This window comes from Balaenoptera ricei, chromosome 17, assembly GCF_028023285.1.
Source record: "Balaenoptera ricei isolate mBalRic1 chromosome 17, mBalRic1.hap2, whole genome shotgun sequence".
Taxonomy (NCBI): Eukaryota; Metazoa; Chordata; class Mammalia; order Artiodactyla; family Balaenopteridae; genus Balaenoptera; species Balaenoptera ricei.
In genome coordinates, this window is record NC_082655.1 from 36,463,831 (window position 1) to 36,585,726 (window position 121,896).

Genomic DNA, 121,896 nt, shown 5'->3' on the forward strand with positions numbered 1-121,896 from the left:
GGAGTTTCCGTGAATTTGCATCCTCCAAACTTCCCAGTTGTCTCGCTACAGAAAGGGTTAAAGGAGTAAACTGTCCCCTTGACCTTGCAGTAACCAATGTCAGTGTTTTCCAAAGGTAAATAAATTCACTGTGAGATTTAATGGGTGTTAGAGAGAGAGGGAGAAGAGGGGTCATCTCTGGTTCAACAAATTTCAGAGAAATTAGGTTAAAACAAATTAAACACGTTTCTTTATTATAGCACCTCTCAGAGCCTTTATTTTGCTTATGCATATTGCAGCTATCCAAAAAAGATGTATAGAATGCAGCATTTCCCCAACTTATTTAACTATGAAACTCTTCTACTGCAGAACACTTTTGGGGACTAGCTTCCTCCTGAAAATACTTTGGAAAACACTATGCAATCTAAAAAGAGCACTAAAATAGCTGAAAACTACTAAAGGAAAGGCCTGATACAGTGAATTTAAAAGAAAAATGATGAAAATGATCTCGTTAGTCATTACTGATTTTTAACAGGTTGCCTCAGGGACCTCAAGAGCCAGAAATTCTGCCAAACTAAGTGCTGAAAATTTTTCATTTTATGCCCAAGGCCTTAAACAAGAGCCTAATGGACTGTGTATCTTGTTAAATGTAACTGCATGAGGAAACTATTAACATTAGGCTCAGTTGATGTCCTTTGTGGCTGAACAAAAGGCATTTGTATCTCAATCCTTTGAAAAGTTACACAGATTTGGGTGGGCAATGAATATTTGGTCGAGATTGGTTAATGCAGAGATGAATAAATCATCCCTATCTTGGGGAACAAAGACAATTCCGTTTGCAAATAGCTGCAGACACCCAAATGTACCTTGGACAGCTAGAATCTTAGGAACTCATTTATGGAAACTGTACATTTTATTCCTTTAGACATGCAACTTTCTGATTCTAAATTGCATTTTAATTTAATCAGCTTGGGCAGCTGTATCTCTTCAGCAGAGATTAAAATAATAATAGGCTCAGACCAGGGGTGGGGTGTGGGGGGGGGTGGTTTCTTACAAATTTGTTTCAAAATATAACAGATGACAGGGGATAAGACTTGACTCTTGACAACACAGGCTTTGTTATGGGATACAGAAGTAGCATTTTTACCAACCTCTGACTGCCTTTAGCACAGTCCTTGAAGAATTGGAAAAATCTTGCTTGAGATGAAATTTAAAGTAGCAGAAAAATAATTGTTGAGGAAACAGAAGACCTGTGATAGCAGAATAGGGTAAGGAATCAGAATTCAGCAGAAAGAGTGCAGACTTTCTCGAGGGTGAAAGAGGTGTGTTTGAATCCCATCGCGTGGAAGCTGAGTAACCTTGGGCAAGTGACTTTTGGAACCTCAGCTTCCTCATCAGAAAAATGGGAACAATAATATCACATTTGCAAGGTTGTTGTAACAGAGACAGTGTTTGCAAAGTGCCTTTTATGGTACTAGACACCTACTATACCCTTAGTAAATGTTTACTCTAATAAGAAAGTACCATGTTCAATCTTAAACAGCAGAGTTTAGCAAGGATTCAAGCAAGTACTGGAGCATCACCACAGAACAACTGGAAACCATGTTTATAAGAAACAGAGGAGGGAAAATTTTTTAGGCCAGCTAAAAGTGAATGCTGTATGGAAAGAACAGCTTAATTTGCATCAGCAGGGTTTTGGAAGGCAGGCAAGACTAATAAACGTTTAGCCTTTTGGCATAACTGAACTCAATTACAGTGGTTCTGCTTAAGTCAAGTTTGTCAAATGGGCTTCTCTGTACTTCTCAGATCAAAACCTTCTAAAACTAGTAACTTCTTAGACTCAAATAAGAAAACTATTGGATCCTCAAAAATGATACAATGAAAGGGAACCAAGGAAACGTTTCCTAAAGTACATTCTGCGTGTTGTTCAGTGGGGAAAATCATGGAATTATATAATTTAGGAGCTGTTGGGTTAAACAAAGTTAAACCAGTTTCTAGGCTCCTTTGAAAAGCAATGCATATATATTCAACACATGATAAAAATTCAAACAGTAGAAAAGCGCATAAAATGAAAAGTAAGATTTCTTCTCACTTCACCTTCTGTCCCCCAGTTCTTCACAAAATCAAGAATTGTACCAGTTTCTTGTTCTTCCAGAATCATTGTACACATTTATAAGCATCTTATTTAATCAATATATAGCTAGATATAGGTAAATAGCTTACATAAGTGGTAGCGCACTAAACACACTTCTGCATCTCTCTTTGTTCACTTAATATATCTCGGGGGAAATATTGGTTCACTTGGATCAGTAGTTTTCAACTGGGGGTGATGTTAGATACATCTTTGATTGTCACATCTTGGGGGGTGTGGGTACCACAGGCAACTAGTGGGTAGAGTTCAGGGATGCTGCTGAATATCCTACAATGCACAGAACAATCTCCTACAGTAAAGAATTATCTAGCCCAGAACAGCAATGGTGCTGCTGAAATCTTGGTTTAGATCTATATTATTCTTTTTAATGGGCACATACTATTCCACTATATGGATGATTCATAATTTATATAACCAGTGCAATATAGTGGTTGTTTAGGTTATTTCAAGTCTTTTATTAGAAAAAAAAATCTGAAATGAATATTCTCATGCAATTGCAGAAGCATATCTATAAGATAATATTCTGTAAGCAGAAGGGGGGAGTCAAAGTTTGTGTGTATTTTTATCATAAATATTGTCAGTCGTCCTCCAAAGATAATATAGCAAGTTACATTGCCTTCAACAATGCATGCAAATTCCTGTTTCCTCATATCCTACCCAAAACAGTTTAGTAACATAATTTTCTTTATTTGCCAATCTGGTTTAAATAGTGATAGTTTTAAAATTTGTGTTTACTTATAAGTGGACTTGAACTTTTTTTCATACATTTAAAATCCATTAGTTATTTTTGTAAACTATCTGATCAGTTTTATTTAATGCAACACTTCTCAGAGACTTTAATATGATTATCTGTATTGTGACTCTCCAAGTGATAGTGTTCAACTTTTCCCAACTTTTATCCTTATAACCTTATTTTTAATAAATCACTTTCAGTAAACATGGTTCTATAAAACACTCTTTGAAAATTACTGAAAACAAGATACCGGAATAAAATCGACTTGTGAAAGGACTTTGAAAATTGTCCAAAGAATGTGTAATAGTGATAATTATTTGGTGGCATTTTTAGCAGATCTGGAAACCCCTAACTCATGGTTAGAAGCAAGATCAATGAAAACTTGAGTTTATAGACCCCTGTCAGTACTCATCAGGATTCTCTTCCTTGCAGACTAAGATCCAGTTGACTGAAACCCAACCAACTCAAACTAAGCTAGGCAAAAACCAAACCAAATCCAAACAAAAAAATTTATTTGCTCATATAAATAAACCTTGGGAAGGTCTTCGATTAAGCTGTGCCTCAAGTATAAGAGGTGCCAAGAACTCAGACTGTGAGGTTTTCCTCTCTTGCTCTCTCACTTTTCCCTGCTCCTCTATTCAGCTTTATTCTTTCAGCTGAGACACTAGTTGTTTCTATCCCCAGTATTTCACTGCTTCACCATCAGAGAGATTGAAACACTTGCTCTCAGGCCCCAGGTTCAGAAGTACCGGGGAAGAGCTGGCTTATTGGCCATCTCTGAGCCAAACAGTGGTGCCAGGACCAGTAACCATGAGGAGGCTGAGCACCCATTAGTACCTCGTGATGGCAGTAGGGGAGGAGCTTTACCAAGAAAAAGAACAAAGAGCGGTTCTCTTTCACCAATAGATGACATGACATCCTCCATGTTAACAGAAGAGACTGAGAAACATCCCTGGAGAATATAATCATCATGAACTAAGTGAAACTTGGCCAAGAAATTTAAAAGAATTTAATATTCAATGTCCTTGTGCAGCTTGTACAGATTTGCTAATGTTAAAAACAGCATCAGACGCTGGAAAAAAGGTTCTTAATTCACTGGATTTGGACAGGTGAAGTAACAAATAACAAAAGGATTGCCAGCTGTGGTCCTTATGTAGATTTATAAGCAAGCCTTGCAAGATACAGAAAACCAATTCTCTGCTTCACATTCAAACGGCTAGAATAGTACCCAATGGGGAAAACTGGACTACTCAGTACAATAGTTTGAGCATTTATAACTTGTATTAGCTTTCTATCCTCCCCGCCCCCCCCCCCCCCCCACTTTTTAAATTGAAGTATAGTTGATACTGTGTTAATTTCAGGTTACAGCAAAGTGATTTAGTTATATACACACTTTTTTTTCAGATTATTTTCCATTATAGGTTATTACAAGATATTGAATATAGTTCCCTGAGCTATACAGTAAAACCCTTTTTGCTTATCTATCTCATGTATAGTAGTTTGTATCTGTTAATCCCATACTCCTAATTTATCCCTCCCCACTCCCTTTCCCCTCTGGTAACCATAAGTTTGTTTTCTATGTCTGTGAGTCTGTTTCTGTTTTGTATATAGATTCACTTGTATTCTTTTTTAGATTCTGCATGTAAGTAATATCATATAATATTTGTTTTTCTCTGTCTGACTTACTTCAGTTAGTATGATATCCTCTAGATCCATCCATGTTGCTGCAAATGGCAATATTTCATTCTTTTTTATGGCCGAGTAATATTCCATTGTGTGTGTGTGTATCATATATATATATATATATATATATATATATATATATATATATATATACACACACACATATATACATATATATACATATATATATGTAATCTTCATAAACCAATTGTCTGTTGATAGGCACTTGAGTTGTTTCCATGTCTTGGTTATTATAAGTAGTGCTGCTATGAACACTGGAGTGCATGTATCTTTTCAGATTAGAGTTTTCATCTTTTCCAGATATATGCCCAGGAGTGGGATTGCTAGATCATATGATAACTCTATTCTTAGTTTTTTAAGGAACTTTCATACTGTTTTCCATAGCAGCTGCACGAATTTACATTTCCACTGACAGTATACTAAGGTTCCCTTTTCTCTAGACCCTCTCCAGCATTTATTATTTGTAGACTTTTTGAAGATAGCCTTTCTGACCAGTGTGAGATGATACTTCATTGTGGTATTGATTTGCATTTTTCTAATAATTAGCAATGTTGAGCATCTTTTCCTGTGCCTGTTGGCCATCTGTATGTCTTCTTTGGAGAAATGTCTATTTAGGTCTTCTGCCCATTTTTTGATTGGGTCGTTTGGTTTTTTTGATATTGAATTGTATGAACTGATGGTATATATTGGATATTAACTTCTTGTCAGTTGCATTGCATCATTTGCAAATATTTTCTCCCATTCCATAGGTTGTCTTTTCATTTTGGTGACTGTTTCCTTTGCTGTGCAAAAGCTTTTAAGTTTGATTAGGTCCCATTTGCTTATTTTTGCTTTTATTTCTTTTGCCTTGGGAGGCTGATCTAAGGAAATATTGCTACAATTTATGTCTGAGAACGTTTTGCCTATTTTCTCTTCTAGGAGTTTTATGATATCATGTCATATTTAGGTCTTTAAACCATTTTGAGTTTATTTTTTTAAATGGTATGAGGGAGTGCTCTAATTTCATTGAATAACATGTAGTTGTCCAGCTTTCCCAATACCACTTGCTGAAGAGACTGTCTTTTCTCCACTGTATATTCTTGTCTCCTTTGTTGTAGATTAATTGACCATAGGTGTGTGGGTTTATTTCTGGGCTCTCTATTCTGTTCCATTGACCTATATGTCTGTTTTTGTGCCAGTACCATGCTGGTTTTTTTTTCTTAAAGTGTTTTTTTTTTTAATTTATTTTTTGGCTGCATCAGGTCTTAGTTGTGGCACATGGGATCTTTTGTTGCGATGTGTGGGCTCTTCATTGCGGTGCACAGCCTTCTCTCTAGTTGTGGCACGCGAGCTCAGTAGTTGTGGCACCCTGGCTTAGTTGCCCTGCGGCATGTGGGATCTTAGTTCTGTGACCAGGGATCAAACGGGTGTCCCCTGCATTGCAAGATGGATTCTTAACCACTGGACCACCAGGGAAGTCCCATCATGCTATTTTAATTACTGTAGCTTTGTGGTATTGTCTGAAGTCTGGGAGGGTTATGCCTCTAGCTTTGTTCTTTTTCCTCAGGATTGCTTTGGCAATTCTGGGTCTTTTGTGCTTCCATATAAATTTTAGAATTATTTGTTCTAGTTCTGTGAAAAATGTCATGGGTATTTTGATAGGGATTGCATTAAATTTGTAGATTGCTTTGGATAGTATGGCCATTTTAACAATATTAATTCTTCCAATCTAAGAGCATGGGATATCTTTCCATTTCTTTGAGTCATCTTCAATTTCCTTTATCAATGTTTTATGGTTTTCAGCATATAGTTTTCAGTTTTATAGTTAACTCTTTGGTTAAGTTTGTTCCTAGTTTTTTTGTTGCTGTTGTTGTTGTTGTTTGTTTGCTTTGATGCAATTTTAAATGTTTTTTACTATCTTTTTTTTGATATTTCCTTTTAGTATAATTGTAAGAAATGCAACAGATTTCTGTATATTAGTCTTGTATCCTGCTACTTTGATGAATTCATTTATTAGTTCTAATAGTTTTTGTGTGGAGTCTCTAGGGTTTTCTATATCAAGTATCATGTCATCTACAAATAGTGACAGTTTTACCTCTACCCTTCCAATTTGGATACCTTTTATTTCTTTTTCTTGTCTGATTGCTGTGGCTAGGACTTCTAATACTATGTTGAATAGAAGTGGTGAGAGTGGGAATCCTTGTCTTGTTCCTGAATTTAGCAGGAAGGCTTTCATCTTTTCACCATTGAGTATTATGTTGGCTGTGGTTAGTCATAAATGATTTTTATTTTGTTTAGATATGTTCCCTCTGTACCCACTTTGGTGAGAGTTTTTATCATGAATGGATGTTGAATTTTATCAAATGCTTTTTCTGCATCTATTGAGATGATCATGTGGCTTTTGTCTTTTCTTTTGTTAATGTGGTGTATCACATTGCTTGATTTGCATATATTGAACATCCTTGTGACCCTGGAATGGATCCAACTTGATCATGGTGTATGATTCTTATGTCTGTTGCTGGATTTGGTGTGTTTTTTTTTTAATGTCTTATTATTTTCAGTAGCTTTAATTATATATTTAAATTAGAATCCCCGATTCTTAAAAACCTTAATTTCCAGTGACAACCAAGAGGCAAGTAATAGTTACCAAAATCTGGAGAAACTATTTTAGATGATTTTTAGAACATAATTATTCTTATGGTTTACCTAAAAGCTCTTATCTCATTTATATTTAAAGTTTCATCATATCAAGTTATTTTTCTTGCTGACAAATTTGCAACAGATATAACAAGATTTCATTTAACTTTCATTAAACCTAGGTGCAGTGAAAGTACTATACTTAATGTTGATGGCTCTAAAGACATGTCTATATTAATTAGATCAACAAACAAACATTAATACCAGGTATTAATTTAATACTATGTATTTTCCAGTTCACATGAACCTGAAACTCATTTAGCTTAATTTCTCTTGTATTTAGAATTGTTTGGTTTGTAAGCACTTACTTTTCTTTAAGCCAATTAAATAGAAATCATTTACAGATTAACCTCAGCAATGTTATCCAAAGACACAAACACATATAAATAGACAAACAAACAGAGAGACATCATAGTTCTCATTTCAAAATTTCATCCCTGAGTCAGGTACAGCAATGTAAAACCCATCAGTTTACAAAAGAGGTTGGATTAAAGTTGGTTTTCTGGCAGATGGAACAATTCAACTCACTTGTCTAGATGGCTAAACCCTTTCTACTAATATTTATGGAAAACAAGTCAAGTTCTAAATTACTGTATCCGCTTTTTCAAAATTTGCATTTTAAAAAGATGGCAGAGGTAAGGGTTCTTGAGAAGACCAGATAGGACATTTGTATCTCAAAGATACAGGCAAGTTTCTCCTAGGATGACTTTGTTTCCCCTTTGTTTAGTATTTACAAGCCTCTTAAGATCTCCCATATTTATTAGAAAATCAATCAATTTGTTCCCCACTGTCAATGTTACCCAGGCCCCTGTGGGGAAATCAGAATCAGATACCTCAAGTGCAAGGAAGTCTGCTGGCCTCTGACAAGATTATTGGGGCAAGGGAAATTGCCCTTCTGCGTAAGTGGCTCCCGGTCCAAATTGGGTGCCCTGTCTGGTCTTAGATGATGATACTAAACCAGGTCCCTGTGTCCCGGAGGTTACCATAGAAAGTTCTATTTGATCCCCTTGGGTAGGGGAAACGGGAGGCAGTGAATATGTTGGCGGCATGGGAGGGGGGAGTTGGAACAACTGCCAGTGCAGCCAGCTCGGCCATTGGGGGAGCTGGATAGGCTGGAGGGGGGTTTCAGTTTTGAAATAACATGTCCCCACTCTCATTTTTTTCTATTCACTTGTAGAACAGGTTTCCCCTTGGGTTTCCTTTCAGACCCCTGCCCATAAGGTGGCAGCCCTCTGACTCCTTTTCCTCCTGATGCAATATAGCATAAATGCTCCTACATATGGAATCTCATCTCTTTTCCCTGCTCTTTTTTTTTTAAATAAATTTATATATTTATTTATTTTGGGGTGTGTTGGGTCTTCATTGTGGTGCGCGGGCTTCTCATCACGGTGGCTTGTCTTGTTGCAGAGCACAGGCTCTAGGTGCGCGGGCTTCAGTAGTTGTGGCGCACAGGCTTAGTTGCTCTGCGGCATGTGGGATCTTCCCGAACCAGGGCTTGAACCCATGTCCCCTGCATTGGCAGGCGGATTCTTAACCACTGCGCCACCAGGGAAGTCCTTCCCTGCTCTTTTGCAGAACATTTCTAGCTGCGAGATTGTGTAATAATTGAGTGAGCCATTCAGGGGCCATCGTTCTTCTGATCCTAACATATATTGGGTCCACACCCTATTACAGTAATACATCATGTCTTTCTTAGTCATAGGCTCATGGGTATGTTTTGCCCATTTATCTAATATATTCCCCAAAGGGCTCTCCTTCAGGATAGATATTTTCCACTTTTAAAAGTTTGATAACACCAAGACAGAAAAGACGCAGACAAATTCCAACACAAAAGGCACAAATTCTAGCACTGATGCACACAAAACCAAGACAAAACCAAGACAAGACCAACGAACCAGTTCCCAGATCGGGTAGACTTACCCTACAAAACCAACGAACTAGTTCCCAGTGAACCGGTTCCCAGAATCAGGTAGAGTCCAACAACAATTCCCCCCTCCAGCAGGGTACCCCCACCAGATTGGCCTTCCCATAAAGGAAAAACCCAGACTGAGGGGGAAATATGTTCCTAGCATGCATGCCAGAGTGACTTACCCTCCAGAATCGAATCAAGTCCGTCGACTTGTAGCCCCAGATGGAACCGAAGTTCCCCAAATGGAAGTTTGTCGGTTCCTTGCCTCAACTGCCAAGTGCTGGGGTAGCTGGTGCCGCTTCAAGGGAACTTTGAAGGGAAGATCCTCAGGACAATGGTCCTGGCAGCTGCTAGGGCCCTGCCCCAATATTCCCTGAGCGGGGCCGGCTAGCCATGAGCAGCAAGGCTCCTGGCTGGCTAAGCCAAATTTGTTACTGAGTCCAAGCTCGCTCTGCTCGCTGGACGACAGGCTAATGAATCGGAGACGAGGTGTTGAGGCAAAGGAATACGACTTTATTTGGAAATCCAGCAGACCGAGAAGATGGCAGACTAGTGTCTCTGAAAAACCATCTTATCTGGGTCTGGATGCCAGTTTCTTTTATAGAATCAGGGAGGGAGAGGCGGTGAGGAAGTTAAGTAAAAGGGCCATCAGTCTTGCAAAACATCTCCTGGAATCTAGATGCGGTTTTGTAATAGCTTTCTATTTGCTGCTGTAACATTACCACAAACTTAGTGGCTTACAGGATACAAATTTATCTTACAGTTCTGGAGGTCAGCAGTACAAAATGGGTCCCAGTGCTAAAATCAAGGTGTTGGCAGGGCTGCATTCCCTTCTGGAGACTTCAGGGGAGAATCCAGCCTAAGCAAGAAGGACGGTCACAGAGAGGACGGTGGCAGCTCAGGGGACACGAAGGAGAAGCTGGGGGCAGAGTCCGTCATATACTTCAAGATGGAGGCCGCCCTGCCACCCACATCCCAGGACATAAGCTATTTACCCAAAGGCAAAGTGGCCAACACCAATGTCACGCGTCAAGCACTACGGGGCACCAAGGCGGCCGTGAACCGGCGGAGCGCGGACGCGCCCCCAGCCCCGCTGCCCGGCGCCAGCAGCAGCCCCTGGGTCCTCGAGCAGATCCTGTGTCTGCAGCAGCAGCAGATCCAGCTCGCGGAGCAGATCTGCGTGCAGGTGAACCTGTGGGCCTCCCATGCCCTCCACTCCAGCGGCGTGGCCGGAGCCAACTCCCCGAAGACGCTGGGCGGCCACGTGTCCCAGCAGGCTTCGGCGGCTGTGGCTCTGCTCAGCCGGAAAGCGGGAAGCCCGGGTTTGCCCCCTGGACACCTTGAAACCAGCCAAGCTACCTCACACCAGCATCCCTTCCGCTGCCAGCTCTCTGTCCCCGGGGCTGACGCCCTTCGCCCTGAAGCCAGATGGGACCCAGGTGCTCCCCAACGTCCTGTCGCGCCCCTCGGGGGCGTTACTACCTCAGGCCCCAGGCTCTGTGCTCGTCCAGAGCCCATTCTCCGCCGTGGCATTAGACCCGTCCAAGAAAGGGAAAGGAAGCCACCGAGTGTCTCCCCGGTACATGTCAAACCCAAGGACGAGGTCCTCTTCAAGCACAAGAGTACGTACTGTAGCAAGGTTTTGGGGACTGATAGCTCCTTGCAGATCCACCTCCACTCCCACACTGGAGAGAGACTCTTGGTGTGCTCTGTCTGCGGCCACCGGTTCACCACCAAGGGCAACCTCATGGTGCACTTTCATCAGCATCCCCAGGTGAAGGCAAACCCCCAGCTGTTTGCCGAGTTCCATGACAAGATGACGGCAGGCAGTGGCCTTCCCTACGTGCTCTCTGGCCCTGTCTCCGTAGATGAATCCTGTAAGGAGAGCCCGTCCTTGCGACGGGGACCCCCAATGTAGTGCTACCTCAGAATCTCTCTTCGGGGACTAACACCAAGGACCTCATAGGTGGCCCGTTGCCCAATGACCTGCAGCCCAAGCCTTCTCCGGAAAGTGAGGATGGATCCATCCTACCTGGGGTGGGGCTAAACCATAATTCCCCGAGGGTTGGTGGCTTCCAAGGGAGTGGGAGACCCGAGCCGGGGTCAGAGACCCTGAAATTGCAGCAGCTGGTGGAGAACATCGACAAGACTACCACTGACCCCAACGAATGTCTCATATGCCACCGTGTCTTAAGCTGCCAAAGTTCCCTCATGATGCATTACTGCACCCACACCGGGGAGAGGCCGTTCCAGTGTAAGATCTGTGGTCGAGCCTTCTCCACCAAAGGCAACCTGAAGACACACCTTGGGGTGCACTGGACCAACACGTCCATAAAGACACAGCATTCATGCCCCCATCTGCCAGAAGAAGTTTACCAACGCGGTCATGCTGCAGCAGCATATTTGGATGCACATGGGCGGTCAGATTCCCAACACGCTTCTGCCAGAGAATCCCTGTGACTTTATGTGTCCCGAGCCAATGATGGTCGGTGAAAATGGCAGTACAAGCATTGTCTGTCATGATGATGTCGAGAGTATCAATGTAGATGAAGTTTGCTCCCAGGAGGCCCCTGGAAGCTCCTCGAAGGTCCCCATGCCCCTTCCCAGCATCCACTCGGCATCACCTACTCTAGGGCTGGCCTCGGTGGCTTCTCTAGATGCCCTGGGGAAGGCGGGTCTCACTGGTCTTGCCCTGCAGTGACAGAGCAGCCAAGAAAATGGTTCAGTGGAGAGCGATGGCTTGACCAACGACCCTTCCTCCTCAGTAATGGGGGACCAGGAGTATCCGAGCCGAAGTCCAGATGTCCTGGAGACCACATCCTTCCAGGCAGTCTCCCCAGCCAATAGCCAAGCGGAGAGTGTCAAGTCCAAGTCTCCTGATGCTGGTGGCAAAGTGGACAGCTCGGAGAACAGCCGCACTGAGATGGAAGGTCGGAGCAGTGGCCCACCGACATTTATCTGAGCCCAGCCCACCTATGTTAAAGTTGAAGTTCCTGGTGCATTTGTTCGTCCCACGACCATGTCCCCAGGTATGACACCCTTGTTGGCAGTCCAACCCCGAAGACAGGCCAAGCAGCACGGCTGCACAAGGTGCGGGAAGAACTTCTCATCTGCGAGCGCACTTCAGATTCATGAGCAGACTCACACTGGGGAGAAGCCTTTCGTGTGTAACATTTGTGGGCGAGCTTCTACCACCAAAGGCAACTTGAAGGTCCATTATATGACGCATGGGGCCAACAATAGCTCAGCACGCTGTGGCAGGAAGCTGGCCATCAAGAACACCATGGCTCTATTAGGAACGGACGGAAAGAGGGTCCCCGAGATATTTCCCAAGGAAACCCTGGCCCCTTCAGTGACTGTGGACCCTGTTGTGTGGAACCAGGACACCACCATGCTCAGTGGTGGTCTGGCCATGAAGACCAACGAAATCTCTGTGATCCAGAGTGGTGGCATTCCCACCCTCCCGGTGTCACTGGGGGCCAGCTCCGTGGTGAATAACACCGCTACCTCCAAGATGGATGGCTCCCAGTCGGCCATGAGTGCCGAGGTGGAGAAGCCGGGAGCTGCCGACAGCGTCCCCAAACACCAGTTCCCTCACTTCCTGGAGGAAAACAAGATGGCCGCCAGCTAAGCTACAGGAGAGTGCACGTCGAAGGAGCAGTGCAGTGACCTCTCTAGAACTGTACCTTTTTTGCTTGTTTTTCTTAAAGACCCCCATCTCCTCCAGTTTTCTTCCTGATGTGCAAATAATGTTTTGAGTTGTGACCGCAAACTCAGGCACATCCTACAATCACAATGTTGCTATGCTGCTTTGCAAAAGCAAACAAACAAAAAAGAAAAAAAAAATCATACTAAAACAAATACAGACTAGTATTTTTTTTTTAATTTTGGAAAGAAGCGTGTCTTGCAGAGTACTTTTGTTACTTGCAACAAACTATGTACGTAAAACCTTTGTACAACCTAGAGTAACTGTTTCCAAAGACTGTCACCTATTTCAGGTTGGAAGGTGTTGAACCACCATGGAGAAGACAACTGTTTTGCCTGTTTGGGGGTTGGCGGGGTGGGTGGGTGGGTACTGTATACTTACTTCTGCGGTGACTGTATGCGGGTAAATGGACAAGGTCTGTCGTCTGTTTAGGGACCTGTTTTGTATTCTCCCAACCCTACACCCATTTTTCTCTTCTTTTTTGAATGTACTTTTTTTTTTTTTTAGACCAAGTTTGTAGAATTCCAAATTTTTCTTCAACCTTGGAACCTTAAGTAGAATGCCCTCAAGTGGACAGATTTTAGTCCTTAGAGAGTCAACATGTGTGTTGCTGCTTATTTAAATGCAGTTCAGTTGGAGCCCCAAGAGTGCCAAGGTCCTCCCTATGCTTTCCAGATGCCCTTCTTCTTCCTAAAACCAGGAGAGGTGAGCACCTGAGCAGGGAATCTCAGGTGACTTAATTTAGTTCACCGGTGCCTACTCTGAAGAGCTGGGTACCCGTTCTTGAAGAAACAAGCTCACCAGAAGGGTGTGTTTTCTTCTTATATACTAATAACTTCTTATACTAATTTGTACCAGAAGTTCCTTGATTGTGACTTATGCCAAGTAATTATGAAGATTTTTTTTTTTCCCTGAGTATTGCATAAGGCTACCAAGTTGGAACAGGCAAGTCTTGGGTGTGAAAGCTTTAATTTATCTACGTCATTCATGTGTTATTTTTGTAGCTATAGTCTCTATTTTCTTATTTGATGACCGCTGAAATGTTCCTAGGCCCTGTCGTAAACCTAACAGTTGATGTATTCGTGGGAACAGCTGGAAGTTCAAGATGTTGTTGTGATTCTTTTTTTCTTAATCCCCCTTTTGTACATGTGATATTAAGCAGACAATGAAGCGTTACTCTTGAGGATTTAACAAGGAAGGGAAAAGAAAGACCCACATTTCTGGGTGAAGTCTTTGCCCCTCTATGTGGAAAAGTGGGTTGTGACTGTTCTCAAGTCTGTCTCTTGGTAATTGCACCTGATTTTAGGATCCAAAAAAATTTTTTTTTGTTTTGTCAAGTTGTGCTTTTCCTTCTGGAATTGTAAGTGAACACAATAATAGGACCTGTTTACACTGTGAAGTGGATATTGTTACAGAAAATACACCAGAGGCTTTCTCACTTGTTAAGCTAATAGTGCCTTGTGAATGTATGATCTACGGAGAAACCCCTGTAGTTTTTACCTGCTGATGCTGTCTGTCTGTTGGAGAATAAATTTTGGATGGTTCTTTTTTTCACCAAAAAAAAAAAAAGACGGCATCAGCATTTTCTCCTGAACCATCAAAAAGATGACTGACATTTGAAATACTTCAAATGTATAAATTCTAAAGTTTAAATGTTTGAAATGCTCAGGAGACAGTTTACATGGACATGGAAAGGTAAATCTCTCTGTAGGCTAACCCCTAATTTAGAGGCAAGAAATTTATTGGAAAAAAATCAGGTTATTTTTACAAACTGGCTATTTATTTTTGAATAATTCAGGAAAAATTCCCCATTGCTTAATTTCAGTTATATCCTCCCAGCAACAGTACTAATCATATACAATATAACCATAGCATTCCATAGTACCCCAGTATTAAATTTTGAAATGTAAAATACCCATAACATAAAACCAGAGGGGAAAAATTCTTATAAAGCATTTTAAAATCAGCAAAGCATTATCCTTTTCTGAGTCAACAGGGAAGCTTCTTCATAATACCACTGAGATTACTCTCTCCTTCCCTGAAGACAAAGTTATGCTTAAAGCTGCCCAAATATGTAAAGACAATGATGAATAGAGTTTCCTGCAGATACATCACCAAATGAGAAAAAGGGTGAATTTTACGGTACATGAATTATATCTCAATAAAGATGTTACTAAAAAAAGTTCAGAGACTCATAAGTGGTAGATCTTCCACATTTAAGTAAAACTAGGCTTTTCAATAACAGTTTATATGTACTGAGTGCTTATTAAGGACCAGAATTTTTCTAAGTATTCTCTTAGAAATACTCATCTATTACAATAACCTATAAGATAAGCACCCCACAGATAAAGAAACTGTGGCTTGCCTAAGATCACACAATAGTAAATGGCAGAATTGGGATCTGAACTCAGGCCATCTAAATTCAGAGTCCTATTTCTTAACCAATTCACTGCTTATGTTCTTAAGCACTATACTATGCCATACTGCTTTCTTGAATGTATGGAGTCCCTTACTAGAACACAATTATTTGGAACCCAATTCAAATACTACTAGATATTCTAGCAAAGAACTATGGTATAAGAGGAACGTATTATTGCACTCTAAATAGCTATATATTTTGGCAGAACTAAATAATATAATCAAGAAGAATCAGCCTACAGTCAAACCTGGTTTGATAAAATATGAAAGGTTATAAAGTAGAGCAAGTCATCATAGACAAAATCACTTTCCTTCCAAGTCCAATAGATGTTTGTTATTCTGCTGTATGCCCATTTGAATTTTTATCAAGAAGAAAAATGATGCAATTAGAGAAGGCCATATATTACACATCCCATAAACATTTTCTTTAGTAGTCTAAACAAAGTGGTTTGACATCAAGATAAAATATAAATATCTTCAATAACCACTTTGATGTATAACTGCCATTAGAATTTCTATGTCACGTAAAAAAAATACCTTTTTCTTTTGTTTCTATTTCTGTTAAGTTATTTTGGTGGAGAAAATTGATGTCTATATGAGAAATGAGGGAAGATTTCAATAGAATTTATTTTTTGTCTTCACAAAATAAAAGGCATACATCTGTTAAACAGAACACAAAAGAATAAGGTAGTAACAGTTCATGCTTTATAATAAAGGTGACATTTCTTTGATCTTTTGTTTTAAAATTAAGCTCAAGGGTCCTGCTTGACTAACTAACATTCACAAACCTAATGTTTTGTGCCTTACAGGCTGCACGAAGTATAGTCTTTTCAGAAACTGATGGTGCTGTTTACCCTAAAAGTTTCCTACATACAAAAGCATATCATCACTCTCACCCTGTGTCAAGGTTTCACAGGATACTAGGACAGTGGGGTGGAGTTAAAAACTGCATCAGAAGAGCAGGCTAGTTGGCTTGGATGTGTGCCTGTATTAGAATTCCCATTACAAATGTAGGCAGTATGTCTGGGAGCTTCTCTCAGAGATGTGGGAAAGAAGCAAATGTGGCAACGAGCTACTTACTGATTGAGCTTCTTCCATTGCTTTCTTCCATTGCTTTCTTCCATGTCTCTCTTATCCAAAACCCCAGGCTTCATCTCCATCAAGATGCCTTTATGATGCCTTCCAACGTCTGTTCTATACTCCACCACCGCTGAGTCTTTCTCCAAGCTGCCCAGATCCCTGGAGAAATCGTCTTCTTTCTACTAAACCCAACCTCCCCATCACCACCTGCAACACATACACACATACACCTTCTATGCTTTTTCTTCTTCACCTCACCACTGAACTCACTTAATTCCAGGAATTTTTCATTATCTTTCTCATTCATTCATTTGATAATTTTGTTCAACCAACATCCACTCATTTAGAACAAAAACTATGTGCCAGACATTGCAAAAACAACCTTTAAGTGACATTTCTTCTAAGCAATTTTGCAACTAACTAGTGGACGTGTATATTTATAGGATAACTCTGTCTCCCTCTCCGTCCTGTTGGTAGATGGGGGCTTGCTGGATCTTTGTAGCACTCTGGACTCTGGCTGCAACTGATACTCAATAAATTCTAGTTAACCTACTAAGAGACTGATGCTGGCAACAGCAGCTATTCTAGCTACACTTCACAGTAAGAGAAAGTAAATGCCCTTTGTCTCACATTTCTGAGCCACGCTGATCCAGCCGACCTTTGACCCATCCTTCTCCCTCCCCCATCCTCCTCACCAAAACAAACATGGAATATTTATCCCCAATAAGTAACCACATATCCCATTCAACTTTGGCCAAAAACAGGAACCCTGAGGTCCAGAATCCTAGTTTGTTGTTTAAAATACTGCTCATTATCTGTGAATTAAAGTGATGTCTTACAATACAGGGACAAGGAGACAGGCTTTGAGTCCCAGGGCTGCCACAAATCAGCTGTGACATCCTGGGCAAGCCACAAGTTTTTGGAGGTTTAGCGTCCTTATCTGTAAGACGGAAATGCTGGTACCTGTCTTCAGAAGCTTCTTGGGAGCATGAAATAGGGACTGTATAAGAGGGTGTTCTGGGGACTTCCCTGGTGGTGCAGTGGTTAAGAATCTGTCTGCCAATGCCGGGGACACAGGTTCAAGCCCTGGTCCAGGAAGATGCCACATGCTGTGGAGCAATTAAGCCCGTGCGCCACAACTACTGAAGAACTATGGTCAGAGTTCTGCATCTCTCTCCTCCCCAGTGGGCTTTCCTTATTGACAAGAGGGAGGAGTGCAAGTTTTGATTTGTGGTTTAATTACATACTGGCTTTTGAATTTCTGAAAAATTTTTCTAAGTAACAAATATCTGCTAAGCATTTTTTATATATTATCTTAGGAGGAAGATTTGAATTTATTATTCTGATTGGGAGTAAAAAGATGGAGTAAAAGGTTATATAATAGGTGGTTTTCAGATCAACGGATTGGGGATGATACAGTTTCCCCCAAAATATTCATGGCATGGGTTTTCCAACTTTGTAAACTTCTGCCCGACCCAAATGGACCCCCTGCTTCAAAGTGGGGCTCCAGATGTCAAGGTCTTACAGATGGGGTCTATTTTACTCCTAGGTGTCTAGGGAACTAGTATCCCCCCAAATATTCATGCCCACCCCAATGACCCTGCCTAGTGAAAATGCCAACCCCAGTGAAGCATTTCTTTTTTTTCTTCCATATCCAACCCGTCCATTTGCTCTGCTGCATTCCCGGAACACCTTCTAGGTGTCCCTGTTGCCATCAAACTCCTGCCTTCTGCCCCAGAGAGAAGGAACATGCCTGTAGTTCCACGCAGGAACTAGAACCTCAGATGCCCCAAAAGAAAATGTGAGGGTTTGATAGGGTCGTTTTGAGTCTGTCTTTTGATGCTATCCATATTTTCACATTTGCCTCTCTTTTATAACCCTAAAAGGTAAAACATATAACTTTTGGCCTCGTTTGATTACTAAACAATGTGTCCAATAGATGAGGCAATCCCATCTCTGTGCCACTCATCCCTGACACCCATCCCCAACACCTGTCCCCTAGGAAGCCACACCATTCTTCATGAGAAGTCCAGGCCGCCCCTTACCACTCGGCCTGAACTGGGGTCAGGCTTCTTCTCACAGCCATGCTATTTGGTCCTGTGCACCCCGCTTTACTCCTCTTGAAGGAGGAAGTTTGGCCCCCAAATCAACTCTAGTACTCCACTGCCTACTGCTTCCTTCTCTCCCTCCAGCTGCTTCCTCTCTTCCCCCAGAGGAGCTCTCCAAGCTCAGTGAATAAATTCAGCCCCCTGACATTTGCCCCCTCTTTTTTAGAGTCTCTCATTACAGTTGCACTTTGCCTAAACTTACACAACAAAATCGTGGCAAAAAATGTCACGGTAATCCAATTCATTTGCTCCCAGGAGCTTTCTCCAGCAAGCTGACTCTGTTGAATTAACTGAAGAGCCCTGTCTCTCTAATGTATATTCTTAGACTATTCGTCCCTCATAGTCAACTCCTTTGTGCTAGTTTTTTATTTAAATTGCGGGCATAGCTGCCAAAAGATCAACAGCAACATTGAGACATAATTTATCTGCCAGCAACAAAGGAGGCTCATAGGTAAGGGAGACGGACAATCAGGAAAAAGAAAGGTCTGTGGATAGACTTGCTTCCACTTTGAGAACAGTCTGAGTCAGAACAGACAATTACAAGCGTGTTAACTGGGGCACCAGCAGGACGAATCTCCTTCCATTCTAATTCACAAAGGTGTTTATGCCCCAGTTACCATTGGAAACTTTTACTTATTTCTTTGGGCTTTGAGGTCTATGACCTGGTTTTCAGTTTACCTTTTTCTACTGGCCTACAGCCTCCGTATTCGAAAGCACAGGACAATTCCATTTTATTCGAGGCAGGAATGATCTTTCAGGACTACTCCTGAATGAGAGTCAGGAGCAGGGGAAAGATTTCTCCTCTCTTCCTCTCTCATCTCCTCTGCATTCTTCCCCACACAGCCCCAAGGCCCTCCTGACTGAACTCGAATTCTCCTATCAGCTCTTCAGCCTTGAGTGTAATCAAATGGGTTTTGCACTAAGTTAAAATTGAAATATCATGAGAAGAGATACACATCAAGTCTTATCAGTCATTTGCATTTTGATAACAAGTAGTTGATTGTATCTCTTTTCCACTTTCCCACAGGGCAAGTTTTAAGAAAAGGGAAAAGAGCAAATGGGTCGTGGACACTGAAGGGGAATAAGGGTCATGGCAGGCTCTAGAGTCCAAGTGCCTACATCACAGTCTAGCCAAAAGCAGGGTCAATAGGGATTCCTATTTCCAGTTCTGCCACATCCCCTTGGCCCCATGTGGTATCCAAAGGCAAACAGCTCACTCCTCTTGTCACTATCTAAGACATGGGAGGAAGAAAAAGTAAATGGATTGCAAGTGGGGAGCCAAAAAGAGATCAAGTCAATGGTTTGGGGTGAGGTGCGATTCCTTGAGTTTAACCTTATTTTCTTGTTAGTCAGTACCCCAGTGCAAGTTCAACTCTTCAACCGATCTTTGTTTTCAGAGTTACAGGAGCCAAGTGATGTACAACAAAGGCACAATGATTCTTGGAATGAGATAGGGAAGGAACCCAATGGCCATCATTTTGGGACATTGAGTCTGATTTTTGATTAAAAACTTGACCCAGAGATTTCTGAAATGTGAATGGAAAAATAGCCATTTCAAGACTGCAAGCAGTTTTCAGTCTTATGAGCAAGGACATCTATAAGGGCCAGTCAGGACCAGCTATATAATGTGTAGGGCCCAGTGCAAGGTGAAAATGCAAGACCCTTGTTCATAAATTTGTAAAAATTCCAAAATGGTGACAGCAGAGCATTAAAACAAACACCCCTTCTAAGCATGGGCCCCTGTGGAATTGCACAGGGTGCAGCCACATGAAACCGGCCATGGGGCCATTTAATTACTCAAATGGGGAGTGTAGAACCTCTTCTCACATGGAAATGGTTGAGACATGACCCCAAGGAGCTAAACTGCTGTTTAAAAAACATGACTTTCATAAAGACAAGAATCTGGACTGTTTGACTTATCACCATATCAGTGAATACAGAGCAGCTGCTCACTAATTATTTGCTGGGGGAAAAATATGAATAAACAAGCATAAAATAACTTGTGTGCAGTAGGAAGCTGCGTCGTTACAGACTTGTGTCTGCTTCCAAGTTTCCTCTGTAGTGACCAAGAGACACATGAAAAGATGCTCAACATCATCAATTATTAGAGAAATGCAAATCAAAACTACAATGAGGAATCACCTCACACTGGTCAGAATGGCCATCACCAAGAAATCTACAAAAAATAAATGCTGGAGAGGGTGTGGAGAAAAGGGAACCCTCTTGCACTGTTGGTGGGAGTGTAAATTGATACAACCACTATGGAAAACAGTATGGAGTTTCCTTAAAAAACTAAAAATAGAGCTACCATATGACCCAGCAATCCCACTACTGGGCATATATCCAGAGAAAACCATAATTCAAAAAGACACATGCACCCCAATGTTCATTGCAGCACTATTTACAATAGCCAGGTCATGCATGGAAGCAACCTACATGTCTATTGGCAGACGAACGGATAAAGAAGGTGTGGTACATATATACAAAGGAATATTACTCAGCCACAAAAAGGAACAAAACTGGGTCATTTGTAGAGACGTGGATGGACCTAGAGACAGTCATACAGAGTGAAGTAAGTCAGAAAGAGAAAAACAATTATAGTATATTAACGCATATGTGTGGAATCTAGAAAAATGGTACAGATGAACCTGTATGCAAGGTAGAAATAGAGACACAGACATAGGGAACAAACATATGGACACCAAGGGGGGAAAGGGGGAGTGGGATGAATTGAGAGATTGGGATTGACATATATACACTAATATGTATAAAACAGATAACTAATGAGAACCTGCTGTACAGCACAGGGAACTCTACTCAGTGCTCTGTGGTGACCTAAATGGGAAGGAAATCCAGAAAAGAGGGGATATGTGTATACATATGGCTGATTCACTTTGCTGTACAGTAGAAACTAACTCAACATTGTAAAACAACTATACCCCAATTAAAAAAAAAAAAAGTTTTCTCTGTAGGAAACTGACCCTTAAGTGCAGGTAAATCATTGCCTGTGCTTATGAAAACATGAATATTCTTTAGGAAGCATTTACTCGAGAAAACCAAGGAGCTGTTCACATTAAAGGGCTTGAGAGAATCTGAGCACATATGATGCCCTAGAGTTGAGAGGACTGAGTGTAGCCCCAGTTGGGAGCAGGCCCTTCTTATCACTCCTGAAAGGAATCCAGAGCCTTTCTTTTACCTCAACTGTTAGAAGCATCAGGAGTGTGTCTTGAGACATTAGTACAAGCAGTGGGCTTAAGACGATGGGCACTGCCATCAGACTAGCTTCATTATTACCTTATTGGGCAAGTTACTTAATCTTTCTGTGTCTTAGTTTTCTCATCTATAAAATGGAGGGATAATATAGTATCTGCCTCACAGGGCTGTTTAAAGGATCAAAGGAGTTTTATGTGTCAAGCCCTTAGAACAGTACTTGGAACATGGTGAGTGCTATATAAATATTTGCTACTTATTATAACCCTCTTTGGAAGGACACCATTGCCTGTGGCAATAATGAGACCCCTTCAAGCACCTTCCCAGACAGTAAGCATTGATGAAGGGAACAGGAACAGAAGAGAAGGAAAAGGCTGGATTCTGCCAACCAACAAGTGTGTGAGCACTTCCATGCCTCTTCCCCTACCTTAGCAAATTGCCCAAAATAGCCAGGGAAGGAGGGTTCTTTACTTGGTGGGGCCTTGGGGTGAGAGGGTATTGGGGATTGACAGCCTGCAGGCACAGGAACTTCAGGCACCAATGCTGTGATGTGACTTGACACTTTTTATTAGAGGCAGAGTTGCACAGTGGCATCAACACAACTTGATGGATATAAGCAAGGGTTCTAGAGTCAGACTGAATTCAAGTCCTGGTCTATCATGTGGTCAAAGCTAATCTAATGGTGTAATTAGAACTCAACCATGAGTGATAATCTTTCTAAAAGGGCAAAGTTGACTGGGGATTCTAAGTCCTCCTAATTTCTCACAGAAGACCAAATCTATGTTTGAATAACCAAAAAGTCTGCTAGCCCAGTAGGCACCTATGTGCCAGTCAGGAAAAGTCTTCATTTCTTGAGCCTGACAAGGCTCAAGCTGGACTTTACTCCCAATTGCCCCTCTTTCCAGGAGCCCTTGTTCAGCACCTAACCTTAACACATAATCTGAGCACAGTTAACCAATGTAGTTACTATTTAAATTTGATGGAAAAAAAACTTGGAAGAAAAATGTCATTTAATTAAAAAATAACAAAGTCTATGGATTTTACATAAATTTTTGCAAACGCTCAAGATCAGGAAGACTGAATCCCGAAAGCCAGGGCCAGTCTTACTCTTGTAAGAGAATTAGGATCCTAAGCAGAAAACAAGATATATGATCATTCTTAGACGGAAGTGTTAGTAAATGGTTTGCCAAACAGAGATTGGAATTGAAAACTAGTGGTTACTCTCTCCATCATATATGAAGCATAGCAATAGTAATAAAACAATTTTCCTCATGAATTCTTTAAGCAAAAAATCCTAAGAGTAATTTGAGAAAGTTGTATAGTAAATTATCTCTGCCATTTTGAAATAGGAAGAAAGCAGATACATTAAAATATCCTCTACATGTAATTTACATATAGCTGCAAGGTATAAGGAAGTCAGTAGTAAGAGATGTGAAACCCTTGGATTAGGAGAGAAGAAATGATTTAAAGTTTTCAAAGTTACCACCGATTTTGTGTATTTTCCTGGCTTGTATTCTCCTGTGATCTATAGAACAGTCCTGTCAAGAATGCTTCCCAAGGCTGGGGATTTCTTTCCCTGGTGGTATGGAAGGATGAGGGCTGGACTGAGTGAGGATATGGGAGTTTCAGTTTGCACTTTACCACCAATCAGCTGGACTGCATGAAATGACCTTCTTTTCATTCTTCATCTGGGAAACTCCTACTCATCTTTCAAGACTCAGCTCAAGTGCTACTTACTCTGGGAAGCATTCAAGGACACCCCCAGGGAAAGTCTCTGGGTTCTTATACACTCTGCTCAGTCTCTTTTAGAGTATTTTTTGCTGTTTCATAATTTTGGTTTACCATATCTGGTTTTCTGACTAAAATATAACTTTCTCAAAGGCAGGCAACGTGACCTGCTATCTTTATTTCTTGGGCACCTAGCACGGTATTTGACTAAATGAATGATTAATTGAGTTAATGAGCTATGTCTCCCTAGGTACCTCATGCAAACTCTCTGGTACTGCATTTTCTTCATCTGTAAAAGGAAGGCATCCATCTGTTTTCTCAAGTTCCCATCCAGTTCAAACGCTCCTTGAATGTATAATATTTAGTTACAGATATTCCATCCAGGCCTTTTCTAGGGGTAGGGCAGACAGAGTTACCTCTGGGATTCTTCCATCTCCTCTTTGTACCCTCTCCATGCATCTGATTCCCCTGCACATCCTGGATATGACTCTTTTCCACAGGCCCTTGCACTCAGCTACTTGTCAGTAGTGTCAAGGTTAAGAGCACAGATCCTGGAGACAGACTGTCTGAATACAAATACTGGCTCTAGCACTTATTAGCTATATGACCTTGGGAATGTTATTTAACCTCTCAATTCCCTAATTTTCAAATAGGGATGATGATGGTGATGATGATAATGATGGTAATAATAAATTGCATCTACCTCATAGGGTGTCTAAGACAGGTTCTGATCAATCAGAATGAATGCCAGCCTTCCTTCCATAGGACTCTACCCCACCCCACGCTGAGTGTGTTGTGGTTGTTGACTGTTATAGAGAATGGGAAAAATAAGGTTTTAGTAAAAGATACTACCATAGATATTTTCAATAGGCAAAGGGGGAGGCATGATCCAGGTCAAGTCCAGGCCCTAGAAGGCTCACCCCAAGACAGGTTTCCAAGCTCTGTTGATTTCACAGGCAATAAATAATGAGACCAGGCTGTGGAACTTACTTTTCCTCTGTCTACTTTTTATCAGAAAATAATATTAGGTGGCTTCTCAAGAGTTATGTTTCTCTGATCATATCTGCAACTTAAGAAACTTGTTATTTTTAATAATAGTAATTAATAGTAGAATAACACTTTATTTTTCTTTATAAGATTCTCACAAGCCTGTGAGATGGGTAAAGAAGTTATTATCTGCTCTTTTAAAAGAATGATCACTAATCTATTGTATTTAGGAGTGTTAAACATGTAAGATTTTTGGCAATGCTTTGGAAACTTACATCGACATTGATGAATCAGCAGAGTAACTCAGATTTTCTCCATCAATTTCCTGGAATCTAATTGTAAATCTTGGATGATTTTGGAGTCTAAGTATAATAACTTATATTAAATGGTTCCATAGCTTAGAAATTGTTGCTGTCACAAATAATATATTACTTCACTTACTCCAAGAATACAAGGTAAGTAACTTTTTAAATTCACAGAGCAAACTAGAAATAGACATGCCAAATTCATAGATTAGGTATAAAATGATGTAGCAGCATGCCTTTGAAATACAAAGCTATCAGGAGCTCTATAGACCACCTCTCCTTTATGGAAATGAACATGGTGTTTGGTCACAAATTAAAATTCCACTTGACAGAATACATGGTGCAGAATGAATAATCTTAACTCAAGCAATTCACAATTATACTCCCAATCCTCTCTCACTGTTCATTATATTAATACAGACTTGACTTTTAAGGGAATGCTTGACAACGGTTAAAACTAATGCCTTAAAATGCGAGCTTGGGTATAGATATAGATCTATGGAATAGATATTAATATATAATAGCTGGATCTTCTGTATTGAATTCTAGACGGGTATTTGTTTGCTGGTAATCTTATTTGATAAGTCCAGAGAAAAAGAATTATATCAACTCATCACTAAATGCAATTCTGGCGATGCTTTCTTATTCCTGAGAGCAAGTGAGGTAAGCAATCTTTTTTTATTGAACAGATTGATGGAATAATATTTTGGAAAAATTATAGGGAGTAAACAGATGGGAAATGGGAGAAAAGCCACATGGGTAAGAAAAATCATGAGTTTTCACTGTATAACTATAAAATATAAAGGACAATTCTTTTGGGAACTCCATAGGTCACTTGATTCAACAACAGTGATATATTTTCATTTCAGCAAAGCTTCTAAACTTTGGGAGTATAGAAGTTTTATGACATACGGCTCTCAGCACCAGCTGTGACAGAGAAAAAGGGCTGTTGATAGAATAATTCTGACTAAGATAATGAGATCCTTAGCTGGCTGCATTTAATAGCCTCACAGGAAATTTTAGGGTGGAAGTCAGCCAACAAGCCCATCTTCATTTGCCCTTTCCTTTGAGTTGGCATAAACAGTAGACACTTACTTATTTCTCTGAAAAATTAACTCCTTTAAAAAATTTTAATGGAGTCATTTCACATGGTAGTCCAGCCTATATTTCAAATTAGGTAAAAGCTTTAAAATAACTCCCTATCTTACTGGCTTGCTACAGCCCCTTCTTGTCCTCATTATGTCATCCTGGGCATTGTGTCATGATTACGAAAGGTGGAGGGAACATTCAAGAACAGGAACCATTTGAGATGGGAGTGCAGGAGGGAAATGCCCCATAAGGAACTGTGAATCCATGTAGAGAAGGGTCTTAAATGGCTAGGATTAGACCACAGATGATTTTTTTTAATTAATTAATTTATTTTTGGCTGCGTTGGGTCTTCGTTGCTGCTCACAGGCTTTCTCCAGTTGTGGCGAGCGGGGGCTGCTCTTAATTGAGGTGCACAGGCTGCTCATTGCAGTGGCTTCTCTTGTTGCGGAGCACGGGATCTAGGCACACAGGCTTCAGTAGTTGTGGCTCGCAGGCTCTAGAGCGCAGGCTCAGTAGTTGTGGCGTGAGGGCTTAGTTGCTCTGCGGCATGTGGGATCTTCCCCGACGAGGGCTCAAACCCGTGTCCCCTGCATTGGCAGGTGGATTCTTAACCACTGTGCCACCAGGGAAGTCCCGCACAGATGATTTCTAATTAAGAGTGCTATGGATTGAATCATTGTGCCCTCTCCAAATCCATGTGTTGAAATCCCAACCCCCAACAGGATGGTATTAGGAGGTGGAGACTTTGGGAGATGATTAGGCCATGTGGTTTGAGTCCTCATAAACGGGATTATCGCCCTTATAAAAGAAGCCAAGAAAGCACCCTTGCCCCTTCCTCCATGTAGGGTTACAGGGAAAAGGCAACCCTTAATGAGACAACAAGCTCTTACCAGACACCAAATCTGCCAGCTCTATGATCTTAGACTTCCCAGCCTCTAGAACGATGAGATATAAATGTTTGTTGCTTAAAAGCCATCAAGTTTATAGCATTTTTGTTATAGCAGTCCAAATGGACTAAGGCAGGGAATTTGGCATAATCAGATTTGTTCTTTAAAAAAAATCACTCTGGTGACAATATGGAGGACAGATTGGAAGGAAAGACATTGGACTTTGTGATATTACTTGGAAGATTCTAGAAATAGGCTGAGGGGAGAAATGCTGAGAAACTGAACTATGACAGTGACTCTGGGAATAGAAAGGAGAAAACAGATTCAAGACTAGTCATCAGGTCTTGTCCTTTCTCTCTCTGAAGTATCTCTACCAGTTTAGTCAAATGTCTCAATAATGCCCTTTAGAGCATCTTGCTTTCCTCCAGTCCAAGATCCAGTCCAGGATCATGTATTGTATTTGGTTGCTGTCTCTTTAGTTTCCTTTAATTGGGAAACATTCATCAGTTTTCCATTATCTTTCATGACACTGACATTATTAAAAAGTACAGGTCAGTTCTTTTATGGACCGTTCCTTAGTTTTGGTTTGTCTGGTGTTTGCTCATGATGCGATTCAGGCTATGCATTTCCAGCTGGAATACCACATATGTAATGTCATGTCCTTCACAGGGTCACATCTGGAGGCCACATGATGTCTGCCTGCTCCTCATTGGTTGTATTCATCTTGATCACCCAGTCAGGTTGTTGTCTTGTTGCTCCATTGTACAGTTACTGTTTCCCTTTTTGACCAATAAGCAATCCGTGGGGAAATACTTTATTACCATATAAATGTTCAGCTCTGCAGCAAACGTCCCTCCCTGGATTGAGCATTCTCTTTTTTTTTTTTTTTAATTAATTAATTAATTAATTTTTGGCTGCATTGGGTCTTCATTGCTGCGCACGGGTTTTCTCTAGTTGCGGCGAGCGGAGGCTACTCTTCATTGTGGTGCACAGGCTTCTCATTGCGGTGGCTTCTCTTGCTGCGGAGCACAGGCTCGAGGCGCGCGAGCTTCAGTAGTTGTGGCACGCAGGCTCAGTAGTTGTGGCGCACGGGCTTAGTTGCTCCGCGGCATGTGGGATCCTCCCCGACGAGGGCTCAAACCCATGTCCCCTGTATTGGCAGGTGGATTCTTAACCACTGCGCCACCAGGGAAGTCCGATTGAGCATTCTCTGATGATTCTTGTCCAGATCAATTTTTAGCATGTTGGTTGCAAAATGGTCATTTTTCCAGAAGCTCCTTTTTTAACTAGACATAGTGTTGCCTGAAGTCTGTATATATGTATATGAAATATATATATGATATATAGTTGTGGTTTTGTGACTAAATTCTCATAGAACTGTTCTGTGGGACTTCCGGGAAGTCTCCTTAAAAGCACAGGGGTCTGGGGTGAGGGGGTGGCAGGTGTTTATCTCCCTCCCTCCTCCTTCCTGCTGCCTATAACACAAACATGAGAGCTGGAGGTCTGTCAGTCAACTTAGACCACCTTGTATCTTGCAAATAAAATCCTCAAACAGGATTTTGAGGATTTTGAGGATGCCATAACATCATCAAAGAAAAGAAACTTGGGTCCCTGTTGACACCGTGAAACTTCCAACCAGCCCTGGACTGCCTACGTCCAGACTTCTATCTTGTTTAAGCCACTATTTTGGGGGATCTCTCTTACAGATGAACAAAAGCTTCTAGCTAGATACATACTTAGTAGTTGAATCTTTGAGAAAGTATGGGCAGCTTCCTAGGTAGAGCATGGAGTAAGAAGAGAGAAGGGTTAAGGATTAGGGCCCTGAAGAATACTGAAAATTACTGAATAGTAAAGGACCCAGTGTAGAAATCTGTGAAAAAATCAAACATCAGGACAGAGTGGTGCTTCCAAAATCAAGGGAATAAAGAGGTTGAAGGGAGAATGGCATGAACAGTTCAAATATCTTAAGAGTTCAAATGAGATAAAACTGAAGTGCCTCCATTGAGTTGGCCGTTAGAGGTCTTTGGTCACTTACCAAGAAGAATTTTATTAAAATGGAAGGGGAGCATTAAAGTGCTCATTTTCAGTGGTTTCCAGGAAAAACATTTTACAAAAATGAATAAGAAAATTCTCTGCCCTTAGGAGCTTACTGTCTAGAAGGAAAACAGAAATTCATAATCACAATATATAGCATATTATAGGACTTAAAAATGGTACATGATAGGAGCCGTGAAAAAAGGAACTAATTTCAGCTTGATGTACTAATTGGAGGATATAAGGTTTGAGCTGAACCTTGAAAGATGATTGGAATTTCCCCCATGAAAAGGACATTCCAGACTAAGAAAACAGAAAAAGCGAAGATTCAGAAGTTATAAAGTATAGGATGTAATCTTGAAACATCTCACTTTGCTGGTGGTGGTAGGATAGGGTTTTAGAGACTTGGGTGTAAGGTGATAGGGCTTCAGAGGTGGGCTGGGGCCTCACTGTGGAAGGCTGCATAAAACAGCAGAGAGGACGGACTTTCTTCTGTAAGCAAGGGGGAGCTACCACAGGTTCTTAAGAGGCAAGTCATTACTATAAATGTTTTATAAGGATGTGACTAGAGGCCAGGTGTAGGGGGAAGAAATTAGTGAAGGGGATTACTTAGAAGATTTTGCCATGGTTGTAGCTAAAGAACATGAGCATAAATATGGGCAATGGCAGTAGGAAGGAAAGGAAGAGGATGAATTCAAGAACCATTTCAGAGGGTGGTGAAGGGAAAGTGTCCTGAAAATATTATTACCATAGGATTCCTGTCTTTGTAAAACACTACCCCTAAACCAGGCTTGGGAGACCTAAACAAACCATGGAGTGATAGCTGCGGCTGTTGGTGTAGCTTTCCTCCCTAATGCCAGCTGGAGTAGCTTTCTGCTAACTATGATAACAGTAAAGAGCAGTCTGTGATCATCAGAAGTCGTTATCCTTTAGAATACCCATCTAACAAAAGCTTGCTACCATTTCTTAAGTACCTAAGTGACAGTCACTGCATTAGCGCTTCGTGTATTTTACCTAGAGATCTTTACATCAGTACAGTAAGGAATAATTTTCCCATTTGTCAGGTGTGGAAAATGAAGCCCATTGAAAGGAAAGAACTTGCCCAGGGTCACTCAGGACTTTCCAAGTCCAAGGCACTTAGCCCGATGGAGATTATGACCAAAATGCACAAAATCCTTTGAACCTTTACTAAAACATTTGCCTTTTCAGGATAGCTAAATTTCTACTGTCTTTTCCCTTTACTTAAAAAAAAAAAAATCCTCCTTCTATCTAATCTCTTGTCTTTCTTACTAATATACATCCAAATACATTGCAAATATTTCTGAAGAAATGATTTCAACATTAGGCCTTCCATGTACTTGACTTTCTTGACTTCAATCCACCGTCATATATTAGATATTGTATATATACTATGTATATAGTATTAGATATACTAGCCTTTTAAGTAGGCTAGCATCCTAAGTTTCCTCCATGTGCTGAACTTGGATTCTTTGTGTTCCAGCTAACAAATAATTATTTAAGGTCAGAGAGGGAAGTTGGCTGGTAGGCAACAGTCTGCCTCACACTGTTTGGACAAATATTTGAATAGCTTACTGCATTTTGCCTTTATTAAAAGAGTATAGAATATAGATAAAAGTGTTGATAATAGGAATAAGAAGCATTGGTCTTATAAATTTAATACAACCATGACAGTCAGAAAGGAGCAAACCTTCAGCCTCCTCAGATGCTTTTTAGACTTCAACTGATTAATTTTTATCCAGTTGTGATGGAAAAATGCAAAATTGAGAATATGAGTAAAGTGCTAGAACCATATTATCAAAGATTACATCTTTGTAATCTTTGTACACACACACAGGAATAAAATCCTCCCTTAAAATATATAATTCTATTATTTAGCTTTCACACATTTTACTCTAATTCACATTTTCTCAAACTCATATATGAAAAGGGGACTATCTACGTCTCTTTATATTCGTAGTTCTCAAATCTTATGGGCTTCTTTTTTTTTTTTTTTTTTTTTGTGGGCTTCTTTAAATAACTTTTCTCATTTCTTCCTAACACCCACCTTCTTTTACCCTTAACAGAAGTCTAATGCTGCCGTTTCCCTATGTTTAGCTCGAACTTTTCCTCTCTGTTCTGAACTGCAACCCTCACATCTTCATTCCTTTCTATCAGTTGCACTTGCTTTCCTTTCCCCTAAAATGTTTCCTAAATGTCTGGATGATTTTTCTTCCCAAAGTGATCCTAAGTACCTTGAAGCAAAGAGATTAGGAATACAGTCAACATAAAGAAGTAAGAATTAGAAATCGAAATAACTGATGTATTGGCAGTTTCTTAGTATTTTATTCCATGTGGATTATTTCTTGATTGTGTACTTTAGACCATAAGAACTATTAGAATTCCTCTCCTTGGCACAGTCTTGAGAATCCTGTTATAAGCACCAAATGTAATATTAAGAAACGAGATTTAGTGAATCGTGCACACAGAGGACCTAAATTCCAATCTAATGTCTGCCTTTTGTATAATAATTAACACCACAAAATCTTGCTCATTTTAGACTTAGTAGAAGGAAAAACAAATCTAAATTCATGAAAAATGTGAATCAGGGACTATTTTTAAAAGCCAAATCGTTGTGTTATTTTCCTATACCTAGAGTAACTTGAACTGCTAAGGAGGGTTTTCTAAGCTTTGCCTACTCTAATGATCGAATAACACTTTGGGTAGTTAGTAGGATCAATTTAAATATAAATAGCAAATGCATGTATCTCCTTTAAAACCTTTCTTCTTTTAAGTAGGCTAGCATCCTAACCACACAATCACAGTCTCACTTAGGGGACTAATTTGCTCTTGGGATAGCACTGAGAGTTAGTCCTTCCAAGAATGGTTTCGTTAGAGATTTACATTTTATTTTAATCTCAAGAATTAGGGTTACATCTCTGACAAAATTAGAAAGGGTTAGAAAGGGATTCACTGAATGAAATAGCATATGTGATTTCAACTGTGAGGGACAGGATCAAACATTGTCTTAAGTGGTAACCCCCAGACTATCACTTTCCATTTATCACAAATAATTAGGTGGTAGTTTTGTTATGTCATCAAGTGCATGGGCCTTGGAGTTAGAAAAACAAATCTGGATTATACTGAGAATTTGTGGATTTTGAAACACTTAGATACAGCACTTAACTGATGCCACCCCGTGGCCCCCCACCCCCCAAATTCTTAGGGACAAAATAAAGGGACAGCAAAGTGCCATTCAAAACCCACAAGATTTAGAGTAAAATGACCAGTTTGTATCTGGAGCACATAGCACTGTGACTTTAGACAAGTCCTGTAACCTCCCTGAGCCTGTTTCCCAGCTACAAAATGATACTACCACCCTCAGAATGTTGTTTTGAGTATTAAGTTCAATCATGCATAAGAAAATGCTTGAAAACTGTTTAGTATCATTCAAATGCTAGACTAAAAATGGAGGAACATTTAATTTGCATTTGATTGTTTTTAAAATGAAACTGTTCTTGTCTTGGCCAGGGAGAAAAATTTCCTCCAACACTTGGCATCTTTTGAAAAACTAATAATAAACTCTTCCACCCATGATTGACTTGTAATCATTTCATACTTTTGTTGAAAAGAAGGAAACATGATTTCAAAAGTAGTGATTTTAGACAAATTGTCAAATCACCCCTACATTTGTGACAACTTTTGGGTCAGGAAAGCATCTCCATGTAGATGCGATGTGGAGTTTAAAGTGTTTTTTCACAGAAACATCAACAACTCTTAGCTACGTTGTTAAAAATTAAATTTTCCTTATGTTTGGTTTAACATGAACTAAAGTTTTACAAAGATAATCCAGTAATAGGATCCTGAGAGATGACAGGCAAGCATTGAGGGGAAGAATTGCCTTTAATATATTTTGTATTTATGCATGAAAGAAAACCAAGATGGTGACTTTTGACTAGGCTAGATCATCTAACTCCAGATGGTGAAGGAAATATCATCAACAATTTGTTTATTGTTAGCAAGACTCTAAGCACTGAATGGAGAATAACAAAGAAGAGGAAACATAAATATGTAATAACACATCACCTATCAGAGTTCAGAAATATAGAAATTTCACTCTGGCTGAAATGCCAGTCATTTTCCCCCTGCCAAAGTCTCCTCAGAGCCTGTTGCCTGCAGGCTAGAAGAGCATTCTGTAAAGAGGAGGGCCCTGCCCTGCTCTCTGACCAGCTAATTTGACCAGGGACAGATACTTGGCCCAAACTGAGTCAATCATATTTTCAGAGACAGGAAGGCTGAATTGGAGGGTGCTGGCATTGAAGACGCAAGGTCATGATGCAAGGTCATGCATTGCCAAAATCGACAGCATGGCAGCCCAAAGCCAGTGTTAAGAAGGAAAAGAAACTGAAAACTCTACAGAGAAGCAGAATAACTAATCTGCAGAGAGGAAGGTGGAGCAGATGTGAAACAGGACAAAGAGAGATTAGGGAACCAAGTAGCTAGAAGGAGAAAGGGAAAGAAAGAGAATGAGAGAGAAGTTCTCCGACCATGAATACTTCCTTCAGTTGGGTTCTGAATAATGTCTTAATATAAGTCTCCTTTCCTTTCCTTGTGCAGTCTCCAGTGTGTTTTGGTTCCTGAGAATCAAGGGATACTTTAAGTAACTTTTTTTTTTTTTTTTTTTTTAATTTATGGCTGTGTTGGGTCTTCGTTTCTGTGCGAGGGCTTTCTCTAGTTGTGCCAAGCGGGGGCCACTCTTCATGGCGGTGCGCGGGCCTCTCACTATCGCGGCCTCTCTTGTTGAGGAGCACAGGCTCCAGACGCGCAGGCTCAGCAGTTGTGGCTCACGGGCCCAGTTGCTCCGCGGCATATGGGATCTTCCCAGACTAGGGCTCGAACCCGTGTTCCCTGCATTGGCAGGCAGATTCTCAACCACTGCGCCACCAGGGAAGCCCTCAAGGGATACTTTAATAAGCCATTCACTGATTGGACTAGAGCCAAAAGTAAACAAGAAAGGCATCTGAACAGTCAAATTACATTTCGAAAATACTATCTGCTAAAGTTCACGTGACACTAAAAGTCTTCCATTGCTTATTTAATTTCTTATAACAGCTTTATTAAGATATAATTCACATACTATAAAATGCACCCTTCTTTAATTACCTGTTTACTTTAAATTTGTTTTAATTCCACCAAGCTTCCAGATCTCATGTCTAACTCTATGAGTAGCCTTAATAACGAAGAGAGAATGGCTAGTAGAAGCTAGCACACTGCAGCAAAGGAGGAAATAGAAAAACTGTAAATAGGAGAACAATAATTCCAAACGGGGAAAAAAGGAGCAATCTGGGGCCATGTAGAGTGTTTTCGTCAGGCTTTTCTAGTTCTGAGGAACAGCTCAAGTTACATCTAATATTAGGGGAAGGAGTTGTAAGGAATGAAGAAAACAAGGATCTCAGCCCCTCAGGGCCTCGTGGGAACCACCAACGGCCAAATCACCAAGCCTCTGGAAGACCAGGCGCTGTAGCAGCGCCAGACCTCAGGAAGACTGGGACCAGGACGCCATCGAGAATCCAAGGTTACCCCAGGACTTCAACATCGCACATCGTCACCTCAGTGATCAGTTATTTACGGCCTCAGCTCTCCGCTCTGGCCGCGCTTAGCAGTGTCTTGCGTCTTCTCTGTCTCCCCTGACCCACTTCCTCAACCCCTCTTTGGAATTTATAAACTGCCAGCTCTTGACCTATTGCAACTTGCAGACTCATTCTGTTTGGCCGGTGTGGTGCCTTCACGTTTAGAATTCCAAAGTCTTAGGGTGGGGCATGAACTTGGCCGTCACCCGAATCTTTGCCAGGCCCGGCTACCTTCGCCACGCCCCCTTCTCTCGTTTGCATAGCCCGCCCCGCAGCTGAAGGTATCGGAGTCTGTGATTCCTGCTCTCTACCTCTTTTCTACCTCACAGCTTGTGCTTAGCATCAGACTTGCTTCCTCATAACTTTGGCTTATTCTACCCCATTGGCTCTCTGTGTACATGTTTTTAGCTCCCACTGTTCACCAGTAATTCCCAGCTCAAATTCCCCAAAGGGAGAATCCGAACCACACCGCCCAGTTGTGGCTAAACTTTTTCCACTGGTCCGTGTTGTAGACTGCTGGCCAGCCTAGAGCATGGCTGCTTGAGGACAGGAGTCCACTCTGTGTTATCAGGTGTGGCTGAGGAACCGCAGGGCCTGCAGAGAACAGAACACAGTTGTCTGGGGCTGACACCTCAGCAGGGCCCATGAGCAGCGCAGGTACCTTTAGTTGGGGCTGAGGGAAAGGTGTCTGCAGTAATTGTCCAGCCCGGCGAAGTCTGAGGGACCTAACTCTGCAAAACCTTAAAAAGACTGAGAGAATCAGGTTCCATCTAGCCTCCTCAAAGTCCATGATCCTAACATGGAGTCTTTAAGAGAAGGTTAAATTGTGTTCAGTGCTCTCTGTCTAAGGAAACAGTGATGTGTGTAGTACGCTTTGGAAGAATTTTGAAAATCATGAAAGTAAAAATAATGGAAGGTATTTAATGTGTATTCAGATCTTTGAGAAACCTTGGATGGTAAAAACAAAACAAAAACAACAACAACAACAACCAAAAAAACTTCATTTTCCATTGAAATAGGAATTAGTCCTACAAAGCTAAGAACAGAAGCTTGGAAAGTGTTCTAATCCGGGCTCTGCCACTTACCAGCTAGCCAAATCTTTAGTAATTCATTTCCTCAACTGCCTCATCTATAAAATGAGGATAACAATAGTACCTATCTTGTAGAATTGTCAGATTAAACTAAATATTCCAAATAAAACCTTTAGAATGGGTACCTGGTGCATAGTTAGTGCTAAAAATTAATTATTATTATTGCTGCCGTTGTTTTGTTATTATTATATAAATAAGGGAGTTATGTACTAATACATTAGTAGGATTTTTATAATGGTTGATAACTGTCGAGATTTTCCTCTTTGTACATATATATTCTCTTTAACATTTTGTTCTAGCTCTGTCACACAAATTATGTATTGTATTTCCACATGAAACAAACTGCTTCAGCTGACTTGCTATACTCTATAACAACAGTGTTTTGTTTGGGGGGATCTGAGTTTATTTTAACCCTAGTGCTGGTCTGTCTATCCATTAGCTTATCTTGGTGCCTAGACTGAAAGGCAACCTGGCAAGGCAACCTTCAGAGCGGGCCCCTACGTGGATAGCTGTCAATTCAAAAGTAAACACCTTTGAAAAACAACAAAGGCTATAGCTGATGCCAAAGGATTTATCTAAAGTCAGTCTCTTTGGCGTCTCTGGCCAGTTCTAGGTTGACTTCCTGCCTGGAAATAAGACAGGAAAGTGCTGGAATGGGTGCACGCCAGAAGGGCTGAGACCCGAAAGAAGTAGCACTCAATGAAACGATTAGAATCAGTGAGGGACCTTTAGAAAACATATCACTGCTGCTCCCACTTTAGGCCAATTAAATTCTAAACCTCAGGGGTAGGACAGGGGATGGGAGAGGGCAAGCAACCATATTTTTTAAAATTAATTTTTATTGGAGTATAATTGATTTACAATGTTGTGTTAGTTTCTGCTGTACAGCAAAGTGAATCAGTTATGCATATACATATATCCACTCTTTTTTAGATTCCGTTTCCATATAGGTCATTACAGAGTATTGAGCAGAGTTCCCTGCAAGCAGCCATATTTTTAAAGCTCCCCAAATGCTTAGAATGTGTAGCCAGGGTTGGAACCGCACTAGGGCTTCTTCTAATTTTCTTCTGCCACTGGGCAGGCCCTCCTCAGAAGAGAGGCTTCCGGGCAAGAACAGAGGAAAGGAGAAAAGAAGACCTTGCCCAAGAACCTGCTTGCTCAACATTGCAGCCACCTCAGGAGTTGGCCAGGCCTTACCCTCTGCCCAGCACTGGGTAGAAACCAAGTGGGAGGAGACGAGAAGATTGTGATCAGCGTTGCCTGCCTTCACAGAGCTTTCAGAACAGTTGGGGAGTCAATATTAGCACACAAGAAATGGTCGCAGAACTGCGAAGCATTACTTTGTGGCTGTGATTGAAGGGACGTGCTCTGAGAGTTCAGCCAAGGGTGAGGTGAAGGTCAACATGGAGGAGACAAGAACCTCCTGAGGATGAATCAGATCTGGGCACAAAGGGAGCCTGGGGAAGGCAGTTACAAGAACAGTGAACGGAATGAACAAAGAAAGGGCATGGGGTGGCACAAACAGTGACGAGACCACTCTGTCGAGGATGCAGGATATTCCTGGGGAGTAGTAGGAAATGCACTTGGATGATTGAAGTAGACTGGGGCCAAATTATAGAGGACTGGTGTATTAGCCTGAGTAATTTAAATGTCATGAAATAGGAATGCTGTCCTGGGGTTTTCAGTAATAATAGGCAGTGTTTTTGAGTAATCTAACAGAATATTGGAGGAGACCAGAGATAGCAAGACTGAGTAATATTGATTGTTTCAATAATCCCAGTGTGGAAAAGAAAACCCTGAAGGCCTATTGGTTAGCATAGAAACAGATGAAGAGTAAATCCTAGAAATAGCTGTACATTCCTTTTGTATGTGCTTATTTTGATTTTTATCAGATTATATAATATATGCACATTATAAAATTTGAGAAATCACAGAAAAGTAAAAAGGAGAAAAATGCATAATCTCTCTAAATACAAGTAACCACTGCTTTGACATATTTTTTCCAGTTTTTCATATATTTTTATGTGGTTGTGATCTCACTGTCTAAGCAATTTTGTATCCCATCTTTAATATAATATGTGTGAGAATTTTTCTACACCCTTAATAGCTTTAAACTTTATTATTACATTAGCTGTGTTGTCTCTATTGGTATGGATGCACTGTGATTTATTTGTAGGACAATAGATTTCAAATTTCTTTCAGTTCTTCCCCTGTTAAAACAGTGCTGAGGACTTCCCTGCTGGCGCAGTGGTTAAGAATCCGCCTGACAATGCAGGAGACACGGGTTCGAGCCCTGGTCCGGGAAGATCCCACATGCCGCGGAGCACCTAAGCCCGTGTGCCACAACTACTGAGCCTGCTCTCAAGAGCCCACGAGCCACAACTACAGAAGCCCACGCACCTAGAGCCCGTGCTCCACAACAAGAGAAGCCACCGCAATGAGAAGCCCACGCACCGCAACGAAGAGTAGCCCCCCGCTGGCCTCAACTAGAGAAAACCCATGCACAGCAACAAAGACCCAACGCAGCCAAAAATAAATAAATAAATAAATAATTTATAAATTAAAAAAAAAACCAGTACTGAGTAGAAGTATATCTCTATACATTAAATGTGCCCATCTTGGTGGTTATATCCATAAGATAAATTCCTAGATATGCCATTACTGAATAAAAAATTTTTTTTAATTTAAAGCTGTTGCTACTTACTGAGAATTTGCATTTCAAAGTATTGAACTAATTTGCACTCCTGCCAACAGAGTGTAAGCAATGCTGTTTTCAATCTAATTATCTTTCCTAATTTGCTAGAGTAAAAAAATGAAATCTAATTTGTATTTTTTTAATTTGTGAAGTTGAACTTTTTATGTGCCTATTAACCACTTGTATGAATGATTTGTCCATTCTCTTTTCCCATCTAGAAATAGTACGAAGAAACAAATTTTAGAATTAGTAATATACTGAGGATGAAAAAGAGAGAAGATTCAAAGTTCTTGGCCAAAATAAACAAGAGAAAGCAAAAAAATAAATAAATAAACAAAATGAAAGGTCAGATAGCAATCTAGAAAAAAATTGCAACACATATGGCAGAAAAAAGTCTGCTTTCCAAAAAATACAAAGAGCTTATACCAATCAACAGGTCAACAATCTAATAGAAAAACGGGCAAAGGACATGACAAATAGTTCTAGAAAAGGAAATACAAGTGGATTTTTAAACACAAACTGATACTCAGCCTCACTCACAATAAAATATGTAAGTTAAAATGAAAATGAGATAGCATTTTCACTTAGATTTGCAAAGACCAAAATGTTTAATAACAGACTTTCTCAAGGAGGATGTTGGAAAACAGTCACTCATCCACGGTTGATGTACTGTTAATTTATGTGATCACTTTGGGGGATAATTAGACAATAGATATCAATGTGGAAAGTAGACATATCGTTTGACCCAACAATTCTACTTTTGGAATTTATCCTACAGATAATTCACAATTTGCACAAAATACTATATAACCCAGATAATCATTGCAAATTGGTTTATAGGAGCATAATATTGGAAACAACCTAAGGTACGTCAATAGAAGATTATTTAAGTAATACATGGTGTATCTGTACAGTTGAATATTATGCATCCATTAAAAAGAACAGTGTGCCTTTGTGGGTACTGATACAGCATTTCTCCAAGGTATTTTGTTGAAAAAAAAAGTAAGGTGCAAAGACTACCACTCTGTAAAAGGGGCGAGGGTGGGGAGGATAGATATTCATTTGCTTGTATGTGCACAAACTTGTTTTGCATTGATACATGAGACACTGACAATAATAGTTGCGTGGGGGAGGGGCATTGTGGGAACCGAAGGGCGGAGGTTAACAAAGAGAATTTTCGCTCTATCCTTATGTTCCTTTTGAATTTTGTGTCATATATCTACGATGGGAAAATGTGACTGTTAAGAGTATGGCTTGGGACTTCCCTGGTGGCGCAGTGGTTGGGAATCCGCCTGCCAATGCAGAGGACACGGGTTCAAACCCTGGTCCGGGAAGATCCCACATGCCGCGGAGCAACTAAACCCGTGTGCCACAACTACTGAGCCTGCGCTCTAGAGCCCGTGAGCCACAACTACTGAGCCCGAGTGCCACAACTGCTGAAGCCCGCACGCCTAAAGCCCACGCTCCTCAACAAGAGAAGCCACCGCAGTGAGAAGCCCATGCACCACAATGAAGACCCGAGACAGCCAAAAATAAAATAAATTAATTAAAAAAAAAAAAAAGAGTATGGCTTTTCTACATTGTGTGAAGCCAAGGTTCAAAAAGGCAGCTGCTTGGATTCTCTCCAAGTTGTGATTTGGAGAAAGCTGTATTGTTAGCATTCTACCCTGGACTGTAAGCCCAAGTTTGCAGTGGCTGTCAACGTTGACTTCCCTGTTGAATCACCAGCATCTAGCCCAGATGGGAGGTGTTTAATAAACACGTCTTAGATGACTTCCAGGATTCTAATCTAAAGAACAGAAAAATGAAGCCGCCATAGAAAGAAACAGGTCAATGTGAAAGGAAGAGTCAGAGACAGAGGCATTTAGGAGTGTAAAGAAGATACCTTGCAAAAATGTTGCAAGGGTATCAGACTTCAGAAGGAGTGGCTCAGTGCCAGCCTGCTCCTTCTGTACCAGCGCTGTTGTCTACAGCAATGTCAAAGCTGTGGAGAGGAAGCTGGAGAGGTGGGCGGGGCCCATTGTGACGGGCCCTAGACAGGATGCAATGGAGTGAGAAGAATGAATGACAGAAGTCAGAAAGAAACTGAAAGCCCAGACGTATTGTTCAGACTACTTTGGCTTCAAGAAACAGGTCTAAACCAAAGAGGGACTATATTGGCTTGTGTAACTGGAAAGTTGAGAGATTTGAGAGTATCAGTTAGGATATTCTTTCTCTTTCTCCACCCCGCACACCCACTTTTCTGTGCTGGATTTATTCTCTTGTAGACTCTTTACACGTGCTGGCTTCTGACAACTCCAGTTTTATAATTAACCAGTAAGTGGTCCCAGTAGTTCCTAACAGTTCTAGTAAAATCTTAGAAATGATACTTACTGGACAACTTGAATCACATGCCCATCCCTGAAATAATCCTGTTCAAACTGCTAGAAGACCAGGCAAGTGTCATATGATCACCGCTAAAGGGTTAACACCACTCTAATCTTATGAACCAAGAGTGAGGGAGGGGTAGTCCTCCAAAGAAATCAGGGTGCTGTTTCCAAACACAAAGTGCTGAACAAGTAAAAACAGTAATAGCACTCCACTCTAAGCAAAAACAAAAGATCAAATGAATATTGTTCCGTTCTTTGATAATAAAAATTGGAAAGAATCTTTGGAGGGAGAAAAAGTCAAGATGCTAGAGATGGTGGGAGAAATTGTTGGAGCAAACTCTGGAAGACATGGGAAGTGATGGTGTTCAGATGGAAACACTGGTGGTAGAAAATAATTATGGACTCATAGGGGTGGGAAGGATCATGGAGGCCACCTAATGCAGCTCCCTTACTTCTTTTCTGCGAGCCTCCACACATGAATTAGGCTCCCTTACAGGACCATTCGGACTCTATTTGAACATATTTATAACGGACAGCTCATGATTTCGGAAAGTATTTAATTTCATCGTCATACAGGTTTGATTCTTTAAAATGTCTGCTTTTCATTGAGCTGAAATCTAGTTCTCAGTTTGCCCTCTGGGTTAACAAACCTCAAGGCTACTCTTTTCATCAGACGATCCTTTAAGAGTTGGAAGACACTTACATTCCTTCCCCAGTCTTTTCTCTTTCGGCCAAGCACAACCAGTTCTTTTGACCACATATCAGGCAACGTGGTTTCCAGCTTTTTCTACAGCCTAATTGTCTTTCTCTGGATTCACACTGATTTATATGTGTCTCTCTATATCTTTATCTTTATCTTTATTGCCTCCCTTTATCTGGACACTATACTTTGCTAATGCAACTTAAGATTTCATTGGCTTTTTTTTGCAACACTGCACAAACTCTCCCATTTTGAGCTTGTTACCAATAAAATCCCCAGGTCTTTTTTCTCATGAATGGTTGCCAAGTCAGGTTTTGTAACTATGCAAGTGGTATTTTTTTGAGCCAGAAGAATGGAACTTCCTAATTTTTTCTTTTCAGTCTCTTCTTGTTGTTTCTTTCAGACTCCACCCTGTTACTTCCCTGCCAAAATGTGACTCTTTATAACCTGGTGGTATAAGGCCTATAGACCTTGCTGCAAAAGAAGAACCCTCTGGCATTCCGTTAACCCAACTCATCTTTGGCTTATGCGTGGGTCAGTTCTCATGCCTGATTCCTAAATAATCTGATAATCTGGTTTCTATTCTTTGCTGATGCCTTGGTCATATGTTGCACCACTAATAAGTGGGCAGCCTTTCTAGCCCATAGCTTGTTTGTGTGTGTGTAACAGTTGATGAGCTTTGACCTGTGTTTCAGGTCAGTCAGCTTTGTGCCAGCTGTTCTAGATGAGCAGACACCGGTGCCTATAAGCTGTCCCCTCCCCGACACCCGTGGCCAATGAAACAGTAGCAGCCAGGTCAGCTCCAGAAAGATCTAGAATTAGTCACACCTGGCCTGTGCTTTAAAGCAGAGTTGTCAGAGGCCTAACTAACCATCACCCTGTAGCCAAACTGTCTGATGAGTCTTCGTTCGACCAGAGTCCCAGGTTCCTAGATGTCCCCCCACCCTGCCCCAGTCCTCACTGGAACTAAAGCCCGCTTTACTTTTGCTGTGTCATCTAAGGTCCTGATTCCGTTATGAATCCCTCATCTGGTTCATAGAAGACACTTTTCAAGGAACGATACATCTGCCCCCAGAATTTGGAAAGGCCTCCTTGATCTAAGATTTGCACACCACTTATTTTCTTACAAAGCTAATATCTAGAAGCCTTTTCCTACACATCACCCCAGGCCCCCCAGACTAGACCCTTTGCATATAGACCCTCCAAAGTGAACTAGCATTCACCTTGCTCCTTGGACTTGATGATTTTGACTGCTGACCTCTCCCTGATAGAGGCTAGCTTGCCTCTATCAGGGAGAGGTTTAATTCATCTCCACTGCTTTAATTCATCTCCACATTTGCTTTAATTCATCTCCACGTTTGCTTTAATTCATCTCCACTGCTCTCTCAGCCTCAATACCACCCTCCTATCAGCTTGAGCCTGCTTCTGCACCAGGAGGTGCTAAGTACTTGAGGCTCTGGGAAAGTGCCAATTATGATAACTAAAGAAAATGTGCAACTGTGACACTGAGGGTGTGGTCAAAAGTGGAACCTCTTCTCTGACCCAAAGAAGGGGTGGGTACATTGTGCCAGGGGTAGATACCAGCTGCCCTTTCATCCTGTCTCCTGTAATGCATGCATTCAAGACCCAGTGCAGTCACCCTTAAAGCAGAAGGACTTAGGTCTCAGACTCTCACTACAGTATAGGATTCACACCTCAAACATTTGAAGGGCCTACCTGTTTGCTAGGATTTAGTTCTCAGTTTTCCCACACATCTCTATAGTAGCTCATTGTCAGATCGTATCAACAGCAATAAAGAGATGATATATTTGTGCTTCTGGCTCACATATTCTGTGTCCCTGAAGAAGAAATGCTGGCTTGAAGAGCAATGGTAAAGCAAAACCATCAGTGATGCTCTCATCACCTTTCCAAACTTGTTTTGTGTGATGCCCTTTTTGTACTACTTTAAAAAGAGGAACCAGATGTTTTCCTAAGGGGAAATTTCGAACACCTTCTTTCTGAAAAATAAGACACTGGAATTGAGAGACCATACACTCGGGATTTTCTAGGTTATGACCACAATAAAGTAATGGATGACATCACCTATAGGAGAGAGGTTTTCATGAATCAATGCAGTAAATAGATTATAAGAAGTAATTACTAAATCTAACAGGAAATTTTCTAGTTCCTAGATACTGGAATTCCTTACCAATCCAAAATTAGTAGGTCAGAAAATTAAAATAATTTTTCTTTATATTTGCTAACCAGTCTAAGATTAAAACTGAAAAACCAAGCTTAGATGTGTGTGACTTTTTCAGAGCAAAATAGAAAGTACCTGGAAGGCAATCCAAATAAAATCATTTAAAAAGAAGTAATGCTGACATATCTGCCGAGGAACTGTTCACCAGAATGTTTAGACCAGATCCAAGAATGTCAATCCCCTGGCTCCTATGCTGATTGTTTTGGGACAGAACACAAATTTCAAAAGGAAAAAAACACAAGATAGCATTCAAAGAAACTCTGCCAATCCTGAATTTGAAGATATTAGCAAATGTACTCAGTGTTTTTTCATCAAAGTACAGCTTTGTGTTTAATACAGACTGTTTAAAGGATTTAAGAGAAATATCATTTATTTCAGAATAAAAAATAATGAGAATGATCGGGAGTAAGGTCTTAGAAGAGGGAAGAAGGGAATGAATTCAAGGACTCATGGGAAAGGATGTAAGATTGGCTCGTCTTCTGAGACAGGAGGAAAAATAAGAAAGACTTGAGTAAGAGACAGAGAGAGATGACATAGAGAAAGGGAAGACGAGAGGGTTGATGGTTCCCTAAAGGCCTGGATGTTTCCAGTAAAGCAATAAGGGCAGGAAGCTACCTTTTTCCCTCACTAGACTGTAAGATCTGTTAGGGCAGGGACAGGATCTGTTTTGTCCCCTACCGTATTACCCCACCACTTAGCACAGTGCATGGCACATTGTTGATTCTCAATTAGTTTTCGTTGAATAAAATGAATGAAAGAGTGTGGGCATTAGGGACTTAGAAGAGTGGGACATGCTGGGAATGGCTATGTTAGGAATCAACCAGAAACGAATAATGAGGTTGCTAATCTGAGGTTGGGTGGTATGCATTTAAATTGAATCAGCATTTCTCTGAAATTCAGAAGCAAGAACAGAAATGCAGACAGATGGGAACTGGCGTGACCAAGAGAGCGGAATGGAAAAAGGATAAGAGGGTCTAGTATGCCTGCGAGAGTGCTGAAGTTCAGGCTGGAAATGGGGTCAAGGGTGGGGACAGACTGAAAGCAACAATAGATTGCCAAGGTCACAAGATTACAAATACTTCTGAGTGCTTTAGGCAAAGAGCCCCTTTAAAACACCAGTGTAGCATATAGCTTTGTAACAGGCTGAGCCTCCAGCTCAAATTTTTACTCTAAATTCTGTGAATATTCAGACATGAATTGTGTCTTAGAGCCCAAATTCTTGTAGCCCAGTGTGTTAATTAAATGAATAAAAAAGGGAGGAGAAAAAGAAAGAAGACATGATTGACATGTGTTATGTCTATTAAAATTATGAGCTACTCAGATTTTTTGTGTCTATAAATCTATATAAGTATTTGGGGGTGTATGTATAATACTATTCACAAATACACATTCCATCATAAAGATCCCCAGATATTTTCTGCAATATTGGGGTTGATAGCAATGACTGGAAAATCTGTCAATTAGTTGAGTTCTGCTGTATCTTCTGTGTGGTAGGATGGAGCCAAGATCTGGTAAATACTGGGCTTGAAGACCCAGGGGACAGGCTGGGGACAGGCTGGAGATTTGGAATTGCTGCGGACAGAGAACCAGAACCAAATTCCTTGTCCAGAGCCCAGTTACTGAAAGGAAAGGGCCTAGAAATGACACAGTTTCACCAGGATCAAAGACTGTGGCACTAGCCAGGTCAAACAGAGGGACAAATTGGCGGGTACCATATAGAAAGTCAAAATCCAGAATTACTTTGTATTTGCCTCTTTGGAAGGCCCCAACGTCAAACCCTTTGCTAAAACCCGTCAGCTGTTTAAGCTCTCTGCCTTCAGTATCAAACATATCAATATTTTCCCTTCTAGGATTTTCTATTTAAAAGGTGAATCTTTGGAATTAATTTTCTTATCATCTCTTCTTGAAATGTTATTATAAGGTTCTTTTTTTTTTTTTTATAAGGTTCTTTTAATTTTGTTCATGTCGTTTCTTTTGCAAATACATGTACTCATATACTTAGGATTCTCAGGTTGGAAATTCTTCACTTGTGAAATATCAATGCAAAGGTGCATTAGAAGCCTAATTAAGAGAAACAGTGACTCATTGTCAGATGGGAGTGAGGTGGGAGAAGAGAATGAAAGGAACTTCCACTCTCCTCCAGATATCCTAAGTCTTCAAAACTTAGGAAAGTTTTGAATGTTTCAATGTTTCAAGGGAATCCATTGTTCCTTTAAAAGGAAAGCAAAAACTCTACACTTGTTTTCCTATTGGGTCTATAAATCAGTAAAATATTGAGGTGGAAACAAAAGAAATACCTCTTTGCAACTGACCATCTACTTTAGTCATACAAGTCCTTGTATTTGATTGTGTTGCAGATTTATGCTTCTAAAAATAGTATGTCTCAAGTATTCTTTCTAAATCCCAAAGTGCTTGCTACTAAATTATTTTTCCTCTATTCAATGCTGAATCACAGAGAAGATAATTTAAAAGAGCTCATGTGATGTATGGAACCAACATTGTACAAAATCTGGATTGGGCACCCTCCTGTTCTTGGTAAAAAATGAATTATCATACAACTTTAGTGTGTGGGAATTTTTATTTGAACAAAGCCATCTCAAAATCACAGCACTGTAGCAATTGTTTAGTTTCCCCCTCATGTCCTTGAGATATATTGTTTAAAATTTTTGCTTTTATCACAGGATATAAAACCCCTAGAAACAATTTGAGATTGAATACAGATCTCTGGCCCTGAGACTTCAGATATTTTTCTCCCTCGCTCAGTTATCCAACTGGTTTCAAATCTTATTCTCTTTGATCATGGACAGGAATGTTGGCTTGGCACAGTCATTTTAGCTCCAAACTTGTGTTTTTTTATTTTTTTTTGCAAACTCCCAAGTATGAATTTCAACAAGTTAACGAAGTTAAGTTCTCCCCTCTAGCCCTAAATGTCAGTTGATGCATTCAAGGTATGACATGTCATCTCTCGTCCATCTTTTTATATCGCATAGACTTTTCAGTTAGCCATTTTGGATTCCAGCCACATTTGCTAGGAAATAACTGTTTAAATATGTCCTCTCCTAACACATTTCTGATGGGATTCCCCTGGCAAAGGTAGATGGGATTTTTAAAATTGGAACCATACTAGAAACAGAATTGTTTTTGGTAATTGCTGATGAGTTTCCTGGCTAGCATACATGGAGCTAAAGTGACAATTCCATTGAACAGCATGGATGGCAGAAAAGGGTGAAAGATGGCACCTGCAGAACAGCTGTCCACTCCCAGTAGGGCTTCGTTCGGACTTAGTTGTCTCTCCCCAGTGTTTTCTCCCTGCTTAAATGTTTTGTATCTTCTTACTGTTTCAGTGCTGAGATTCTGCCAAAAATACTAAACACGATTTGAAAGGAAAAGAAAAACATAGAGGTAAAACTTCCCAAAATGGTATTACAGGGAGGAATAACATTTTCTTTCTTCCTTACAATTCTATTTTCCTATGACAGACTATCTTCAAATAAAAGCCACTGAATCCAATATCCACTCATCTTAAAATAATACTATTGATAACAGCTAATATTTACTGAGCTATTACTAAGTGCCAGGTACAGTGCTAAATACTTTACCTTTATTATTTCATCTAATGCTACCAGAAACTCTAAGAGGGAGATATTTTTATTACCCTCATTATAAAGATGAAACAGATATAATGGAACCTTGATCTATGAGCATTTATCTGCCTGTACTAGTAATTTGAGACCTTTTATTGGAAGGGCTCTGAGAATCCAAGTGCACACATGTATTTTTTCACCCACTGAATATTAATACCTACAAGTATAATCAAAGTGGAGGGGGGCCACAAGATGGATTATAGTATTTTTAAACTTTTAAAAGAGTATCTTTAGTAATTCTGCTTCTACGTATATACCCCAGAGAAACTCTCCCATTATACAAAAAGAGATATGTATAAGAATGCTCATTTATATAGCAGTTAAAATGAATAAACTAGATTTTCATGTATCAACATGGATAGATCTTGAAAACAATGTTGTGTAGGGAAAAAAAGACTATAGAATGATATGAATTTATAATATCATTTATGTAAAAAATATAATATCATTTAGTAAAACCGATGTTTGGAACATAAAACAACAGAATATGTTATTTGGAAATATACATTTTTATAGTAAAAGGATAAAAATGTGAGCCAGAAAGGTAGAACTTTCAGGATAACAGTTACCTTGGGAGGAAAGGAATAGGATGGGGGGAAGGTACAAAGTAGGCTTCAACTCTATGTCTCATTTCTTTTGCTTTAGAAAATAATACAAATATGAGAATATGTTAACATTTGTTCTGTCAAGAGCTACAAGTCTGCTACTTTATTTTCTGAAAATTTTTTATATTTTAAAAATAATTCCATCTTAAGAAAGACAAATAGGTATATTCACGCTGGAAAAGGGCAGGGATCACTATACAGAGCATTATCTCCATAATTTTGGGGTAAAACTTTTCTGAAGCAGATTTAACTTGCCCAATTTATTCATAAAGTAACTCAGTATACCATCCATAGAACAGCTAGCTTTGAGTCTTATAAATTCAGTGCAACCTCCAAACTAAACTAGTTATAAAATGTATTCTACAGTAATTTCATTAAGGTGAATTTTGTGGTTTTATATGAGCTGCAAACTGCAAGGAGCCAGCCCCCAAGACTCCTGCAATCTTGTCAAGGCCAACAGAAAGAACAGTTGTCTGGGGACTGTTAACGGGCCACACGCTTCTGGCAAAAGACTCCTCTTCGTGGGTCATCATTATTACCTGGACTGTACATCCCCAAATCTGATTCCCTGGCCACCCCTCTTCCTTTCCCTTTCTTCATCTCCAACAGCACAGGATTTCACTGTGAAGGTAAACACTCCTGATTGCTATCTAACTAGGCCATGTGGTTTCGGTAGTGAGCGTTCTTCATTACATGATTTGGTATAAGGTTCTGGGTCATAGCTAAAAATATTTCAGCTTGAAAATTAATCTAATCTCTTGTTTGTTTTCTTTTGTTTGGAATATTTTCACTTTTTAGACAATAATGTAGTTGAAGAATGCTATACCCAGCATTACTTAAAGTGCTATTTATTTGTTAACATTATATTTCGTAAGTGAGAAAAGTATTCCTTGTGTACATTTAAAAATAATCTCTTTCAGTTATATAACTAGCAATCAGTACCAGTTTGTTTGTGGGCATGTGTTCATATATATTTTTTATACCTGCCTTGTTTCTAATAGCATAAAAGCTGGGTTACAGATTAGATAGATAGATAGGTAGATAGATAGATAGATAGAGATAGATATGAATAACACCAGAAAAATTAAATCTGAATTCAGTGAAGACATGGAAGCCGAGGATTTAAGTCAGAAGTGAGTTAAGTATGTAAAGTGCATCCTGTTCAATATTATACACAGGCCGGAAGGATGCCTCATACATGGCTGTAAGCTTCCTCGCAGCCAAGGAAAATACTGTCAGTCCCACAATTGGGTATCCAGAAGACAAAACAAATGGGGATAATACACAAGGGAAACACAACTATACCAGGTGCTAAAACTAAAGAAAAACATTTTCCAGATATTGTTAGAGAGAGTAAATATAGCAACAAATTTCATGGTGCTTTCTTATAAATCCTTTAATGTAGGCCCAAAGTATGATACCAAAGTAAGTTCATTAAGAAATCAGAGGGAAGAAAGGAACCACGGTATGGTATTGGAGGCTGGGAAGGTAGGAAGGGGGTAGTATAGGCACAATCCAGGGGCTATGGCATTGCAACTGTTGCTCTTGACATGAAGCTCATTACCAGGATGACCATATAATTTATTGTCTAACCCAGGCCCCTTTGAAAGTGAAAAGTGGTACTATTGGGACTTCCCTGGTGGTCCAGTGGTTAAGACTCCACGCTTCCACGGCAGGGGGCACGAGTTCGATCCCTGGTTGGGGAACTAAGATCCTGCATGTCCCGCAGCATGGCCCGAAAAAAAAGAAAGGTGGTACTATTAATTAAGCCCGCACACAGGTATAAGCCAGGTGTGTCCTGAGCCACCTGGGACATACGATTACACTAAGTCCTTGTTCCTCACCCAGTGACATCCTGCTCCCATTGCAGCCCACCACTGTGGACCTAGTCAGCCGAACTCATTCTGTCCAACCTGGAGTGAGTCTAACCAGCTCTAGTTATAGGGGACTCTGGGGGTTTCTGGCCCAGGTCACCAGCATGGGGTTGGCTTGCTCATGAGTCAGCCAAAGAAGGAAGGTAATCAAGAAAGACTGGAGTAAGCAACAGGCAATGGTGCCCTGAGGATCCAGTCTCCAACAAGCAAAGGTTAAAGGAGATATCACTTCTGGATAATGGGTAAGAGGGAGAACGAATCAAGTTTTAGGTAATTGAATGGATACCATGAAGAGGAAAAAGATACACTTCTTTCTGAAGGGCCCATCAAGAGATCTAATGGAAGAAAACTGCTTGAAGTTGGGATTTTGTCATAATGGCTGAAGCACTTAAGCTATAGTTCTCAAACATGTGCTATGAATTACCCAGGAATCTATCTTAGTAAGCACCCCAGGTGATTCTAGCAATGATGCGTCTAGCCTATGCTTTGAGAAATATCATCCTAAAGGCTTATTAAATAGCCCTTCAGGGAGTCTAACCTTCCTACAAGGAAGAGTACCTTGGGTGGGCTTTGGGGAGGCCAGTTCCCCTGTGCAAGGTCAGAGCAGTGGGATAAGTGGATCAGAGCCGCTCAGCGTTCAGCTACTTGAACGACTTTTCCATTGAGAGGCCTAGGTTCTCAATTTGGAAGAGAAAAGGTCTCTCCTCTCCAGATTCTCTATATGGTCCTAACAATTAAGAGAACCACCCAAGCCGGGACACAGACGACCCCATTCTTTAAAATCCTAGCTGGGGGCTTCCCTGGTGGCGCAGTGGTTGAGAATCCGCCTGCCAATGCAGGGGACACGGGTTCGAGCCCTGGTCTGGGAAGATCCCACATGCCGCAGAGCAACTAGGCCCGTGAGCCACAACTACTGAGCCTGCGCGTCTGGAGCCTGTGCTCCGCAACAAGAGAGGCCGCGATAGTGAGAGGCCCGCGCACCGCGATGAAGAGTGGCCCCTGCTTGCCGCATAGAGAAAGCCCTCGCACACAAACGAAGACCCAACACAGCCAAAAATAAACAAATTAATTAATTAATTAATTAAATCCTAGCTGGAATATCTCCCACTCTAGTGAGTTTCCCTTTACCTAGAAATAGTAGCTAACATTTACTGATGATTTGCTACATGCCAAGCCTAAGTGTTGTATCTGCATTTACTCATTTAGCCCTGAGAACAACCCAATGGGGCAGGTATTATTTTCACCCCCATTTGATGGTGGGGAATGTTGAGTACACCCAAGGGGCACTGTACACAGTGTGGTCTCTGTCTGCGGCACCCTTGTGGTAATGCAGGCCACAACCTTCACAGTCTTACGTGCTGGGCCCCACGTTGTGGGTCATAGAAGTTCGGTAAATTTCCCAAGGTCCCGCAGCTAGAACCCAGGCTCTGAAACCTCATAGATGAGAAAAAGGAGGGAACTGGCTAAGAAGACATTTCTATGACCTGCCAGGAAGGGAACTGGACCAATTTGGGAATCAATATATTTAATCACAAAAGGACAGGTAAGAGTGAGCAGTTAGGAAGTAGCACATTCCAGTGAACCAATTGTGGCAACTGAGAATCTCCCAAGTCTTCCTGGATGAGGTCCCAAGACTGCCTCCCCAAACCGTGTTAAATGATGATGGTGAAAAAAAAAACCCCAAGCTCCCCTTCCTGGTTGCATATTTTCCAATGAAACGACCCTAAGGCTGAGCTTCTTGCTTCCAATATCCTGTCCAGTGCTCCTACATGTTTTTATCACACTTTTGGCCCTTGTATTAGAGTGATTTTCTATGTGTCTGTTTCCTTGCCAAATTTACAAACTTCTTGAAAGCAGGGACAATACTTTACCATATTTGTGTCTCTCATTGCCCAGGGAAGGCATGCCACATGTGCATGGCTAGGCATCTTTGATTGCTTCCTTCTTCTCTTCCTTATGTGTCAGGATTAAGCTACCTGACTTCAAAATTTAGTGGAAAAGACCTACAAAAATAATGAAGTGCTTTACACAGAAAATTACAGAGATAGGCACAGGATTGTTGTGGAGCCAGAGAAGATGGGCTCAGCTTAGCCTGTAAGGGCCAGCGAAGGTTGATAAATTGAGCTAGACAGAGAGAGGGGAGGGGGCGCTCTAGGCAGAGTCGGTGGCATGTGCAAAGCAAAGAAGATGCTCATGTGTGAGAGAGAGAGAGAAAAGAAGGACAGGAAGGGAGAAAGGAGAGAGGATTTGTGGTACTGCAAGCAGCTTTGTGTGGTTGAAGAAATTTTCACTTTGACTGTCACCAATGGAGGGGGCTGGTGTAGGGATGGGAGAAGGGTAGGAGCTCTGGAGCCAGACAGCCTGCGTGGTCCAAATGCCAGCTCTGCCACTTACCAGCTATGTAACTTTGTGCAAATGACAACCTCTCAAGCCTCAGATCCTCATTTGTTAATGGGATAATAATAGCACCTACCTTTTGGGACTCATAATTAAATGGCCTAATACTTATAAAGCACTTAAAACAGTGCCTGTCATATAATATGTATTCAATAAAGAGTAGTTATTATTGTAACCCCATTGCTCTCTTTCTCTTATTCCCTACTTTTACCCCATTCCAAGCAAGTCTTATCAATTCTTCCTCTAAAACAAATACCAAGACCATCCTCTTTTGTCACCACTTTGGTCCAAAGAACTATGATTTATTTCCTGGATTCTTGTAGTAGCCTCCTAACTGCTCTCCCTGTTTCTATTCTTGCTCTGTTACAATCTGATCCACAAAACAATTAGAGTGATCCTTTTCAAAGGTAAATTGGGTGTCACTCCACTTAAAAATCTATTGTTTCCCATCGCACATCATCCCAACCATTTAGAATTCTTATCATGACCTTAAAAGGTCTTAAATAATCTGGCTGCCTCTTACCTCTCTAAACCTACATCATATTCCCTCTTACTCACCATGCTTCAGCCTCTAGTTGCCTTGAACTTGGCAAGTTTGTCTTGCTAGAACCTTTGCATCTGCTGTTTCCTCTGCCTTCCCCACCCCGTAACTTGTTTGCCTCCTTCTTATCTTGTATTGGGTTGGCCAAAAGGTTCATTTGGTTTTTTCCATAAGATGGCTCTAGTAGCACTTAGTTGTCTTTAACTTCATTTGAAACAATTTTGTTCGATTGTATGTGACAGCTGTCATATCAGCATGCATTTAAAAAAAAGACATCAAAATTGGTGAATTTTTGTGTAGCCATTTTAATATTGAAGATGGAAGAAAAAAGCAACATTTTCGGCATATTATGCTCTAGTATTTCAAGAAAGGTAAAAACGCAACTGAAATGCACAAAAAGATTTGTGCAGTGTATGAAGAAGGTGCCGTGACTGGTCAAACGTGTCAAAAGTGGTTTGCGAAGTTTCGTGCTGGAGATTTGCTAGACGATGCTCCACGGTCGGGTAGACCAGTTGAAGGTCACAGCAATCAAATCGGGCCACTGGTTGAGAACAATCAATGTTATACATGTGGGAGATAGCTGACATACTCAAAATAACCAAATCAAGCACTGAAAATCATTTGCACCAGCTTGGTTATGTTCATCGCTTTGACATCTGGGTTCCACATAAGTTAAGCAAAAAAAACCTTCTTGACAGTATTTCCGCATGCAATCCTCTACTTAAAAGTAATGAAAACATTCCCTTTTTAAAACAAATTGTGATGGGCGATGAAAAGTGGATGCTGTACAATAAAGTGGAATGAAAGAGATTGTGGGGCGAGCAAAATGAACCACACCAACCAAGCCAAAGGCCGGTCTTCATCCAAAGAAGGTGATGTTGTGTATATGGTGGGATTGGAAGGGAGTCCTCTATTATGAGCTCCTTCCAGAAAACCAAATGATTAATTCCAACAATTACTGCTCCCAATTAGACCAACTGAAAGCAGCACTCGATGAAAAGCATCCAGAATTAGTCAACAGAAAATGCATAATCTTCCATCAGGATAAGGCAAGGGCACATGTTTCTTTGATGACCAGGCAAAAACTGTTACAGCTTGGCTGGGAAGTTCTGATTCATCTGCTGTATTCACCAGGCATTGCACCTTTGGATTTCCACTTATTTAGGTCTTTACAAAATTCTCTTAATGGAAAAAATTTCAATTCCCTGGAAGACTGTAAAAGGCACCTGGAACAGTTCTTTGCTGAAAAAGATAATATGTTTTGGGAAGACGGAATTATGAAGTTGCCTGAAAAATGGCAGAAGGTAGTGGAACAAAAGGGTGAATACGTTGTTCAATAAAGTTCTTGGTGAAAATGAAAAATGTCTTTTTTTTTTTAAAACTTAAAAACCAAAAAAAAAAAAAAAACCGAAGGCACTTTTTGGCCAACCTAATAGAACCCAGCTCAAATGTCCGAGGAGTGGACTTTAGTTTGAGACACCAAACTGAAGTAACAGGCTCCCTGGTTTCTATATGTTACTCTGGTAAATTTATTTCTTTTTGTTTATGTCTCTGTTGTTATTTACTCTGCCTTCCCCAACTCTGTGCCCCAGAATATATGTTCTATGAGAGCAGAAACAAGGCCTGTCTTTTTCATTGCTGTATTCCCAGTTTCAATAACAGCAAAACTCTCTGCCCGAACTAGGCACCCAATAAATATTTATTGAATTGATATTGAAAGAATTAAAAGAGAGTAGGGAAAGAAGGGAGAATGCCGCCGAAAATGAAGGCACCTGGGGCCAATTATTATGCTTTTGCAGTAATCCAGTGAGAAATAATGAGGCCCTCCAGTGGTTTTCAACCTTGGCTCTGCATTGGAATCACCTGGGGAGTTTTTAAAAATACTGACGCCTGAACATCATCCTCAGCGCTCCTGATTTAATTGGTGGATGCAGCCTGGGCGTCAGGATATTTCTTAAAGCTCCAGAGGAGATTCTAACATGCAGCCCAAGCTGAAACCACTGCCCCAAAGGCAGAAGGGGGATATAGAGGAGAGTGAGTGCAGGGGTGTTTAGGACATGCAGTAAGCAGGACTTGGTGGTTAACTACAAACTGGAACTGATCAAAAGGAGGGTGCCTAGGAAGAATCCTAGATTTCTGGCTTGGGCCTGGGTAAAAGAGAGAGGCAAGTTTTGAGAAAAAGATAACAAATTATGTCTTGGACAGGCTAAGTTTGAAGGGCCTGTGGGGATTTGAGTGGAGATGTTCAATAGCTATTTCTTTAATAGATTTACGTTGCCCTAGTGAAGAACAGGAAATCCCTCTAGTTTTTAAGATGACAGGAAAAGGCATCTCCGGAAATTATGACAGAGTACAAGACCATTGCCACTCTGCAGACTCTTTCCTCAAAACTCCCTTCCAAGACAATGCCCCATCTGTTCTGAAATGTTGTTCAACATGTTGATATATTTACAGGAAGGATTATATTATGGATGGGTACCATTCTATAAATCCATTTAACTTACTATTCTTGTACTACCTGTCGGCTTAAAGTATTCCACTGATTAAATTGCTGGCAGCCTCCAAATAGCATTTAAAGGAATATATAACAGCTTTAAAACTTCCGATAAATGAAAAGGAATATATCCATCATTACTTCCTTTAAGAGTTGTGGTCAAATATACTTAGACCTAAACTGCTTAGAAACCTTGTTTAGTTTTCTAATTGGTAAATATTTACTGGGTTACCAAAGATACCAAGTACCCTCTGAAAGACCATGGCTCCTTGGTTTGTTTCTAATTTAAATTAGATACACTAAAACAAGGATTGATAGGGGGATATATTTAGTTAAGTAACAGATGGCGAAAGGACATTCTGTCCAGCATCTATAACATTCCTGTTTCTCAGTATTCCAAAGAGTGACTAAATCTTGAAATCAACTAGGAAGGAATGGACTGAATGTGTTTATTCAACGAAGATGAACTGATACCCAGTCATGTGTAGGTTAAAAAATTCAAAGGGGGTATGGCTGGCTTCAAGGATATGAGGGGGTGGAACGGAAAAAGTGGATTAAAGTAATTCAGAAGGTATCAAACATAACTGAAATATGAATTATGAATTCTTAAGGGACTCTGTGATATCAAGTGGGAAAAAAAGAGGTGACTGGAAGATATTCTCCGAACCCTCACGCAAGGTGTTCAACTGTGGCTAAGGGCTGCTCCTAGCAGCCCCTGCGGAAAACTAAGGTCCATTAAAAGAAGGGGGCGGCGGGGCGCAGCCACCCTGAGGGAAGGACATTTCCTCCCGGAGAGGTTAGAAACTCGCTGCAGCACCACGGCCCTGCTCTCCCTGGGGCTGCCAATCTAGCAGGTGAACCGTGAGAACACAAAGGAATGAATAATGGCGTGCGAAACGCCGAAAGCCGGGCTCCGCAAGTCCAGCATCTCCCTACACCTCCAGCCGCTCCCACCCGTCCTTGGAGGAGACACCTGCCCCACAGCCCGGCCCGCTTCGGGGAAGTCTTGCGGGATGATGGGCAGGAAGGGCCGCTGACAGCCCCGGGCGGGGAGACAGGCGGGAGGGGCCGCACTCCCGGCCGCCCGAGTCGCTGGCGGGGAGCTCCCGGGCGTGCGCGGGGCGAACACGAGCGAGCGAACAGCCGCGTCCCAGAGCCGCCCGCGACGGGCCGGGTGGGCGTGACGCCATGACGCAAGGCACGTGGGCGGTGCGCAGGGGCGGGCCGGGGGCGGGAGGAAGGAGTGGGAGGAGGGGGCGGAGACAGCGGGGGCTGCGGGAGGGGGAGAATGGCAGTTGCGGCGCTGGTTCCCGGGAACAGCAGTCAAGACAGAACTGCGGAGGAGGAGTTCGGGAAAGCGGCCGTCTGGACCCCTCCTCTCCGTTCCCCCCGCCCCAGCTGAGAGGCGCCTTGGCGGGTCTGAGGAACCCTCCTCCGTACTTCCTTTGGCTGCTGCCGCCGCCAGGAGATGGGCCTGCTCGCCCGCAGCCCTGCGCCCTGCGTCGCCCCGAGGAGTTGAAGGTACGGGTGGGTACTGGGGGAAGCTGCGCCCGGGAGCCAGAGGGCAGGGGCGGCTCCAGTTTCCGACACGGGGCGCTCCGGCTGCTACCCTTGCGCCCCTCCCCGGGACGGAAATGGATTCGGAAATCCCACGGGAAAGGAGCCCCTGCTCGTGCTCGGCGCGGGGCCGGGGCGGCCCGGGGGTCAGGTCTCGGGCTGGTTCCGCGTCCCCGGCTTGGCCCCGGCGCTGGCGTCCCCTCGGCCGCGCGGGCGGAGGCGAGGCGTGGCATACGCCCCGAGCCGTGTCCTCCTGGCCCGAGCAGTCTGGGGCGAGGGCGGCCGACCCGGCGGTGTTGTGACGGGCGGAGGCGGCGCTCCCCTCCTGCACTTCCCCGGCCCCTGGAGCAGGCGATGCGGAGGGCGGCCGCGGCGGGGAGGTGGCGGGGGCGGAGCGCATTCCTGATGGGTGAAATCGGCTCTAACGGGACCGATTTCCGGGCCTCGCTGCAAATTCGGAGCCGGGGCCAGCGCCCCCACCCCCTGTGGCTGGAGGCCTCGGGGAAAAGAGAGGGAGGCACTGGGGAACGTTCAACCGGGGGACTGCCACCCCCTGCAAAAGCAGAAATTAAACAGACGAAAAATGGTGTGGTCTGGGGTGAAGTATGTCTTAAGAGGGGTCCTCCAGGGTTGTCTTCCTCACGCTAAACCTTCAGGGAGTTCTCAGTCTTCATCCAGCGAGTAATGCCACTGTTTTTAATTTCCAGTTTTTCCTATCATTTGGCTTCCCCTCTGCCGTTGCCCTTCCCCCCACCCCCCGCCCTTTTCATTAATGGGAAGAAGGGAAATAAGTTCAGGGTTCATTAACCTCGCGACAAAGGGCAGTAAATAAAAGAGGGGAGAGAATGGTTAAGGCTACATATGGGAGAAAGAAAGGTCTTAATTTTTTCCCATTAGCTCTTAAAGGTAGAAATATACGAACGATGTTTTATTCTGGTTAATATTTACTATTCAAAATGTTGCGGAACGTCCTGTTGGGTGGACGTTGGAAAGAACAGCATTTAAATGCCTCTGCAGTTTTCAAACCCAGGTGTTGGCTGCAAACGCTAGTATTAAATGTTAGTAAACGGTGGAGGAATAAAGCAGTTCTTTTCTCTGATCGGTTGCCTTAAAATGTTTGTGATTTTTCCTTAGCATTCCACTTTTCTTTCTTTTTTTTTTTTTTTTTTTTTTTGGTAGGAACATGGCTGTCTTTTTATTTATACATATGTATTTTTTATTTTAACCTAATTCCTTGACCCTTTTTGTTATGTGAAGTCTGACGGTATGCCCAAGTTTCATTTTCGGTTTTGCCATTAACCATCTTAATGAGCATCTTTATAAGTCAAGCTGTTATTACCATATTGGCTTGTTTATGCTTCCTTAACACCCAACTGTCAGAACTGAATCAAAATGTAAATACTTCTATTTAGAAAATGGCGATGATCTATTGTTGACGCTTATTTTCAAATGTTCTTTGCTTGCTACGTGCAATTCCATGGTAAAGATCTAGAATTAAGTCTTGGGACCTAAACCGCATTATGCAACAACAACAACAAAAACCCTTTTTATTTTTATAGTTAGTTTTATTCCCCTTTCTATTATTGTATACAGTGTAACTGAAATTTAAATTTCATGTGTCCTCAGAAACTATTTTAATGTCACCACAAGGTGTCTTTCTGAGGAAAAAAATTACATTTGGCAACTAATGTCAGTGTAGGTTTTCAATATCTGTGACTTCCAGGAGGATTCCAGTAAGATTAACTTTTAAAACTGTAGCCTTATTTTAGGAGTTGAAACACAACTCAATTTTTAGTCTCCAGATAGTAGCTACTTGAAATATTGTTGTTTCATTTGAAAGACGCCTCAGTTGATCATTAGAGTTTATATAAAGAATGGTCCATTTTACTGTCTTCAGACCAATATTGGAATTTTTAAAATTTTGGTGGTGATTTGTAGAATTTTGGGTGCCTTTTTACTTGATTAAATGAAACTTTTTTTTCTACCTAACATATGAAAGATACTAAGATTATTGTCTGTTTTTAAAGCTACTTCAGCATTTTAGTGGAAAATAAATGCACTTCACACATTTGAAATAGAGGAAGTTGTAAGGTCATATTTTTGCAGTTGTGAATTAAGACACTTGGGGTTGCCTCTCTTCAATGGGATCAGATTGAAAGATATTATTCTCACGGGGTTGTTAGATGGAATTCAATATAGGTAATTTAAAACAAACTCTTTTATCATTTGAAAGAATCTCTTGTATATTATGGCAGCTTCTGATTTTATCCTTAACACTTCCTTAGATTTATCACAGAAATTCTTTGGTTTCTAATCATCCCTGCCCACACCGCCCCACCCCCATCCCCCCAATCTGGAGGACGCTGAGGACTGAAAAACGTAGTTTTCTGAATTTTTCAAGGAAGAGAAGGAAGACAAATATTTGTGATAACACGTCAAAATCCCTGGTCAGGTGCTGGGCAGAGAGTAAGCTAGGGATAAATTTTGTTGCATTTATATCTGAATTGCCTCTTTATATTTCTTCCCTACTCAGGTTATAAAGGAAATCTTAGAGAATTGTTATTTGTTTTTCTGATGCTTCTAACAGGTGACAGTTGATTGTCAAATGCAGGGCTGGTTTCGTGCTAAGCTTTATGATCTTTTATCATTTAAGGCCCATGTAAAAATTAGGCCATTTTGGGCTGAAGGCCAAAAAAAGGTTGAATTTCTAAATTTATATTTGATTGTATTGGCATTGTGTTTGGCAAACTAGCACTAGTAGTTTAATGATGGTCTGAAAGGACCCATGGTCGTATATGAAGTACTTTAGCTTAAAGGTTTTGGTTTGATCTTTTTTTAAGCAAAATGTTAATCTGATTACTTATGGAGATAGCTAAATTTTCCTTAGGTGATTTTTTTTCTCCAGTCAGGAGTAATTATTATTTTTCTTTGGCTTTTTAATTTTTAAGTCATGAGGTACCAGCTTTTGTTAGCTTTGTATAACCCTGCAACAACTATATATATAACCACACCTGCGCAGCTAAAGACTGTGGGATACTGTTTCTTTGCTAAACACATCTGTATTTCAGACGAGGGTAGAAAAAAGGCAGTGAAATCATTTTGGGTGTTTAAAACTTGGATACTTCGTTCATTTCTCAGTAGCTGTCATATGTCAGTAATACTTTCTGTGTTAAACTGAGAAAAATTAGCCCCTTTTGATAAAGTAGTTTTTGCTTGTATTGCTGTCTTTGTAGCTGTCAATAAAACCTGAACAATTAATTTGTTTATTGGTGACATTTTCTCGAAAGCTAAGATATTAGCTTAAAAAACATTATACATTCTTGTTCTATTGATGTTACCTACTATTTTCTTTTAAAAGTCATTTACTTGAGAAATGCTACTTGTTAATTTGTTTTTGAAGTCCTGCTTGGTAGAGTTTCCTTTTTTGTGTGTGAGTACACCAGCATTTTTTTTTTTAACATCTTTATTGGAGTAAATTGCTTTACAATGGTGTGTTAGTTTCTGCTGTACAACAAAGTGAATCAGCTATATGTATACATATATCCCCATATCCCCTCCCTCTTGCGTCTCCCTCCCACCCTCCCTATCCCACCCCTCTAGGTGGTCACAAAACACTGAGCTGATCTCCCTGTGCTATGCGGCTGCTTCCCACTAGCCATCTGTTTTACATCTGGTAGTGTATATATGTCCATGCCACTCTCTCACTTCGTCCCAGCTTCCCCTTCCCCCTCCCCGAGTAGAGTTTTCTTCTGTGAAATCCTCAGTAGGATAAAACTAATAAGGAGTTGTTTTAGCCCTCAAATAAATTTGTGCGTTGAATTTTGAAGCAAAATCCTCAGAAATCACCCTAGTTTGTTTAAGCCGAAAAGAAACTTCAAAACTCAGTCTTGGGTTCAAAAAACTGAACTTAGCCCCTTAAAATTATGTACACTTAACATTTTCGATCTCTGTCCTCCTCTGGAGACCCCTGAAAGTATAAACAGCCCTGCTGTAATGTGAATAGCAAGCAAGGTTGCCAGTTGTAGAGACTTCTGGTAGAGATGAGCCGTAGGAGGGAGCAAACTAGTTAGAGGGAAGGAACAAGAAACCAGGAGAAGCTATAGGGAGTGAGATAGTGTTAGGCTTCCAGATAAATTGTATATAGCATAATAATATAACTAATGTATCACAAAAATAGATGGCCATTACTATAAATCTACTGATGATTTATATTTTGTGATTTCTAAGTCAGGTATTGGCATTTGCTCCCCAAATGGTGAAGTATTCTAAGTTATTCTTATGCATATGAGATAATACATATGAAATGTGCAGTAGAAGTGTAGGAGATAATGTAAACTGTATGATGCTAGGGACCATTATCTTTGTTCACTCTTAAGGTCTCAGCACTTAGCATAAGGCCTGACAATGATAGGTGTTGGATAAGTATTTGCTAACTGAATAAAGTATGTATTGTAATGTAACTATTTCATAACTCTTTCTATAGCAGGGCTATCTAATAGAAATATAATGTAAGTCATAAATTAATTTAAGATTTCCTGTTAGCCACATTAAAAAGTAAAAAGAAACAGGTGAAATTAATTTTCATAATATATTTTATTTAACGCAACATATACAAAACATTATTGTCTCAGCATGTATTAGTGAATGACTTTACATTCTTTTATTCATACCAAGTCTTGGATCCACCATGTGGTTACACCGGACAGCACAGCTCTAGGAGTATTTTGTATGAAATGTTTTTTCCTTTCCACAGAAATTCTTTTGTCTTTTTTTTTTTTAATTAATTAATTAATTTATTTATTTTTGGCTGTGTTGGGTCTTCGTTTCTGTGCGAGGGCTTTCTCCAGTTGCGGCGAGCGGGAGCCACTCCTCATCGCGGTGCGTGGGCCTCTCACTGTTGCGGCCTCTCCCGTTGCGGAGCACAGGCTCCAGATGCGCAAGCTCAGTAGTTGTGGCTCACGGGCCCAGTCGCTCCGCGGCATGTGGGATCTTCCCAGACCAGGGCTCGAACCCGTGTCTCCTGCATCGGCAGGCAGACTCTCAACCACTGCGCCACCAGGGAAGCCCTGTCTTTTTTGATAGTCTCTTTCTAACATGTCTTTTGAGTCCAAATACAGAAGCACATATGTCATTGAATTGGAATTACTGAGTTGAATTGAAAGTCAGGATACCTGACTTCTTTCGTTTGTACAACTTTCCCAAAATGGCTCTGCCTCACTCTCTTTCCCTGTCTGTAAAATGAGGGAGAATGTGCTATCATCTGTTTCATTTGATTAGTATAAATTATGTCTTTGAAACACTTTCTTAACTACTCAGACAAGACTGTTACAAAATAGATTTTTAAATTATTAGTAACTTGTCATAGCAAATCTCAGTATAAAAACAGAAGGAAAAAGTACCCATGAGACTACTGGTGCTGAGGTCCTGTTACCTCCCACACTGGAATAAGTTACAATGAATGAATCAATACAAGATGCTCTTGTAACGTATTGAGTCAGGAGAGTTGACTAGGTCTGCTCCAGAACCAGATTTTAAACCTCTGATCTATTTAAATATTGCCTTAACTAATTTATCCTTCAGTTTTTGTTTGCATGAATAACCAACACTTCTTACATAGGCATCCTTAAATCAAAATCATGAAATAAGGTCCTTTGGAAAGAGAGGGTGGGGGCTGATTAAGTGCATTTAAGTGGGGAAAATAAAGCAACCATTTAGAAAAGTCTGTCATCACATCCTATAGTACAGGATATGTACTATATAGCACAGTAACTGATTCTTTTATCCAAGCCAGGGGTTACAGTGGTTACCTGCTAAGCAGTTACACATAGCCAAATATAGCTAAATCAAATACATAGCCAAATCAAATGGGTATCTCCTTATAGCCATGTCCTTTCATTAAAAATAATAATAATAGTAACTTTTAAAAAATTATAGATGAACATCCTTTGGCTTTTTGCATAAACATAACACACTTTACTGATGACCTTAGCAAAAATTTCTGGAGTCATGTAGTAGATTGTGTGGTGGCCCTCAAAAAGATGTTCACATACTAATCTCTGGATCCTGTGAATGATACCTTATTTGAAAAAAGAGTCTTTGCAGATGTAATTAAGGATTTTGAGATGAGGAGATCATCCCAAGTTATCTGAGGGGTCCAAAATTCAATGGCAGGTTGTCCGTATAAGGGAAAAGCAGAGGGAAATTACAGATAGACAGAAGAGGGGAAGATGCACAGAAGAGGTGGAGGCAATGTGAGGCGTGGAGGCAGAGACTGGAGTGATGTGGCCACGAGCCAAGGAATGCTTGTAATCACCAGAAGCTGGAAGAAGCAAAGAACAGATTCTCCTGTGCAACCCCAAAGGGATCGTAACGCTGCTGGATTTGAGGCTTTTACCCTCCAGAACTGTGAGAAAATAAATTTCTGTCGTCTGAAGTCACCCACTTTGTGGTAATTTGTTAACAGGAAACTAATATACAGTCAAAAGTAAAAAGATCTGTGCTTACTTCTGTTTTGTATCATGCATTGTGACTCTCAGAGACCAGACAGCCCTTCCTTTAGAATTCTTATCCATTCTGAGAAGTATCAGAGGAAGTGTCTTAATACCCTCAAGTCTGAACAGGCCTAAGAAATAGCTTATATCATGTAAGATACATTGTTATTGTCTCTCAGGTCGTTCTTAAGATACAGTTTATATTTAGGGAGGGGGCAAGTGTAATACTGATGGGATAGACCAAGAGGTTTTGTCTCATGAGGGTGTGATTCCTTCCACCTTCCCTATCTCCTTTACTGGAGCCTCCTCTTCTACCCTATATCTTAAAGTTGGAATGCCACAGGGCTCAGTCCTTACCCTTCTTTATTTATTCCTCTGGGAACTTCATCCATGCTTGTGATTTTACCCACCATTCGTATAACAACTCTTCCCAAAATTTTATCTCTAGGCCAGATTTTTTTCCTGAACTCCATGCCTGTCATGTGGGTATTTGGCTGTACATTCTCACCTAAGATTTAAAGGCATCTCTTGAATGTCTTTAAATGAACCCCTGCTCTTAGCTCCTCCCTAAACCTGTTCTTTTCACAGCCTTCTCCATTTCAGTGGACAGCAGTTTCAGCCTTCTGCTTAATCAGGCCAAAATCCTCTTGGAATCCATCAGGAAGTTTTGTCAGTTCTAGTTTCAAAACATATCCTTATGCCCATCATCATCTCTCTCCTAGAGTATTGCAGTAGCCTTTAAACTGTTCTCCATGTTACTGTCCTTACTTCTTCCTTCCCATTCTATTCTTTTTTTTTTTTTTTTAAAGGAATGTAGTTTATTTATTTATTTATTTATGGCTGTGTTGGGTCTTCGTTTCTGTGCAAGGGCTTTCTCTAGTTGTGGCGAGCGGGGGCCACTCTTCATCACGGTGCGCGGGCCTCTCACTATCGCGGCCTGTCTTGTTGCGGAGCACGGGCTCCAGACGCGCAGGCTCAGTAATTGTGGCTCACGGGCCCAGCTGCTCTGCAGCATGTGGGATCTTCCCAGACCAGGGCTCGAACCCGTGTCCCCTGCATTGGCAGGCAGACTCTGAACCACTGCGCCACCAGGGAAGCCCCCCCGTTCTATTCTTAACACTAGAATTATCCTTTTAAATTATTCAGATTCTAAACTGTCTCTGTTTAGAAGCCCCCTAAGTTTTCCCATCTCGCTTAGGATAAAAGCCAAAGTTCTTACAGTGGTCTGTAAAGCCATACACAACCTGGCCCCATAACATTCTGACCTGTCTCGTATATTCTTTGTCTTGCTCATTTCCCTCTGGCAGCATTCTGGCCTCTAGGCTATTCCTTGAACATACCAGGCACATTCCTACCTTAAGGCCTTTGCAGTGGCTGTTGCCTTTGCCTTGGATGCTCTTTCCCCAGATTTCCTCATGGCTAACTCCCTTCAAGTCTTAGTTTAAATGTCATCTTTTCAGTAAGCTCTGATCACCCTTTAAAAAGTTGTAATCAGCACCACACATACACACGCTCTTGATTACCTTAACTCTGCTTAACTTTTTTCCCACATTCTAGCAAAGAATCACAGTAAAATATTTAGGTGAAGTATTTAGAAAATTGTAAACTTCTATATAAAAGTATGAAACAATTTTTAGTAGTTTATCTGTAATTACTGACCTAGAATGATTTGTGGAAATAAGGTAGGTGTTGGGCCTTGAAAGAAGAGTAGGGCTTTAAATAAGCAGAGCAGAGAAGGTGGAAAAGAGTATTCAGGCAGAGACAAAGACATAGGAAACGTCATGGAGGTGAAACTATGTTTTGTTAATATATTTAACAAGTAGACCAGTTGGCTAGAGTGTGTTTTTATGTAGGAGAATGTTGAGAGACTAAGGTAAGATTGTGGAATGCCATGCAAAGTTTAAAGTTTACCTGTGGGAAGCAAATGGATGTTTGTAAGCAGAACTTAACAAAAGGCCAACGTGATAATTCAGAAACCAGGTGATTAATGAAGGTCTTGTGGAGGAAGTAAAGTAGTGTAGAAAGAGGACTGAGACTTTGGCTCTGCCACATTAGCTGCATGGATAAATCAAATAATCTCCAGACCAGCACTATCCAATAGAATTTTCTGCAGTGATGGAAACATTCTAGACCTGCACCGTCCAGTATGGTAGCCAGTGGCCACATATGGCTATAGAGTATTTGAAATGTGACTAGTGTAACTGAGGAACTGGAGTTTAATTTTTTTTAATTTTAATTAATTTAAACTTAGTTTCATATGGCTAGTGATGATACATTCGACTGAGTAGCTCTAGAATACAGTTTTCTCACTTATAAAATGTAAGATTAGGTTGGAACATTAGTGTCACTAGAAGGATAGGTTCCACAGCCAAATAAAGTTGATGCAGTGTTCTGAGAAAAGCAAATGGGTATCTAGCTAGCAGATGCACCTGTGCATGACTAGTATTTGTGAAACAGTTCCAGGTTTGTATCCTTTTCATTTGTTGTATCTCCATGACTTATTTGAGATCCCCTCTGTCTCTTGATTGCTGATTTTTTAAATTGGTCTTTAGGTTGATGCTTCCTATAGTTAAATATCTAATACATCTAATTTAATAGTATGTTTTATAATTATAGTTAAATCTATCTTGTTTCTTTTGAATTCTTAATGAGAAAGCCATAACAATGAAAAACCTTTATGATTGTTTACCTGTTGTGTAATTCTTACCTGGATTCTTCTGCTTTCTTTAGAAAATACTCCCTCACTTGTTTTCTTCCCCTATAAAATTAAGAAATATTTGTATTTCAGTTTTGCTTTTATTTTCGGGGGACATGTTTAGAGAGAAGCTCTATGAATGCTGTGTATCCAAAGGAAAATAGACACATGTTGCTTATTGTGCCTCTTGTTTCCCAAGAGATATTGTTCCTTCTGAGAATTACTTTATAATTTGAAGAAAGTTTTAAAAATAGCCTTTAGAACTTATAATCAAATAGCTCTTCCAGCCTGTGCTCTACCTAGTTATGTACATACGTCATAAAATTAAGCATACACAAACGCACACGCACATGCACACGCACACACAGTGATTTACCCTAACCAGAGGTTTCCGCTTCCCCCACCCCTCATGTTCTTTAGGAGAAAGAGACAAATGAACTTCCAAAATTGGAGAGGCAGGATACTGCTGTTATCAATACTTTTTATTAAAAAACAAACAAAAAACAACTTCCAGAAAAAATGGTTAGGACAAAATTAGCCCAAACACTTAGTATTTGTAATTGTCCAAATAGTAGAATTATTCAGATTAGTGATGAAACTGGTAAAATTCAGTTTGCAAAGATAATACTCATTCCACTGGCTTTACTAAGACCAAAGAGTATACCAACACTGTAGTGAATTTGGAGATATTTTTAAAAGAACAGAAAGAAATATTAATTGTCCACTTTTAACCCTAGAGTATGCTATGTATTACAGCTGTCTGTATATTTGTATATTAGAATCATAGTCTTTTAGAACTAAGGGGCCTTAGACATTACCTCATCCAATCACTTTAGCTTTCAAATAAGGAAGTTGAAATTCAAAAAGTAGACAGACTTGACTAATATCAGACTAGGTTAATATTTCCCTTCTGTTGATATATAGCAATGAGTATTTTAACCAGTTCAAAAACATTTTTTTGACAGCTGGATATCTTTTTTAAACCTATTTAAAAACTTTTTCATATCTCTGGGCCCTCTTTATCATACCCATCGTTTTGCACTATGCTTTTCCTACCTTCTCCCTATTGGTGTATTGTTTGCCCTTCTGAACAAAGAGTGCCTGGAATGAGCTAGTCAAAATGGTTTAAATCTTTTTTTTTTAATTGGAAAATGGAATGAATAATGCTTTTTCTTTCTGCAGCAGCTTATTTTTGTAATGGATTGAGTAATGAGTATTATTTGTAATGAGTATTATTAAAACCACATAGTACCATTCTATTCTACCTCCCAATCAAGAATAGGCTTAAACAGATAAATGTAACAGGTGTATGCTTGTGGAGCTGTTTAAGAACTATCTCTTTGGGGAGGCTTTGTGGCATATGGGAATAGTTTATTCTGAACTTTTAGTTTATGTTTCTAGGCGATCATAGAAATTATGTTAAGGATAGAGCTCAAGGTAGTATATTTGAGTCTTGATAAGCATTCACTTTCCAAAAAACTTGCTGGAAACTGATATGTGCCTATGTTAATGCTCTGTTGAGTTACCTCCACCTCCCCCATATATAAAAGTAGTTAAGTTGCAATTATTTACTCCACTTTTAACATTAGACCACTTGTCATAGGTTTGTAGCTGTATAAATATAACAAGGGTGAAAGCTATATTTATGTTGGAGAAATTCGTGTACTATAATGATGTATTCCAAACTTGCAAATGGCTAACTATTCTGATGACATTAGACAAGCCATTTCAGAGCCAACAGTTTCATTTTATTTCTAACCTTAAGCATGATAATCTCTTTTTAAACAGTTTTATCCAGTAAATGGTTCAGTTACATTTGTGCCATCTCCTCAGATATTTGTAATAGTTATAGCTAATATTTGTTAAGTGATTAATATGTCATACGCATGCTGGATTCTTTATATATTTTATTTAATCCTAGTAATAATCTTGTGGACTGTAGGTTATTCATTATTCCTATTTTACAGTTGAGTAAACTGTCTTAGTAATTTAACGCAGTGTCACACAGCTAGCTAATAAGTGTCAGAATCTGAACTTGAACCCAAACTTTGTGACTCCAAAGTCTGTGCTTTACTGTCTGAATAAAAAGATGCTATCATTATCCCATATTTGTATAGTATTTTAAAAATTTCCCGTCCAAGCTACTCGTAAGTTATTCCCTCATTTTACCTTATCTTGGGTAAGATAGTTGTGTCTGAAACAGACAACCCCAAAATCTCAGGCGGAACACTATAAAAGTTAATTTCTCACTCACACAGAGAACCGTGTGGATGACTCAGGTATTCCAATTCCTTCCATCTTGTGACTCAGCTGTCCCCAGAGGCCTACTTGGAGTCAATCACTAAAATTACTATATTCAGCCAGCTAGTGAGGGAAGAGAGAGAGCTCAAAGGATGATTGAAAGGATGATTTAGGGACTAGTCCTGGAAAGGGCGTCCATCATTGTACTCACATTGCACTGGCCAGGACTGGACACATGGTTGCATCTAGCTGCAAATGGAAGGAAAATGAAACAGGTGGGTATAAAACATCATCTCTGCCACAGATGATACAGAGAGGTTATTGCTGAACTAAAGCCACACAACCACTTGGTAGCTATCTATAGAACCCAGATTTCTTAGATCTGCGTATAATAGGCTCATGTTTCTGAGGAGACATTCCAGTAATTTAAAAGGCTTTTCTGTTGTATTTCTAGCACAGTTGCTGACTCTTTCTCATTGGGCATCAAACATTTTACTTTTTTGTGCCTGTTACATTTTAAATAGGAATATTGTTATTGACTTACCTTATGAGGAATGATAAACTTAAAAAAAAGTTTTTCAGTGGTAATTGCCATTTTAAGTGAAGATGACATTATTGCTTTATAATATCTTTATATTTATACTCAATTGTCCTTTGAATATACAACAGGTAGCCTTTACTTGTTAGATTTTGTTTTTTAAACATGTGATGGGTTATTCTAGGCTATCTACATACCTTATATTTATTCTTGCATTCTGAATCTGAGACATTTGTTTAGGGATGAACGTTGTTTTTTAATGTTCCCCCAAACTTTTTTGGAAGGAACTGCAACTTCAAATCTTAAAGGAATAGATGTATGTTCTAACTGAGCTAATAATTATGAATATTGTACTAATAATGTAAATTAGTGAGAACAGACACAATTTACAGAAACTGATGGTAACTTACTGGCAAATTAAATTCTGCCATCTCAGCAGTAGCAGTTAACAGTTTGTTATACTTTAGACTCCTTGGAGAATCTCTTGAAAGCTATGGATTCTATCTCTAGAATATACCTATATTCACAATTTAGTATACAGTTTTAGAAATTTCATGGATTTCTCTGAAGCCTATCCATGCATTAGCTGCTATTTTTAAGCATTTTTATCCTTCTCCAAAAATTTATTATCGTGCCTATTATGTTTTTACTTTAACAGACTGTATAAAGAGATGTTTAATGAGTCAGAGTGTTTATAAGATTTATAAGGAGAGTCTGTCTCCCTAATATTTGGACAGCAAGAATTATGCCCAGAGCCTGCACTGCTGCTGTAGCTGAATTTCCAGCTATATTGGGGAATAGATTTATTAGAAGAAAATATGACATTTTCACATTTGACATTGACAAGATGAATGACATTAACTTAAAATAACTTTAAACATATAAATAACCTTTTTGAGCAATATCAAACTTCATTATAATGAACTTTAGTGATTTATCACTGTTCAGATAAAGCTGTATATGAAAATCCAAGTAATTTAAATGCCTCAAATTTCTGTTAATGAACTTCTTGTTCAGATGTACAAAGGTCTGTTTATTTGGGGCCAAAATTAGCTTGTGTGCAGATACATCATTTCTAGTACATCACTTCTAGTTGTGGTCTGATCAAAGGAAGGCTCATGATAATTAATTCTGTTTTTTGGTAATCAACTACTACCAAATTATACCTAGGCATATTTAAATTTGATATGTTGTTTGCAACTCTGTATATAGTAAATGCTATGGAAGATAAATATTTCCTTTTTTCAGTGCCTTTGGAACTTTATTTAACACTAGAGGAAGAGTAAGGCCAAAAAAGTGAATTAAGTTTCAAGGATATCCCCCACTGTTTACTTACCATATTTGTTTCTGAAGTTATGCACAGTGAGCTAAATTAATTTTCTCTATGCTAGATCATTTGGTCAGATAACTAGTGATTCGTCTTTGTACAGCTTAAATTGTCTGCTATTTATTATGCTAGAAAACCATTGTCACTGTGAAAAATAGAGTGCTGTCAGAAGCACGTATGTATAGTCTTTTAGAAAAAAAGCTTTAAATGGGATATTGATAAATATTTGTTCAGATTATGGGACTATCATATATGCTCAAATATAAAATCAAGTCTTTTTTCTTTCAAAATTATGCTTATGAAAAAAGGGAATCACTTTATTATAATTTATATCCTTGCCAAGTCACTAATATTATTGTTTGGGGAAGACATAGTCTGAAATGTCTTTATTCAGTGCTTGGTTAGGATGCACTAGAATGAAAGTTCCACAGAACAAGGGCCTTGTCTCTCTTGTTCACTCTTTATGTCTACCACCTAGAAGAGTATTTGGCACATGATAGGCACTGAACATATTTGTTGAAAGAGTAAATGAATTAATGATTATAAAGAATAATGAATTAATGCATGCTTAAGCTAAAATTTCCTATGACAGCATCATATACAGATTCAAGAATACTGTATCTCAGATCCTTTGGTAAAGGTCTCCTTTGGAAAACTGCCAGATGTTTTTCCCCCAAAGTGTATACAGCTTTCCTCTTGAGGAAAAGTTCATGCAGCACAGGGCAGCTGAAAATCAAGCAGAAAACTAAAGTCTTACTGGCCTAAGGTGTCAAGGGATGGAATTTGGGACTGCCAGAATGGCTGGAAATTAAGTGGATAAATCCCAGAAAGGAGGGAGTTGTAGTAGGATAGTCCTAAAATCTATGGAAAAACTCCCCTGAAATACCTAGGTGACCCCTGAACTCTGCAGAAAGATTCCAAAGAGCTCAATGGAAAATAATAGCAGTTAGGCTGAAAAAGCTGACTAGAGATTTCACCTGCTACTCTCTGCAGGGGAGACAATTTGGTGTTTGATTCCCACCAAATTAAGGGGTTTTAAACATTTGTGCCCAGAGACCCATTCTAAAACATAAAACCAGCCTCCACAATTTTGACTTTATTAGCCAGTGATTTAACTGCCAGGTATAATAAAAATCCTCACTCTTAAAAGCAGATAAGAAGCTGTAAAAGTCTCTACTGCTTAACATCCACAAAATCCAGTTTATAATAGACAACTACTAGACATGTGAAGAATCAGGATAATGTGATTTAGTGTCAAGACCATCCACCCCAAAATTGTAGCTGACCCTAAAATTAGCAGAATTAGCAGACTTTAAAGCAACTGTAATATATTCAGTGACCTAAAGGGAGATGCATGATCATGATGACTGAATAGATGGGCAATTTCAACAGAGAAATAGAAACTATAAAGAAGAAGAGACAGTCTAGAACTGAAAAGTACAATATCTGAAATAAAGATTTTACTGAATGGATTTAACAGCAGATTGGAGAAGGAAGAGGAAAAAGTTGATGAACTTGAAGCTAGATCAACAAAATTTGCCAATCCAAAGAATGGATAAAAAAGATTACAAAAAATGAACAGAGCCTTGATGGCCAATGGGACAGTATTAAACTAACATGTGAATAGCAGAAAGAGAGGTAAGAGACAGACATAGACAGTAGGGTAAAAAATATGTTCATTGAACCCCAAGTAGGATAAATAAAAGGAAAACCACATCTAGGCATATCGTAATCAAACTGCTGCATGTCAAAGATGGAAAGAAAATGTTAATGTAGCCAAAGGGGAAAAAACCCCACATTACTACAGAGGAATTAAAATATCAGTGAAGGATGACTTAATCAGAAATGATTGGAGACCAGAAGACAGTGGAATGACCTATTTAAAGTTCTGAAAGGATAAAGCTATCAACCTGGAATTCTATATTCGGAACAAAATATCCATGAAAATGAAGGTGAAATAAGGACATTTTTCAAATAAACAAAACTTGAGAGAATTCATTGCTAGGAAACCTGCAACACTAAGAAATGCTTAAGGAAGTTGTTCAGGCTGGAGGGAAATGACATCAGACATCAGATGAAACTTGGATCCACAAGAAGGAATGAACAGTACCAGAAATGGTAAATATGTCTATAAATAGATTTTATCCTCAGAAAATACTTTGTAAGCATATAAAGCAATGAAAGAAGAACTTGGTAGATGTGACTAAATAAACATCTTAAACCTCTTCAAAAATCACAAAATTCAAGGGCAAATATTAAGAGGAAGTAAATATGAAAGGTTTAAAGTCAAAGAGGACCATTAATGTTCCAGCGTTAAAATGGGCAAAAAATATGAACAGATAAATCATTGAAAAAATAAAGAGGGCTGTAAGCCTGAACAAACATTCAATTTGTTTAGTAATCAAAGAAATGGAAATGAAAGTACTTACTTTTTTTTGCCACTTAGAAAAAGCTATTGAAATGATATAGGGTGTTGATGAGAATTCAGGGAAGTAAGCACCTTTCCAGTTGGTGGGAGCATAAATTGGAACAAAACAGTTCGGTAGTTTATTTCAAGAACATATTTTGGAAGTCCATACCACCTAGGTAGCAAGAAATTCATACACCAAGAAGTAGCCTACCAAATTAGGTCAGAGGTAGGTAGAAAGGAGATCATTATTCAATAATTGGTGTTGAGATAACTAGCTAGCCATTTAGAAGAACTCAAATTTTGATCTCTACTTAGTCCTAACATGAAAATAAATTGAAATGGATGAAACATGTAAGCAATAAACAAACAAAGCATAGAAGTACCAGAAAGAAACATGAGCAAATTTTAAAAATATAATCTTGGAGTGAGCAAGATGTTCCAAGACAGATATAGAATCCAAAGGTCATAAAGAGAAAGATATGTGAATTTGAACACACACACACACAAAATTTTAAATTCCTACATTGGAAAATTGCCATACAGTTTTTTTTTTTTAATTTATTTGACACATAATAACAAAGTTCCTTTACATAAAAGGCCTTATATCAACAGCAGGATGTGAACATGTGGTTAGTTCACAGAAAATGAAATGTGACTTGGAAACATTTGAGAACCACATATAATACCAAATATATAGTCATTAAAATTTTTTCTTTATTCCTCATCTTCTCTCAACCTCTCAACATAAGTATATATGGCTGAAAAAGTTTAATGGCCTGTTATGCTTTTGTAATATAAAATAGTATTTTAGTAGCATCTAAAATAGAAAGTCTCATTTCTTTATGTTCTTTATTCTCACTTGAGTATGAGATAGCTCAGGCTTCACTAGTGACCAGAATTAATTATCAATAGAAACTGTGCTGGGAATCTCTGTACCTATTCCCTCCTCACTTCAAACAAACAAAAACAACTTTTTATTTAGTCCTCTTTCCGTTCTCTTCAACAGTGCTATTAAGTGTTTTTGCATTCTACTTTTATTACATTCATGTTTTAGAGGTGCTGAACATCTGGGTGTCAGACATCAGTAAAAGAAATTGAAATCAGAAACCGTAGGTACTCTTTGCTCTTATACTTAGCATTTATCAACACAAAATTATTGGATTTTCTCCGTCTTTCTACCTTTGCGAGAAGTAACAGAAGAAACCTAATTTTAGCTGAATAACAGAGGCAAAAACAGATATTCAAGAGTATAATGGGATTTTCTCTTGGTAAATTAATTTCTTTATTGTCTATAAACTTTATTTTGCCTAGCCTTCTATATCCAAAATACCCTTTCATGAGTCTTAAATCACACAGGCATGTGGGTGGTTAGTAGATGCTACTAAAACGTTTGTAGTTAGGAGATGTTTATTGGTTGAATATTTTAAATCTGTAATTCTTGAAGTTGTATAATGTCAAGATATTCAACATGTCTTATTTATCCTGTAGCACAAGGGTCCCCAACACCCCCAACCCACGGACCACTGCCATGGCAGCACAGCAGGAGGTGAGTGGCAGGTGAGCAAGTGAACCTTCATCTGTATTTACAGCCGCTCCCCATCGCTTGCACTACCGCCTGAGCTCCACCTCCTGTCAGGTCAGTGGTGACATTAGATTCTCATAGGAGCGCACACCCTACTTTGAGCTGCGCATTTGAGGGATCTAGGTTGTGCGCTCCTTATGAGAATCTAGTGCCTGATGATCTGAGGTGGAGCTGAGAATGTGATGCTAGCGCTGGGGAGCAGCTGCAAATACAGGTTATCGTTAGCAGAGAGGTTTGACTGCACAGAGACCATAATAAATCAATTGCTTGCAGACTCATATCAAAACCCTATCAGTGAGTGGCAAGTGAAAACAAGCTCAGGGCTCCCACTGATTCTGCATTATGGTGAGTTGTATAATTATTTCATTATATATTACAATGTAATAATAATAGAAATAAAGTGCACAATAAATGTAATGCACTTGAATCATCCCGAAACCGTTTCCCCACCCCCGTCCATGGAAAAATTGTCTTCCACGAAACCAATCCCTGGTGCCAAAAAGCTTGGGGACCGCTGCTGTAGCACTTGTGGGGTAAAGATTCTTTTCACAGTTTAAAAAGCTGAATGTGGTAAGGTTGTATCACTTAAAGAGAATCTTACAGCAATAACAAGCCAAAAGCAAAGATATGAACAGAATCCTCAGTTCCTCACTTCCACTTATGTGTGTTCTGCATCATAATTTATTTATCCAGTGTTTATTAGGCACCTACAATAAGTTACAAGTTGTATTAGGTACTAGAGATACAAAGCTTGTCTTACATTTCACTTCAGCTAACATTTAGCATAGTGCCAGGTTTTAGCACGTGCCAATTTCACTTTCTTCTCATAACATCTATTTGAAGTAAGTGGTATCATCCATATTTTGTAGTGGAGATCGCAGACTCAGGAACGGACATAATCTGAGATTTTATAACTAACAGTGGCTGACCAGGTCTTGACTCCCAAATTCTCTTCTTTATCCATCCAGACTGGGTGTTTTTTATTTGCCCCTCCAGATCCACTCCTCATCCTTCCTTGACTTTCTCTGTGCCCCAGAGGAGGTTGACCTAGTCTAAGGACTGCCTCACTTGGGCTCCTTTGTTGGTTTCTCGTTGGATTTAGCCAGTGTGAGGCATTGGTGGATATTGGAGATCCAGAGAAGAGAGAAGCTGGGTATTTATTCTTCCAGTTGCCATTGGACAGCTCCCTCCCTGCTCCTTCTTTCAGAAGGCTGGCAGTGGTTTCCTGAGTACTTTGCCATCCCTATTGGTTCCTTTAACCCTACCCACACCTTTGTAAATGAGCCCTTCAGTTATCTCTTTGAAACTGCTTTGTTTTTTTGCTAGGACCCTGACTGATACATACAGCTTTTCAAACATGGGCTACTATTTGTATGGATTTGAGCTTTCTAACTCTTTTTATCTATCCTGTGTTTATAAGTTGAGCATTTAAAATCTGCAACACATTTTCACGTCAAACAATATTGTAATTGTTTATTAGGTGCTTCACCTGGAATGGTCAACTTCCATAATTTTTACGAAGAATAAAAAATAGCGTGCTGCCAAATTAGATGTATTTTTTGATGCGTCGGTACGAAGTTATCAGCACTTCTACTACATCTTTGGTCCATAAAGCTTTGACACGTGGTAGAAATACCTTTGTTGTGGGCTATTCCTATTTCTTAATTCCTCACATATTCCTCAAGAGGTACAAAAAAGTTAGAATCAAAGAGATCTTGACTTTAAAGAGGTATAAACACTGTGGGCTAGAGAAGGTTAGGTAAGCAGGTTCAGGTCTTTGTCCTTCATACCAATCTCAGGTGGTAGTCTTCAATTTAAGTACATAAAAAGGTCAGGAGGTGGGGCTCCTTTGCCAGCGATAAAAACTAATTTTTCAACTGGTTTCTTCAGGGGGATGAAAGTGTGTAGCAGCAGTTGGCAGAGGGTCTTCGTTACTTGTTGGAGTTGTGCTAGACTGGGAAAGAGGGGAAAAGAGAGCCATTTCTCATATTTTAATTAGCAAGTGATTGGAATTTCTTGTGACATTGGTGTTAAGAGAATTGCCTCCTATATGATTTTAGATACTTGGTTGAAAATACATAATATGGGGTCTACTTGTATTTTACTCTCCTTTTCTGCTTCACTAAGCTCTTCTAGCATCTGCAATTACAGATCTATACTTTTATTTAGAGGGGAAAGGTATACCCACTAAGCCAACAGCCATAACATCATGGAGGCCAACCTCAGTTATCTTTTTCCCCCACTGCTTTTCTTCATGTTATCGATGTGTTGTACTTCGACAAATCCTTGTGATAGTAAATCAGTTTAAAGAATATCCAAAGTTGGGGATTATTAGGAGTTGTATATATTTCAAATTATTAAGTACATTTACTGCCTCTCATCATCTCTTCCTGCTCTGAAATGATGTAAACTACTCTAGGTTTTTAATACATAATTTATTTTGCATTTGATCCAGTAGACCTCATATTTGTCTTTGTAAACTTGGTGTGAGCTAATTGGACGTTTTAAAAAGTAGAGCATGGGGTTTCCCTGGTGGCGCAGTGGTTGAGAATCCGCCTGCCAATACAGGGGACACGGGTTCGAGCCCTGGTCTGGGAAGATCCCACATGCCGGGGAGCAACTGGGCCCGGGAGCCACAATTACTGAGCCTGCGCGTCTGGAGCCTGTGCTTCGCAACAAGAGAGGCTGCGATAGTGAGAGGCCTGCGCACCGCGATGAAGAGTGGCCCCCGCTTGCCACAACTAGAGAAAGCCCTAGCACAGAAACGAGGACCCAACACAGCCATAAATAAATAAATAAATAAATAAAATTTAAAAAAAACACAACACTGAGCTTTCCTACAATCTACACTTCCCTGTATGTGACACTCCACAACATTTTAAAAAAAAAAAAAAAAGTAGAGCATGTATATGCCTAGGAGGCGTGACAGTGAAATAACAAGATTTTTTCTTGTGCTTATGAAATAGTAGCATCACTTCAGTGACATTGTGTCATTTTAAGAAATACTCATTTGGTATTTATTCACAGTGTCTATGTTCATGACACCATCTTGGCTGTGTGTGGTATTAAAGAAATCACAAATATTCAAGTTCTACATTGAAAACCTTATTAAAACATTGATGGTAATCAGGGCAGAAAAACAAGTGAACACAGTAAAAATTTCTTATCTGAGTTATAAAATGTGAGTACAGTTTAGTTAGGAGGAGAGAAAAGGGAGTGGCATTTCAGACGGGGGAATGGCTTGAATAAGGCATGGAATTGAGGGATAGTTAAGACCAGCCCTAGATGATATGTAAAATATAATTGTCTTTTGTTTTCTGAGGCAATTTTTGATATACTGATAGTGACTGGAGTTGTTTCATGAAGGCAACTGCAGACAGATGATGGTACTGAGGGCGAGATATCAGAAGACCTGAATTTGACCCTAAACCCTGTTATTTCCTAACTGTGCAATATTTACCCTCTCTGCACTTCAGTTTTCTCATCTATCAAATAAGGATAATAATACCCATTCCATAGGACAATGAAGTTTAAATCAAAAGTGCTTTAAAAGCACTTTAAAACTCTACTGTGTAGTGGTATTATTATATACAACGTATTTTCCCTTCTTTTTCCAACCAGCAACCCAGCTTTTTGTTTTAGAACTCAAATAATATTTTTGTCTTAATGGTGTGTGCATTTCTGAGGCAGAACATAACAATAGTACTGACAGATTGATACAGTTGATAGTTTACTTTAAAAAGTTGAGTTCAAAAAGAATACTATATTAAATGATGCAAATAATAGATTTTTATTTTTCGTTGGAGAATAAAATCAGCTTTTTCTAAAAATAAGTTTCTAAATCACTGAAAGTTTTTTTTTTATAATTTCACACATTTTTGTCATCTGTTCAAATTGGCAGAATTTCTGTAGTGCTTTTTTTGTTTTTTTGGTGGTTAAGGGTATAGTCTCAGAAATCCAAGTTAGTTTACTAATTTCTAAATGTTTATGCAAATAAACAGTTTGATTAAAAACTCTTTGTTATGGGTGAACCATATAATCTTAATTTCATATACCACTAAAATAATTAGGTTTAGTTCTTTACTTAATACTCTGAGTCTCTGATTTCCCATCTGCAAAGTTAGAGTAAACTTTATATTGCTAAAACTTGTATATTGTAAATCACTGAGAGGAGGGGAAGGAGGGACGAATATGTCCACACTTTGGGGTGTTGGGGTGAAATATTGACTATATCTTTTGAATCTGCTGTTATGCAGGGCCTCTTATTAATCTTGTAGGTGGCTTGCAAGATGGCTTCCTTTTTAAGATGAATTCTGTAATAGCCTATAGTTTGTCATAATGTCTGAAAGACTCCCTCTAAATCTGGTGGAAATGGACTCAGCTGTTTTCAAGAGTTGTAGTAACAGAGACAAATTTAATGTATATAAGTTTATAACTATTGGTTTTGTGATATATATTTCTTCTCCAGACATATCGCATTGAGTATAGAGACCCATGTCTATCCTGTTTGTGGTGGTAACCTCAGGGTTTAGCACGTGCTAGGCTTAGACTTTAACTCTGAAATTAAGCCAAAGTCCCCTTGATTGAGGCATTCCCAATACTGTTGGGTCACATGCTTTTAGACACCTTTCGTGGATTTTTTCTACAGGATAGTCATTAATTTATGCGGGTTTTTTTTAATGTCTCTCTTATCTCTATACATAGGTTTTTAAGTACTACCTCACTATAGCCCCATAGGCTGAAAATGACCTTAAACTGAGGTTGTTTTTTTCTTTTTAATGGCACTTTTATTTTTAGTACCTAAACTAATGAAAAACAAGGAGCCTTGTTTTGGAGGCCAAGCCTATAGAATTCTGTTTTTAAGTGAAAGTGTTTAGCAGACTCTCTTTAGAATTAGTGGTTCTTGACCAGCGTGTGCAACTAAATTACTGAGGAACGTTTTCAAAATATACAAGTTCTGGACCACATCCTACCCAGCTACCCAGCTCTAGAGTGGAATATGTTTTTTGTTGTCGTTTGTGGGGTTCAATTAGCTGGTTTTTTAAAAAACTGTATGCAATAGATGCTCATGATACAATTGTAAACTATGCAGAAAGCAGAAAGTGAATACTAAAGATTATTCTCCCCAAGGTAGCCATTGTTAATGGTTTAACATTTTTCCAGAAATGGTGTAGGTACATGTAAACCTCTCTGGGTGCGTTTTTTTCCACAAATGGGTTCATACTATACATACTATTTTGCAGTTATTATTGTTCACTCAGTATTATGTAGCGAGATCTTTTCCGTATCATTACACGTAAATTGTGGTTGGTTCCTTTATTTTTACCACTTCCCTGTGGGACACAAGTTATTTCCAGGTTTTGTGTGGGGGCTTGTTTGCCTTGTTTTGTTTTGTTTGCTTCTGTCAGCTAGGCTGCAGTGAGTTTCCTTGCACAATATTTCTTTGCACACTTGTGTCATATTTTCTGAAGGATAAATTTTACATGTAGGATTGCTGGTCAAAGAACAGTTCCATTTTGAAGTTTGATAGATAGTGCCGAATGGTTCCCCAGAGTTGTGCCGATTTGCAGTCCTCCCAACAATATGTGAGGTGCTTCTTTCAATACATGTTCACCAACCCTTTCAACCTTTGTCAGTCTAATGTGTACAAAGATGGTGTATCTGATGTTTGAATTTTCATTTCTTTAGTGTTGTTGAACACTGTTTCCTATCTTCCTAATTTTTGTAATTCTTTTTCTCCAAACTTCCTCCTTATATACTTGCTTATTTTACTACTAGGTTGTACATCTCTTTCTTACTAATGTGTAAAAGCTGTTTGTATACTAAGGAAATTTGTTCATTGTTATACATGTTTTACTAATTTATCACGTCATCCTACTTTATAGTATTTTTTACCATATAAAAATATTAAATTTTTTAGTATTCAAATTTCTTTTCCTTTGATGCCTATTTGTTTATTTGCAGTATGTTTTAGAAAGGCTTCCTAAGTGGGATGACCGTATGTTCTAGTTTGCCCCTGTTATCCTAGTTTAAATATTAATAGCACCTCCATTCACTCTTACTAGGTTCTTTTTTGGATAATTAATTATATGGGTATCCAATTTCTAAAAGTGTGTTTTGAAAAATTCTCCAGCTGATATTCATTAAATACCACTGGTTTAATGTTTTAAATGATAAATTCTTAGGACAGAATCCCCAAGATAGATTCCCTCTACAGTTCTGGTCATTGATACATTTATTGAACCCTGTTGTACAAAAAGCATTTTGAGATGCAAGAGAATATAATAACTATAAAGAAGAAAATGTGCAGAAAATTTTAGTTCATTTACCATCACACTCTATATTTCCCTCAGAATTAAGGGAATATGCTGCAGATGATGGGGAAATATAAACTGATAGACATGAGTAAAGTTTGCCTGAGTGAAACATGTGTGGATATCACCTCAGGGAGCTTGTTTTTTTTTTTTGACCTTTAATCGTGTTATAACAGTCACCAAGAAAAATGCATTAATCATGAGTCTGTGGGTCAGTGATTTATCACAAAGTGAACATACCTTTGTACCCACTATACATGTGCCTCTTCCTTTGTGCCTCTCCTCAAAAGGTAGCTACAGTACTGACTTACAACAACATAGATTAGCTCTGCCTGTTTTTGAACTTTATTTAAATGGAATTATACAGTACATGTCCTTTTATGAGAGATTCATTCTTGTTTTATGAGTAACAGTATTTTGTTCATTTTCATTGCTTTCTGGTATACCAGAATATACCAGAATGTGGAATGAATATACCACAACTTGTTTATCCATTCTACCGTTGATGGAAATATAGGTTGTGACCAGTGTTTGGGCTTATTATAACTAGTGTTGCTGTGAATGTTGTTATGTAGATATTTTGGTGCATGTATGCATTCATTTCTCGTGCATTCATATCTAGGAGTATAAATTGGGTAATAGAGTATCCATGTGTCCAAATTTGGTAACTACTGTTAAACAGTTTTCCAAAGTAGTTTTCCAAACTCCTACCAGCAGTCCACATCTTTGCTAACATTTGGAAATGTCAGTTGGAATTTTAGCCATTTTGCTGGGTGTGTAGTGGTCTCTCAGTGTGGCTTTAATGTGTACAACAAATGATGTTGAGCACTTTTTCATATTCTTTTGTGAAGTGCCTGTTATGTCCCTCACCCATTTTTCTATTATATTGTCTGCTTTGTCTTGTTGACGTCTAAGTATTCTTTCCATATTCTGGATACTGGTCCTTTATTAGTTTTATGTGGCAAATGTCTTCTTCCACTCCCTTAATACTGTCTCTTCATTTTATCGTAGTCCAATTTAACAATCTTTCATTTTATGGTAAGTACTTTAGTATGTTTTGTTTAAGAAATCTTTTCGTTGAAATATTCTCTTCTATCAACTCCTAGAAGCGTTATGATTTTACCTTTCACATTTAGATCTATGAACCATCAATTGATTTTTATGCAGGGGGTTAGCTATAGGTTAAGTTCCTTTTCTCTTCTCAGATGGTAACCAGTAAAACAGTACTATGTTGTTTTTGTTTTGTTTTTGACGAGGCCATTGCTAATGCTCAGCAGTGTCACTTTTGGCAACAAGTCAAGTATCCGTGTGTGTATGTGGGACTTTTTTCCTGGACTGTGTTCTGTTCCACTGGTCTTTGTATCCATCTTTGTGATGTACCACACTGTCTTCCTAATTACTGTAACTTTATAATGAGTCATTATATCTGGCAGTGTAAGAGCATCCCCCGGCCCCCCCACCACACACACACTTTGTTCTTCACAATTGTGTAAGCTCTACTTAGCCATTTGTATTTGCATGTCCATTTTATTGTCAATTTTTTTTAAACTTCTAAAGGCAGTGGGAATCATTGAGGTTTGAGTGTGATAAAAATCAAAAGTTTTGTACAAGATTTTAAGAATAAGGTCAGCTCAAATCTAGACTCTTAAGCTTAAGTAATATCTTTGTTATATCAGCATTGGTTTTATATTCTCTTGTAGACTACTCAATAAACTGGCCTTATTTAAAAAAATCAAAACCAAAAACTAATGGTTAAAGAACATACTTGTTTGAAGTTTCATAGAGAGTTTGTAAGTTTATTAAGAAACATGCAATTAAATAATCTTGGTGTTTTTGTTTTCTTTTGTTTTTCAGAACATCTGTGATAAGTCTACCATAAATTGAACTCTTTCAAGAATTCTCTGAAGGAACCGAATAGGATTTTCTTACATCATGACTTAATCTGAATGCAAGAACAAGAAACAGGTTTTATCTCTAAATATAATGAAGGGCTGTGTGTAACCACAGACCCTGACTCAATTCTAATGAGCATTTTAGACATGAGTTTACATCGGCAAATGGGTTCAGATCGAGATCTTCAGTCTTCTGCTTCATCTGTGAGCTTGCCTTCGGTCAAAAAGGCACCCAAAAAAAGAAGAATTTCAATAGGCTCTCTGTTTCGGAGGAAAAAGGATAACAAACGTAAATCAAGGGAGCTAAATGGCGGGGTGGATGGAATTGCGAGTATTGAAAGTATACATTCTGAAATGTGTACTGATAAGAACTCCATTTTCTCTACAAATACCTCCTCTGACAATGGATTAACTTCTATCAGCAAACAAGTTGGAGACTTTATAGAGTGCCCCTTGTGCCTTTTACGGCATTCTAAAGACAGATTTCCTGAGATAATGACTTGTCATCATAGATCTTGTGTGGATTGCTTACGACAATACCTAAGGATAGAAATTTCTGAAAGTAGGGTTAATATCAGTTGCCCAGAATGTACTGAACGGTTTAATCCCCACGATATTCGCTTGATATTAAGTGATGATGTCTTAATGGAAAAATATGAAGAATTTATGCTTAGACGGTGGCTCGTTGCAGATCCTGATTGTAGGTGGTGTCCAGCTCCAGACTGTGGGTAAGAAGATTTTGTTTGATTTTTCTTGAGTTAATTTTTTTCTCTGTGGATAAAATAAGAATTTGCTGACTGTTACTCAAAAGAAAAATCTTAACATGCCAGGTAATTCATTCAGTAGACAAAAATATGTTGAGTATGTACCATGTGTCAGGGACAATGTTAGATATTAAAGGCAGGAATCTTGTCTTACTCATTTTTATATTGTCTTTGCATCATATATTCACTTAAGACTGTTTTCAGAAGAAAAGGATGAGATGGTAGTGTGCAGGATCTAGTCCTATTGATTTTCCCCATGCATTTGGAGAATTTTTATTTTGTTACAGTAGATGAAATGATCAGACATTTTGTTTGTTTGCTTTTGGTGGGGGAGTCACGCGTATAAACTTAAATGACCCTTTTGAAAGGCACCTTAATGCGTGCCACAGTATGATGTGTTCATGTGTTGATGTGTTCTTGAGACACAAGATCTAGAGGTTATGTAATACTTCATTTGCCTCAAGTTTTTGAATTACAAATACCATTTTCCCAATATTTAAAGTAAAATAATTTTGCTTGTATATTTGGTTATTATGTTAACAGCAGCTCCTGTTAATAGAGTATTTACCATGTATGGTTGTCAGAACTAGAAAAAAATAGTCATATGCTTTTCACGAATAAGGAAAGCCATAAACCCTGGATGAGTTTAGCATACCATTAGTAAGCCAGAGATTATAGATAAGAGTTTGGGAAAACCCAGAACTTCCAAGATTATCTGGGTATAATCAGAGACAAGGCTGAAATGTGAGTTTAATTTATCAAAAGACAGTTTCAGGACTCTGTCTGATCAAATCCATTATTAAAAACTTATTGAGCAGCAAATTTTCAGATTGTATTTAGTCTATGAATTCCATAATTTTAAATGAGAAAGGTAATAGTATGTTTCTAGCCTGTGCAGATTCCACCAGTTTTCCCAGGTATCACTAGCACTTGACTGTCCACCAGAGATTTCTGTGAAACATAAAGCATTAAAAATATTAGATTATCTAATTATTTAACATTTTATGAATTCATTAGTTGTGTGAAGGACTCGGAGGTACTGTTCAGTATCACATTTGTATTATGATCTCCTATACTGCTGGATGCTTGTACTGTAACATAAATTAAAAAATAATATATTAAAGATACTATCTAAACTGGGCTAAGGTTGGCTGTGCTTCCAGGTGTATGGTAGAAGCAAACTCTGGACCTGTGAAGGGTTAAATTCTCAAGAAAAAGATGGGAAGAAAATAGGGATAATGAACAGTGCCTTTAAATAATTTGAACTAGAGAAGAAGAGCTTAGGTACGATTGTATCACTCTTGATCCCGTGGACCCCTGCAGAATATTTTCACTAGGGCAGGTGTGCACATTCATTAGAGTAGATTTCAAGTTGATTACAAATTTTAGGTTTAAAAAAAAAAAAGCCTTTTGCAAGTCATTATAGCAAGTATCCCTATAGCAAGAGTTCAAACCGAAGTATTTTGCATTTCATCTGGACAAAGTGTGATTTTCTGTCTTTCATGGAACCCCTGGATAAGAGGTGTTTCACAAGTTCCTTTAAGCATTTAATAGCTTTAAAAGAAAATGTGTGAAAATGATGGAACAAATTAAAAGGAGGCTTTCGTGTCAGAACCTGTGACCAGGAGAGACTGAGAGAGTAAATCCAGGAGCACAAGCTTTCTGGTCACTAAATAGGTATGTTCTCTTGTGCTGGGTTGATGGATCATGTCATCATAGTGGACAATATCAACACTATCAAGCTAATAGAACACAATAGATAGGGCTGACATAGATTCTCACTTGTATAAGAACTTGATTTGGGGACTTCCCTGGTGGCGCAGTGGTTAAGAATCGCCTGCCAACGCAGGCCACACGGGTTCAATCCCTGGCCCAGGGAGATCCCACAGGCCGCGGAGCAACTAAGCCCGTGCGCCACAACTACTGAGCCTGCGCTCTAGAGCCCGCGTGCCACAGCTGCTGAAGCCTGTGCGCCTAGAGCCCGTGCTCTGCAACAAAGAGAAGCCACCCCAATGAAAAGCCCACGCACTGCAACGAAGAGTAGCCTCCGCTCGCCACAACTAGAGAAAAGCCCTCATGCAGCAAAGAAGACCCAGTGCAGCCAAAAATAAATAAATTTATTAAAAAAACAGAACTTGATTTGGGGGGAAGAATGCCAAACCAACTGGGAAAGGATTGATTATTCACCATAAAAGAATTGTGAAAATTAGCTATTTGAGGGGAAAAAATTAGATTGTCACCACATATAATAAAACAAAATCAAAACAGATTACAGAGGTAAGTTATATAAATAAAAGGAAAAAATTAAACTAAAAGAAAATATAGATTGATTAGCTCACTTACTGCTATATTATTTAGTAAAATTGAACACACATTTACCCTGTAACTTAGAAGATCCACTCCTAGTTAAATGCCTCAGAGAAACTCTTTACTTGTGTACCAGGAGACATCTAGTTAAGAGACATGTTTAAGAATGTTCATAATAGCAAAGAAACGAACAAAAAAGTTCATTAACAGTAAAATGGATAAATGCATTTAGTTTCATGGTTACCTCTTGTGAGGAAGAAGGGATGTGAACTTCAAAGGGGCAATCAAGGAACTTCTAAAGCCACAGATAAACAAGGTAACCATAGGTTCTGGTTTGCCCAAGATAGTTCCAATTCATGCTTATTGTACTGGTGTAAATTTTAATAGCATTACCTTTCTTTTTCAGGTGTTCCAGTCAGGTTGTGAATTATATGATCACCCTACTGATACTGTTCTTAACTTGTGTGGTAGATTCAGGGGGTATTCATTTTATTATTCTTTATAAATCCTTTGGTATATATGACATTTCTCAGTAAATTTAAATTTTTTTCATAATCTCATACTCTTAGGTATTTTGCACATTTTCTTCTTATTGAGACATCATTGTTAAAAAATAATATGGCTTAGGTATTCTAAGTATTTTGGAGAGGAAGACATGAATGTTAACTCAAGTATAAAATAATCTTAAAATAATAGAAACACCTACTTTAATAGATTCCTTTATTATGAAAACCACTTGATTGTTATATAAGTTTAACAGAGGATTAGTCTTGATTAATTTGGCTATAAATTAATTTTTGGTTTTGGTGGTTGTTAGTAGTCTTACGCACAAAGGACAAAGAAAACATGTCACAGAGATTAATTACTTTATGTATTTTCATTTGTATTCAATTTATGCTGGCTCACTAGATTAGTTAGAGCATATTTTATATACTTGATTACGTTATAGGTTTTATGGTTGTGTTATGTGGAAAAGATCACCCTGTGACAAAATTTATACATATGCTTTGAAAACATAGAATACTGCATAAGACCTCATTACAAATTACAATTGTACTTAGCATGAGCGTGGACAGACCTGATTTTGAGTCTCTATCCTATCATGTTTTAAGGATTGAGAAGCTTTTTAATGTTATTGCTAGCATAATTCCTAGCACACAGTAAGCTTTTTATAGTTCTTATTTATCATTCCTCATCTCCATTTCTGAAGTTTTGTTTTTATTTTTTTAAATCAGACAGTTCTTCAAATATTTACTGCACCCATGTGCCAGGTACTGGGGATTTTTTTTTTTTTTTTTTTTTTTTTTTTTTTTTTAAATTTATTTATTTTTATTTTTGGCTGTGTTGGGTCTCCGTTTCTGTGCGAGGGCTTTCTCCAGTTGTGGCGAGCGGGGGCCACTCTTCATCGCGGTGCATGGGCCTCTCACCATCGCAGCCTCTCTTGTTGCGGAGCACAGGCTCCAGACGCGCAGGCTCAGTAGCTGTGGCTCACGGGCCCAGTTGCTCAGCGGCATGTGGGATCTTCCCAGACCAGGGCTCGAACCCGTGTCCCCTGCATTGGCAGGCAGATTCTCAACCACTGCGCCACCAGGGAAGCCCCTGGGGATTTTTAATAACTAACAAAAGATGAAAATCTCTGCCCTCTTGGAACTTATTAAAATCTTTGGATTCAAAGAGAGAAATTTCTTATCTAAACTCCATTTATTACTGAAATATGGCACAGGGGATACTGGTAAATATCTGTTTGACAGTTATTCATAGCTATGCATAGCCAGTAGTACATACTAGGACCACAGGCATGCGTGTAGTATTTTAATCCCTTTCATTGTACAACACACTTGAAAGACTTTTTTCCAGAAATGCTAAATGTGAAATTATGTTTTCCTCTTGCTTTTGATACTTACCAAAATGACCATTTTCTGTATCTGACACCAATTTTACTTAAACATGTAGTTTAACACACTGAGAAATATTGCCCTTAGCTCAGAGTAGAAAGAAAACCTGACCTGGTTTCTATTTGAGACTTCTGAGGGTTTCTGACCTAATAGTCTTTCCACTCTTCTGAGGGCCAGGGCAGATTAAGCTTGTTTAAAGGACAGTATGTATTTCTGAAAACCCCTCTTGCGAAGGGGTCTAGGAGGCCAAACCTGTGAGCTGTGATTTAACCAGTGTGGAGTTATGTGGACTGCTTCTAGAACATGCCAGTCTATACAGGTTCAGAGAAAAATCTGGCCATGGCTGAGGAAAAGAACTACAGTGAGGGACATGTAGGAGGGGAAGCATAAGACCTGTCTTGGATAAAAATATCTATTACCTCTGCCTAGGAGGCTTAGTTTGTACATTGTCTAGGCAGATAGCAAAAAACTGGCATTTTGGTTTCTGTCATCACTTGTTTCAGTTGGCTAAGACTACCCTTCTACTAGCACACATTATCCATGTCATCTCATGTGAGTGCTTCTGACTTTACTGGGGAGCTTTGAATATGCAGGAACATTCATTACACTAGAATATAGTTAATGATTTAATGTCTGTGAGCCCCTCAAGAGTAAAAATAAAAATAAAAAGTATTTTTTCTTTTTAACCACAGGTTAACCGCATGCTCAATAAAGAGTTGCTGAATGAACAAATCTGAATATATGCCATTAATGTAAATCATATGTCTTAGGAACAGTTAACAGACCATTTTTAAGCAATGTGCTCAACTATAATCAGGTTTGTTAAGCTTTGAGCTTAACATTTAAATGGCTCTAAGTAATAACTTACTCTGGTGGAAGATACTGTTCATAATGGATACTGTTCATAATGGAGTGGCACCATAGGCTTAGGAACTAAGGAACATGTATTTTTAGAATTTTATTCTATCTATATGACTCTCATTCCCATCCTCCAAAGAAGGGTTTTAGCCATAACTTGCCTGTCTTTTGACATGCTGGAAATGCTTTTGTAGGTTAACCTTTTAGAACAGAGAACAGGTCCAACTTTGATTTTCTCCCAAGGAAACAAGTACATGTGTCTGAGAAAACAAGAACCGAGTTGATACATAAGACACAGGAGACATATCAGCTTTCTCTTACTAATTAGCTAAAGAAGTTAGGTTTAGATATGCATCCCAAATGGCCTAACACCCCACCCTGAAATTAGACAGACTTCTGCAAATAATCTGGGCGGTTCTCTACAACCGTAGACCTCCCCTCCCCTACAGCATGTACTGGAAAGCAGAACAGAAAGCATCCTCTCTAGGAAAGCAGATCCTGAAAGGGGGAACCAGGAGATGAGCCTCACTTTGTCTAGACCGTCTCTCAAATATATTAATTAAGTCACTCCTTTTCCACGGAATAATAGTAACTTCTTGCTAATGGAATCATGAGCCTATTGATTTGAATATAAAACTTGACTTTTCCCCTTAACTGGATCAAGTAATTTTGGTATTTCTGATTATATTTTCTTTGTTCTTTAAAGGTTGTGTTAAAGCTTTGTGCTTTGGGGGGAAAGTTATCTTGGACCCCTGGATAATCTTTCTTTTCTTTTTTCTCATTTTTTAATTAAAAATGTTATTGAGACTATTATATCTTTCTTAGGATTCCATTTCATGTTTGGTATAGTTTGTTTTTCTTACTTGTTCCTTCATGAGGAATTTGCTCTAGGCAGAGTATACGACCCTAGTTGGTATTCCTACTTCCTCAATGCTAATTTGTGGAACACTAGTACTGTGAAACACTCCCAGGAAATAGATGTCATGGTCAAATAAATTTGGAAAATAATGTTTACTATATATGTACATTATTGGTATGTTAAAAATTATTTTAGCAAATCCTATAGTAAAAACCCAAACAGAAAAGTAATTTTGCTTAGCATGTCCCTAACTTGACCACTGAGTTCTTTCTTAGTATGTTTCACCTATTAACAATCCAACAAATAGAAAATATTTCTGGAAAAACTGCCCTGTTTCAGTCCCTTTCTGTCTTTCCCACTTTCTTCCTATCCCTCCACTGCTGCTAAGTAGGAAGGTTTAAACATTTCAAGTAACTAGAGATCTTCAGCTGAAAAATAGAAACAGAAAGTAAGACCTGAGTTAAATAAGGGATCATAGAAGGAAATGGAACTATCTTCTGAACCAAGATTTGTGTACAGTTTAAGCCACAGATGTTTAGTTAGTTAACTAGTATTATTCAGTTATTTCTGTGACCACCTGCTGAGCCTGTTATTTTCTCAAATAATACCTAATGCATTAGAGCATTGAAATTTTTCTTTAAAGCAAATATTTTGTATTTAATTTAGTTTTACCATTTGCTTCCATTATAATTTGAGAGCTGTTCTCCAGTGGAAAATAAGTTTGGTTCCCACACAATGAAAATCATCTTCAAGAGTCCTGACATTCTGTTTTCAAAATATGTGAATGCTAGGTACATTTAATTGCTCGATATATTATATAATAGAATGTGCTTAACACAGTTACTAGGATTGAATGTGTGTGAAAACGGAACACTTACATAGTAAACTCTCAATAATTGTTAGAATAAGAAAAAAGTTCTAGACAAAATACCCTAACTTTTATAGTTATCAAAATTCACAGTCATGAAAATATTTGGTTAGTATTGTTAAAGATAATCCTGTTTTTCTTTGGAATTTGCTTAGATTGAATGGGACTTAAATGTTTAGCTCTGGGGTAGGTCATCTTAGCTTTTCTATTTAAAAAAATACTGCAGAGTAGCATAAAACAAGTTTGATGTACTTTATCTCTAACATTTGAGTACATATGATGTGCTGTAAACTAATTCTCTCTTTTCCTTTCCCCCACCTCTCTCTCCTCTCTCTTTCTCTCTCCTTTTTCTCTCCCTCCCTCCCTACACACACACACAAACACACACACACACACACACACGGTAATTACACTGCATATTTTTAAAATTCTAAATAGATATCTATAAGCAGTCATTTTCAACAAGCTTAAGTCTCTAGACTCAAAGCTTTAAGTAATTTTCGTCTTAAAGCAGTTTATAAAGCTCTTTGGAAATTTGATTATTGAGAAGAAAATATGAGTCCTCAGTTATTTCGCCATAACCCTTCATGTTTTTATGGATATTTTGCCAGATTTTGGAACTTGTGAAATTTTGAAATGGCAAAATTGACATTCTGCTTTTAATTCTTCTTGTCAAGATGTGAAGAATTCCCTAAAAGGGCTTTTTCTTGAAAGGCTATCTCTAGATAGCCTAAATCACTAACTAGAAATTAAGTCAGTTCTTAAAAGTTTTGCTTAGTGATATGCTAGTACACTGAACAGCCTCTACAAAGGTTAGAATTGCGATATAGCCCAATTTCTGCTAATCTACCTCATATATTTTTATAAATATTTGTTTTCTCAGAAAGGATATTTTCTTCCTAGATTTATCTAGTTAAAGCAATCTCGATGTTCATATTTACTGTAAATCTGTTTCCCTATTTAATTATTTGAAAGTTCTTAAGCTTGTGTCTAAATTTGGCTTTCACAATCATCACTAAGAATTACTGCATTTTATTCTTGCAGCACGGTGTACATTTATACTTCAGTTGTCCAGTAAGATTTCACCATATAAAGCAGTAAGATTTTTACTTTGTTATGTCTAGAAAGGCTATCGGTGTTTATTTTAAAATGAATATTCAGATATTAATATTCAGTTTAAATGACATACATTATTTACATAGATGTAGAAATGATAATGGTCATTAATCAAGCATAAATGCAGAGGTACTAGAAATGTCACTGAAGCAGTCATTTGCTTATTTGGCCTTCTAAAGGTCAAGGCCAAAGCTGAAGCTGTTTTGGGCTGAATACTGAGGCTAAGCCAAACTTTAGTGAATCCCTATTTTATGTTTGGGAAAACTTAGTTGTAGGGAGATTGCGTAACTTACATAAAATTATACACGTAATAAGTGGTAGAAGTGGAGTTTGGTAGTCTAAACTTTTCTTCTGCTTTTATAAATTGTGACTGGCTTAAAAAAATAGTTGGTCTTAACATAGTCCCCTACACACACACGGGTTTCCCCATTCTGTCTCTTGCCTTCCCTCCTTTTTTCAAGAAGAAGTAGGATAGAGAAGAGGTTTAGAAGAGAATGCCATTTCCTTTTCACTGAAATTACTACTATTATAAAGACTGCTTTAGATTATAACTCGGGAGAAAATAAAGAGTCTTTCAAAAATTGTTTTCTTTTTATTGAGACTGCAATTAATTAGCCGTCAGGGAAATGGAACTTTACTAGATTACCCTGTGTTGATTTAAATTGCCTTTAATTCAGTCGTGTTTGAACATATTTATGATAGACAATGGTAATTGGAAAATGGCCTATCAAAAATAAATTGGAATTTCATATGTAAAGTTTAAGTTTAAAGGGTGAGAAACTAAGGAAGCAAGAGGTACAAAATTGGAGAAACTTCCTTACTCCTAACATTTTGCATAATTTAATAGATTATCTTGAAATTCAATAAAAATCTCTGTTACAACTATTATTTAAATTTTATTCCAGTAAGAAGAGGAGCCCTGAAAAACTCCCCTAAATTTCTAGGCAAAATGTTTGATATTTACAAAAGCCTCTTATGCATAGATGACTTGTTTGTTTCTCTTTCAAACACTAGACTTTTTTAATTGAAAGTTTTTTTTTTTTTTTTTTTGCTACTTTATTTATTTTATTTTTTATTTTTGGCTGTGTTGGGTCTTCGGCTCATGCGAGGGCTTTCTCTAGTTGAGGCAAGCGGGGGCCACTCTTCATCGCGGTGCGGGGACCGCTCTTCATCGCGGTGCGCGGGCCTCTCACTATCGCGGCCCCTCCCGTCGCGGGGCACAGGCTCCAGACGCGCAGGCTCAGTAGTTGTGGCTCACGGGCCCAGCTGCTCCGTGGCATGTGGGATCTTCCCAGACCAGGGCTCGAACCCGTGTCCCCCGCATTAGCAGGCAGATTCTCAACCACTGCGCCACCAGGGAAGCCCTTAATTGAAAGTTTTATTGAGATGATTGTAGATTTATGTGTAGTTGTAAGAAATAATACAGAGATATTCTGTATATCCTTCAAACAGTTTTCCTCAGTGGTACCATTTTGCAAGGCTATAAAGCAATATCACAACTAGGATATCGATATTGATACAATCTGCCTATCTTATTCAGACTTCCCCAGTTTTACTTGTACTTATTTTTGTGTGTGTATTTAGTTATATACCATTTTATCACCTGTAGGTTTGTGTATCCATATCCACCACCATAGTCAAGGTACTGAACAATTCCATCACAACAAATATCCCTCATATTGCTCTTTTTAAATACATCCACCTCGCTCCTGCCTGCTCCTTGACCCCACCCCATTCCTAACTGCTGGCCACCACTGATCTGTTTTCCATTTCTAAAATTTGTCATTTCGAAAATGTTATATAAATAGAATCATAAAGTATGTAACTTTTTGAGACTGACTTTTTTCACTCAGCATAATACCCCAGAGATTCATCCAAGTTCTTAAGTGTATCAATAGTTCCTTTTTGTTGTTGAGTAGTATCCCATGGTATATATGCATCATAATTTGTTTAGCCATTTACCTGTTGAAGAAGGACATCTGGGCTGTTTCCAGTTTTGGGGTTATTACAAATAAAGCTGCTGTAAACATTTGTATACAGGCTTTTGTGTGAACATAAGTTTTCATTTCTCTGGGATAAATGTCTAAGAGTGCCCAGAGTTTATTTTAAGTCAGAAATTCTTAAAGTGCCAAAAATATTAACTCAGAAAATAGATATTAGTCACAAATCTGCTGTTCTCAGTCTTTTATCTGAAGCAAAATAAAAAATTTCCTGATGGAGAAATTAAAGTTTGTATACCTTTTATTAGGAGATTGGCACCAAAGACAACTTCTGCCGTGCATCTTAAAAACAAAAATATGAGAATTTATGCATAAATACAAGATATTCACAAAATGTATGAATTGGCCTCATTTGCCATTAACTGATAGGTATAGCTGATCCATAGTCATTATAATTTTAAATAGGTAATTTTTTTATCTTTCTGATTTTAGCATTAACAAGTAGTTGTAAAAATTAGAAATATGTACGTATATAAAGAAGAAAAAACCCTAATACCAGGGAAACTACTGTTAAGACATTTGGTATATTTCTTTTTAGTCTTTTCTATGTGCATATAATACTAACTTAATAGAATTTTAGGACTAGGCTATATATACAGTTTGGTGTCCTAGTTAAAAGTTGAAAGTTAAAAGTTGAAAATTAAACTTTAATAATTTTTTTAGGCATTTATATGTCTTCATTTGTGAACTGTTTATTTTTTCCCCATTTTTATATTGATGAGATAGATAGTTTTAGGGTTTATGACTGTTAGCTCATGCATAAATAGAAAACTTTTTCAGGAATAGCATTTCAATTGGATAGTATTTTTACTTAATGAGTATCTCTTACTTTACATCACATTTTAAATCTTTTTTCTTGTTCCTTAAAGGTATGCTGTGATAGCATTTGGATGTGCTAGCTGTCCAAAATTAACTTGTGGGCGAGAAGGCTGTGGAACAGAGTTTTGCTACCACTGTAAACAGATTTGGCACCCCAATCAGACCTGTGATGCTGCTCGACAGGAGAGAGCCCAGAGTTTACGTCTGAGAACTATACGTTCTTCGTCCATTAGTTATAGTCAAGAGTCTGGAGCAGCAGGTATTTACATCCAACTTCTTCTAGTAAATATTTGACACATATAGAACACCAGTTATTTTAATTTAAAAATGCAATATTCAGTCCCTGTGTCCTTTCAATTTTCAAAAGTGTTTTACGTGTTAGCATTTCTGTCCCAGAAGCACTCATTCTTTCTGTAGAAGAAAGTGGTATTGAGTTGGAAAGATTTTATTGTCCAAAAAAAAAGGAAGAAAGGAAGTGTCAGTGATGATTTATATAACTGATAGCTGAAGATGGTCTGAAACTGATGTTTAGAAAGGTGTTTTATGCAAAGCTTAGCAACTATTTTTACAAAAATATAATTTTGAATATATTACCCTTAGAGATTATTTCTCATTGTATAAATATCACCCAGTTACAAATTTAAAACAGTATTTATTTTTGGAATCCTTTTCATTTACATGTTTTGTGAAATACAATTTTTATTTACAGATATTACCAATTCCAGGATCAGGGATTCAGAATCATACCTTAGTGAGGAGTACACTAAGAACTTTGTGTCTTTGGCTAGGAATTTAAAAATTACTTGGAGATCTATACATGAGCAAACATATACATCTCATAAATCTTAAAAAATTTTTTAAAAGTCTGACCATCTTAATGTTCTTTGAATAAAAATTCAAAAAAACTAATATTTCACATTCATAGAATTTTCACTGTTTATTGGAACTTCAGTCATTTTTAGAAAAATATTAACTTTTTTCATTGATTATAAAAGGAAAAAACTTGGAAAATACAGAAATTTATCAAGAAAATAATTTACATTCCTACCAGCAGTGTATTAAAATAGTCATGTACTTTATGCTACTAGAAAAGAAAAGTCTTAATATTTAAAGTTGAATTTAAAATTAAATAAACTTTAAATTCAACACTTAATATTTTATACAGTGGACATGGATTTTCTTGCTTGTTCACTGATTGACTTGTTTTATTTCCTTTCCTAAAGATTTGGGGTAGAACTCCAAAGGTATTAATAATAATCTGTAGGTATTGGTTCAGAAGCAATTCAGAGAGGACCTGAGTATACCTAAACTGTCCTCTGTAGAGTCAGCTATAGCTATTAAGTGGTCCCCCTTGGAAATGATATCTAAGTGGGGATGGATATTTATCGCTTACAGGACACACAGACATATAGAGTAGGAGAATGGACTCTGGAATCATCGTCTGGATTCGAATTCCAGCTTCTTCACTTATTCTCTGTGTGACCCTGAGCAAGTTACTTGCCTCATCTATAAGATAAAGATACTAATAATACTTAAGTCCATAAGGTTGAAACATTTCCTGGCTCATAGTAAGTGCTCTGGCTATATGAGATAGGGAAACTTAGAGAAACCACAGTCCCCTGCTAGAGATTTGCATATATCTGAGCCATCATTAAAGAAAAAAAGAAAAAGAAAAGAAATGACTAAGAGATGACTTTTGTTATTAATTTTAAAGTAAACATCATGATTTAGTCATCCCAATGAATGTTGGTCTTCCTCATAGTCTTCGTGGGAGATTTTATGTTTATTTAGCAGTGCTATCCTGGAATGCCTTACTGGTCATAACCCTTATACATTCACTTAAAATTATCCCTTTAATGTGAGTTTGATTTCTGGGGATAACCAAAAGTTCCTTTGCAGCAAAGTTTAACACCTAGAGTAACATACCAAGTTGAATCACTGGTTTGGTGTGGATCCAAAGTAAGATGTGCTTATATGATCATGAGTGTGACTTTATATATATATAAAGTAGCTTTGAAAGTAATTATGAAAAAAAAACTTCCAAATGATTTGAGTTAAATAGTAGCATTGTTGGAATAGCCTCCCTCCCAAGGTGATTATTTTAAAAAATAAACTTCATTTGGAATTTTTCCATGTTGATTTAAAAATCTTATCTCATTGTTCTGAAAATATAAGGTACATGCATTTTCACCTACAGTGTTCCAAAAATCAGAGCTCTCAGAACAAAAGTTCAGTGGTAGTTTCCTTGATGTAATCTATAAAAAAATTAAAACCTTGAACTTGGCTTTTCACTGACTTGTGGAAAGACAAGAGGAAAGGGAACTACCATCTGAAATAGTTTTATTAATTCCTATTGTTCTAGATATCGTGGTATTTTTTGGTCTCTCATTATCATGATACATTAAAAAATAGTCTGCACTTTTAATAATAATTGCTTGGTATAATAATAATAATTGGTTGACTATTTCTTTCTAATCAGTTACCTGAAGTTAAATAAGTATGCTTAATTATATGGTACATTAAATAATTTCTATTATGATTATATTTGTCTTTAAACTCTGACAGTATTGCATCTACATGAGACTCTTATAGCTACCAGGGAGTTAACACACTTTGAGTTACTGCATTTTAAATGAAACACATATTTTTCATTTTTGTCTTTATGAAAATATATTTAATTGGCTCAGCTCCCCACCTACCTCTATCCCCTATTACTACCACCCCTAAAGATAATCACTGTTAACATTTTGTTGTAAGTCTTTATAGGCAATGTGGCAGGGGCAGGGGAGTTTCAAAACAAGTTTTGAGAACATAATATTTGGTAACCCAGTGTTTTTTTCTTAATATGACAATGGCACATAATTTAACAACAAATAGAAATATAGTAATTTAAAAAGACAAAAGCTTTGCCAAACACTTTAAATAGAAATGGAAAACCTTTTTTTTTTTTTTTTTTTTTGGTATAAAGGAGCTGTGGATTAATTGTTGCTTGGGGAGTGGGGCATCATTTGACCGTCTAATCATTAAAACAATTTTATTTAGGATTTTTGCATTTTGAGACAATTTTGAGAGAAACACATTATCTAATGTGCACAGTAAAATTTTTTTTTTCCAGTTTGTTGTTCCAGAAACGAGACAAAGGAGACAAAACAGCTTTTTGTAGACAAACAAGTATACAGAGAGTGAAAGCATGCAAGTACAAATATATAAAGAGACACATACCATTAGATTGCTTATGGTGTTAATTCTCTAACATGTAATCTTAGCATATTAAAAGGCTTTTTTGTGTTTTTAGAACCATGAAAATGTATGGGAATATCACCTGTCAGTTTGTTCTGAAGATTGCATATGTCAGAGCCAAAGCCTGAGTCTTTTTACTCTCACCTCTAATTGGGATATTTACTATTTGAGAATACTCTGAAATGAGGAAGTTTATCAATTAATATGCCACTTAAGCAGTTAGTATTAGCATTTCTTTAATTTAACGTACTAGCTATTATATTAGCGATAAAAGCCAACTTTTTTTCATTCATGCCCAGTGTTAAAAACATTTTCATGCAGACTTTGTGTTCTTTGGATCATTTAAATCATGACTTATGGATTTTTTAATTTTTATATTCTAGTAATTATGTGTTTTGGTCTGGCTGCATAGAATTGTCAGTTTGCTCAAAATTGTTTGAATCGTTAAAACAGTAATTGTGAGCATCGACCAGTTCTTAAGTTAAAAAACAGCTTTGGCCCTAAATGAAGCGCTAAGGAAACCTGAATTCACTGATAAAGCACAGGTAAAATTTGACCATAAAACTTGTAGAAAGGAAAATAGAATATAGCTTAATGCTTATCATGTAAGAAATTGGAACAAATACTTGAATTCAGTGGTTTGCACTATACATATCTTTTCTTAACTGTCTTATATGTAGTTCGAAAATACAGCTGATTACTAGTAACAGTAAATAATTACTGGTTGCTATTTAGATAGATGCCAAAGTTCAAAATAGTTGCATAATTTGAGATAACTCTTATTCTGTGTTAGCGATTCCTGAAGTTATGTACCACTTGATTGTAACTTGGCATCTTTGTGCATTGTAACCATATTACTATACACGAAGCATACCACAGCATTTGAATAAATGAATAAAATGGACAAAGTTAACTAATTAAAAACGGTCATGAGCATAACCAACAAATGGTTGCTTTAATTCTGAAACTATTTTCCATTAAGTGTTTATAACCATACAACCCTTACTTAACCTCTTGCCTCCTCCCTTTTATCTGAGTTCTGATTCTTTGCAAGGCCCATCTGTCTATTGTATGAATTAAAATACGAGAAAAAGGCTGCTTTTCTACAGATACCTGTATTATTTTTACAGTGCCTATAGTTGATGTTACCTAGAAGAGAGATGTAAACTCATAGTGCTTTTTTTATGTAGTGCTTCAGGTTACTCTCGAATTGTCACTTCCTGTTAGTATTCATTCACTAAAGGAATAGTATACAGAATATCTACATTTAATTTAAGTGGTGATGGTTAGAAAAGTCCTGGAACTTGAAGTGCTGCTCCTTGAAGACAGCTGTGGGGTAGGGACAAAGACAAACTTTATATAGTTCCCGGTTTGCCTAGAGCTGCCCTTGGTTCTCATTTCTCTTTTTATTATTTTGTTATTCTTTATTCTCATTGTTCTGCTACTGTTGGAAAAATGTTTACAGTTTGAAAATTTAATGTAAAATATGTTCCTTTCCTTGGAAGGGAAAAAAAAAGTGCTTTATATGCTAAAATTAGCAGGCTAAAGCTATCGGTTAACAAACTATACATGTTAAGATATTTTGGCAGTGCTATAATTGATTATCTACTAGAAATTGTTATTTTTAGACCAGTCTTGTATACTAAACATGTCTGTTTTCCTAATAGCTGATGATATAAAACCATGTCCACGGTGTGCTGCTTATATAATAAAGATGAATGATGGGAGCTGTAATCACATGACATGTGCTGTCTGTGGTTGTGAGTTTTGTTGGTTGTGTATGAAAGAAATCTCGGATTTACATTATCTAAGGTAAGCTTATAGAAGGGGCTGTTTATATCTAAATATAATTTTATGTTGTAAGACAAAAGGACTTTTTTTTGAAAAAGCATTATCCTTAGTATTTTTAAGCTTGGAATTTATATGATACTTGAAGAGATCTATTTTATTCTAGCTACATAAATTTAACAGGGACCCAATTATTGTGCCAGTCATTTGAGATTAATAACTAGTCAAAAATAGGAAACAGAAATTTCTTCTTTTTTTGTTTGGCTTTGTTTTGTTTGTCTGTTTTTTGGCTGCACCACGCAGCTTGTGGAATATTAGTTTCCCCGACCAGGAATTGAACCTGGGCCCGACAGTGAAAGCGCCAAGTCCTAACCACTGGACTGACAGGGAATTCCCGGCTTTGTTTTTTGTTAAAATAGAAAGTTAGCATTTAATACCCTATGTAATTATGGTAGGTCATAAATATTTCCGTTTAATTTTCTCATATATAAATTTCCTCATTTAGACCACAGTGAGTTTATGATATAATCAGATAATTATGTGCCTAAAACAGGGATAAAGTAAGCATATTTTGCATGAATTTACTCTTCAAAAACTAACCTACGGTGTTGAGGCTAATGGAGGACTAAGGATAAATGTTTAACCTGAATCCCAGTTATCAGTATCCTTTTAATGTAATTTATGGTGGTTCTTACCTTGATTTTTTAGCTTTTAGTAAACTCAGAATTCAAAGAAAGGGGAAAAAACCGTCATTCCTAAATTTGAGAATTCTTTTATAGTCATTGCTGAATGTATTGCAGTAAATTGGTACTGTGATGTTTTGCAACAGTTACTTTACATTGTAATTTTTTCCTTTAGTCCATCAGGATGTACTTTTTGGGGGAAGAAACCCTGGAGCCGAAAGAAGAAAATATTGTGGCAGCTGGGAACACTTGTTGGTGCTCCCGTAGGAATTGCTTTAATAGCTGGCATTGCTATCCCTGCCATGATTATTGGCATTCCTGTATATGTGGGCCGTAAGGTAAAATGCTTGATTCCTTGTTAATTTATTATCTTATTTTAAATCTTTAGATTTAGGATTGATGGTTTTGCTTTGTGTTTGTTTTGTTTTTTATTTGTTTATTTGTTTTGAAAGACAAAGGTCATTTTTAGTATCTTAAGTGTAAAACAGTTACTATTTTTTCATAAGGTAATAAATTTTCAGTGTTTGACAAGCTTATATGTATGCATAAAAAGTAGACTTGCTTTAAAATTATCTGAATCTGAAAACTTCAGTACATTTGCATTATAAACTTTACATATAAAATATTAAAGAATCCACACCTGACATTTTTTCTCATGGGTATGTCCTTGTGAAGTCAGGTCTATAAGGTTAATAGAGAAATAACATATGCCCTCAGGCAAAGAATAATTAGCCAGTTCCTGAATTATTTCCAACTTCAATTCAAAGTTTTTTTTTCTTCAGGTTACTGCTATTAGTAAATAAACTATTTTGTAGATTACAACAATTTTGTGAAAGTCCGAACACCCAATACTTGCCACTGGCCTGAGTGATGGATTATACTTCATTGGCTAAGCAAATAATTATTTTTTGAGAGATTAAAGGGATAATTTACAAAGTGGCTAAGAAGTCTGCTGCTGCCTAAATTAGTAGAATATCAGAATTGAGAAGTAACCTCAGAAATTATCTAGTCCCGACCCTGTACCCAAGCAGAACAAAGTATAGGAATTTTAAAAAGGGGAACTAACATTTGTTGAGTTCTAACTGTGTGGTAGATATTTTATATACTTCGACTCATTTTAACCTCACAGCAATTTATATGTTAGAATATTGAAGTTTAGGAAAATTTATGTAATTTATATTTAGTTACACAGGAGGAAGCAGAGCTGGGATTTAAACCCACATGCACAAATTCTTTATATAAGATCCCTGATAAATTTCAAGCTATCCATTTGGGCACTTCAGTGATGGGGAAACCACCAACTCATGAGGCAGCCCATTCTGTTGCCAGGGAGCTATAAGTGTTAGAAGATTCTTATGTTGAGTCAGAATCCATTTCCCTTTTAATTGTTTCATTTAATTCTAGTTCTGACTTTCAGGACTCAAGACAAGGCTGATCCTCTTTCATACAACAGCCATGTTTTTTTATGTTCAACACATATTAATTTTATAATCAGAAATAACAGTACATACTGTTTTTTTAATTAGCTTGAGACTGAGGACAAACAGATATTTATGGGCCAAATGTTTATTTCAGAAGGTAATTGTTTAAAGTCCCAAACATAATACTGATTATAATAACTTTTCATAAGTTGTCCAAAGCAGGGTTTTGCCGAAAACAAAACTATTCAGATACTTAGAAGTAGAAGGGAAAGAAAGACGGTTGTACTGCATACACCTACAAATAATTTATAGAGGAGAGATTATTTACCTCATTGTTCAGTCTTAGGTGCAGTAACAAGTCTCCTTTTTTCAAACCTGTACTCAAATGGTTGCAAGTTGATGAATTAGTTTTCCATTGAAACAGTGTTCTCTGGGGTGTGTAGGGTTATAAACCAGCCCAGGAAAACCTATTAAATTGATAACGTACCTAAAAGCTGAGCCTTTCTTTACAATAACAAATAGAAAATGTGGCACAAAATAGTAAAACAGAAAAAATTAAGTTGAACCAGAAGTAGTGGGATGATATGACCACTGTAATTGAACACTGGTGCTTGAGGATGCAGAATTTTCTGGAAGACTCTCCTGGCAGCCTGCCTTTGCAGTCTGCTCCATCAGTTTGTAGCTTTGGCTTTTTTCTGCTTCAGTGCTGAGTTTTGTAGGAATGGGGGTGGCGAGGAACAGGTATTAGCTAGAGTACTGAAGGATAATGAAAGGTACTTTGGGAAGGTCTGCCATCTCTGCCTGTATGGACTATTTAGGAAGTGTAGAGACCTATTCCCTGGAACATATAGTCAGTTCTGGGAAACAGAATTCTGACTAGGAAATAGAAATGTTCCTTGTCCCATGCATGTTTTGCCCACCTCCCCATCCCAGCTTTTTCACTGTTTAATACATCCCATAAGATTCATTGTACTTTACAGCCTTCAAAATAACCACATAATAATGATAGATTACTTTATTATTGCCTCATCTGTAATATTGTTTTTAAGTCAAGTATTTTACTTTAGAGACTACCTGTACACTTTTGAGGCTGTTTTGAATCTGTCGTGAAACAGGGGGAAATGTACTTTATTAGCTTTAGCCCTTGAAAATCACAAGAACAAAGATACTGAGCTATTTCCTGAAGTTCGTATAATATCTTACAAGTAACTTTCATGGTGATATTAAGTTCTGTTTATTAACAACACCTGTACTCTGCAAAGATGCCAAGTAGATCTAACTCCTGTCCTCTAGCAACACTATTTGTTCTTTTTTTCTCTCTGTACCCTTACTTTGAGCTATAAATGAGAGCCCAGGATCCTGAGTCATTTGATAACATTGTTCTTCATAAAAAGGGATCTGAGAAAAACATTGATTCTATTTAGTGATGTTTGCTTATTAGTACTGCCTTTTAAGGTCAGGGTTTTTTTTGTTTTTTTTATTTTTTATTTTTTTTAACATCTTCATTGGAGTATAATTGCTTTACAATGGTGTGTTAGTTTCTGCTTTATAACAAAGTGAATCAGCTATACATATTGCTTTTTTTTTTAAAGACTGTGTAAACCTCTCCTAGGAGCCAATATTTACTAATTAGGGATGCTTATTTAGAAATCTGTGCAATGATACATTTCTTAGAAGTAATCCTATTGATCAAACATCCAACTCATAACTATGTTGAAAATAATGTTCTTAATTCCTTCTTCTTTGCTCAAAACATGATTTATACTGTTCTTGAATAAGATTATAAGGACTACTTTTACTCAAGATTGTTTAAACACAGAGTAAAATCTATTAAATCACTGTCTTATGTAACCAGATTATTAATAAGGAGCAAATTATGTGTAAGAATATGGTTTAAGAACAATAATATGTTTACCTTGAATTTGGACACTTAACTATGAAATTATAAGGTAAATCACTTTAAACTTCTAACAAATGTAGGTCTATTTCATTTAAATTAAATATGTAATATTTTTTTTCTTTAACCCATCACCCCCATTTTTCTTTTTAATTCAAGATTCACAATCGATATGAAGGCAAGGATGTTTCAAAGCACAAACGGAATTTGGCCATAGCAGGTGGTGTAACATTGTCTGTAATCGTATCTCCAGTTGTAGCTGCAGTAACTGTAGGTAAGAAATGCTTAAAAATTCTAATTACCTCAAATTTTATAGAATTAAAGTTTTGTGGAAGAATTTTGAAAAACAGAGCGTTATATTGTTGAAGAGTTACTTTTTTTTATTTATTTAGGGACAGTTTGAGCCTACAGAAAGCCTCTCATTCTGTAACTGTATTGGTTAAAAGTAATATAAACTCAAGAGCCTAGCCTTAGGGATAGCTGGTAAGTTGTTAGTGGTTAATATCCCTTCCTCCCCACCAAAATACCGTTTAGAGCCCTGGCACTGAAAAAGAAAAAAGATTTACATCTTTTTTTTAACCTCATATGTGTCACCTGAGGCTAGAATCTTTGAATCTGCTTGCATCCTTTAATAGTTGGGTAAATCCACTTTTGGCAAGAGTTGCAGAACCCTAACACTTTTCTCCTGTACACCTTCTCTTGAAAAGACTTTCTGAAATGTGTGTTTCTGTAATTTATTTTTTGGTTTGTAATGACCAATTTAATTCCTCTTTAGGTATTGGTGTTCCTATTATGTTAGCTTATGTCTATGGTGTTGTTCCGATTTCTCTCTGTCGAAGCGGAGGTTGTGGAGTCTCAGCAGGCAATGGAAAAGGAGTCAGGATTGAATTTGATGATGAAAATGATATAAATGTTGGTGGGACAAACACAGCTGTAGGTAAGTCCTTTCAGCAAAGGAAGAAAATGTACTTACTAGTAGTAATTGTGTAAGGCTATAGGTAACATGCAAGTCAGAATTCCCATTGCTCTCTTACTAGCCCTAATAGTATTCACCCAGAAGTACATCAGAGAAATGAGCTGCTGAGGAAAGGTGAATGGATGAAAGAGGGTGGAATGGTTCTGGGTACCTATAACCTCCGATGGAAATGTAATGTCTTAGAAATTCTAGACTTTTAATCTTTAATTTTGTGTAAAATGTTACAAGTCAGTAATAAAAGGACAGAAGAGAACTGCAGTTCATAAAAGAAGAAATGCAGATGCCCAATGAGTAGAAAATATCTTTAACCTAATGTTATTCAAAGAAATAGGAATTATAACAAAAACTGGAACATACAAAGGCCCGCATAGACTACCATTAGGAGTACAAGTTAATAAGCTTTTTAAAATGTGCGTGTTCTTGTTAAAGAAATTCCCACAGTTCTCATTAAAGAAATTGTCTTAGGGAAGTACAGGCATACCTTGGAGATGTTGTAGGTTCGGTTCCAGACCACCGCAATAAAGCAAATATCACAATAAAGCAAGACATGAATTTTTGGGTTTCCCACTGCATATAGAAGTTATGTTTACACTACTGTATATTAAGTATCTACCTTAATTTAAAAATACTTTATTGCTAAAAAATTTTAATCATCATGTGAGCCTTCAGCAAATCATAATCCTTCTGCCAGTGGAGGTGGCTAGAGTACACCAGATGTTGGTGGCTGCTGACTGATCCAGGGTGGTGGTTACTGAAGGCTGGGGTGGCTGTGGGAATTTCTTAAAATACGACAACAGTGAAGTTTGCCGTATCAATTGGCTCTTCCTTTCATGAATGATTTCACATGCAATGCAGTTTGGTAGCATTTTACCCACAGTAGAACTTCTTTCAAAATTGGAGTCAGTCCTCTCAAGTCCTGCCACTGCTTTATCAACTAAATTTATGTAATATTCTACATCCTTTGTTGTCATTTCAAGTCTTCATAGCGTCTTCGACAGGAGTAGATTCTATCTCAAGAAACCACTTTCTTTGCTTATCCATCAGAAGCAGCTACTCATTCATGAAAGTTTTATCATGAGATTGCAGCAGTTCAGTCACATCTTCAGGCTGCACTTCTAGTTCTCTTGCTCTTTCCACCACATCTGTAGTTACCTTCTCCACTGAAGTCTTGAACCCCTCAGTCATCCATGACAGTTGGAATCAGCTTCTTTCCAACTCCTGTTAATGTCGATATTTTGACCACTTCCCATGAAACTGTGAATGTACTTAATGCCATCTAGAATGGTGTATCCTTTCCAGAAGGTTTTCAATTTACTTTGTCCAGATTCATCAGAGGACTCATTGTCTGTGGCAGCTATAGCCTTACAGAATGTATTTCTTAACTCATAAGACTTGAAATTTGAAATGACTTCTTGATCTGTGGGCTACAGAATGGGTGTTGTGTTTGCAGGCATGAAAACATTAATCTTGTCCTACATCTCCATCAGAGCTCTTGGGTCACCAGGTGCATTGTCAATGAACCAGTAATATTTTGAAAGGAATCTTTTGTTTTCTGAGCAGTAGGTCTCAATAGTGGGCTTAAAATATTCAGTAAGCTATGTTGTAAATAGATGTGCTGTCATCCAGGATTTGTTGTTCCATTTAAGGAGCACAAGCAGAGTAGATTTAGCCTAATTCCTAAGGGCCCTAGGATTTTTGGAATGGTAAATGAGCACTGGCTTCAACTTCAAGTCACCAGCTGCACTGGCCCCTGATAAGAGGGTCATCCTGTCCTTTGAAGCTTCAAAGCCAGGCATTGACTTCTCCTCTCTAGCTATGAGAGTCCTGGACAGCATCTTCTTCCAATATAACGTGTTTCATCTGTATTAAAAATCTGTTATTTAGTGTAGCTACCTTCATTAAGCATCTTAACTAGATCTTCTGGATAACTTGCTGCAGCTTCTACATCAGCACTTGCTGCTTCACCTTGCATTTTTATGTTATGGAGATGGCTTCTCTCCTTAAAGCTCATGAACCAACTCTGCTAGCTTCAAACTTTTCTTCTGCAGTGTCCTCACCTCTCTCAGCCTTTGTAGAATTAAAGACAGTTAGGGCCTTGTTCTGGATTAGGCTTTGGCTTGAGGGAATGTTGTGGCTGTTTTGATCTTCTATCCAAACTACTACAGCTTTTTCCATATCAGCAATAGGCTGTTTTGCTTTCTTATCATTCACGTGTTCACTGGAGTAGGACTTTTAATTTCTTTCAAGACTTTTTCCTTTGCGTTCACAGCTTGGCTAAGTGGCACAAAAGGCCTAGCCTTTCAGCCTGCCCTGGCTTTCAATGTACCTTCCTCACTAAGCTTAATCATTTCTACCTTTTGATTTAAAGTGAGAGATGTGCAATTCTTCTTTTCACTTAAACATTTAAGAGGCCATTGTAGGCCATCTTATTAATTGGCCTAATTTCAATATTGTTGTGTCTTAGGGAATAGGGAGGCCTGAGGAGAAGGGAGAGAGATGGGGGAACAGCCCATTGGTGGAGTGGTCAGAACACATACACATTTATCAATTAAGTTAGCTGTCATATATGGGTGCAGTTCATGGCACCCCAAAACAATGACAACAGTAACATGAAAGATCACTGATCGCCATAACAAATATAATAATAATGAAAAAGTTTGCAATATTCCAAGAATTACCAAAATGTGACACAGAGATGCAAAGTGAGCAAATGATGTTGGGAAAATGGCGCTGATAGACTTGCTTAAAGCAGGGTTGTCACAAACCTTTCACTTGTTTAAAAAACAAAACACAGTATCTTTTTTTCTTTTTTTTTTTAAATTAATTAATTAATTTATTTTTGGCTGCATTGGGTCTTCGTTGCTGCGCGCGGGCTTTGTCTAATTGCAGCGAGCAGGGGCTATTCTTCGTTGTGTTGCAGGGGCTTCCCACTGCTGTGGCTTCTCTTGTTGTGGAGCACGGGCTCTAGGCGCACGGGCTTAGTTGCTCCATGGCGTGTGGGCTCTTCCCGGACCAGGGCTCGAATCCGTGTCCCCTGCATTGGCAGATGGATTCTTAACTACTGCGCCACCAGGGAAGTCCCAACACAGTATCTTTGAAGCACAATAAACTGAGGTTTGCCTGTAATCAGGCATATGTGCACAGATAATGTTCTCTTCCTTACCTCCCGTTCTCTCTTGAACTCACTCCAATCAGATTTTGGTCCCTTCCATTCCAAAATTTCCTCTCTACCACTCCACCAAAGCAGAGTCACCATTCACCTCCATGTTACCAAATATAGTGGTCAATTCTTGATTTTCACCTTACTGTAACAGTACACCTGACATGGTAGAGCATGCCCTCCTTCTTAAAACATTTTCTGTACTTGTTTTCTGGATAACCACTTCTCATCTCATCATATCTCCTGGCCACTCCTTCTCAGTTTTCTTTGCTGGTTCATTTTCCTCTCCTAACCTCTAAATTTTGGAGTTTCCCAGGGCTCTCGGTTCTCAGATTTCTCTTCTTTATCTACACTCACTCCCTAGGTAATCTCCTCTGTTAAATAATATATAGACAAACCACTCTTCAGTTTATGTTTAGGCTAGAACTGTCCTCTAAACTTCAATTTGTACATCTAACTCTTCTACCTAAGCTGCACTGGAACGTCGAACAAGAATTCCAAGCTTAACTTCTCTGTAACCAGACTCTTCACTCTAAAACCTGTTGTCCTCTCAGTCATCCTTCCCTTGTTAAGTAGCCTCTTCATTCTTGCTGTTGCTGTGCCAGAACCTTTGCTGATGATGACTCTTCCTTCTCCCTTGTTACCCTATGTCTGATCCGTCAGCAAGTTCTGCTGCTTCCTTCAGTATTTAGCCATAATTCCACCATTTCTCACCATCTCTACTGCTATTCCACTAGTCCAAGCTACTCCCTTTTATCCTGGGTTATAGTAATAGCCTCTTAAGTGATCCATCAGCTTTCAGCTTCCACTCACCATTCCACATAATGACATTTTTAAAACATAAGTTAGATCTAACTTGTGTTCAGAATTCTCCCAATGCTTCTAACTGTACCGGGGGCAGGGGGATGGAATCCACAGTCCCTACCATGGCCCATAAGTCCCCCTCTGGTCTTTCCTGAGCTACATCTCTGAACCCTTCCCTTGTACCACCTGTCCTTAATGTTGAGGATGCCAAATATACTTCCACTTATAGGCTTTTAAACTTGCAGTTTCCTCTGCCTGGAATACTCTTCCCCCAGATAATTTCATGGCTCACCTCTTCACTGCCTTTGAGTCTCTACAGGTGTTACTTATCAGAGAGGCCTTCTCTGATCATACTGTATAAAACAGTACACAGGCGCTTGCGTGTGCACACACGCACCCGCACCCGCACTCCTCATCACTCTCACTCCCCTTTACTCTGCTTTATTTTTTCTCATAGCATTTATCACCATATAATTTTATTTATTGCTCTCCCCAGCTAGAATGTAAGCTTTTTGAGGGCAGGTTGTTCGTCTCTTTGATCCACTGTGTCCCCAGTACTTAGAAACAGAGTTGGGTTATATAATAGGAACTCAAATATTGGAGCAAATAAATAAATCCTCCAATATAAAGCCTGTGAAAAGTACTGTAAGATTGGAATATAGTGGTATCAGATCTTGAAATAGCTTGTAGACAGTCAGAACTGTGGAATATATCAAGAAGTCAACTTTTGACCCATTCTTATTGACCTAGAGAATACTGAGCTCTTTAAATGACACCCTTATTGAAAACTGTCACATAATTTTCTCAAAGTCAGCTAAATTCTTCAACCATCAGGTTCTTTATAGAATTCCTAAATCTTCTCAATTTTCTTGTAAAGTACAGGCATACTTCATTTTATTGCACTTTGCAGCTAATTACATTTTTTGCAGATTGAAGGCTTGTGGCAACCCTGAGTTGTCAGATAGATGATGGTTAGCATTTTTTTTTAGCTATAAAGTATTTTTTAATCACTGTATGTACATTTTTTTTAGACCTAATGCTATTGCACACTTTAGTATAGTGTAAACATAACTTTTATATGCACTGGGAAACCCAGAAATTCATGTGACTCACTTTATTGTGATATTTGCTTTATTGCCATGGTCTGGAACCAAACCCACAATACGTATCTCCAAGGTATGCCTGTAGTGACCATTTAAAACTGAGGGCGTCCTTAATCCAACTTTACCCTGTGAGATATTTCCCTTTACTCTTATCCCACGGTTATGTTATGTGTCCCTGACTCCAGACACCTTTTCTATTCCTGTGTATGTTTTATACTTAATATGAAAATATGTCCTATCTGAAATCATGGCAGACTTTATGGAGAGGGAAATCAATAATCACACTTATTTAATTTCTTTGACATATTTGCATTTAGACACAACTTCAGTAGCAGAAGCAAGACACAACCCTAGCATAGGGGAGGGAAGTGTTGGTGGTTTGACGGGCAGTTTGAGTGCAAGTGGAAGCCACATGGATCGAATAGGAGCCATCCGGGACAACCTGAGTGAAACGGCCAGCACCATGGCCCTCGCTGGGGCCAGCATCACAGGGAGTCTGTCAGGAAGTGCCATGGTAAACTGCTTTCACAGGTAAGAAGACTGTGCTTTGTTTTGTTTGGTTTTGGTTTTGCCTTAACTACAAATTAGTAATTATTATAGATGAGGAGAGTTTTGAACACAAAGCAAGACGATGACATATAATCCTACTGTGTCAGGGTTGAAAACAGTAAGGTTTCAAAAACTGAAATTTAGTGGTACACAGTGAGGAAGGAGATTTGATGAGGTAAAAACCAAGTCTAAGGGATAACATTATGCCATTTTTTTCACTGCACTTGTCAGATTTTATGTTATGAGACAGTGCTGGAGCTGCTTCGGTGAATACTGTAAAGGCAGTGATTAAGCTTGGACCTTACCTCTGGAGGTGGCCACAGCTGTTAGGAAATGAGACACTGGCTGAAGCCTGAGGGAGCAGGTGGAGTCAGGATATCCGGAAATGCACGAACTGAGGCCAAGAGAGTCTGCCTGGCTCCTTTTATGTATTAATGGTTATTTAATTCTCACGAAGTCTTTTACCCAAAGCCATGTAGATAAGTAGGATAAGTTAAAGCATTTTTATCTTCTCTTGTTTCCTCTTTAATTTACTTTTCTTTACTTCTGTTTATTAGCTTTGGGGGTTTTTCTAAACGTAGGGGAGAGTACATGAATTAAAAGATAAATCAGTTATATTTATCTTATTTTTAGGTAGTGTGCTTTTAAACACAAACTCTTAAGTTATAGTGGTGTATATTATGTCTCTTTTTTTGATAAATTTATTTATTTATTTTTGGCTGCGTTGGGTCTGCTGCTGCGGGCGGGCTTTCTCTAGTTGCGGCGAGCGGGGGCTACTCTTAGTTGTAGTGCATGGTCTTCTCGCTGCAGTGGCTTCTCTTGTTGCAGCGCACAGGCTCTAGGTGCACGGGCTTCAATAGTTGTGGCTCGCAGGCTCTAGAACACAGGCTCAGTAGTTGCGGTGCACGGGCTTAGTTGTTCTGCGGCATGTGGGATCTTCCCGGACCAGGGCTCAAACCCGTATCCCCTGTGTTGGCAGGCAGATTCTTAACCACTGCGCCACCAGGGACGTCCCTATTATGTCTTTTTTAAAGAGTCAGGTGTTAAATTTGGAACCATTTTTAATACATAGATGCCCAGGATTTTTTGAGTCACTGATTTGTCAGGTAGGATGGTTTTTAATGTATTCCGATTTGGTGTTTTGCACTGAAGCGTGGCGAGCAAAGCACCACATCATAAGTAAGAATATTGGAGCATGTTTAAGTTAAAATCCTTTATGTTCTTTTTGTATTACTCTGTTATTACCTTACTTGGCAAACAGCTAATTTTACCATTTTATCTGGTTGGCTGGTACTGTTCAATGTGCTGCAGTAGAATTTGAATAATCAAATAAAAGGAAACTTAAAAAAATAATGTTTATAGTTGTTTCTAAAATAGCTTCTTGTTACTAAATTATTTAAAGATACATTCTCGTATTATAGTAGTGTTGATATTATATGTAATTTTCTTTTTCTAATACCCCTCTCTTTAAGATTGGAAGTACAAGCAGATGTACAGAAAGAACGGTACAGTCTAAGTGGAGAATCTGGCACAGTCAGTTTGGGAACAGTTAGTGATAATGCCAGCACCAAGGCAATGGCAGGATCCATTCTGAATTCCTACATCCCACTGGACAAGTAAGGAAAAAATTGTTATCAAGTCAGAAGTATTTTTAAAATTAATTTGTAAAGAATTATCCCTATCATTAGGCACAATTATTGTGAATAATGGTTATCTACTATTAGGTTCTCTGCAAAAAGAAAAAGAAAGTGGTGAGATGTCCAGAATAGGCAGATCCATAGAGACAGAAAGTAGGTTAGTGGTTGCTAGGGTTTGGGGGGAGGGAAGAATGGGAACTGGCTGCTAATGGGTTTCTTTTGGGGATGATGAAAATGTTCTGAAGTTCAATAGTGGTGATGGTTGCAAACTCTGTGAATATACTATAAACCACTGAATTGTGCACTTTAAACAGGTGAATTTTATGATATGCAAATTATATCTCAATACAACTGTTCTGAAAAAAAAATGGAGAAGGTAGCATAGTACCTGGAATAGCATAAGCAATGAGTGTAGTTGCTGCTTCTGTTTTATTGAAGTATTATTTTAAAGATAGTCCTCTTATTTCAAGCAACTTTTTTCTATTAGTAGAATGTATCCTGCATTAATTTGTTCTAATAGCTTTTATATAGTCTTTGAAGTTTTCACACAGAAGCCTCTCCCCCTTTGCTGTCATTTGCATTTTTTTTTTTTAAAAAGAGGAAGTCAGAAATTTACATGTGTTACTCTTATGTTCCAGAGAAGGCAACAGTATGGAGGTTCAGGTAGATATCGAGTCAAAGCCATCCAAATTCAGGCACAACAGTGGAAGCAGCAGTGTGGAGGATGGCAGTGCCACCCGAAGTCATCCTGGGGGTTCGTCCAGTGGCTTGCCTGAAGGTAATAAATCCAGTGCCACCAAGTGGTCCAAAGAAGCAGCAGCAGGAAAGAAATCAAAAAGTGGTAAACTGAGGAAAAAGAGTAACATGAAGATAAACGAGACCAGAGAGGACATGGATGCCCAGCTGTTGGAGCAGCAGAGCACGAACTCGAGTGAGTGCGAGGCGCCGTCGCTCAGTGACAGCGTGCCTTCTGTGGCGGAGTCCCACTCGAGTCATGTTTCCGAATTTAGCTGTTCTGACCTAGAAGGCATGAAAGCTTCTTGCAGTCATGGTTCCACTGATTATCACACCCGCTTTGCTACTGTTAACGTTCTTCCCGAGGTAGAAAACGACCGTCTGGAAAATTCCCCCCACCAATGTAGCATTTCTGTGCTCACTAAAACTGCTTCATGTTCAGAAGTTGCGCAGTTGAATCATATTGCTGAAGAACATGGTAACAGTGGAATAAAAACCAATATTGATTTATATTTTGGCAGTGCACTAAAAGAAGCAAATAACAACCACTCACGTCAGACAATGGAATTAAAAGTTGCAATTCAGACTGATATATAGACCTATAAATGCTGCAAAATAATTACCACTTGAAAAACCTTGTTTGGAGCTGGCTGAACTACACGTGACTCTTTTAAGCTTCAGGTTGCCAGCAAACGCTGGGTTACATAATCATAATGCAGATACATTTTCCGTGTTCAGCAAAGCATTGTGTTTCATGTGGATCTTAATTACCAAACTATGAAATGAAGGCTTTAAAAGTGCATTATTGTAAGGACAGTAATTCTTAAGAGAATTATGTTTTGGGTGTTTGCCACAAAACATTGCTTGAAGCACATACTTGTGTATTTAGATAGAAATTTGGCTTAATTTATAATCAATATAAAATACTAATGCAGTTCTACAGCATTCTTATGAAGAGAACTTGAGGCTTAGGGCTAAGTGGTTAGTGACATTTTATTGAAACCACTAAAAGATACTGTTTAAAGAACCTTGCAGGTTACTCTCAGTATATGATACACTTTGTAACATTTCTATTCATAACTGGGCATAAATTTCATTTTTTTCTTCATATGCAGTGTGGATATATACAGCTTAATGCAGCCCATTTGCTACCATTTGGATACTTAGACACTTTGAGCAAGATTGTGGCAGTTTTTGCACAACTTTGAAATAGAAATACCTGGTCCCCTATATATCTTGTATATTGTTGCCATCTTAGAAGAAGAGTGTAAAAGTAGGTAATTAAGTATACTGACAGCACCAAATAAAATATATAAAACTGCAAAATAAAATTCCATTAGTTTATAAGTATTACAAAAAAGTCACCTTTCACTAAGGGGAAGTTTGCACCCCACTGATTCTTGGTGCCTTCAGAATAGAGTAGATTTTAAGGGCCTGCTTGTTTGAGGGTTTTGCTGTATTGTTTTCCATAATGTCCTCTCTAGCCACCTTGGATTATGTAGAAAAATACAGGATAGAGAAACATAAATATGATTAACAATAACAATGCTGAAAAAGTATTAGCCTACCAAAGACACACTCAGGCTTGAGTGAATAACTTTACATAACCTCAGTTTTTAGCACATGTATATCTTCTCCAATCATGAAATCAAAGCACGGTGCAGAGTTTGTACCAAGTACTAAGGAGGGGTCTGTATATGGCTGGCTTTATTTTCCTTTGCTTTTGTTTATGGAAGACGTTCAGCTGACATAAACAGAAGTTGGCCAAAATATTGCCTATACTGTTAACTTCCAGTATAATTCACTTAAATAAAACAGGCTAACCTCAGTGATGGCAGTTAAAATATTCCATCTTATGTGTTTCTTTTAAGTATTACCATTATGGTGCTACAGAGCTTTTTCTTTTGATAAAAAGAAAAATGCCATGGGCTGCAGTCTTCTTTCATCATTTTTCTCACCAGGCCCATTAATATGCTTATAACACTAGTGCCAGTTATTTTATTTGATAATGCTTATTATGGTATTTGTATATTTGTCTGCATTCCATTTTGTTCAATAGTGAGCGTGTAAACTGCATACATGAAATAAATGTAAATACTAATGTATCGCTGCCTTATGGTTTGTGCACTGACATTTTTATAAGAACAGGAATATACATTTGCCATGTGGCAAATTCGTAAATATTGCAAGCCACTGAGAGGATTCTGCATTCTAGTCTCAGCCTAGAGGGAAGCATCTGCTGAACTTCTCAACAAACAGTGTTAGAAACTATCCTTTCTTCATGTCGAATACCTGCCTTTACTCCAGAAAGAAGCTGCTTTATTCATCAACATAAATTCATTTTTTTAAAGTATGTTGGTTGAAAAGTAAATAGATCTATCATTTAAATTGTGAAGAGATAAGCATTATAAATCCTCATCTTAAAAGACAAGTAGGGTTTCCCTAGTGGCGCAGTGGTTAAGAATCCGCCTGCCAATGCAGGGGACGCGGGTTTGAGCCCTGGTCCAGGAAGATCCCACATGCCGCGGAGCAACTAAGCCCGTGCACCACAACTACTGAGCCTGCACTCTAGAGCCCGTGAGCTACAACTACTGAGCCCACATGCCACAACTACTGAGCCCGTGCACCTAGAGCCTATGCTCTGCAACAAGAGAAGCCACTGCAATGAGAAGCCTGCGCGCCACAACGAAGAGTAGCCCCCGCTCGCCGCAACTAGAGAAAGCCCACGTGCAGCAACGAAGACCCAACGCAGCCAAAAATAAATAAATAAATAAATTCGTAAAATAAAAACAAAGATTAAAAAAAAAAAAAGTAAAAAGGTCTCAAAAGACTGTTTTAAGAGATTCTACTCTGGCAACATTAGATTATGAAACTAGAGCCATTTAAATTCAAGCTAATGATTGTAATGAAACGCTTTCTATTCTCATAGCCTCTATAAAATACATAGATGGTTTTTCTGTTTTCCTGTTACATAGTTAATACTTCATGAAAATAATATGTATGAATATGTTGACTGCCTTCTTGACATTTCTGTAAAAAGCTAAAGAGTAAATGGAAAGCTAATGATCTTGGGAGGAATACAGCGAAGGCGGTGCCGAGTTAGGAGGCCTGTGCGTTCAGTGCACCCCATCCCTCTCCTGGTTGTACCCCAACCAGTACTGCCTCAGTCTCACTTGAAAAATGGTCTAATCCTTTCAACTGACTTCAGAAGTTCCTTCAAACTTGGATTAATAAAGGACCTAACCAGATTCCTCTGGAGCTCAACCTTGGGCTACCATAGCATAAGAGAATACTCCACAGTTCAAGACAGGCCTTTAACACATCAAAATCTTTTAAAAGCCCTTTACACTTTGCTTTCTTTAAGGCCTATGGGGAAAATCGCATAGTAGTGAGAGAAAGAATACACAGATAGTGATCATATACCCTACTGTTCATTGTGTGGGCTACCAGTTTAACTGAATTCTCTTAAATGTACAAATTTCCAGCTTCAGAGCACTGAATTAGTAAGCTTTTTATGTTAAATTTATACAATTCATCTTTCTTATTTTCACCAGAAATTGGGTTAATTTGTAAATATGTAAGATTTTACATAGCATATTGTCTAGTTAAATACAAATTTTGGAGAGGTTCCCCATGATGATGGAGAAGGAAGACTCTAAACTCACCTCCTCCCACGGGCACACCAAAATTACAACGATTTACAGAGTAATTATCTATGAAAACGACCCGAAGACTAGCAGAAAAGATTTTCCACAGCTAAAGATATAAAGAAGAGGCCACAACAGATGCGTAGGAGGGGTGGAGACTCGGTATAGTCAGGACTCACACCCCCAGGTCAGTGACCCACAAATGGGAGGAATATCACAAGCACAGAGGTCCTGCCCAAGGAGTGAGGGGTCTGAGCCCCATGTTGGGCTCCTAGCCCAGGAGTTCTGCACCGAAAGATGAGCCCCCAGGACATCTGGTTTTGAAAATAGGGCTTTTTAAAAACAGGCTGATTCTAAAAAGCAGAGCTTACGTTTGAGAGCTGGAGGGCTATAGGATAGAGAGACTGTGCTCTTAGAGGGCACATGCAAAATCTCACATGCTCCGGGTCCCAGTGCAGAGGGAGAAATTCGAAAGGAGCCCAGTCCTAGACTCACTCGCTTTTGCACAGCAAAGGAAACCATCTATCAAGTGAAAAGGCAGCCTACTGAGTGGAAGGAGATATTTGCAAATGATATGTGTGATAAGAGGTTAATATCCAAAATATATGAAGAACTCATACAACTGAATATCAAAAAGAAATTCCGTTAAAAAAATGGGCAGAGGACCTGAATAGACGTTTTTCCAGAAAAGACATACAGATGGCCAACAGGCACATGAAAAGATGCTCAACATCACTATCATTAGGGAAATGCCAATCAAAACCACAGTGAGATAGCCCCTCACATCTGTCACAATGACTGTAATCAAAAAGACAACAAAAACAACAAGTATTGGCGAGGATGTGGAGAAAAGGGGACCATCCTGCGCTGTTGGTAGGAATGTAATTTGGTACGGCCACTATGGAGAACAGTATGGAAGCCCCTCAAGAGACTGAAAGTGGAATTACCAAATGATCCAGCAATTCCACTTCTGGGTATTTTTCTGAAGAAACAAAAACACTAATTTGAAAAGATATATGCACTGCTATCTTCATAGCAGCATTATTTACAATAGGCAAGATATGGAAGCAGTCTAAGTGCCCATCAGTAGGTGAATGGATAGAGAAGGTGTGTATGTGTGTGTACACACACACACACACACACACACACACACACACACACACAAGTTTGGCCAAAAAGTTCGTTCGGGTTTTTCCATGTGACTATTAGCCATAAAAAAGAATGAAACTGCCATTTGCAGCAACATGGATGGATGTATAGGGCATTATGCTAAGTGAGGTAAGTCAAAGACAAATATCATATGATCTCACTTATATGTGGGATCTAAAAAAGCAAAATGAAAACAGACTCATAGATAAAGAGAACAAATGGGTGGTTGCCAGATTCGGGGGAAGTAGGGTGCTGTGGGCAAAATAAGTGATGAGGATTAAAAGATACAAACTTCCAGTTATAAAATAAATGAGCCCCAGGGATGTAATATACATCCTAAAGAATATGGTCAATAATATTGTAATAACTTTGGAGACAGATGGTTACTAGATTTATCGTAACGATCATTTTGTAATGTATGTAAATGTCAAATCACTATGTAGTACACCTGAAACTAACATAATATTGTATGTCAACTATATTTCAATTAAAAAGTTAAAAAATAAACTTTGATCACCAAAGGATAAAATATATGTTGAAAACCATCAGAGCTATTAATTCATACATAACATGAGCAAAACACCTAAACTCCTACTCCTTATATCATTTTGCCAATTTTAGTCAATTAAGATTTTCAGCTATATTTTATATGGCTCTTTTAATGGGTTTGTTTCATTTATTTCCCTTAAGTATGAGATATCATTGCTTAAAGCCAGTATTTACATACTGGTTGTTTCTGGATGCCCAAAATAGTATTCTAAACCTGGGGAGAGTTATAGCATTTTGGTAGCCATCATTTAATATATGAATAGTGAAGGAGAGTTTGCGGTTTATAAGTTTAGTTGTAATTTAATTGCTACATTTCCTATGCCAGTGAGAATCTTTGTGATTTCTGCCAATTTATTTATTTATTCATTCAACAAAGAGAGTAAATCTGGAGATACAGCATTGTACCAAATAAACAGATTCTCTGGTTTCAGCAAGCTTATAGTCAAGAGAGTGACATAAATAATAAACATATACACATACCTTAAAATAATGTCAGATAATGGTTGCTATGAAAATATGGGATGGGGAAAAAAGTGACCAGAAGTATTGGGTAGTGCTGTTTTATACAGGGCAAACTGGAAAGATGTCTTCTTAGGTGACATTGGTACAAAGATCTAAAGGAAATGAGGGAGGAACTATGAAGACATACCTATTGGATGAACATTCCAGAAAGAGATCTTCCCCCAGGTGAGTTAATGGACGAGTTAGACATCAGTCTTGGAATTTGTTTGATATCTAGAAATATGTTGGCCACCTTGTTTTCCTTGGAGAGTGTCTTGACTGTTCTTAGCACTTTACATTTCTATAAACATTTTAGAATAACCTTGTTGCATTCCATCAATTTTGGTTGGGATTGCACTGAACCTATAATTATTCCTCTAGAGATCTTTCACATCTTTTCTTAAATTTTATTCCCGGGTACTTGATTTTTTAGGTATCATTTTCTGTTTGTTAGTATATAGAAATGTGGCTAATTTTTATGTAATGATTTTGCATCTAGGGAACAGTACTCTTAATTCCAAGAGTTTATCTCTAGATTCTTTGAGATTTGTCTATACACAGTCATCATCTGTGAATAATTATTTTTTTATTTAACAAACACTTTTACAGTGCTTTGTAGTGTCAAACACTTTCTATGTACTTTTAAAATATTCTCATTTACTCTTTACAACAATCCTGTGAAGGAGGTACTCATTATCCCCATTTTACAGATGAGGAAACTGAGATACAGAGTTAGCATTTTGCCCAGAATTACATTGCTGGTTAGTGGCAGAACAGGGATTCAAATCTTCCTCTTTGATCGCCACATCATATATTTCTTTTTCTGGCCCATTTGGACTGGCTAGGACTTCAAGTGCATAATGCTGAATAGCAGTGGTTTTGGGGGCATTGTTAACTCATTAATCTCAAAGGGAACCCTTTCAACATTTCAACCATTAATTATGATATTTATATTTCAGTTATATTTGTAGATACCCTTTATCAAAATTATTAAATTCTTTTCTAACAGTTTGCCAGGAATGTTTACCTTGGGAAATATGCTGAATTTTATTGGCTGCTATTTCTGGGGGAGGGTCATCTATCATGTAATTGCGATTTATTCCTTTAATGTGTTAACATAGTGAATTTGTTTCTTCAAATGTTAAAACTAACCTCCTGGGATAAACTTCAATATCAGAGTATGTAAGACTGGAATTATGTCTTCCTTGAATGTTTGGTAGAAATTGTTATTAAGGCTGTCTGGACCTTCTGAATTGTTTTTTTTTTAATACCACGGAGGTCCACATTTTCAGGGTTAGTAAGCAATTCCTTTTCATTTACATAATAGGAGCAGCAAGGCGTGGCAATTTCTTTCCTCTGTGATCACAGAGTTTGCTAATCCTAGAGTGTGGCAATTTGCTGGTTGTCTGGTGCTGACATAGTCCTGCTTTTATTGTTTTTCTTTGCAGCTTTTTGCCTAATAATGTTGGAACACCTTTTCTGCTACCTTTTGGCCTGCATGAAGGAGGTAAAACTTAGATATTTCACAACCCCATGTGTACCAGGTGCCTCCAAATTCGGAATTCAGGATACTAGGAAACCAGAAACCTTAAAAAGAAAGAAACTGTAGGCTCTCGGGGGCAAGAACTGTATCTTTCCTTTACTTTTTCCTATGTGTGTGCTTAATAAGTACTTCATCTACGGAGAGGGAATTGAGGATAAGCTTGCTATGATGGGACAGAACAACTGAGCAAAGACATGAGAATATTTGTGGACCAAGGCCTCAGAGTTGGTGACCAATCACTTCATTACATTGTCCACTAGAATAAGTTTTGAAACAAGACAGTGGCTGAAACTTTTAACAAGGTTTTATGCCACATAGGTTAATTCATAAATATTCTAGGATGTATGACAGCCACTGGAACATCTTTTTTCAGGGTTGGTATAGCCAAGGCATTTTACTTTTGTTTCCGGGGGCTTTTTTTTCTGTATAAGGAAAATGTAATATGTTCAGCTAAATAAAGAAATCATCATTGCTTTAGAGGTAATGTGCAAACTGATGTTTTAGAGACAAGTACTACTGAGAGTTTAAATAAAATGTGCACAAAAGACTTTCTTTCCCCTTCCCCCTTTTTCCTTTCTCTTTTTTCTTTGCTCCCCCTTTCTCTTCTCTACCCTTCTTCCCACATTACCTTCCCCCATAACCACTGCAAATGACCAAGTATGTGTAATAGCATAGCTTTGTCTACATTCATATAATCTTATACAGTGCGTATATGTATTGATTATTGTCGCAATTTTCTCAATATCTCAGAAATCAGTCCAAGTCACGTGATATAGCTCCAGTTCATTCGTTTTGATGGCTGCATGTTCATGGGTATTCACTTTGTGTCTCTTTTGCTTTGTTTTCCTCTCTACAAACACTGCAAGAAACATCCTCATACATAAGTCCTTGTTTTCTGGTACTTTGGAGTATGGGAGATGGATTCATGGAAATCAAATAGCTACATTGAAAAGTATACGTATTTTTAATTTTAATAAGATTATCAGATTGCCTTCCCAAAAAGGTTGTCACAATTTCCAATTCCACTAACAATACACGAGTCCTCTTTCCCCTGTGTATTCCACCAACAATAGATATTAGGAGCTTTATAGTTTTTGCAAGGCTGTTTGGTATAAAGTAATACCGACTACTTGATTTTTCATATCCCTATGAGTGAATTTGTGTGGTTTTCTTTTTTATGGGGGGAGGGAAATGATGGTATTTGATTTGCTGTTCTCTAAATTGACTTTAATATGTTTTGCCTATATTTTTTGAGTTGTTTTCTCCTTGTCAGTTTGAAAGATATCATTATTATATATTATAGCTATCATAATAGCTATATATTATATCTATTACTATTAAGTTATATTTTTATTATATTTTTCTCTAAATCTAGTGTTTGATTATTGACTTTAACTTTTCTTGCTGTGCATTTTTTTCTTCAACTTTATTTAGAATTTTTTTTTTTTTTTGGCCATGGTGTGTCTTCGTTGCTGTGTGTGGGCTTTCTCTAGTTGTGGCGAGCGGGGGCTACTCTCTTTTTTTTAACATCTTTATTAGAGTATAATTGCTTTACAATGGTGTGTTAGTTTCTGCTTTAGGGGGCTACTCTTTCATTGCGATGTGCAGGCTTCTCACTGCGGTGGCTTCTCTTGTTGCGGAGCACAGGCTCTAGGTGTGCGGGCTTCAGTAGTTGTGGCACGTGGGCTCAGTAGTTGTGGCTCACGGGCTCCAGAGTGCAGGCTCAGTAGTTGTGGCACACGGGCTTAGTTGTTCCGCGGCATGTGGGATCTTCCCGGACCAGGGCTCGAACCTGTGTCCCCTGCATTGGCAGGCGGATTCTTAACCACTGCGCCACCAGGGAAGCCCTAGAATATTTTTAAACTTAAAGAAAAGTTGCAGAGATAATTCAGAGGCTCCCCATACGCTCTTTATTCATATATATTATTTTTTTGCCATATGAAAGCTCTATTTTTCAAATGTGTCTAATGGTATATTTCAGGCCTCTAATCGTGGTTAAGATCTCCCCTGCTCCTAAATGATACTTAGTCTCCTAGGTTTCTTGAGAGATTGTTATTTAATTTTTACCTTTGCTTTAATCTGTATTGAATTTATGTCTAGTATATGATATGGAGGTCCAATCTTATTTTCTTCCATTTAAAAAGCTGTTTGTGATGACACTGTTATGTAATCTATCCTTTCCCTGTGATCTGAATACTGTTTTTATACTGGAATTTCTAGATTTCTACAAAAAAGCCTGCTGGGATTTTTACTGTGATTCAATTGAATCTATAGATCAGTTGGGGGAAAATAAGCATCTTAATGATATTGACTCATCTGATCCATGAATACTTTGTATCTGTCCATTTAGTTTTTTAAATTTCTTTAAACAGTGTTTTGTAGTTTTCAAAAACAGTATTTTTGTAGATTTTTTAAAAAAATCTCAATTTCTGATTTTTCATTAATAGTATACAGACATACCTTGTTTTATTGCACTTTGCTTTATTGTGCTTTGAAGATATGCTTTGAAGATATGGTGTTTTTATAAACTGAAGTTTTGTGGCAGATGATGGTTAGCATTTTTTAGCAATGAAGTATTTTTTAATTAGGGTCCATACAATTTTTTAGACATAATGCTACTGCATACCTAATAGACTACAGTAGAGTGTAAATGTAACTTTCATATGCACTGGGAAACCCAAAAATTCATATGACTCACTTTATTGTGATATTCTCAATAAACCTGCAGTATCTCCAAGGTTGCCTGTATAGCAATACAATTTTTGTAGATTGATCTGGAAATCCTACAAACTTCTAAGTCATTTATTAATTCTAATAATTTTTTGGCAGATTCTCTAGGATTCTTCTACACAGACGATCATGTCTACAAATAAAGACAGCTTTATTTCTTCCTTTCCAGTCTGGAAGCCTTTAGTAACTTTTCTTTTTTTTCCTTCTTTTACCGGCTTCAACCTCCAATGCAGCATTAAATGGGAATGGTTAAGAGTAGACATCCCGTTT

At 38.6% G+C, this 121,896-nt stretch overlaps 2 protein-coding genes across 2 annotated transcripts; both read left to right on the forward strand.

Moving 5' to 3' along the window:
* The first annotated feature begins 8,950 nt into the window (after window positions 1-8,950).
* On the forward strand, window positions 8,951-12,784 carry LOC132351725 (sal-like protein 4). The gene is given in 6 exon segments (XM_059901716.1): window positions 8,951-8,954; window positions 9,993-10,480; window positions 10,482-10,710; window positions 10,713-11,030; window positions 11,033-11,505; window positions 11,507-12,784. Coding segments are annotated over 6 exon segments (2,790 nt in total).
* Window positions 12,785-56,262: 43,478 nt separating this feature from the next.
* RNF19A (ring finger protein 19A, RBR E3 ubiquitin protein ligase) lies at window positions 56,263-113,578 on the forward strand. The gene is made up of 10 exons (XM_059901492.1): window positions 56,263-56,502; window positions 81,991-82,756; window positions 93,565-93,773; window positions 98,422-98,566; window positions 99,401-99,563; window positions 102,703-102,817; window positions 103,319-103,480; window positions 108,904-109,117; window positions 110,608-110,751; window positions 111,411-113,578. The coding sequence occupies exons 2-10, from the start codon at window positions 82,083-82,085 to the stop codon at window positions 112,102-112,104; spliced, it is 2,520 nt and encodes an 839-aa protein (XP_059757475.1). The 5' UTR covers window positions 56,263-56,502; window positions 81,991-82,082; the 3' UTR covers window positions 112,105-113,578.
* Window positions 113,579-121,896: the final 8,318 nt, after the last annotated feature.

Excerpts from the sequence above, each read along its gene's own strand:
- RNF19A (XM_059901492.1), top strand. The coding sequence starts at position 82,083 with ATGCAAGAACAAGAAACAGGTTTTATCTCTAAATATAATGAAGGGCTG. Across the intron at positions 99,564-102,702 it reads CTGTATATGTGGGCCGTAAG|ATTCACAATCGATATGAAGG; the intron begins GTAAAATGCTTG and ends TTTTAATTCAAG. Across the intron at positions 110,752-111,410 it reads TCCTACATCCCACTGGACAA|AGAAGGCAACAGTATGGAGG; the intron begins GTAAGGAAAAAA and ends CTTATGTTCCAG.